The sequence below is a fragment of the Caloenas nicobarica genome, chromosome 1 (assembly GCF_036013445.1).
Source record: "Caloenas nicobarica isolate bCalNic1 chromosome 1, bCalNic1.hap1, whole genome shotgun sequence".
NCBI classification, from domain to species: Eukaryota; Metazoa; Chordata; class Aves; order Columbiformes; family Columbidae; genus Caloenas; species Caloenas nicobarica.
The window spans coordinates 128,652,378-128,796,556 of NC_088245.1; positions in this window are offsets into that span (position 1 = coordinate 128,652,378).

The following is a 144,179-nucleotide window of genomic DNA, read 5'->3' on the forward strand; positions in this document are numbered from 1 at the left end:
ACCCTGTAGACATGAAAAAGCTATTTTAGGAAAGTAATTAGGGTAACTGTTATTCGTTCAAAGCTTTTTGACCAGACTTTTGATCAACATAACAGACCCTTTTGTAGTTCTTTAAAAACAACCACTTGTATTTACATGTCTAATGTTTAACTAGGTAATCCGTACCTGATTAGCTCAGGTATATGTAGGAATCTGAGCCTGTACCTCAAGATGCTCATGAATGTTCCACAGAGAATTAATTCTCTAGGATTCAGAGTGAAGTAGGATGTAAAATGGCTGAGGGGCCACCAAGTCGTCAGCATACCTGATCATAGCAGTATAAAACAAACAAAACTATTCCACTATATTTTATGAATTACCATAGTACGTAGGTTTGCTCACTGTCACGTAACATAAAAACAGTTACAGTATGAGGTTGATGGTCCTTGAACAATGTAAGACAGAAGATCTTGGCACATCAATGGATAAATATATTTAGCCCAGTGAAGTGTTTAATATATTCCTATTATTCAGGCAAATACATATCAAAATTCACATAATAGACATCATCTGGTTTGGAAAGGGATGGCAAAGCAAGGTATTGAAAGCCAAGCACAAGCTGATTCTTAAGGATATAAAGCATGTTGAGATAGGCCTTTTAGTGCCCATAGAGCCTTCCCTGCCACACCAAAAAGTCCAGAAAAAAGTCTGTCTCCTGATCTGCCCTCTGTCAAAAGTATCCTTATTTCCCTTTGGAATCAGTAACTATCACATCTAATTTCTCATGAATTCGGGAACTCAGCTGACACGTTCCATCTTTACTAAGTTTTTAAGAACGGTTTCAAAACATATGTTAATTTTGGGAAGTTTCTAGTTCCACGCTCCTTCATAAAAAAAGAAGTTAAAAAGTATAACCTCTATCGTGGAAAATGACAACCCAAGAATTTAAACTGCAATGAGGCAGTAGTAAGTTTCTTCTCTTGAATAGTGATGAGCCATGAAAGGGGTTTGAATACAGACTCAGTCAACATTTCTGGGTTAGACAGCAGCAAGAAAGGTATTTTATTCTGAGAAAAAGAGTATATCAAATGGTTAGAGAGAGCACACCCAATCAATTTACCATGCTCATTTTGGAAATTAGTATGTTTGAACCACTGAGACTTGATCTGCAGGCTCAAGGCCTGTTATTTTCCAATTTTGCTAATACTTAAGTTGAAAATGTATTTGACGGGAATACTTTCTAGCACAGCCCACAAATGGCAGTTTTACAAGAACTAAAGAAACTTCTTCTAAACAAGTATATTCCTTACACATGTTGAAGTTTACTGCAACTACAGAAACTTACTTTCATCTGATTTTCCTTTTAATTTATCCTTGTCCTTTCACTCTTGGGCTGTTAAAGATGGCTTTCCTTGTCAGGTATTGACTAATTTTTTCAGCATCACCTTTAAAGCAAATTATGTTCACGTCAGATTTCTCCTGTTGCAGAAAGAGGAAGAGGCAGGGGAAGATGTAAGCAGTAAGCCTCCCTTTGATTTGAGCTTTCAGCCTCGACAGAACAGCGGCGTAAGCTGGATGGAAGCGTCGATGTTGACAGACATAGCACTGGGATTATTTTTTATTTTTTATTATTTTTTAAGTGTTTGCTGAACAATCACTTATTGAAGTGCTCTAAAATATTATCATGTGGTGAGAAGGGGCAAATCTAATGAAAAGAAGTCTTGTCGTTAAATAAGGCTAGTTGTTGCTTTTCTTTTTGTTTCCAAACAGTGCCAAATAAACTGAATCTTCACTAAATGTAGTTATTTGATCACTTTATTATTACCTGGGCTGCACTCCCAAAATTGATAAAGACTACTATACCTCTCTATTTTAGGTACTTTCGCAAGTCATTTTCATTCTTCAGTTTAAGAAGATTCAGTAAAAAAAAATCAAATTGTGGCAAGTAGATCCGCTAATATTTTATCATTCACTAGTGTTTTATTACTACATTTATTCATTTATTGCAAACAGCACATTTGATCTGAGACAGACAGCCTGTAAGGGTAGTTTCCTGTTTCTATGAAGAGTCTTCTAGCAACTTCTAAAGTAAAGACTTTGAAAATAAGTCAGACATTTTAAACACCAGTAACTGAACAGCTGGAGGAGGGTAGGGGGTAATATCTTTCTATTTATTGAAGCTGAAATACAGACTGAAAGATTAGGACAACTTTCCAAGACCTTTCTCTGGTACCTGTTGGATTTCTCCCCATCTGAAATAAATGTAATTAGCATGAATTATGCTGAAGCAGAATTTGGCAGTTGATGTATGATTTTTCTTTCAGCGGTGGGTAAGATGAATAAGCTGTCTTGACAGACACAGAAAGCAGATAATCTGTTCAGTAGCATCCAGAGAAGTCCACATTTTCTTTGATCCTTAGAACACAATGTAGACAACTTTGGTAATACCAGAAATACATACATGTGTATTTGTTTATCCTGCCCTCTGTCTCAAAATTCTCTTCTATAGTATCCTGTTCAAAAGGTTATACCAGCCTTCAAAAATTGTAAGAAATACCAGGTTAAAATCATGTAAGAAGATACAGCATTAGAGAGGCAATTTAAGCAGCCAGGCTGCTGACATTTCTTTCATCTCCAAATGACCTACAAGGTCACACAGGAAGAGGCGGATGACTCCACACCTCAAGAGTGCCTCTGACAAAAAAGAAAGAAGGGTAATTGTAGTAGGCAATTCCCTTCTGAGAGGGACAGAGGGCCCAGCAGGAAGAGTTGACCCTCATCATAGGGAAGTTTATAGCCTACGTGGAGCCCGGATCAGGGACATCACCAAGGCACTCCCCAACCTGGTGCACCCAACAGACTACTACCCATTGCTGATCTTCCAGACAGATGGGGAGGAAGCTGCATCCCATAGTCTGAGGGGAATGAAGAAAGACTTCAAGGCCTTGGGATGGATGGTGAAAGAGTCTGGGGTTCAAGTTATCTTCTCTTCATTCCTTCCATTTTCGGGTGATGACGTGGGATGGAATAGAAAAATTAAGTCCATAAATGATTGCCTTCAAGACTGGTGCTACAGGCAGGGCTTTGGTTTCTTTGATAATGGCTGGTTTTATAAAACACCAGTCCGGTCAGTGACACGTCTGAAAGGTTTATCTCGCAGGGGGAAAAAGGATGCTGGGACAGGAATTAGCAGGGCTCATTTGGAGAGCTTTAAACTAGATTTGAAGGAGGATGGGGTTGTAGCTAGGCTTGCATCAGTGGGGCAGCACGCTGGAATTGATAAAGATCGGGAGGCCCCCCGTGCCCCTAGAGTGAAATCAGTGTGCTCAGCTCGCTCCCTGAAATGCCTGTACACCAATGCGCGCAGCATGGGGAATAAGCAGGAGGAGTTAGAAACCTGTGTTCGGTCAGGAGATTATGATCTGGTGGCAATTGCAGAGACATGGTGGGACAGCTCACATGACTGGAATGTGGTCATGGATGGCTATGTCCTTCTCAGGAAAGACCAACCAGCAAGGCGAGGTGGTGGAGTTGCTCTTTATGTGAGAGAGCAACTACAGTGTATTGAGTACTGTCCAGGGACAGTTGAGGCACGAGTTGAGAGTCTGTGGGTGAGAATTAAAGGGCAGGCTGGTAGGGGTGATACTGTTGTGGGTGTCTATTACAGGCCACGAGATCAGAGTGAGGATGTTGATGAGGCCTTCTACGGGCAGCTGAGAGCAGCCTCACAGTCACAGGCTCTGATTGTTATGGGGGATTTTAACTTCTCTGATGTTTGCTGGAAGGACTACTCAGCCAGCCAACCACAGTCCTGGAGGTTCCTCCAGTGCATTGATGATAACTTTCTGATGAAAATGGTGGAGAAGCCGACTAGGAGAGGTGCACTGCTGGATCTCGTCCTCGCTAACAAGGAGGGTCTGGTTGAAGCAGTAAAGGTGGAGGGCTGCCTTGGTTGCAGCTACTGTGAAATGGTGGAGTTCAGGATCTTGTGTGGCAGGAATGGAATAGCAAGCAGAATTGCAACCCTGGACTTCAGCAGGGCAAACTTGGGCCTTTTCAAACAATTGCTAGGGGAAATCCCGTGGGAAAGACTGCTTGAAGGTAAAGGGGCCCAAGATAGTCGGTTAGCATTCAGGGACTGCTTCTACCAAGCTCAAGATCAGTGCATCCCAACACGTAGGAAGTCAAGGAAGGGAGCCAGGAGACCTGTGTGGTTATACAGGGAACTGCTGGGCAAACTCAAGTGGAAGAGGAGAGTTTACACATCATGGAAGGAAGTGCTGGCCACCTGGGAAGAATATAAGGCTGTTGTCAGGGGATGTAGGGAGGCAACTAGGAAAGCTAAGGCCTCCTTAGAATTAAACCTTGCAAGAGGGGTCAAGGACAACAGAAAGAGCTTCTTCAAATACATGGCAAATAAAACTAACACCAGAGGCAATGTAGGCCCACTGATGAATGGGGTGGGTGCCCTGGTGACAGAAGATACAGAGAAGGCAGAATTACTGAATGCCTTCTTTGTCTCTGTCTACTCTGTCGGAGGCTGTCCTGAGGAGCCCCGTACCCCTGAGGCCCCAGAGGAAGGCAGGGCAATGCAGGAGTTTGCCTTAGTTGATGAGGACTGGGTTAGGGAGCAATTAAGCAATCTGGACATCCATAAATTCATGGGTCCAGATGGGATGCACCCGCGGGTGCTGAGGGAGCTGGCTGAAGTCATTGCTGGACCACTCTCCATCATCTTTGCCAAGTCTTGGGAAACGGGAGAGGTGCCTGAGGACTGGAGGAAAGCAAATGTCATTTCAGTCTTCAAAACGGGCAAGAAGGAGGACCTGGGTAACTATAGACCAGTAAGCCTCACCTCCATCCCTGGGAAAGTGATGGAAAAACTTATCCTTGGAGCCATCCTGAGGCATATCAAGGATAAGAGGGTCATTAGGGGCAGTCAACATGGCTTCACCAAGGGGAAGTTGTGCTTGACCAATCTCTTAGCCTTTTATGAAGACATAACAAGGTGGATTGATGATGGCAGAGCGGTGGATGTGGTCTACCTTAACTTCAGTAAAGCATTTGACACCGTCTCCCACAGCATCCTCACGGCAAAACTGAGGAAGTGTGGTCTGGATGATCAGGTAGTGAGGTGGACCGCGAACTGGCTGAAGAAAAGAAGCCAGAGAGTCGTGGTCAATGGGATGGAGTCTAGTTGGAGGCCTGTATCTAGTGGAGTGCCTCAAGGGTCAGTTCTGGGACCAATATTATTCAATATATTCATCAACAACTTGGATGAGGGAATTGAGTGTACTATCAGCAAGTTTGCTGATGACACCAAACTGGCAGGAGTGGCTGAGATGCCAGAAGGCTGTGCTGCCATCCAGTGAGATCTGGACAGGCTGGAGAGTTGGGCAGGGAAAAATTTAATGAAAGATAACAAGAGCAAGTGCAGAGTCTTACATTTGGGCAGGAACAACCCCAGGTTCCAGTATAGGTTGGGGAATGACCTATTAGAGAGCAGTGTAGGGGAAAGGGACCTGGGGGTCCTGGTGGATGGCAGGATGACCATGAGCCAGCACTGTGCCATTGTGGCCAAGAAGGCCAATGGCATCCTGGGGTGTATTAGAAGGGGGGTGTTTAGTAGATCAAGAGAGGTTCTCCTTCCCCTCTACTCTGCCCTGGTGGAGTATTGTGTCCAGTCCTGGGCCCCTCAGTTCAAGAAGGACAGGAAACTTCTGGAGACAGTCCAGCACAGCGCAATGAAGATGATTAAGGGAGTGGAACATCTCCCGTGTGAGGAAAGGCTGAGGGAGCTGGGTCTCTTTAGCTTGGAGAAGAGGAGACTGAGAGGTGACCTCATTAATGTTTATAAATATATAAAGGGTGAGTGTCACGAGGATGGAGCCAGGCTCTTCTCAGTGACAACCAACAGTAAGACAAGGGGTAATGGGTTCAAGCTGGAACATAGGAGGTTCCACTTAAATTCGAGAAGAAACTTCTTCTCAGTGAGGGTGACAGAACACTGGAACAGGCTGTCCAGGGAGGTTGTGGAGTCTCCTTCTCTGGAGACATTCAAAACCCATCTGGACGCCTTCCTATGTAACCTCATCTAGGTGTTCCTGCTCTGGCAGGGGGATTGGACTAGATGATCTTTTGAGGTCCCTTCCAATCCCTAACATTGCATGATTCTGTGAAAATCCAGAGCTGGTGAAGGCTTGGGGCATAAAAAACAATATGCATGCAAAAATCTCTCCTCTTTTCTGGCTCAATAGGCAATGTAAAAGTAGTTATTAGTCACAGGTTGAATAACTTTAGGTTTCTACACTGATGAGGAAGTACAGAGTTGAATGACTTGGCACCTGCAGTTTGACTGATTGGTATCAAAATACCAGCCGCTCCAAGATTTAGACCCCATTCATTTGCAAAGATGTTTCTTAGGATTGCTTTCTGCAGTATCTTTTTCTTGTATCTTTAGCATTCAAGCCCAACATAAAAACCCACGTAATTTACATCATCAGCTATGCTCTCTTGATAAAGTCAGCCTTACAAAGGATCAGTCGATTTCACTTTGTGGACGAATACAGAGGCATAAAACCTAATTTTTTCTTTCATGTATGATACTAATTTTATATCCTAACAGGCCAAATACACTGACCGAATATAAGCTAGCATCGTGATTCATACTTAGTTTCTTCTGGCTTGCTTATATATACCACCTAGCCACTGTTTTTTGAAGATTATTAGAAACCACTGTAAAATATATTCCTGGTAATTCAAAAACTGTAGACTGAGCAGTATAATCCAGCAAAGTCCAGTTGCTTACACTCTGAATACTCCCAGTTTCTGTCATCTTTTTTCACCCCATCCAGATTCATGAGTTTAATTCTTAAAGTATTGTTTGGGAGGGGAGGTTGGGGACAATTTTTAGACCTTTTTCTATGCTCAGAAAATCCCAATCTGATATGGAGGTATTGGAATGTGTGACAGGACCACTTTTGCTTTCTGTCAGGGTTGTACTATGAAATGACTTGTAGGAATTGTCAACAATTAATTTATGTAAAGTCCTGTCCTCAGCAATTCTATCATAATGTGACAATGCCAAAGCTAAACGTCAAGTTTCCCTGCTTTGTTGGAAAAAAACCCCTCTATGTTCTATCAAAATATTTTAGGTCTTTTTTGTTTGCAATTTCATTATTACAGGAGAGAGATTTTTACCAAATCAAAGTTCTTGTTGTTGTTGTTGTTCATTTTGCAGTGGTAGAGTCTGATGAAATAATCAAATAATCAATCAGAAAATACCCAGCAGTAATCCTTGTCTGGATGAGACATTACAGACTTCCTCACAATCAGAACATCTCATTCTACTCTCTGTGTGGGGCTGAAACACATGATCCACAGTGCACAAAACTGTGGTTTCTAGAATGTGTCTATTTCAGTTCTGTTTCCCATTAAAATATAAAAGTCAAATACTGGAGTTCTCAAGAGGACTGATTTTCAGAAAAAGGAGCAGTATATAAATATCTTAAATTGCCTTCACTGGACAGTCTCTTTTGAAAGCACCAGTCCCTTGCAATGATGTTAACTAAGCAGCTCAATATAAAGGATCTAATCTTTCAACTAATTTAAGCTGTCTAGCATAATTGCCTGATGTCCCACCACTGGTTTCTGACATCTAGAATTTAGCACTCTACATTGTAAAGTTGATATCAAAACAGAAGCTGACTTTGAAACTCTGACTTTCAAAGAATGCATAAATTTCCACGTACTTCTCACAGTAGCATCTAATTTTCAGGCCTGGCATGCCAACAGCATCTCTGAGATTATTCCTCCTGGCAGATCCTCATGAAGAATGATCTGCCATAGGATGACTTTGAATTGTTCCCCTATGCTATGTGATGATGATGTTAACAAACAAGATATTGCCTCTGCTGATGACTCTGGAAATGGTTGGCAGACTCTTCAAAGCCACTCACCTACTTCAGTTCCCACAACTGCAAGAAGAATCTGAAGTTACCTTACATACCCAAGGAACATCACTACTTACATGAAGAGGTAAGTACTTTCAAAAAGTAGGAAATAATCACTAAGAAAATAAAAAATAGAATGGCATTCGAGGGCTACCTTTGAGCATGTCAGGACCTCTTATGAGGGCAAATGTACCTGTATGCATGCAGTGTGCACATATACTAATATATGAAGTCAGTGGAGAATTTTCACTCAGAGATCCAACCTCATGTCGATACATCCCTAATCCTGAAACATTTATCCTTTCACTTCCATTCCAATGTGCACCAAGTAGCTCCTGCAACTTCAGCTCACACTTCCGACAAACAGTTCCTGTGCCACAATACTTATAATGTGCTGTAAATTAATTAGAAAACTACTGCAAATTTAACTCACCCCAGAAGACTAAAGCATTGGTGTTCATTTTTTGAATAGTTCTTAATTTTTTATGCTTAAATATTGTACATTTTGAAACATCAGTGTGCTGTGGTCTGGAGCAAAACTTTATCTGTCACCAGAGAAAGGATGTGAAGGCATTCCTTTTTTCTTAGTAATCCACCCCTACATTTATGAACTCAGTGTATTTTAGGAGCTAATCCACAAAGTCCTAGAGGATTTCAATCAATGAATTAGCTGACAGACATAAAATGTCAAATAGCCATGCTACAGCCCAGCTCCTACGGATCCGTACAAGTGAGCTATTGTGCTACAGGTTAGCTTGGCTAGGCTGACTACATTAATTTGCGGTCACAATTTCCCCTTCAGCTCTGTCTTTCTGCTATGATTTGATCATCTTCGGGGACGACTTGAGAGATCTTCTAAGAAGCATAGTGTTACATGGAGGTGAACTAACAAGAAATCAGAATATCTCTTTGCCACAACAATGGTTACTTTATCATCTGATCCAAAATTAGGCACAGGCTGCACCCTAAATGAACAAAAAATACAGGAGTTCTACAGACCTCTGAAGTCTGATTTCAGAAATAAGGTAAAAATGCCAATCTTTTCCAGAAATAAACACAGTAGAAAAGAGCAAATGGTAGTGGTGTGTTTCTTGTGTGACACTCTGTAACAGAAAGCCACTGAGCCTAAGTGTATTTGCATTGCAATCAGGCTGGTTCAAGAACCCAGTCTACAAATGACCTCTGCACAAAAGTTATTTTAACTTAAAGACGATTTTATAAAATTTCTCTCTTCTCAGCTTCTCCTAAAATTGTTTAATAATGAATAAATATTTATTTTATATTGACAAGTGTATGTAAATATTTTCACTACTTATCCCACATAACTGCCACAAACTATTTTCAGTTCTTGTAATTAAAAATCAAATGGAGATTTGAAAACAATTAAGCAATAAACCAAAATCTGCTGATGTAGATATAATTTAATAATAATTCTGAAATAAATAGTTATTCAGGATAGACTCTTCCAGCAATGATTGCATAAGGAGGTTTTTATCTTTTAATATAATAATGATTTGAATCTGAAGGTGCAGAAAATGTCCTTGGGTGAATTTTTAGCAGGACCTAGGAGGAAATTAATTCTGCAACTCTTATTCTTGTTAATGGAAGTTATTCAGCCAAATCTTCATGCACGAGTCACAATTAATATGTAACCCTTATGGTTTTTCCTGCATAATATTTGAAATTAATTTCCATAAACAAGTTCCTAGCAGTTATTTAATACAGTAGATTTGACTCTGATTCCACAAAGGTCCCCTGATTCACTTCAGCATAAGCCTGGAAGTGTAGCAACATTAAAAGGAGTGAAGTGCCTGACTGAACACCTTAAATTAAATATCCACCCTGGTGTAACTCAACTAACTTCAACAACCTAGCCCAAATTTATACCAGTATAAATGAAACCATAATAAGACCCCTATTTCTACAAACCAATTTGCTCCTTAGCTCGTCCACAGTGACATTTCCACATCAGTAACTTTTAGATGTGGTCTATAAACACTTTGACTGCTTGCTCTACTGGCAACCGCTCCAGAGTGGAATTCAATTCTGGTGGGTAGTATTTATTATGGTCATATCCTCACAATGTTTCTCTTAAATTTGAGACTGTTACACATTACTTCAGTAAGAATATACTTCTGTATGAAGAACTGAGGAAAATTGGTTTCTGTTTGTCCCTCTTTTTAACCTCACTTGGAAGAAAACAGTAATCCAATATATTTCAATATTGGTCCTGTCATTCACTGCTTTTTACACAAGGCTTCTTGATTTTCTTAGCATGTCTTCTGCAAAGGAACTGCTAAGTTCAGCATAGTGAATACTTTTGTAGAGGTTAAAATTTTCAGCTCACTTGCATGCATCTTAAACCACATAGGTGGAAGAAGCCCTACCAGTAATTAAACAAAATTTATGCATACAACATGTAATGGCCATGACTACTATATGACAGTATTTGAAGGAATCCATTTAACTGCATTTTACTACAGACTTTCTCATTTTGAGACTTTCTCCACTGGCATTGATGACTAAGATGAAAAATCACACTGGACAGGTCTTCTCACTGTCTTGTACAGGTGCCACTTACTCTGCTTCTGTGTACGCATACGCAGGCACGTCGCAAGAAGAGCCAGAGGCCACGAATGCATTGCAAAGAGCAAGTTTTATTTTAGTTACCTCTCTACTGGGGGATCTCCGAAGTCGCACCTAAGCTGCCAGGCAGAGGTGACAGAAGTGGGGACGCAGGCGCTGGTAAGTTCAGCCCTGCTGGAAGATCGCTGGGCCTGCTGAGCTCGCCTGTATTTCAAGGCTTCAGGCAGGCGCAGCCTCCCACTCTTTCCCACAACAAAGCAGGAATCTCAGACATAGTGATAAGGTGCCCGGAGTTTCTCACAGGCCCTATGTTTTCTAACACAGAGGTTCTACTCGTCAAGCACACAAGGTCAGTAAAACAATTAGTGTGATGTATGTGCTTTTTCTACAGACAGGTGCAAGTCACTTTGAGCATATTTACATTTAACTAACCTCCTTGCCAATCTTGTGCTATATTCCCATACATTCCACCCCCTCGCTCACGTGACTTGCTTCTGCTGGGGCCGACAAAGCCAGAGTTGTTCATTTGGGCTTGTGAGGTGTAGCATAGAGCAATTTACAGAGGCACACAATAAACACAGACAGAAAAGGGAAAAACGTATTTCTACAATAATGCATAATTTCTACAATAATCAGGTGTCCCATTCATCTCACCAAGGAATTAAACGACTCATTCAGCCTGGCATTATCAGTAGATTGTTTCACTTGCTGCACTAGTTCCAAAGATGTGAGATGTTGTCTTCCATGCTGGCTAGTTCATCATCTATGTTGAAGCAACACACGCCTTCAAAATCAAAGCAGCATTTGCTGCCACTACCTACTCAGAGAAACAAAAATAAGAAACATTAATGTTAAAATCCCTTGGCGTAGCAGAATTCTGTAACACAGCTATGGGGGTTGTCATGCTAGTGAAACACATTGTTAACAGATCTGCAGCCATTAATTTCTCCTAAACATTAAAGGCAAATTATCAGGGTGCACTAGCAGCTGAACAAAACTAAATTTACCAGGACAAATCTAAGTTAATCAACAGGAGTGTTGTCACCTTCTAGTAATTCATATGCTGCTGCTCCAGCTCCTTCAGCTGGTATCACTCTGGGTTTAACAACCTGGTATGGGTTAATTGCCCACACAGACTGGAAAGTCATGGCCTGCACTTTTTCAGATTGGACTTAGTTGGATGTTGAGTCCATGACACCAATAACATTGTTCCAGTGCTGTCTCTTCTAGATAAAACACAGGTGTTCACTGAAGATACCTGAAACACAAGAACTCGAGAATCCGATGTTAGCAAAGGATGTAACATAAGAGGAGAAGTCAGGGTACAAAACCATACAGCATTCTCTGGAGTCATATGAATTTTTACATCTAGGTCAATAGGCTGCAGTCCCACTTCACAATCCATTGGCGTGAATAATTTCATTTCCCCTGTAGTTAGTCCTGACACTGCACCCACAGAAGTGTATATATATTGCCACCCCCTACACAGGGGTAGGGGGCCAATATAATCAGCCTGACAGGTATTCAAGGCCCACTGATGCTGTTTTACCTTTCCCCATGCTCTTAAATGTAGCTGTGTACAAGTAGCACAACGATGTGAGCATGTTTTACAAGTATATAACAGCAAAGGGGTTTGATTGTGAGCAACATCCCATGCACGTGCAGCATAAGCTGATCCACGTCCACAAGTTATATGCACATTCAGAGCTTGAGCATGCAGCTCAGCAGAGGTCATATTATCTGCTTCCTTACTGTTTTGAGACTCAAATGAATAAACTTTATTGTGCTCTGCTATTAACCCTTCACAAGGGGAATCCTCCTCCACAGAAAATATAGGGATGAAAGTTCTCCAATGCCCTAAAAATCCTAAAAAGGCATGTAATTGTTTTATTGCAGCTGGTACAGAAAACTGCTGGACTGTGTGCTGTACCTTATCTGGTATTTCTCTAAGCTGCCTATGCCAAGATATTTCTAAAAATAGTACAGTAGCACTAGGGCCCTGCATTTTAGTCAGATTAATTGCCCAGCCTTGGTCCTGCAAATGCACCTTCAAAAATCCAGCAGCTGCTTCAGTTTCTTGTTGTGACATTGCCATAATCAACAGATCATCAATGTCATGGCAATCAGTAATGGTACACAACCATAGTGCTACATCAGCTACTATCATTTGGTGGCAAACGGAGGGACTGTGTTTGTATCTCTGAGACAATGCTTGGCAAGTATATTGCTTTTGTTGCCAGGTAAGGGCAAACTGGTCTTGCATTGTGGTAGCAGGTGGGGTGGAGGGTGGGTGCAGTGTTGGCAGGGGGGCTAGGACTGGTTGGCGTTTTTGCATAAGCATTAACTTTTGCAAGCGGCAAAAAATTTCTGATGGTATGATCCCACCTATTTCTGATCGTGGGATACCAGCTTGTACTAAATCATTCCACATTAGTGTTCTCATCACTTGTGCTGTAACTCCTTTCAGTTTTGCTGGATTTCCATTATCCACCACCCAAACAGAAGGTCCAGAAATTACAGCCCCAGTTCCCCTCAAGGCATTTGCTAGAGTGCCTGCGTTACCTGTAGCATTTGTCACTGCTGGCAGAATCACGAGTATTAGTGAAGCAGGTGCTCCTCTCAAAAGTTGCATTTTAATACTTCTTGTCACTGCTACCCTGTCCGGATAGGATTCCATAATCAATGCATATGCCATCCCCACCTGCCACACTAAATCAATACTTTCCTCCATTGTGCACCAATTTCCACCGGACAACACAGATTCAACAGGTTCAGCATACACTGTTAAAACTGCTATACACAAACATTGATATAGCTTAGGTGCAATAGTATCTTGCCTGTCTGGACCTCTGACAGTTTGCAGCTGAGCATATCATTGTTGTATCTGATCATCATTGGCTATAGAGCTTAATAAATCTTTTTCATCTGCTAATAAATGGATAGACACAGCTCCACTATCCTAAGCTGGCTAAATCCATGCTGGTGTTCCTTCCCTGCTCCTCTGCTGAGAGATCTCTGAAAATGCCATTAACTCCTTTAGAGAGTAAGTACGTGCGATCTGCCCCCCCCCATCTGCTTGTTCATGCTGCCGCATCATTTGTATGGGGGGTTGTGCTCCCACCACCTCCCTGCCATTTAAGTCAGGATCAAATTCAAACTCAATATTGGAGTCTGAGGATTCACTCCAAGTATTTCCATCCCATTCCTTGGGATTCCAAGAGCGTTTTGTGGTAAGAGCACAAACCTGAGAACACAAAAACTCACTTTTCGCATATTTTTCCCTTTGTTCCTTAGCAATACACGCTAGCAACTGGTCTACATCATCTTGCAGCTCATGGCACTGCTCTGCTTGAATAGTAATTACTTCTTGTGCGATCACCTTTGCATCCTGTAAAATATCAACCTCCTTTTCCAATTCGCTTATTTTACTCTGCAATGCAACAACTTCACGATCAAGAGCTCTAAGACCAGTAACAAATAACCATCCCAATCTCCCCACTAATTTGCGAGAAGAAGTCGATGCTGCTCTCCATGGAAACTTTAGCATAGCTGCTTGAATTACGTGGGGGGTAATCACCACCCCATCATCAATCTGAGGCCATGCCTCCAGCGGAGCGAATTCAGACAGGAGAGCAGCCACGGGGACCCAGCGCTCTGTACTGGGCCATCCCGGAATTTGGGGAGTCACCCTCGAGGCCTCCCCTGTCCCCGGTGTTTTTGCAAACCACAGCATGGCTGTTTCTAGCGACTGCCAACTAACGCCAAATGTGTACACATACGCAGGCACGTCACAAGAAGAGCCAGAGGCCACGAATGCATTGCAAAGAGCAAGTTTTATTTTAGTTACCTCTCTACTGGGGGATCTCCGAAGTCGCACCTAAGCTGCCAGGCAGAGGTGACACAAGCGGGGACGCAGGCGCTGGTAAGTTCAGCCCTGCTGGAAGATCACTGGGCCTGCTGAGCTCGCCTGTATTTCAAGGCTTCAGGCAGGTGCAGCCTCCCGCTCTTTCTCACAACAAAGCAAGAATCTCAGACATAGTGATAAGGTGCCTAGAGTTTCTCACAGGCCCTATGTTATCTAACACAGAGGTTCTACTCGTCAAGCACACAAGGTCAGTAAAACAATTAGTGTGATGTATGTGCTTTTTCTACAGACAGGTGCAAGTCACTTGGAGCGTATTTACATTTGACTAACCTCCTTGCCAATCTTGCGCTATATTCCCATACAGCTTCTGAAAACCCCAGACCTGAAAATGTAGGACTTTAGCATCCCTGATGGTGGCTTCTCCGTGGAGAATCAGCTATGTTCACGGTTAGCACACACAATACATGGAAAAGTGCTGTCAATATACAAATCTAATACTATCTGAAATGGTTTGAGCACCCTAAGATTTGGCACCATGTCATAACTCTCAGGAGATCCTCAAGCATGTCAGTTATTACACGCACCAAAACAATTTCATAAAATCAGAGAATGTTTTGGGTTGGAAGGAACATTAGAGGTCATCCAGTTCCAAACCCCTTGCCATAGGCACTACAACACATTTCTTAAAGCCCCATCCAACCTGGCCTTGAACACTTCCAGGGATGAGGCATCCACAGCTTCTCTGGGCAGCCTTTTCCAGTGCCTCACTACCCTCACAGTGAATAATTTCTTCCTTGTATCTAATCTATTATAAATCTACCCTCTTCCACTTTAAAGCCATTACTCCTTTGTCCTATCACTACATGCCCTTGTAAAAAGTCCTTCTCCAGCTTTCTTGTAGGTACCCTTTAGGTGCTGGAAGGCTGCTATAAGATCTACCTGGAACCATCTCTTCTCCAGGCTGAAAAACCCCAACTTTCTCAGCCTGTCTTCACAGGAAAGGTGCTCCACCCCTCTGATCACCTTTGTGACCCTCCTCTGGATTTGCTCCAACAGGTCCATGTCCCTCTTATGTTGGAGGTCTCAGAGTCAAACACAGTACTGCAGGTGAGGTCCCACGAGAGCAGACCAGAGGAGGAGTATCATCTCCCTCAACCTACCGGTCATGCTTCTTTTGATGCAGCCCAGGAGACAGTTGGCTTTCTGGACTGCAAATGCTTATTGCGAGTCATGTTGAGCTTCTCATCCACCAATATCCCTACGTCCTTATCCTCAGCGATGCTCTTGACCTATTCTCCATCCAGCCTGTATTTGTTCTTGGGATTGCCCCAAACCATGTGCAAGACCTTGAACTTGGCCTTGTTGAACTCCATGATGTTTGCACAGGCCCACCTCTCAAGCCTGTCAAGGTCCTTATGGATGGCACTCCTTCCATCTAGTATGTTGACTGCACCACACGGCTTGGTGTAACTGGGAAACTTGCTGAGGGTGCACTCAGTCCCACTGTCCATGTTGCTGACATAGATGTTAAGCAGTGCCAGTCCCAGTACCAACCCCTGAGGAACACCACCTGTCACTGGTCTCTATTTGGACATCAAGCCATTGACTGCAACTCTTTGAGTGTGACTCTCCAACCAGTTCCTTATCCACTGAGTTGCCCATCCATCAAATCCATGTTTCTCCAATTTAGAGAAAAGGATGTGGTGCGGGACAGTGTCAAATGCTTTGCACAAGTTCAGGTAGATGATGTCTGTTGCTCTTCCCTTAACCACCAACACTGTAACCCTGTCGTAGAAGGCCACCAAATTTGTCAGGCATGATTTGCCCTTAGTGAAGCCATGTTGGCTGTTACCAATGACTTTCGTATTTTCCATGTGCCTTAGAACAGTTTCCAGGAGGATTTGCCCCATGATCTTGCCAGGCACAGAGGTGAGACTGATTGTCCTGTAGTTCCCTGTGTCTTCCTTTTTTCCCTTATTAAAAACAGGGGTTATGTCTCCGCTTTTCTAGTTGGTGGGAACTTCACCAGATTGCCACAATTTCTCAAATATTTTGGATAGTGGCTTAGCAACTTCACCTGCCAGTTCCCTCAGGAACCATGGATGCATCTCATCGGGTCCCCTGGACTTGTGCACCTTCAGGTTCCTTAGATGGTGTTGAATCTCAACTTCTCCTATAGTGGGAGGCTCTTCACGCACCCAGTCCCTGCCTTTGCCTTCTGCAACTTTGGCGTTATGGCTAGAGCACTTCCTGGGGAAGACTGATGCAAAAAAGTCTTTGAGTACCTCAGTCTTCTCCATATCCCAGGTAAGTACATCTCCCATTTGCTGCTGGGGAGGGCTCATATTTTCCCTAGTCTTCCTTTTATCACTGATGTACCTATAGAAGCTTTTCTTGTTGCCCTTGACATTCCTGGCCAGATTTAATTCTGTCAGGGCTTTAGCTTCCTAACCTGATCCCCAGCTGCTCGGACAATTTCTCTGTATTCCTCCCAGGCTACCTGTCCTTGCTTCCACCCTCTGTAGGCTTCTTTTTTGTGTTTGGGTTTGTCTAGTAGCTCCTTGCTCATCCATGGAGGCCTCTTTGCATTTTTGCCTGACTTCCTCTTTGTTGGGATGCATTACTCCTGAGCTTGGAGGAAGAGACCCTTGAATATTAACCAGCTCTCTTGGGCCTCTTTTCTTCCCTCCAGGGCTTTATCCCATGGTACTCTACCAAGCAGATCCCTGAAGAGGCCAAAGTCTGTTCTCCTGAAGTCCAGGGTAGTGAGCCTGCTGTTTGCCCTCCTTGCTGCCCTACAGATCTTGAACTCCACCATTTCATGGTCTCTGCAGCCAAGGCTGCCGCTGAGCTTCACACTCCACACCGGCATCCCATGTTGATGAGAACAAAGCCCAGCATAGCACCTCTCCCCGTTGGCTGCTGGATATCTTGGAGAAGGAAGTTATCATCAACGTATTCCTGAAACCTCCTGGATTGCTTATGCCCTGCTGTGTTGTCCCTCCAACACATATCTGAGTGCTTAAAGTCCTCCACGAGGCTGAGGGCTTGTGAACGTGAGGCTGCTCCTATCCATCTATAGAGGGCCTCACCCACTCAGTCTTTCTGGTTGGGTGGCCTATAGGAGACCTTCACTGTAATGTCACCTGTCCCTAACCTCCCTTTAATCCTGACCCATAAGCTCTCAGTTGGCTCCTCATCCATCCCCAGGTGCAGCTCCACATACTCCAGCTGGTCACTGACATAGAGAGTGACACCTCTCCCTGGCCTTTACTTCCTAAAGAGCTTGTATCCTTCCATTTCATCACTCCAGTCTTAGTTGTACTTAGTTTCAGACAGACACAAAGGAACAACTTGAATAGTTTTGCCCTCACTTTTGCCATAATCTCTTAAAAGTCTCCAGACTACACCATCATTTGCCACGATACCTGTTAATGCAAGTTGCCTAATGTAGTCATGGCCAGAGTCAGCTAGTTTGCACAGATGAGTGGGTGTTGACAATATGGTAGTCTGCTGTTTCTAGTGGAGTTTTCTACTCCTCCTCATTGATACTAAGAAGACATCCACAGTTATGAGTTGAGGCTTAGGTATTTATGTAATGAATCCCATCCTGGCAGGACAATTATTGAGCCAGATACAACAAGAAATGCCCATTTAAAGTCCTTGAGAGGATTTTTTGGTTTCATATTATAATTAACAAGATAATATTTTTTTGTTCTAGTATTATCATTAACAATTTGTACTATAGAAAGTAAGTTCATAAAGTGTTTGGATAATGTTAGTCAGGAGAAAAGCTGGAAATGAGCTTAGAGCTTCTCAACTTGTGATGCTGCTTAAAGAGTGGTTGTTTTACTGAGTTGCCCTTGGAAGAATGTAATTGTGCCTATATGGTGCTGCTTTGCTTTAATAAAACCTGCCTCACTTCAGAGTCTCCATGGAACCACATCCCTCTTTCTGCATCCACATCCCTGGTAATTTGCAACTCAGATAAGCCACCCATGGATAATGAGAGCTGGATGTGTCTCTGTACCAGGAATAGCTCTATATCTAGCTTACAGATCTCTTATTCATTTTCTCTGATATGACTGTGTCATATAATCACAGTCAGATTTTGCCATCTAATATCTTATTTGTGATTTCTAAGAGCCAGAAGGCATGAAAAAGAAATCAGAGCATAGTCAGTAAGAATATAGAAGTAATGACTTCCTGCAGCTGTCCTGAAAAAATGAGAATGCAGCAATGAGTAGCTGAGACAGGATAAGACTTAGTCACTGGTCTTTGTATTTCTGGGAGGAGAAAAAATCTTGATGATACCTAAGACTACACAGAGTGGTTTGTGAAACATTAACACTAAAAAGGTTTGCATTTCAGTAATTTGGATGGTGAAAGTATACTGTTTACCTCTGGAGCTGCTCTTGTAAATAAAAACAAGTGTGTTCATGAATATTTCTATTAAAAATTATTCTGATTTGAAATAGTATCAAACTTTTATTCTAGCTGTCTTGCACCTTACTGAAAAGAAAAATCTAATTAAAAAATAACCACAAAATCCCCCCAAAGCCCAAAACCCCATATGCCACACAAACCTTGAAGAGTAATAATTTAAAAGGAACAGAAGATATATCTCTATAAATTCACAAAGAAAATCCTATATGGAAGAGAAAGTCCAAATTGTTATAAACATATAAACAAAGTACTCAAAGATTCAGTGAATTGAGGGATTTACAGAAGCTTACTCTTTTTGGGAAAAAAAAAGAAAAGTTATTTTCATTATTTACGTGTTTAAATATCTGCCAGATATTTAGATATCAAATAAAAATAGAAAGATATCAAAATGTAATTTTAAAAGATATAAGAAATAAAGTATTTTAACAGTGGGAGTTAATTGTTATAAATTGGCAAGAAATGAGGAAAAAAGCAACAAGATTCCACTCCCAGTCCTGAAAAGGCAGGAAGACAACATCTAAGCTAAGCATGCTCGGCAAAAACAGGAAAAAAGAAGAGGTATGCTGCCCACCCCGCAACTGTCACCAGTTGAGAATGTTTCTCAACTAAAACTCACTATTTTCACTTGAGGATCTCCTTCCATTTGGAATAAATCAAACCCACATATTTCATTAAGGCTAGCTCAACCTTAACCTGAGCCACAGCTGTACCTCATGCTCTATCCCCCATCTTCTGTACTGACTGGACTATTAAATCATCTTACCATGGTGTACTGGGTCCTGTTTGGCTGACTAGGTCATTGCATCATGAGAGACACGCATACTTATGGAGACTATAACTCAGGTGTCCCCTATGTACGAGTCAGAGAGTACGGGATTTCTGAATTTCAGCTATGGTAAGGCACTACTTACAATGCATGGATGTAACATTAAGTCCAAATACAACACTTCAATCTTTTTTAAAAAAATTACATGTTATATGCCAGGTTTGAAAAATACTTTAACTTTTTATTAAAAATAGAAGACAAATATGAAATGAAACTGACATTATCAAATGCCAGATATCACTTATTTGTTTCATCTCTTCTATGAATAATTTCTATACATCAACATTATTTGATTTTGTTGAATATTGTATTAACATCTATCATTACTACATTGTGAAAATTTATCATACAAAGGCCTATCCTGCAAGCCTGTGTCTACGAACATCCTTTCTCTATTTAACAAGTGAAGCAAATCTCCAAATACACGTATGCATAAGAACACAATTGCTTCCAAACTGATGACACTGGGAAGCTTAACTGCTACTCTTAATTCATTCAGGCATATACCATAGGAATACTCTGTGCTGTTCCTATACTATTCTCTCTTTTTTGTACTGAGAGAATGGTGAAATGGCCTATGTTTCAAAGATGCTAAGATCCTTTGGTTTTATAATACTTGCCTTCAGTGAAAGAATATCTGAGAAAAACCCCAGTCCTACAATCTCAAATGTGGAAGAAAAACTCAGTGGCTGGAAGTCCCTGCTCTTGAAAGGAGTCCTATAAAGAAGGACAGCAGCTCCTTCCTGGTACAAGAATATGTTTTAACAGTTCTTAAGGCCTTACACAGTGAATCCTGAACGGACACCAATGGCTAACACAAATACTTTCAAGTATCAAGCTATGACTTCAAACTTGCCTAATCAACAGTAATTCAAGCAGAAATATGATAGAAAAATCATTAAGAAAAATAATTTTGCTGACACAGACTTCCATTAAAAGCATCTTAAATTGGAATGGCTGTATACGTAAAATGCTTCTTCCCCCAAAACAGCTGCAAGTGATTAGTCTATAAAAAGATGAATTTCTCCAAGAGTAGAAAATCAAACCAGGAACAGCTTTGTTCAAGCATCTGCTAGCGATGGAAAGTGTATGACAAATTTGGCCAAATGTCTGAAATAATGTTTTTATTCTGGAAGTGTTTTGCTATTTTATATTCCCCTCATTTTTGTTTTGTATATTTCATGCTGTAGCCACAACAGTGTTATTAACACCACTCCATTTTTTGTGTTCCTTAATAAGGAAACCTATGGTTTCAAATTAAAAAACCACCACCAGAATTAACATTTGCATAGTCATTGCAGAGGAGTGATTAGAGTAATCAAAATTCTTTGATTAAAGAATGCTTCCCAAGTGTCTGTTCCTGGCAATTACTATGCAACCACTACTTTCTAGGAGATATAAGTGAAGACCTTCACGCAAATGCTGTTTTACATAGCAATTCTCTTTTTCTCTCTTTTTTTCTTTTTTTTTTTTTTTAAATATACATTTATATATAGGTGATGCAATTAGGGCTTTAGGAGCTGGTATTTTTTGAAAAACAGCAAATATTGGGGAACTTGGGGTAAAATCACAAGTGATAACAGTGCAAAAATCTTTACTTCAGTTTTATTAAGACAAAGGCAGACAATCTCGTTTTCTTTCAAGTTTAAGTGTGATGGCATAGGTTTACTGTACATTATTGAATCCAAGTGCCGAACCTAAGCCAAAACAAAACATTAGTAAGTACAACAGCGGTTATTGCAAAATGTTCACCTGGTCTTAAAGAATGATACATCCTTCCTATGATGCTATATGAATGTATCATACCTTTTCATGCGTTTTTCCTTGACTTTGTTCAATAAGGAGATTATTTACTCTATTTTGCAGGTTATCTCATACAACCAACATCAGGATGATATTCTGGGATGAGAGCCTTCTGCAGCTTTCCTGCTGAATTTGCTAAGTTTTGCAGAGGAGGAGAATTGAAGGCCAAGAGGCCACTGAAGTAAAGAAAGAAGAGAACCTAATTCTACATCTTTGCGAGGAGAGTCTGTATTTCAGTGCCCACTCTAAAGACTTTGAATGTACTTTACAATAAATAAAACATCATCCCCTGGATTCTTCTTTTCCCTTGAAACTGAGAACTTGGATAAAAATAAAATGAAGGTGAATTACAACCTAGCTGAGTGTTGAAACCACTAGGAAATGATCTGAAGGGAAAATTCTCTTCATATTCTGTGATTACATTTTTGAACAAGAGTAATACCCACTGCAGGGAAGGTATACTGACTTACATTTCGTGTACTTAGCATATGGATATCAGATTGGTTTTTTTCCAAGCATGAGGTAGCAAATTTATTTCTGGTTACAATTTGCAGCTTTCAGTATGGTTTAAATATAAAGTAGACACCATGCTATTCAACTGTAGACAAGACACAAGAATATTCACAAATGGGAAAATATTAAGCACCTGGCCAATTTTACTGGTAAAAGCTATGTTCAGGTTTTGAGAGCTACATGCTTTTACTTAAACAGTGAAGCACCTCTTTGAACACAATAGCTACTTGCCCAAGGTTAGACCACAGACTCAAAGCTAAGAGCAGGTTCCAAGATCAAGGAAGGTTTTAACCACTGTATGTTCTTATCTCACCAGAGTAAATTTTAAGAGCAGCTATAACACATAATGTAATTGCTGCATATTTAATTGAAACCACTATATAGAATAATAACAGTACCTTTTTAAAGTGTATAGAAAATATTTATATCACACAATCTGACCTTTTTCCTCCACTCACAATGTTTGAATTATTTATGTTAGTAGTAATTGGAAGGATGATTAAATAAAACCATCCGGAAGAAGCTGTGCATAAATTTTGCTATGTTTTTGCAGTCACATTTAATATCACAGCAAAATATACATAAACCATAAACCAAGTTTATATATATGAAGGAAAACATGCAAATAAATAATATTATTTTAAATTCTTAATTGACCCCTGGCCTGATAAAAGAAGCATAACACTTTCACTCTGCCTCCTCTTTTAGAACAGCACAAGAGTCCCCTGCCACAGGGGCCAAAAGCAATCAGCACTAATAGCACCTGATGGCTGCTGAAGCCCTTTCACTCACACGGTGGTTGCAGCAGCGATGCTCTTCTGGCAGGAAAAGGAAATCATTGGCGTTGTTCAGTTCATAATAAAAGCTGTCGAGTTGGTGATTCTGTGGTCTGTCAGCCACAAGTGTTCATCTGATAGCAGGTCCTGGGAGTAAATGTTGTGCTAAATGTTCTGGGGGAAAGGACAGCAAAAACCAAAATGGGATCCAGCTGTAGGGGTTCATGTGCATATTGAGGCAAGCCAATGATACCAGGGCTTTAAAAAGATGATGACGATGGTGGCTAGAAGGAAGAAAGAGACAGCAATTCTTCTTAAAAATATTAATTGGTCACTTCAGTCTAGTCCCTAGAAATGTCTTTTTCACACTGTCATCAATCTCTATTCACTGTGGCACAGCTGGCAGAAAATAACAAGGCAGATCATGACAGGTGAAAACTGAACCACACTACCAGACCTATGTGTAAAAGCCTACTTAACAAAAAAATGAATCTTTAGCTTTGTTGTTGCTTTAAACAAATGTTAAAATCCCTAAAAAAGATCTTTTGGGACATGAGTAAAGAATAGGTCTCATTTCTTTCATTTCATTTCAAATTTGTTCAGTCTCAGTACTTTGTTTCATGTTTAAAATATTCATGCTTGTGGTCTACTGATACTGAAAAATTAAAATCTTTTAGCATGAAATTTAATTTCATGCATTACTTAGTAAACATTAAAAACAGTATCTAATATCTTATTTCTTCAAAAGAACAATATTTTGTTACCACGGAGGTTACAGGACATCAACATGACTTGAAAAGTTAAGAGTGTAACATTTATCATGTACCCTGGAATTACTTAGGTTCTTGACTTTTACAATGCCTGGTACAAGGAAATCCTGATCCATATACCATAAGTAAGTAAAAACAATAAAGCACAAGATCCAAGATCTCTTAAGTCCTGCATTACAGACAACGTCTATGTGGTTCTGCAGAGCTACTCAAAATGCAAACAGAGATATATTTAGTTCTTCCTCCCGTATTTCCTCTAGACTAAAAAAAAATGCCTGCTTTGTTAGCCATCAATTGCAGATGATTAAAGAAGAAAATATAAGAATGTTTTAATTGTCAGCTTGCAACACTGGCTATATTAGTTCTTTCTGTCATGGTTTTACCCCAGGCGGCAACTAAGCACCACACAGCAACTCAGTCACTCTCCCCCAGAGGAATGGAGGGAGAGAATCGAAAAAGTAAAAGAAAACTCCTGGGATCAGGTAAAAAGAGTTTAATAATTGAAATAAGATAAAAATAATGAAAACCTCTTTGGTCACCTGGGTCAGCTGTCCCGGCTGTGTGCCCTCTCAACTTCTTGTGCAACCCCAGCCCACTGACTGGTGGGGTGATGTGAGAAGCAGAAAAGGCCTTGACTCTGTGTAGGCACTGCTCAGCGGTAACTAAAACATCCCTGTGTTGCCAACATTGTTTCCAGCACAAATTGAAAACATAGCCCCTTACCAACTATTCCGAAGAAAATTAACCCTATCCCTGCCAAAAACAACACACCTTCCTACAAATACCTTTACCTCAGCTATCCCAGGATAATCCTACTCTCGGGATTATCCTTTTATAAGCCATACACACACTGCTCCTTAAAACGTATTAATCGAACTTTCACCATCTTGTAACTTTGGTTGAAATCTTAGCTTCATAAGTATTACATGTAAATCTTCAACGGGGCCACAACTCCAGAAACTGAGCCTCTCTTCTTACCTCATAACTATAAATCTTGAATCAGGACAGCATGAATTTGGAATGTACAAGAAATCTATTCCCTGCCCTCACAGGATGAATCCCATCAAAGATGAATCTTAAGTGAGGTCAGAAGATGCAAAGGCAAAACCTGCATACAAGGGGTGGATTGCCATTCACGAGAGTTTTCATACAACTGAGAACAAAAAAAACCAAATCAAACAAACAAAAACCATAAACAACCCACAAAAAATCCCCTTAAAATAAATTCAACACAAGTAACATGTAGGGGAAAAAAAAAAAAAAAAAAGAAAGAAAAAGAAAAATAGCAATAGACAAAAAAAACCCCAACCAACTCTGATTACATTCATAATACTGAGATGAAATTAGTGCTCCAAGTGTTTAGGGTAGGTGATATTCTGTGTGTGTGTCAGTTCATACTTTTTTGTTTTAATGAAGTGTAGATTTAGAAAATAATATTTATACAGGAGGAAATGCATTTTAAGAAATACCAGAAAACCTTAATCTTCTATTCATCCAACATTGCCATAATCCTTGCTATTTAAGTGCTCCATTATTTGTGCCCTTTCCGTGCACCTTTAGGCTAAATAAACAGTAACTGCTTTTCTCCGTCACCCCATTATTAATTTCACTATAAGTTCTTGAGAAGAACTGAAATGTTTTAGAATCAGATATTCTGTAGTCTAGATTTGCAGATTGAATCCTACACACTGAAATGAAATCTTGAGACATGCTCTGCTTCCATGATTCATTTCTCTGCCTCCTAAATATATGCTAAGTCCTATCATCCTTGAGGAACACCAATCACATTTCTCTAAAACTGTGTTTGACCCATTATAATAAAACCCCACAGAGTGGTTCCAGTGCAGTCTTTCTGGCTAATACATTGTTTGCATGCCCATCTTTCAGACCTTCTCACACAACCCAAGATGTATAAGTTATTCTGTATGCCAGTAACTACTAACGGCTTCCTGAGAGGTTTTGGTCTAAGTTCAGTGAAAGGTATAATTTAGCAAGCAGATTTAGCAAGCAGCAGATAAAACAATTAAACCAAAGAAAGGAGTGGCTGGCAGTACACCCACAGTGAATGCTGACTTCGTAATTTTGCAATCAGATTTTATAAGTGGCAGATACAACAATTAATGGAAAAATCTTTTGTGAGTGAAAGAACTCATCAAATATGCACAGAGAAGTTACATTTGCATGAAAATGATGTGTAGATTTCCACTGAAAATAAATCTATTTTTTCCTGTCTTTTTTCTCCTCTTTATATTACTAGGTTTTTCAGTAGGAGAGATGGAAAACAAAGTACTTAGTAAGGCAATAAATTCCAAATAGGGACCATGGGTGAATTTGAAGCATCAGCCTAAAAAACTCCTGCATTAGAAGTCAATAATTCTGCACCTTAGCTATCCAAACCCTGTTTATTTTTTTTTAATCAAGCTTTCTTGTTTTATGATTGCTATGCTTTATTGCTTTATTTTAACAAGGTGTCTGCAGCCAAATGTTGACTGAGAAAGCACGCTGTAAAGTTATTTGAAAGGATGTGACAGGCTGAAATTTCTGTTACTCTGTGTGGAGGAAAGGGAAGTCTGTCACCCAATTTACTACACAGTCCTTGATCTCAAGTAACTTTTTGCTTACATTGCATTGCAAGTGCACACAGAGCTATAAAGTGTTGACAAAAAATCCCATGTTTATGCCCTGAAAAACTTAGGACCTTGGTTAACCATTTGAAAAGTGTATTTGCCCCTTCAAATATACCAAGATCCACAGGAGACAGCAAGCGTTCCCAGCGACAACTCAAAGATGTGAGTATCTCCTCCCAGTCATTCCCTCCAATCACCGTGACACCTCTGGGGAAGAAGAATAAATCTGGTTTTCCTGAAGAAGATAACAGTGTATTTATCTTGCTGGTGTGCTATAGAGGTCACAGCACAAGTCTAGACAGGGACTGACTGCTCAGTAGTGGCTTAACTTACGACAGTGCATCAAGTATTTTCAGATGGTCTGAACTATATAGATAAATGGACCATTCAGGTCATACATTACCTCAACTTTGAGAAAAATGGGGATCCAGACACACATTTTGCAAAAGGCTTCCTACCTGTGCCATTATGATGAAGAAATGGTGAGAAATGGTGTGTTTATAGATGCAGGAGCTCTATACTTCCTTACTTTTTGATCTTTGTTGAAGGGGTTGTTATCATGAATAGCCTCTTGGGTGATACCCTAGCTTTTGATCTGGTGGACTTGAACCCATGATGTTATTCTGTTTGAACTGCGTGAAATGGAATTGCAAAGAACATTAAAGATATTAGTGTATATTTTTTCCATCCAAAAGGAAATCAATTTACATATCAGTTTCAGCTAGGACAGTTGAAAGATAGTGTGGCCTTTCCCTTGCTCTTGCTTTTGAATGTTTTTATGGAGAGGTATTTTTATACATCCTGAGGTTGGGACTTTGTTACTTACATATGTTCCTCAGTTAACAAGGCTTTTTTAGCATTTTTCTCCACTTGAAAGCTTGACGAAGTAACATTTGTTCAAAGTATTTTACACCTTTCCAAGAAAATGACTCCTGCATTTCCAAACTCAACAATTAGTTTATAAATCATACCAGCATCTTTTCAAAAATGGAAAAAGATAGTAAATAAGTATAACCAGAGCAAATCTACATATTAGGGAGAGATAAAACAGAAAGAAATTGGTCTGACTTTTCTTTGAAGAAAAAATATTTTTTTCTTTGAAAAAAGTTTAAATATTTATTGAAATTGAAGTCAGTATTTGATTGGAAGACAGAAATTGTAAATTTTATTATCTCTGTTTAGGTAAAGTCAAGTTCTCTAGCAAAATTAAGTTGTACTTCTTTCTTAGCACCTTCAAACTGATTCCAGTTTCATTACTGTGATTCCAAGTATTTAGGACCCCTTAAGGTTTCAAATACTCAAAGAAGATTTTAGACACTTACTAAAAACACTCTGCTCCTGCTAAATCTTTTACTTTTGGTAACTCCTGTTTTATTATGCATGAAAAACACTTTAGCAGACTGTAACAGAATAACAACTTCGTGGCAAACTTCCTTATGCTACAGCAACCTACAAATGAGGAGCTATAGCAAAATAGGGGAACCTGCAGCTGTATCTCCCCTTAGTTTTAATGATTCATACAGTTCTTTTTGCTTCAATAACTGTCAGCTTGCCCTGCAGCATATACTGCTAAAGGCAATTCATTCTGAACTCTGCAAAAGATATGTCCACCTAGCTGTCAAATACTTATACACAGTGTGTACTTTTCTCCTATAAACGGTTTTAATTATTTCCCCTTAAGAAGCTATGATTGTTTTCCTCATCACTTTGTTTCAACACATTTTTTTTTATTCCATTGATTGGTTAAACAAAAGATCTTCTAATAAGCGGTGTTTCAAAATGTCACTGAGAGACTACTGTAAGGCATAATAGCTCAGCACTTCTTGCAGGATTAGCAATATACCCTTTGTTCTTCAGCAGCAGACATTTTACTTAGCTCTAAAACACACTCATAACTTCAGACAGCTCCCTCCTAAGCATCTCAATCCTTCACAAAGCAACTTCTTTGTATGACACAAAGCCAGGAATGAGAAACTTTGATTTGAGATAAACCCAGCATTGACTTCCCTTCCTGGACACAATATTTGTTCTCATTTGATTTTCACACCAGTACATCAGTGTTGGAAAAGCAGACGTTCCTCTAACAGCACTATTTCCATCTTCCAGCAAAGAAACACAACAACAACACATCCACTCGAAGTCTGACTAACAGAGGTAGCTACCAACCTGGTGATGGACTGCTTTTTTAATTACCTGTTCTATTTTAATCAGGAGCAGCTGACTCCACCCTTTTCACAGTTGTTCTAGAAACAGAAATAAGAAATTTCACCTGGGAATACGATTTAGGATATTCTAAAGAGAGAATACCAATACCAGAATTTTAGTAAAATATAAAGCACTTGTAGATTTTGCAGTTTGAGGAGGACAACTGGGTTTTTTGAGTCCTCATTTATGCAGACAAACTTCAGCTGGTAAAGCAAAGGCAGAATTTGTTTGCTTTCTTTTTGCTTAAAAGTCTGTAAGCAGAACTAATGCAACAGCTGGTTTAATTGGTAAGTAAGAATTGTAAACGTCTGCCACATTTTAAGCTATTATTATTTTGACTACATGTAAAATGAACACCTGACAGATGCCTCACTAAACATGAGGACTGTAATTCCAGCAATCTCCAGTTTAGGTTGTGTCCAGTCAAAAAGGGACATAATTTTCTTCTTGATAATGACCAGTAGACAACTTCTTCTAGAGTGCTGAGCAAAGAGCTGTCATGACAGGCAGTGAGCCAAGGCTCTCTGAAGTCACTTCTGACAAGCCTCATGTAATTAGGCCCTTCCAGAGGGAAGCTTGTTTCTCTTTACTCAAGCAAGTACTTTTTTACTAACATTTACTAAGCAGCCTGTGTACACATACACAATCAAATATGCTCTACAAACAGAAAAAAAAAAAAAAAAAGCGCTCACCATCACGTTTCTTCATTTATCGAACTGTGCATGGAAATTTTCCTGTCATTGTGGTTTATGATGCACAGAGTACTAGCTCGTGTTGGACGATAACTCTTGTAAGGAATCTCCAGCTTCGATGCCTCCATAACCACATTTCTAACTTGCAGTTCATCTAAGCTTTCCTGTTTATTCAGGAGTGGAGAGAATCATCCTTGTAGCCTCTGTTTGAATTTCCTACCTACAAATAGCTTGCTCACGGCTTGGACAGCCTTACTCTTCACTGGATAAAAAACTGGCTGGATGGCTTGTCCCATAGAGCTGTGAATGATGTTAAATCCAGTTGGCAGCCAGTCATGAGTGGTGTTACCCAGGGCTCAGTACTGGGGCCAGTTCTCTTTAATATCTTTATCAGTGATGTGGAAGAGGGGATGGAGTGAACCCTCAGTAAGTTTGCAGATGACACCAAGCCGGGTGGGAGTGTTGATCTGCTCGAGGGTAGGAAGGCCATACAGGGGGATCTAGACAGGCTGGATTGATGGGCTGAGGTCAACTGCGTGAGGTTCAACAAGGCCAAGTGCTGGACCCTGCACTTACGTCACAACAACACCATGCAGCGCTACAGGCTTGGGGAAGAGTGTCTGGAAAGCTGCCTGGAGGAAGAGGACTTGGGGGTGTTGGTCAACAATAGCTGAATATGAGCCAGTAGTGTGCACAGTACCAAAACGGCCAACAGCATCCTGGCTTGTATCACAAATAGTGTGGCCAGAAGGACTAGGGAAGTGATTTTCCCCCTGTACTTGGTGCTGGTGAGGTACCACCTCAAATATTGTGTTCAGTTTTGGGCCCCTCACTACAAGAAAGACATTGAGGTGCTGGAGAGAGTTCAGAGGAGGGTAGTGAAGCTGGTAAAGGGTCTGGAGCACAAGTCTGATGAGGAGTAGCTGGGGGAACTGAGGCTGTTTAGTCAGGAGAAAAGGAAGCTCAGGGGAGACCTTCTCACTCTCTACAGCTACCTGAAAGGAGGTTGTAGCGAGGTGGGTGCTGGTCTCTTCTCCCAGGTAACAAGCAATAAGACAAGAGCAAATGGCCTCAAGTTGCACCAGGGGAGGTTTAGGTTGAATATTAGGAAAAATTTCTTCACAGAAAGGGTTGTCAGGCATTGGAACAGGCTGCCCAGGAAGTGGTTGAGTCACCATTCCAGGAGGTATTTGAAAGATGTGTAGATGCTGCACTTGGGGACATGGTTTAGTGGTGGACTTGGCAGTGTTTTGTTTATGGTTGGACTTGATGATCTTAAAGGTCTTTTCAAACCTAAATGGTTCTATGATTGTCTTAATACCTCCGAACTGAAATGCCGTGGGTTTCTATGCATTAATTTCATATCCTGAGACCAGGAGCCTGCAACTGAACCGTTTATTCAGGCACTGGTGGTCTTCTGTCCACAGCGCTTCTTGAATCCAATTTCAAAGCAGCTGTGACAGAGAGGTACACATCACAAAATTTAAAATATTGGTACATTTCTGAATATTTCTGACAACCGACAGCAGTACAGAGCAGAAAGTATTTCCAGCAAGGAAAAGAAAGGCTGCAACAAACTCGGTTGCTCCCTATTCTTCATGGCCCCTGCCAGCTGCCTGGCAGCTCCTACGACTTGCACACTCCAGAGCAGCCTTGAGCCCATGCACGCATCCCTGTCTCCCCCATGCCTGGAACTGGAGGGTTGGAAAGGAAGCCAGGGAGACCACAGCTCAGGATGGAAAGAGGAGAGGGTAAAGGTGGAGTACCTGTGGTACGCCAAGATATTTTTTGTCTTATCTAAATACTTGCAGTGCTTGAAGATTTACTTCTAAGAATAAAAAGCAAAAAGCACATTTTACTGTCAGTGAGATCAACCAGACCTCCCGCTTTCTTCAGCTTTTGCAAATCATGTGGATCCTTGAAGCCATGCTCCATTGATGTACTGATACACTGCAACTTAGGTATTTTAAGAGCAGAACAAAATGAATTTCTCCCAAAATCTTGCTCCTGTTTAACCTTTATGCTATATGTAACACAGAGAACAATAAAGCACGAATTGTAAATACAATGTATGTTTCTGTTATTTTTAATATAATTCATCAGAAAGTTTAATCCAACATTTTTAAAGTTCAAACAAAAGATTACCTACTTACACGACCGGTGTTAATCAGCCATTTTACTATGTGATTCACTCATATTCAACTAATAATTGAATAATTCAATATCTAACTCGTATCTTGTATAAAATTTCCTCAGAAATCACTAAAATTGCTGATAATTATTACTTTTTTAAAAGTTATGAGCAGGATATGAAGCTTAATTTCAAAGGACTGGGAAGCCTGCCATATGAGGAAAAGATGAGAGAACCAGGTTTGTTCAGTCTTGAGAAAAGAATCACAGAATCACAGAATCACAGAATGTTAGGGATTGGAAGGGACCTCGAAAGATCATCTAGTCCAATCCCCCTGCCAGAGCAGGAACACCTAGGTGAGGTTACACAGGAAGGCGTCCAGGCGGGTTTTGAATGTCTCCAGAGAAGGAGAATCCACAACCTCCCCGGGCAGCCTGTTCCAGTGTTTTGTCACCCTCACTGAGAAGAAGTTTCTTCTCAAATTTAAGTGGAACCTCTTGTGTTCCAGCTTGAACCCATTACCCCTTGTCTTACTGTTGGTTGTCACCGAGAAGAGCCTGGCTCCATACTCGTGACACCCACCCTTTATATATTTATAAACATTGATAAGGTCACCCCTCAGTCTCCTCTTCTCCAAGCTAAAGAGACCCAGCTCCCTCAGCCTTTCCTCATAAGGGAGATGCTCCACTCCCTTAATCATGTTTGTTGCCCTTTGTGCCCTTTGTTGCCTTTGTTGCCCTTTGTGCCCTTTGTTGTACCATGATCCAGTATTTAAAGGGTGGCTACAAAGAAGATGAAGACTCCCTTTTTACAAAGAGTCACATGGAAAAGATGAGGGGTAACGGGTACATGTTAATCCTGGGGAGATTTCAATTAGACAAAAGAGATAAATTTTTCACTATGACAACAATCAGCCATTGGAATAATCTCCCCAGGGAAGTGGTGGATTCCCCAGTGTTGGACACTTTGAAGATTCAGTTGGACAGGTGCTGGGCCATCTTGTCTAGACCATGCTTTTGCCAAGAAAGGTGGGACCAGATGATCCTTGTGGTCCCCTCCAACCTGGTATTTTGTGATTCTATGACTCTAAATTTGGGGACGTGTATTTACTTTTATGGGAACCCGTTGTTAGTCTCCACTGTAAGGTATCAAATATCTTGGACTTTAAAAAATTCTATGTCTGAAAGTGTCTTCAGAAGGAAGGGCTTAGAAGGTAAAAGTTTACTGATGCCTTTTTCTCATATATTTGTAGTGGTTCGTGAATGGACACAATATAGACATAAATGCCCATATCCTAATTTAAATTAGTGACTTTAAAATGGAACTTTCTTTAATGGCTCCTCTTATTTCTTTCATTTAAAAACATGTCAGCTATTAACAAATAATATGTTCATTATGGTTTTCATCATCTTGGACTCTCTCCCAGTAGGTAGTAATATGTTCAGTGGTAATAATCCTTGACAAGTTTGACTTGTGTTAATGTACTCCAGTAAGAATGTAGGTGATACATCCCCTGAGGTACCTCGCTGACATAACGCACCAGTGTTCACTTTGCAGATTGCCTATCCATTACAGTATATGTTTCCAAGTTATTTTGAAAATGAAAAGCCATATCTAACCAAGCATTTTTAACTAAAATTTAGTAAAATTATCGCATCTGTAAAGAACTGTGTGAAGGGCTGTAAGAAAAATGCATACATTTATGCTCACGAATCAAAAAGAAATTACATTTTCTGCAATCACCAGCTCATGTATAATATGCTTTGAAATTGAATCACATTATCACTTCAGATAGTACAGGAAGTATCATAAAATAATAGCTATGTCATGAATTGCTTTTTTTCTAAGGACTTTCTAAAGTAAATACTAAGGTTTGATAGCATATTGCTTCAAATGGAGTACAGCAGAAAAGGGGAGTGCACGTGAAAACATTTGGCCAAATACAATGCCTGTGCAAAATGGCTTCAATGAAATTACTGGCAGAGATTAATACTACTACTGTCTTGCAAAAATATGTGAGATTTTATCTGTTCTGAATGGGCAAATTTCCAGAATCTGATTAAACAAATGAATTTGGAAAACTGAATAACTTCATTTTCACTATTTTGAAATGTTTATTTTTATGTAATCTCTCTCTCTATCACTTTTTTTTTCCTATACAAATTCTCCATTGCATCAATGCCTGGATATTGAAAAGGATTTTGAAACAGAAGTAACCAAATTTGGTGATGTGTCTGAAATTTCTTATTTCTGAAGTCAACTGGGTAGAAAACGCATAACTCTCCATCAGAAGTTTGTCTGCACTGTTTATCTTTGCTGCAGTTTCTGGTATGTGTAAACTTTAACAAAGATACACTTTATATTACTGGAACTACACTTCTGGTTTATATTTCAGCTGGTTTATATTCACACATTCCCATGCACTGATATAAAATTTAGAATCTTAACATGGAACTCTAAAGTTATACTATCATTTCAATCCCTGCTAAAAGCATCGTAGGTGATAGTAAATAACACCTTAATTTGTTCATTTCAATCATCTTGACTCTCTCCCTTTAAGTGGCAATATATTCAGCTGTAAATACACAAGCTATGGGATTTTTAAACTGTGCAATTCAGCAGTATAAAAGTTGTGTAAAGTTCATCTAAGATGAATAAAATATAAGCCCAGAAGGCTTTTGGTGTTTGTTTGTTTGTTTTTCCCTTCAATTGTGTTTGAGAGAGTTTTTTATTTAGGCCAGAAAATGGAGGGAAAAAAAATCCTTCTCCCTTATTCCCCTTTCCTGCATAAAAAGCACTGTCTGTACATTCTACAAAGACTGTTACAAATGCAGAGAGATCTGTGGAAGACCTCTTCTTAAATAGTGGTGCCTGATAAATTATCAAACAAAGAAATAAGAATGAAAAACTGTAACCTCATCCTGATCATTGATGCTTCCCTTCCCCGCCCCCCCCCTTCCCCCCCGCAACAAAGCCAAATTTAATTTTTATATACTAGGCCACCTGTGAGTTGATGACTGGATAACATTTCAAGACTTCTATTTTTGATAACAGAGGTTTTACTGCAGAGCAGAAACCACTAGAAACACAGAAGACAAAAATATGACACAAAGTATTGATGAAATCACTGGACAGACAAAATCTGGGCAGACAAAAGTTTTGGAAGAAGAAGGCTCCAGCAGCCACTAGAGGTGCCAAGCAGACGCAATATAAAAACATGAGTGTATGGTAAACATGCAATACAGTGTACCCAGCTTAACATCTATATTTAAGATATCAGGTAAAGCTAAATTCTTCAAGCACTTCATGTTGTGTAACAGTCAATGACGGCAGATTTAGGAAAACACAATCTTTGTCTGGAGACTTGTAAAATATTTTTTTACTAACTACAGAGGGAATAAAAAGTGTTTGTCATAAAATGTAGGCACAAGCTGTCTCCCAGAGTTTAGTGGATGGGAGTCTAATCCAGGTTGAATCATGATCAGACCAGAAACAGAAGTGATAAAAATGGTGAAACAAGAACTTCTGGAAATGGTGAACAGATATTAGAAGCATAGGAGGAACTGTACGTTACAAAACCTTCAAGTTATCCAGGCGTTGGATCCTGACCAGGCTAGGTTTTAAGACAAGCACAGAGGTGAGCATTGGACCAGCATCATCAAGATACAACAGGTAAATAGTAGTTAGGTTGTATTACCAAACAATACAGCAATAAAGTTTGTCATTGCACTAAATACATTGCCTAAAAACGTGTAAAAGGACATAGCAGGGGAAAAGAGAAGAACAGTAAGTAACAGTAGGAGTCTTAACAAAAACAAATTATTTGCTAGTCTCAGTAATTAGAGATATGGAACTGTATTGTAAGTACTGGGAAAACAAAAAGGATGAAAAACATTTGCTAGCAGATGACAACCACTTCTCAGCAAAAAGTTATGGGCCAAAGTAGTATAAAGTACAGATAATACTCCAAGAGGAGCACATATTCCAATAGGTAACAGTAACATATAAGAATGGACTTAAAAACACTTCAAAAATTTCTTTTACAAAACTGATTCAGTTTGAAGAGAAGTATTATGGGAGGGAAGACAAAAAACTGTACACATTCTATGTGCTGTGAGAATCGGTAGAAAATTAAGCAACAAGTTTCACACTGAACTTTGGTTTGAACAAAGGGAAACTGGATAGTTTCCACTCTTAACCTTGTTTTTGAACTGCATATTAGACATGTCTGGAGTACCATGTAAGTTGATAGAGAAAAAAAATAGATAAAATGAAACCATGTATGGTTTTGTAGATGGAATTTAAAAATGTCCATTCTTTTGAAGAATGGCCAATTATATGATTTTCACGCAAACGAATGAGTCAGGGAGACAGAAAAACAGGATGAGGTGCTGAAATGCCTGGAACTGAAAGCATTACCATGGTAAAGACAGGGAAGACTACAAACAGCTGACAGAAAGGAACATAATATTAAACAAACATGATCCAGGTTCCTCCAAGCCAGAGTCTCATCACTACTAGACTGTGGCATCCCAAACTGAGACCCAATTGACTTGAGTTGAGACCTCTGTACAGGAAGAAGTAACGGTGCTTTAACATTTGCTATGCTCACAGAGGTGGGAGCTGAAAAACCAAACCACTATCATTATCTCCCCTATTGCGCCACTAAGAAGAAACTACTCAAGCCTGAAAGCTACTGCAGGCAATTTGGTTTTGTATACGTGAAGCCTTCGTCACCATGGGGTGCTGGTTCCAGAGTAGAGCTTTTATGTATCACAATGTGACACACAGTGTATTTTAATATGAGTTCTGTGTTACATCCTTCACATAAAATAGCCATAGCTACTAGAGTCAGCAGATATGGGGTCTTGTCAATTAGATGTGCACCATCTGTCATCAACATGCTGGCTGACACAGAGCTTTATTACAAAGACTTAGGCTGAAAGACATTAGAACATTCTCCAGGGATGCCAAAATTAATTGACAAGCCTGGAGTTCAGTGTTACTCAAAATTGTCTTTTACTCTGCAAGTTATTTATCCATGCATGCAGTGTTTAAAAACACACACACAAAAAAACCAACCACAAAAAAACCCCACACAGGTGCACAAGTGTCAATGTATTTCAATCAATTTAAGTGTGAAAAATTGACTGCTGATATTCAATGATGAAACTGACAGGTATCAAATGTGTGCAATAAAGGGAGGTGAACTCTCAGAGAATAATTCACTATGGCTGTAAACTAGAGTAATAAAAAGTGAGAAGAGGTGTCTGTGTTATCACAATCATTATATTTTTCCTCGCATGTGGTGAGCTGACAAGCCACTTACCTTTCATTTTTAGTATCTGATAATAGCCTACTAACGACAATATGAGATGGTGTAACATGGAGGCTGAATTCCTGCAAAAAGACCTCGCAATTCTGTGTTGAGAGTAGCTGTTCTCAAAACTTTACAGGTCATAATGGCCAATTACCTGGATGAAGAAATGCCAGCCTGTAAACCCCTGCCACCAGGAACTGCAGCCTCAGGCCGCTGGTACTGTCACCACCAAGTTCCTCCAAAACGCATGATCTATATTTCTGGTATGTGAGCTCATCTCTCACCTACCCTGCTGGGGCACCAGAGAACATGTCTTTAGAGTCTCTGCCATTTTTGCAGCAGGAGGAAGAGTAACCATCTTCCTGGAGACAGCCCTCTCCCTTGGCCAACTAAACCACTAAAAAAGTAAGTTAATAACATAAATATTAATGACACAGTATCTGGGAACAGGACAATATTTCCTCTATATTTAAAAGCACGCATTCAAGTCTATACTATTATGACTTCATTACCCAAGATAACTAGTTGAAGTAATATCCCTACGGCATTATACATTTATACAGCAAATAAACAGGGCATAAGTCCTTATAAATGCCAGTCATGTAAAGGCACTTTATCAAATGTTAAATGTTTAAATATCTCTGAATGCCTGCTTATATAAATCACCGATTGGCACGTACACAGCATTTAATGATTTAGGCCATGGTCACTTTTGAAATAGATAATTAGAATCTAGCTTTGATTGGATACATGAAAATATTCCTGTGTTACCTCATTTATTTTTAATCTCCTCACATCCAGTATAAAACAAAAAGAAATCTATACACAAAACTGGAGATTGTTTTAAATAAATTCATTTATATGCATTGTGTTGGCTTAATGAAATTCATGAACTTGGAGGTGCATATAGCTGACAGAAATTTATTCCCTCTCTTTTAAAATTCTTACCTTTTCAGAACTATGAAGAATGCATTTGAAACAAGCAAATTACTGGTTTCAGCAAAAGATGTAGGAACATTCAGGGACAGCAGATAGGATTCTTCTGTTTATACATGCATTCCCTAGATGTGAAAGACTTTAGCTCAGTAATTTTCTAGTTTTTATTTCAGGCAGTGGAGCAGCTGTGACTTCATTGCTTCAGTTTAGTTTTAATTGAATGTGCAGTTTGGAATATGTTAAAATGATCCACATGATGTATTTTAAAACATCTTGTATGTCAGACTGCTGAAAATCCATCAGACTTTAAAGTAAGAATAGGATAACATACTGTTTAAATGGATAACACTACTGATGATACTCCTCTGTATCCCAGTCCCAAACTTTATTATTTGAAATTCATGGGTCTCTTAAAACGGAAGTGCAGTGCTGCACTATGTCAACTATAATTTTTTACTGTGAAAAATAAGACATTGAAATGTAACTGTTCAAGACTTTATCAATTTCCATTCCTAAGAATTTTCCTTGTAGAGAAGTTCATTTATGAAAAAAAGTTTCATAACAAAGCCAAACCCACAAATCTGTTTAAGTAATGATAAGCATCCTTATAGCATTTAAAAAAAAAAAAAAAAAATTAAAAATAAATAATTTAATATTTTGTTATAAGACATTTATAAAGTACTGCAGTTTCTTTTTTTTTTTCAAGAGATGAAACCTGAAAGGTGTTTGACTTTGATTTGAATGACATACTCTATTTAAAATAACTCAGTTTTTACGTGTTACTCACCAGTAAATTAAAATATTATCTCATTTCACTCCTTGTACATGAATCCCTGAAGTATAATTATAACTGAGTATCTGTGTCTACATAAACACAAATCAACAAGGTAATTTTTTTCTAATAAAATTCTTTTGTAACTTGGTCAATACTTTTGATTACAAACCAAATGTCCATAAGCTTAGGCCTATGCTAAAGGATTCTCCAAAACTCTAGACTATTTTCCACTAAGATTTTGTCATTTACAATTTTTATCTTAATTGTAAAACTTCCAGATGGAAGGTATGCAAATAAAAAAGATACACACGCCTCTTCTGTTTCACAGTGACAATCTTTAACGTGTCTCTTTCTGCTGAAGGGAGATTTCTGACATGCATGTAGGAATTTTCTACCACCATTTTTTAAAAAATGCCCAGGATATTCTTTTCACTAGCAACGTAGGAAACGTATATAAAAATTTATTTTTAAAAAAATCCTTCTGTAAAATAAAGAATGCTTGCAGGAACACCATCTTAGTTTCCTTTGCTTATGCTTACACAAAGACTTATGCAATTTTATTCCTGCCCAATGGAAGACACATATTTACACTGGGTTCTGAAATGTTATGGATTACCATCTCTAATGTTTCATTTGGATGAATGCAATTGCATAACCCTAAAGTTTTTATTGAATGGATTAATCATCACCTCCACCATGGCCATGTCCTTCCATTCCAAGCTGCTGCAATTCTGAGCCACCAAAGCCCAAGCGCACAGACAGGCACATTGTTGAGTGCTTTCCAGGAATTTGCAAGGACAGGAGACATAGCCAGGCTTGAAAAATGTTTTGTGTATGCTGGGTGAAAGGTTTTAACTAACAGTTGAAAACATCTGATAGCATTTATCATCTTTTAAATGTTAGCAAATCACGGTCATCCCTAGCACATCGCAGGTTTATCCACCTCTTCTTCAGTCTCTAAATGGACTAGTGCTTTTGTTACTGAATCTGTGTTAACGCCACTTCTCAATCTTTTTCAAGCACAAAGGTCACAGACTTCTTCAATTTACTGAAACGCTTCTTCCTTTTTCAATAAGGTATGATATTAAATTAGCTTATGCAAATATAACATGATTAAATTCCTAATGAAGTATGCCTATGTCTATATACTTTCCTCCATTTTCTTGCACTCCAATTTTCTATTTTGATGACTATATATTTATTTCATGATGCACAATCCAATTTCTGAAGAAGACTAAATAATAACTTATTGTTGACACTAAATTACTAAAAATGACACCGTAATTATCTTGTTCTGATGCTTTTAATGCTTTTTTAATATATATTATTCTGATCATGTTGCCTTTTCATTTTTTCAAAGTTAATATTTACATTTTACTCCATCCAAAAATTATTTCATACAGAGCTAGCTAATAAAGAGTAATTGGTTATGTAATATTACAGTCGTGACAACTTACAATGCTCCTTCGTTAGAAAGATTAATTGTAACACCTTAAAAATAGAAACTCTCTTGCTGTTTATTGGAACACTCTGACTTGGACGGAAGTTCATTGCATTGAAAAATACAAAACTAAATTTATTCTTTAAATGCATCCCACTTCCTGAGTAAAGACAAGAATTCCTATTTGGTAAGCTGAACCTCCACCATATTTGTGAGATGAAATGGAAACCATTCATGCTTGCCATTATGCTGTCATTTAAACAGTCAGTAACAACAACCGGTATGACTACAGTCTCCCAGTTGTGTTGGAAATTCATGTAAGTATATACATCAGGAGAGAATATGCCCCTTTTTGCACTTCACAAAAATGTATTGATATGATTTTTATACAATTATTTCTTCTCCTAAGTAATAAAACAGTTTAAATACAAGGAGGCAACAAGAAAAAAAAGAAGCAAGGTCTTCAATGTTCAGCTTAAGTCTGAATGCAGCCTTTAAATGAAGAGAGTGCTCCTCTAAGATTAACCTGTAGTAGTTTCGGGGAAAAAATATACACTAACAACAAACAGCTTTTAATTTAACACCTCTTACAGATATTCACTGTTTCTTCTAGAAACTGCCTAATTAGAAGAACTGCAGTTTCAAGATGCACTCAATGTGCACAGCAAAACCAAATGGCAATAGCTTTTACCCTCCCAAAAAAACCTCAGGAGTTAAACAAACAGCTACACTTTCTTATATTGAAAACTTGACATTTTCAGTCAACTCTTAAAAAACAAACCATATTAGTGTTTCTTAAAAATGGCAACTAATGTACTAACTCTGTCATGTAATTTTACTATGCAGTACAGCTGACTCATGCCTCAATCAGCAGCAGTGCAACCAGGCCTGTAGCTAATGGAACTGAGAAAGGCTGTGCAAGTGTCAGACAATGCTTCTTATAGCATCTCACAATCAATGTTTTGATGCAAAATTAAGTAGAAAATTAAAAAAAAAAAAAAGCGCCAAACTAGAAGCCAGCTTTAGAAAACCTGTATTATGTTCAAATTAATATAAGCAACTATCCAAACACGGCCCTAGAATTTGTCTTCTTTTGCCATCCACCAATCTTCCTCCACAGTTCTATAAAGATTTTTCTCTCCCTTCTCTTTTGTCAAAAGATTATAGGAATTATTTAGGAAAAAACTTGAAAACCATTGTTGCCTCTCTCGCATAAATTTATGGGTTCAACATTTGTAATTTTGTTTCCAGTGAAAATAACTGGATATTACAAGTAGGAAAAAGGGTCTTTAGTCAAATAGCATGTACAGCCAACTTGGAAAGTCTTGCCAATATATGATCAGTAGGCTAAGAGAGAACTAGAACAGGATTGCTGCAGACATTTTGACAAAGCATGCTTTTTTCTTTCTCTGTTCCTTTACACTGTCACCTCCACAAGAGCTTCTTTACTCAGTTGTCATAAATCTTAACTGAAATGAGAAAAATCTCTGAGAATGGTTTTTGCCAGTCCAACCACATTATTCATTTCCAGAATAATCCCATTCCCTTTTTAATATTTGTCTATTACAGTGCAGCTTCCATGTATAACCAGGCATCCAGGAAGCATGAAGTAGCCCAAGCATGTGGACCATAAACCTATGTAGCAATCTAGTAATAAATTTGATCATTAACATTCTCAGTTTGTTTATTGTTGCCACAGGTACAAAGATTTACTCAATGAGAGTCCAAAATGGTAGTTTAATATTAGGCAAAACCTGTTTCAGTGCATCATGACAAGTGGCATTACAAATATTCACTTTTGTATGTTTTGCATTCCTAGCATCAATAGCTCTCTTCCAAACACTTAAGATGATTTTGTACATGTGCTGTTGATAAAAAAAACCCAAGACAGAAAGATAAAATAGCTTCCCTTTTGTTATCCCTACAAAGTTAAAAAGGGCTAACTTTTTATTTTGGAGAGTTTAAGGTAAGAATATTTTTACAGATGGTGTAACTTTTAGAAGGGTTTCTCTCAGCCGTGAAATGAGATCTTTCCAGAGGGAATGATTCTTCACTGACTGGAAGTGGTTCTGTCAAGGCCAGGAAAATATCTGCCTCTGGTTTCATGGGAAATATTGAGGGCTTTCAAGAGCAATGTGGAGAAAATGCCTGTATTTTTATGAACAAGATTACGAAGTGCAGTGCGGGGCAGAAGGCGGCACAGATCAAGTGTTTTGCTTTGCGCTTTAGCAGTTGAGCTAAAGTCACAGATTAAAGTGGTGAGTAAATTCTGAAATGGGGCTACAAAGATTATGTTAACCCAGATTAACAAAGCTTCCTTGCACTGGGAGGTGCTCCTGTTTCTCAGGCTTGGCCAAGAGCAGCTCAAGTTATCTTCTGTGTGTCTGTGGCTTTCTATGGCACCAAGTCAACCAAAACCACACCAAACCACTCTCAGTTAGGGAAACCATCTAAACTACAGGGAAACATATGCTATGATCCAGTCTCAGTCTCCGTGCTAGCAGCATGCACTAGCAGACAAAACATGGCAGCCACCTGAGCCTCACCTACAGTGTCATTGCAGCAATACTTAAAAGGGGCCTATAAGAAAGATGAGGACAGACTTTTTAGCAGGGCCTATTGTGATAGGACAAGGGGTAATGGTTTTAAACTAAACAAGGGGAAATTCAGGCCAGACATGAGGAGGACATTTTTTACAATGAGGGTGGTGAAACACTGGCCCAGGTTGCCCAGAGAGGTGGTAGGTGCCCCATCCCTGGAGACGTTCAAGGCCAGGCTGGACGGGGCTCTGAACAACCTGATCTAGTTGCAGATGTCCCTGCTCATTGCAGGGGGGTTGGACTAGATGACCTTTGAAGGTCCATTTAATCCCAAACTATTCTGTCATTGTATGATCATCTCTAAATGATAATAGAGGCAAGCCCACAAGAAAATTATCTGAAAGAACATACTGTAAATCAGCATGCATCTTCACCATGAAGAATTAGAAAATACAGCAGAGAAAGTGTTCATTCGTTCATTATACAAGTCAAATAAAAAAATTTGTAAGGAAAACTCTGTGCTACCATGAAGACATCTACATGTTCCTAAACAATATTGATTATAATAGATCAGCTCCTGTCACAGATACAATGAAAACAGGAACAAACGAGGGAGATTAGAAAAGCAAAGCACTCATGCTTTATTACGACACAGTGATACTACAAAACTGTGAGAATCAAAACATTAAATAACCCAAGAGGACAGCATCTAGTAGATTCACAAAGGAAAGAAAAAAAAAAAAAAAAGCAGCAAATTTTCTTCAAGTTTGCCTACCTGATGGACTAAGGCTACCAAAGGCACCAGAAGCAGCGATCCAGGTGAGGTAGCAGGGAGCCTCTCCTGAGTTAAGTTACTCTCAGGAGTTCCATGTTACAACCTCCAGGTTCCTTTCATTTCCCAGCTGCCCTGAGCCTTTCAGTACTGTACAGTTAACCACAGCAGTGCACTAAATATGATGCATTGTGACACTTTCAGCAAAATAAAAGCATTTTGGTCACAAGTAAGAACAAATGGCTGGTACCTACACTGTGCAAAGAATAAAAATAATTCATCATCATTCACATATTTTTCAATACACATGATTAAAAAAAAAATCCATACTACATTAAGGCACCTCTACTTTATACATGTTTTAGTAAAAGTGTCTTCCCATATGGCTTTAGTATAGGAAGTTGCAGTATATACACACATCTAAGCAGATAAAACACCATATACTTGCTTTGCTGTTTATTTTGATTCATGTTAATTAAATATCTTTGACAGAATGTGATGAAAATTACTTAGCTCCAAGCTATAACCATTGCTTTTCAGAAGCAGGGTAATAATAAACTGTGTTAATGCTTTCACCAAAACTTGCTATTAAATATATGCAGAGAAATGTTTGCAAGGGAGAAAGAGCTACAGGGGATAGAAGAGACAAACACAAATAGGCACATAAATATGCAGTTTTTAATATGCAGTCTAGACTCCTATTTTCATTTTAAAGTGCCCTTACCCTTGAGTGAACACAAAGAATAGGAGCAACTTGACAGATGTAACGGTATCAGTAACAAAAAACAGTAATAGCCAGATCTTGCTACCTCTGTTTGACTGACAGTTCACTTACCTGCCTTCTCTTTTTTTCCTTTCTCCAGTAACCACAAAATGTATTACATATTTCATATTGCGTGTGTTGCTTGACTGTAAGTGCACACAGGCAAGAAACAATTTCTCTGATGATATTACCTGGAGGAGGCTAAATGCTAGGCTTTTGTGAGTGGCCTGAAACTTAATTTGTGCAGCTTGTGAACCGTGCAGTGGTACATGGCACAGGTAGTTCTGCTCAACTCTTGACTTACTTTCATCTCAGTCTCTTGGTTGTGGTTACATTTTACTCTGTGCCATATCTCAGGGTCAGGTATTTTCAGAATAGATTAGACTAACAACAGCTGTTGATGAGTTAACATCCTAGCTTGACAACTCCAGCTAAAAGAATAGGCAGGACTTTTGTTTCAGGTCATTTCATACATTACTATTTTTTGTTTTGATTTTTATTGTATTTGAGTAAGTACCAAACCAAACCAAACCAACAAAACTAAGGGAAACAGTGCAATACCATATCCAGTCTTTTGTCACAGTCATGAACACTTTTATAAAGCTTTACACGATATGCAGATTCTCTAGCTTTGATCATTGGCAGCAGAAGTCAAAACATCTATCATGTAATATAGATGTGTGTGTGTGTGCAGATGTTCAGGCATTTTGAGAGATATTCAACTGAAAAATACTTTGTCTTCTCTAAATTTTAAGTGTGTGGTTCCCATGAGAAATACAGCATAATTATCTTCATAAAAAGACAATTACCTACTGATCTTTAATTTCTATGCCTCCTAAACTTGTTGTTAGATCATAATCTCAAATAAGTACTCAAATTTTTTAAAATAAAAATAATGATCCTGCCATATTATTAGATCCATCTATGTCCCTGTGCACATTTGTATGATCTTCTGTTATCCGAGTAAGTAGTTTATAACACACAACAGGGGAAGAATTTATTTTACCTTTTGTATAGATGTGTATCTTAGCGAGGTATCCAGAAATTCAGCTTCCATAAATAATTTCAACAGAGAATACTCCATGGTCTATAATGGTGCCATATAGTTACCTTATATAGATTTTAGACCTGGGACTGAGCATTGAGACTGCTAGAAACTAAGGGAAAGACATATACATTTACCGGTCCCATGAGGTGGTTAATGTTATTTGCCTTGGATTCATCTTTTGCCTTTTTTTCATGTTCATTAAGTGTTGAATTGTTGTCCCTCAAGCAAGAGGCTGGTGTAGGTTGCTCCAGGCATGAGAAGCGAAGAGAGAGAGCAACAATGCTATCTCCAGTTTATCCATCTTTCCTCCATATTCTTCCACACTATCTTATGTATTTTCCAGCATACTTTCTAATAATTTCTGTTACAAGTCTATATTTCAGTGGCATTTCACTGCCCCCAAAATAGTCAATTTATGACTGAAGGCCCTACCATTTGGCAAACAGAAATGTTTCTGAACTATCAACAATTAACATAATCGGTATTGAGTAGAAAGTTTGCCTGAAGTCAGACGCATCTGAGCTGTATCCAGTTACAGCCCAGAGCCGCAGCCAGTGAAGCAAGTAAGAATTTTACTTGTCCTGACAAAGCAAAAAGAGGATAATGTTCAAGAACATTCATTTAGAATTTTCAATCCAATTAAAACAAGTTAATTATGTTTAAAAATAGGAAAAAAGGATCACTAGCTGCATGAGTAAGCTTAATATGAAGATGGATATGAACTACTTTGTTTAATAAAAAGCGAAAGGACACTTTTCTCCTGCTGCGTCAGGCATCAGGAGAGCTGGATCTCAAGAAATGTAAAGACAGAATAAGCTACTGACATTGGAATTTCTTAAGAATAATCAATTGTTCTGAGAAGCTTTCAACTAAACATCCACAGTTTCAGATTTGCAGTAAAGCATTCTCTGCTGAAAATAAAGGAGGACAGAAAGCTCTTAGAGTGTCTGACGGATATTTCATTCCCTAGAAAGAGGGCTGGGTGATGCAGAATTATGACATTTTCACACACAATTTAATTACAACACAGACAAATCAAAATTATGAATCTATGAATCTTCACCTATGGAAAAAGTTAGAAGGTTCAGGGTCAAAGGGGAAAGTCATTAATTTAACAATTAACTGATTAAGAAAGTGTAATCAAAAGGAATTAAAAACCACACAAACCAAACAACAAACCAAGGATTATACATTGACAAGAGACATATCAGATGACAATTAAATACTACTTAAACACGTGATGAATCTACTTATTCTGACTTTAAATGCCTGTATACATTTAAGTGCCATTCAAATATTTCAAACTGTCCTGCACACTCTTGAAAAGTCATTAAAATCACAACAGCTTTTCATGCTAATTACAGTCCATTTTTGTTTAATTATTTTCTCAGACTTTGTTCATAATCAAAGTGAGACAAAAGCCAAACCAATGAGTAATATGTTTGTTGCAAAGTTCTCTGGATATTGCTTTCTATCTTGAAATAGTAATGGACGTTTGTTAAACACAGCCTACAGCAGGTCCCATGATACCATGAATACTTTTGAAAAGCAAATAATAAGCCAACTCATTATATCAATAGGGGTTTTGATTGGTTGGTTGGTTGGTTGGTTGGTTGGGGTTGTGTTATTTTTTTTTATAGTTGCTGGGTTTTTTGGATTTGTTTTAAACAAAACCCAAACCTTCAGGCTATGAGTCATCACTGTTTCTTTGCCTCTTCTGCATGGTGATTGAAAGATTCTTAGAGTCACGTCATATTCACAAAATTAAACATGGTCTACATCTACAAATATCGATAGTAAGTTACAGACTTGACAAAAAAAGGTCATAAAATGTAAACAGATATTATTTCCCACTTTTTAAGGTTCTGCTAAGAAACTTTGAAAGTTACAGATCAGCAGCATTCATGGTGAGAAAGCCCTATGGCTAATTATTAGCAGTTGAAAGATAATAACTTCAAGGTAATTTTGATGCCCAAGTCACATAAATACTGTGCAATTTTTACAGTCTAGAGGAAATTGGATTTTCTGCTTCACAGGAAACACTGATACTTCATATCATTTTCCATCAGTGATTGGAATAAATGAATTAACATGTATGTTAATAATAAGGTATTTATATATTATAAATCTATGATGCTGAAAAAATAAAACTAAATAAATGTTTGATTCAAAAAGGGTGATGCATTAAGGTTGTCATTTAGAACACAAATTTTTCGGAGTACAAAACATTTTATTTTACTTTGTTACTTTTGTGTTCTATTTCAAATATATTGACTCCTGGGAGGCCTCAATCTATTTTAAATCATCCTTGATAGACAACATTTGGTCACATAGCTCCTTTTAATAACTAACATCAAAATCTGCCTTACAGTAGTCACTTTCTTTAACACCTCCATTATGTCTGTGAGAGATCCATTCCAGATCCTCAGGGACAGAATTTCCATTCTAAATTTATCCAAAGCAGATACTGTTCTTAGCTTATGTTGTTACTTTGCCTTCTCCACTTAAAGAGAACTATCATATATATTGGTCTTGCTTTAGTTATGATAAAAAGGGCAAGTTTTCAGCCTTGCCTTGTAAAACACCTTCTTCAATTTCTTCCTGATCTTTTTTTTGCCCTTATTCCTCTTTAAAGTAATCACACTTGTGCATGCTTTCTTGATAACCTACATGCAGTATCTCTAACCAACTCTCATGAGGGTTTCCCTCTGACAAAATCCTAATGCATCCCACTACCATCATTTGTATTTCCCTAAGGAAAATTTACTTTACAGAAAATTCCTGCTCAGGTCTAGTAATCTAAGAGACACGTGACTCCTCTAAGGTCCTGCCTAGGAAACAGAAAAGGTTCTGCTGTGCAGTCTTCCTTAGAAGATAAACACCAATTTTGTTGCTTGTTATGCTTAACCACACACTGCCAGCAGAGATATCAGTTATTCTACAAATGTCTAAACTCTGCATCATAACACCAATCTATACAGCACTACTTGTTGTGGGGGAAAAAAAATTGCTTTAGCTATGTGCAGGCTCAATCTGTCACAGAGCTCATCCAAGAACCACACCAGGTAGCACCTTGCTCTGAACAGCCCATTAAAATTCAGTACTCTTGCTGCAGTTACTTTCTACTTCAAAAAATATGCCAAACCCACCCATTCCAAACAATGTATAAACCGCTCAGGCAACAGCACCTGGAAGCTGAAAGCTGACAGTAGGATACATTTAGGGTGCCCTCTGAAATCCTGCCCTCTCTCAACCTCTGATTGGAGGAGCAGATCAAGAGAAGAATCAGAGAAAAGGCACCCTGTGTAAGCCTATATAACTCGGAACATCTTCAGACTCATTATAGCAAACTGTCCTTATTTCCAGCACTATTATGTGGTCCAAATGTGGAAAAGGTGGCTAAAAGTAAGTGAAGATAAATCTCAGTTCCCGCCTCTTTATTCCCAAGAACAGATAGCAGATATAGATGGGAGTAATAAAAGAGTGAATCTTGTACTGGGTAGGCCAGGTACAATTTATGCTTCTCTGTTTTGTTATTTATTTTATTTTTAATTGTAAATTTGTCCCCTACATGTCCAAAAAGTGGATTTCAGAAATCACAAAACTTCAGAGTAAGTCTTTCTTCCACATTCAGTTTGCAGCTCTGGAGGAGAATTTGTCAAGTCATTCTAAAAATGCTTTTAAGGACTAGTTTAATGTAAATGCCAGAAGGACATAGGTAGATTCTTCAATAGCTCAGATGTTGGAACACTCACAAAGAAGTGAAAAATCAGGGCTGATCTCTCCTCTACTTGAGGACAGCTGACTTCTTTCAGGAGACCATTTTAACCACTATCACAGAAGACAGGAGAAAAAGATAAGAGGATGGCTAGACATCTCAATTCCTCATCATTACTGCTTCATGTAGCAAGAATAATTAAAATATTCACACCAGGAGGGATATCTTCCCATAGGAATGCACTTATTTTCCTGACCAGCAGGGTAGAGAGTCATCCTAGGATATCTTCAGGTTATGTAAGTGATTTATAAAAAATTAATTGCTCCATTATAACTAAAGACATACCTCTCAGTTCTCTTAAGAGAGAGGACATTCAGTTCAAGTTATTCTTTGTCTGACCAGTAGAAGGAATTTCACCCAAGGGTTAGTACTAAAAATAAATATTTTGGGTTGTACCATACTTTCCTGGTCCCAAATGCAGCCTGTGTTTCCATGTCACTCCTTCTGTACCTAGGATCATAAAAGATTTCAAATTCAGTCAGTCCAAACCTCTGCTTAAGTTTTCTGCAGTTTAGTTACCAGCCTGAAAAGTTATATAGCCCTTCTTTTCACCTTCCTTTCGTCCTCTTTTCATTCTATTCTTCACTCACCTATCACCTCCATCAGGACATACTAAAAGAAAGAAAGGAAAGTAGATGAAGAAAAAAAAAAAAAAAAGGAAGACTACCAGAAAAAGAAAAGCTGTGAATAAAGAGAAAAGCAGAGAGAAAGTGGGAAGACTGAAGAGGAAAGGTGGCGTTAAAAGCAGTGCTTGATGAGCAGGTTAGTGAGACAGGGTTGTGGGAAGCTGAATGAGTGACAGAAATGAAGACAACAGCAGATCAGGTCACTAGATGGTAGAAAGTGGGCAGACAAATGTAGTTCAAACACAGCTAACTAACCCAGGCATAGTTAACAAAAAACCAATAATCCCAAATAATTATCTTTGGCATATGGAATTTTAAATACAGACACTCATAGATACAGTTATAAAAGAAAGGCAGATGGGATCAGGGGAAATCAGCAACGACCCACACAGTTGGAGACCATTCCAATAGCGATTTTTCACACCATATATCCGTGGAATTTTATACTGTCAGGAACACAACCTGGACACTTTCAGCACTGAAAGCTTTGCAGAATGAGTGCTGTATCTGTTCACCCACTGCTGCTCTGATGAGAGTGTAGGTGCTGCTAGCTGGGACAGATGGTATTGTAGCCACCTCCCAGAGGTGATGATTTTCTGATTATATTTCTCTTCCTCTTAGAAAACTAATAGATTGACTACCTCTGGGGAAAGGAGCAAGGAATTGATCTTTACAGCAGTAGGTGGCTTAACCGGCAGACACCAGTGGTGTCTCCTTTGATGATTTTGAAGAATCCCACTGACAGCAACCTAAAACTGGTTCCCTTGGCAACCACAGATGATGCATGACTGTATTATGTTTGATTCTCCAAACATCACTTCGGCTCCTCCCTGAGACTTATTTTTTGTTTGTTTGTCAAGCCTATGTCTCTGAAAAGCATGTTCCAGTGAAAGACTCTGAAAATTAATCCTCTACCTATTTCTGAGTAAAACATGTCTTTTCACTCATAGAGATTTACACTTTAAATCAAGCAAATGAGATTGGGCCCCTCTCCAGATTTCCCTGCCAGGACAAGTAAAGTTCTTCCCAGGAGGGATAAAAGAGAATTCATCACAAGAACAAAAGTTATCCAGCACAGCCCATCAGGTGGACGTGACTGACTTGGGAAGGAATGACAGATTAATATTGATCTTGCTTAAAGTGGAAAATGGAATATAGACAATATGTCTTTCAATCTAGGTTAAAGAACCAAGCAGAAAAAACTGCTCAGAGTATGCTTTAGGCCATGGAATATGGGACCTACTTAGCAATTAAGAGGGCATTGTGATAAAAAGAGAACATTAATACTAATAAATATCAGACAGCCCTCCAGGATACAAATAACAATATGATCCTGGAGGAGGACTACTTCACAGAAGAAAAGCAGCTTTAATGCAATGATTGCTGCACTTGAAAATGTACAACAGAGGGTTGTATTAAAATGGGGCATAAAGTATACTCCTCCATTCATAAGACAGGTGCAATTATTACGAGGCAAATGTAGAAGATAGGGAATACTGTTAACAGTCATCTACTCTAACTTCAAGGAGAATGAAAGTCGGTACACAAAAATTCAACTACTCACACCTAGAGACTTTGACCTGACATTTTAGAGGGTGAAGAAAGAAGGAAATATCTTTAGAGAAGTAGAGTTCTCTAGATATGTGTTTCCTTTTAGAGTTCTTTGTTGCGTTCCCCCGCTCCCCACTGCAAGCACTTAAATTAGCTTATTCTAGGCCTGATGCACCCCACAAGGCTGATGGCTTTCCTTGCCATGAGGGCACTTTGTTGGCTCATGGTCAGCATGGGATGCACCAGCAAGCCAGCCTCCAGTCTAAAATGGGGTTTCTGATTATTCCTCGCCAGGCGCAGGACTTGTTGAACTTCATGACAAACCATTCTACCCATTTCTCCAGCCCTGTCAAGGCACCTCTGGAGGACTGCACAACCATCTGGTAGATCTATCAAGCATTCCTCCAAGTTTCAGCTCATCTGCAAGCTTGCTGAGGGTGCTCTCTGTCCCATCATGCAGCTCATTAATGAGGATATTAAGCAATATTAGACCCACTACTGAGACCTGGAGGATACCACTGGGGACTGGCCTGCAGCTTGGCTTTGTGCAAATGATCACACCACTTTCAGTCAAGCAGTTCAGACAGTTTTCAGTCCCAGCTTGCTGCCCATTTACCTAGTCCATACTACGCCAGATTAACAATTATGATATCACAGAAGACACTGCTGTAGCCATTGCTGAAGTCAAGATAACCAATGTTCACAGCTCTCCCCACATCCACCAAGTCAGTTATCTCATTGTAGAAGGTTATTGAGTTGTTCAGGCACAATTTCTCCTATGTAAAAAATCCATGCTGACTATTTCATATCACCTTCCTTCCTGTGTCTGGAAATGCCATCCAGAATAATTTGCTCCATCACCTTCCCAGGGATCAAGGTGAGACTGACCAGCCTGTACTACCTCAAATCCTCCTCTTTATCTCTTCTGAACAGAAGCAGCATTTGCTCCATTTCTGGCCTCAAGAACCATCCCTAGTCACTACAACCAAAGATAATCCAGAGCAGCCTCACAGTGGTGCTGGATAGGTCCCTCAGACAGTGTGAGAAGCTGGTAAGTCTTTGACTCCTTAGCAACAACCAAAACATCTCTGTGTTATCAACATTATTTTCCTTCCAAATGCAAAACACAGCACCACACCAGCTGCCACAAATAAAATTAACTTTATTGCAGCTGAAACCAGGACAGTTCTCTAGCCTGGTCTTCCTGCATCAAGAGCAAGTCTTCCATGCTCAAGACTTACCCACAGGGATTCTTGAGGGCTAATCTTAACAAAAAAGACCAACATGAAGATGTCGTTGAGTACCTTGGAATTTTTCCAAGTGCTCTGTCACCAGCTACCCTACCCCATTCAGCAGTGTGTCCGTATTTTCCTTAGCCTTCCTTTTGCTGCTGATATACCTCTATGGAAGCCCTTCTTGTTGACCTTCATGTCTCTTGCCAGACTGAACTTCAGGTGGACTTTGGCGTTCCTAGCCCTGTCCCTCCACGCTAACACAGTGTGTTGGTACTTCTGTGTCACCTGACACCAATTTCATCTCTTGTATGCTTTTTTTTTGTACTGAATTTTGTCATGAGCTCTTTGTTTCTCCTTGCAGGCCTCCTCACCCCTTTGCCTGTCTTCCTGTACATCGGGGTGAACCATTCTTGAGATCGGAGGATGTGGCTTCGGAAAATCAACCCAATCTCCTACTCCCCTCTTCTTTTTTCCAGGTCTATATCCCACAGTATCCTTCCAAGCACATCCTGAAAAAGCCCAAGTCTGTTCTCTTGAAGGCCAAGGCTGTGATCCTGCTTTTTGCTTTGTACCCTCCCTTCAGGATCTTGAACACTACCACTTCATATTCAGCGCAGCCAAGGCTCCTGCCCCCACCCATCATATTTCTAAACAATTCTTCCTTGTTTGTAAGAAACATGTCCAGCAGAACATCTCCCCCTCATTGACTCCTTGACCACCTCTGTTAGGAAGTTGTCATCCATGTACTCAGAAACCTCCTAGATTGTTTCTGCCCAGCTATATTGTCCTTCCAGCAAATAAGCAGGTGGTTGAAGTCCCTCATTGGAATCTGGGTTATCATACTTTCATTTCATTCTCAACCTCCAGACAGCGGTTCTATGAAGGGGTAGCAGTACTTTACTCCACGAGACCTCACTATTAGCAAGACCAGACTTTTTAACAAAACACATTGCTCAAAATTTCCTGTTGCTCTGTTCAGAGGCCAAAATCCATCTAAGTTTGGGTATTTCCCTGATGCAGTGAAATGTAATCATGTGGTTTAGATACTTCATTATTCAGTGGTTTTATCCTCATCTGTGTGTTTAGTAAGTACTGAAGGTCTTTTCTTCCATGAATTTCCCTAATTGCTTTTAAACCAATTTATACTTTGGCATACACAGCATCCTTTGGCACAGAATTCCATAGCTTAATTAAGCATGGTTTGAAGCAGCACTTCCTTTTGTTCCTTTTAAAACCTCTCATCATTTAATTTGATACTTTCTACTTCTCGTTTTGTAATAAATCATGAATAATAATTCTCCATGATCTCTCTCATGAATTTGGATAAAGTTATTTAAATATGACCCCCCACATCTTTATTTAAGCTAAACGCTGCTACTTCTGTGTATCTTTATTCACTCTTTATAGTCTCCATTTTAGCTCTTCCATACCTCTGGTAATCTTCCTATCCCTTCTTCTTACCTTTTCCAAATTATTGTATTACCTTTAAGATGAAGGGATCAGAACATAATGTAACATCCAAGATTTAAGAGCATCACAAAGATATATATGCTGATTTACAGCAGTGCTTCTTGGTTTTCACTTTCCTTTCATCCATTCCAGAAAATTCCTATGTGCTTTTTGACAACCTCTGAGCACCGTGTTGGTGTTTTAATCATACTAAGACTTCTTTTCTTCATTGGTGAAGGTTAATACAGAGTTTCTCAATGATGCAGTAACCAGGGTTGCCTTTCCTTTATCTGCCTTGAGTTTTACCTGCCCTGAATTTTATCTGCCCTTTTTACTCGGTCATTAGGATATTAGGATAGTGAAAACATTCTGTATCTCCTCAAAGTTGGTTGTGGTTTTATTGGTGTTTTATTTTTGTTGTTGTTGTTGCTTGTGTTTTCTTGGTTTTGGTTTTTGTTGTTGTTGTTAGGTTTTGGGTTTTGTTTTTTTTTTTTTTACTGCACTATATCATTTTGTATCATCTAAATTTTTCACCTAATTGGTCATCACTGTTCCAAATAATTTATCAATAGGATGAAGAGGACTTTTAGCTTCTCTAGATTTATGTGTTGAGTAGGAGTCATTTTGAACTGTGTGTTCATCTGCCCTCATCTACTGTCTTTCAACCTTTATGATTACGAGATTTTATTGCTGCCTTCACCACTGTGTTTAGACCCTCCTTTCTATATGGTCTCCTTTTCTTCAAAAGAAGTCAGGTAGTTTCTTATAAAATGAAAACTTTCTTCCCTATATAATATTTTTTTTTCCCCCCAGGAACTACACTCAGGAGTCTTATCTCCTCTTTAACAGCTTAAACTTTGTGTCCAGAACTTCTCTCCTGCCTCATCTCCCTGATATAGAGGGTCATGGCAACTACCTGCTACTCAAAAGGAAGTCACCATGTGGTCCTCAGTAACACCTGAGGATACACACAGAAACACCTAATAATCAGATCTACCCACAGCTGTAGCCTGGTTATCAGGTAAAATATTACTCTGCCATAGGGTATCTTCAGTACAAAAAACACACATCTGTTGCCTGCTACAAACGTTCATTGCACAATCCTGCTTCAACTCAATGTTGTGTGCCTCAAATAATCTTTGTCTGTTGCTACTAGTATCCTAGGATATAATCCTATATGTTGAAAACATATTTGTTTGTTTTCCTAAGCTCCTGTAAGTGAAACACACTGGCACATACATCAGTATTTTGTGAAGACCACTTCGTGCACTAGATGCCATTAAACTTCACAGCAGGTAACCAGGCCCCTGGTATGCTCCATGCAGAAAACCCTGAGCTTTCCTTCTACCCACCACAGACAGGCATACTTTTTTCAATTTCTATGTGGACTTTCTCTAACGTTTCAATTTGGAGAGGCCTGCAGGAAGAGCAGACTGAAAACAGTAGACTGTTGGTTGCTTGTTTATTGCTCTTTTAAACCACCAAGTTTCCTCTTTCCCCGGCTGCCCCTCTCCCTCCAAAGGTTAGTACAGCAGGCCTCCACAAGTTCCTTCTCACCAACTCTCCTAAACCTTGGTTTACTCTGTTTTATAGCTTTACTAGAGCTGTGGTCTAATAGTTCATGAGCTTTCTAGACTTCAGGCTTCAAAGCCACTCTGCTAAGACTAGTGGCTGCAACTATGAGTCAGTATCAATCTTTTGTTCATGCATTTTGAAGTGTAGAAATCTATCAAAGTAAATATTACTGACTAATTTCCAAGCCATATTTTTATATGGATGATCAGTTACTACGCCAGTTGCAAAACATTTTGGACTTCAGAAGGAGCAAGATCCTAAGGTTCAAGAATTTATTGTAATTCTTAGGCAACTAGAATTTTAATGTTTTCCTCTCAGCTACTTTGCCATTTTTACCTCCAAAAGTCTAATCATAGCTTCCTAAAATATCTCAGGTTGCAATCTGACTTATAACTCATAAACTTGATCTAATCAAAACCAGACTGCACAATGTTCCCATAGACATTCCTCAGGCCTCCTCAATGTCACTTCTAAATCACTGTTCTGTGGAAATAATTTCTCTCCTGAAGGCCTCCAAGAGCCTTTCCAACAATCTTACCTAGAGTATACTGTAATTCTTTTCAGTACGCTTTTTTATCACGTATTCAAAATGTTATTATACAAAACGCAAAGAGAATATTTTTCTTGTCCTAGTTACACAATAGATGGAACACTGTTAATGGATAGCCTTGAGAAGATCTGTTATATTGGATAGCTGTCAAAGCCATATAAGTGATAACAAAATAAATTTTTGCTAAAAGGCAGAACATCAAATCATGACAATGAACCAGCTGTTATTGACTTTTTCATATAAGGAAAGAAGGGCTTACTTAAGCAAAGGAAGGCTGGCCTACCACATTGCCTGAGAAAAAGCTTATAATCCAAGCTGAGCCTTTAGCCAATATTTCATTGGCTTGTCCCAAAGTAAGTTCATTTTTGCTTTGAAGGGAGTATTTATTTCCTTTCTTTTCTAAGCAGCATCGTAAGTTAATTCCAAGTGCTACCCTCCATTTTTGCATGTGCTGAGAATGTCCTTGATTTTCTCATTTTCAATGTATGTTAAAGAACAAAAATCTACAGCAAGTTAAACACAAACTCCTAACACCTGTGGACAGGGATTTAAAATTAAATGCATGCTCTAGAACATACTTGGAAATGATTTATTCTTAATACAGAACAGTAGGTATGATAAGGTACAAATCCACACATTTTACTACAAAGTGAGAAAACATACTTTTGACTGCATGTTGAAGTACCACAGGACATGTATCTTCACTTTGATACTGAAGAAATTTTAAGATTAGCAAAAAAAATTTTACCCTATTAACCAGTATCTCAGTCTCATCCCAAACATCAGCTATATCATGAATCATCACAACAGCATTGTACTCCTAGAAGAGCTGCCACAAAGATAGAAAACGAAGAAACTAGTATCTTTGCTGTTACGTGTTGTTGTTACTGCTGCCTCACTCCATTAGGGGAAAAATCAAAGCCCACAAAAGAAAGCTCATTAATTCTTACTCCCAATACCTTTCAATATAAATAATTCTATTTAATTCCTTGCCTGAAAAGTGATTCTTTTTAGGTTACTTAGATTATTTTTTAGAACAAGTGTAACAACAATGGTCTTCATTCATGCGTATGGCTCAATTCAAATAATATTTGATTTCTTCCTATCAAGAGTTCATTAAATCTTAGATTAGATTAGGTAATTATTTCAGATAGCTTTCTTAAGACACAACAGAAAGAGAAACAACTAATTAAAGAATTAGTTACTTGTGGTTAAAGGCCAAGTGCTGAAGACAGACAAAAGGAAAAACATAATCTGAAATCTATTTGAGAACGTTCCAACTGAAAATGGATTAAATAGATACAATATACAGAAGACATGCACAGTCTCCTATGTCCAGTTTTGTTTCAATGGTTACAGCTTACTCAAGTTAAAAATTTAGTGTGTCCTGAATGCATCTTAAATAATAAATAAGGAACAGCTTCCTAACAAGAGCTCTGTGTTGTTCTGTATCTTTTCTAAGTGAATGACTCTCTTTTTGAGTTCTCTTTGCTCATATTATCTAGTTATCTAGACATCTAGACACATCTACAACTAGGATGTTCATGGTTCAATAGTGCATACTGCAGAAGTTCAATTAGAAATCGTGTAAATACATTTCCCACTTCAGTGCACATTATTTGAATTTCTTCCCTAAAACAAATGAAATGGGAATACATTGGTTTAAACTCTTAAGAGTGTTTAAAAAAAAATTAGGCATCTATTTTTGGAAGTGCTGAAGAACTGGATTATGGTACCTAAATAATGGAAAAGTATGTGGTCAGTACATTAAAAAAAAAAGCAAAACCCTTAAGTTCAGTCTTTTGTCTTTCCATAGTCTTTGCTTTGGAAAAGTAATTACAGCAAAAAATTACCATGTGAAACAGAGCTAGAAGTCCATGCTGTCCGTGGCACTGTTTATAATAAGTCACTCCAAGTTCTGTCTGGCTCTGTCGTCTCATATTTCAGATGTTTTACCTGGGAAAGATTCTAGAAGTCACAACATAGACAGTCCCAATAGCACAGAGCCACACCAAGAAACAAGAATGCTTAACTGAACTAATAATGTAGTACTTAAAGTACACATTGGGAACAGATCTCTAAACAGTAAAAAAAAAGCTAAAAAAAAAAAAAAAAGCTAACTACAAACTCCTTCCTTGATGATCACAGCACAAAATGAAATACCAAAAGGAAAAGTCACAGCAGTAGCAAGTTTTTCTTTTTCTCTTTCTCTTGCTCTTCAGCATCCAGAAGGACTCTGGGATATATATTCCAAACAACCATTTGTGAGAAATCAGAAGTTAATACAGGAATGAAAGTCAAAAATAAGGCTTCTAGACACAAGGAAGAAATTTTTACAATGAGGGTGGTAAAACACTGGAACAGGTTGCCCAGAGAAGTCATAGATATAAGGAAGAAATTCTTCACCATGAGGGTGGTGAGGCATGGGAACAGGCTGCCCAGAAAAGTTGTGGTTGCTCCATCCCTGGAAGTGTTCAAGACCAGGCTGGATGGGGCTTTGAGTAACTAGTCTAGTGGAAGCTGTCTCTGGTCATGGCAGGGGGATTGTAACTAAATGATCTATAAAGTCCCTTCAAACTCAAACCATTCTGATTCTAAGATTCTGTGCTTCAGGTTTTTTGATAGGCTTTTGACAGTCTTATGATATTCTGAGAAACATGCTGGCTAAATCACTGTGGATTATAGAGCTTTAAAATGGGTTCATATCTTGTAGAAAACTCATCACCAGAGTAGTTAGCAAATCTTCACAGTAAAAATAAATCAAACTCAGAAAATGTGTTGAATGAAATCAGCCAAGTGTCTATCCTGCATTTAGTACTCCTCAATACTTTCATTAATGAGCTAGATAATGACCGAACTTCCTTGAATTTGAAGGCAATATGAATAAAGGAAATATAAGAAAGGTGGACAAAGTGCTTTCAGTGCTGCCAGGAAGGATATGATTTTAAAAATGCTTTTCACTAATTGAAGCAATACCTTGAATTATATAGGATGCAATTCCATAATGGGAAAACTGTTATTACGTAAGAATAATCAGCTGTGCAAATACAAGCACTTAGCCACCAAATAGCAGGTCTCTAGAAAAAGATGTGTGGGTTGTAAAAGGAACTTTATTTGAAGACTGGGGAGACATGATAGCTGTACCCAATATGTTTTGAAAGCTTCCATAATAAAAATGACATTTTAGGTTCTCCAAATTCACTCAAGATGAGAGAAGAAATAGCTAAGTTAAACTATATTAAGGAAGTTTCAGTGTAGATGGTAGTTGAAAAAAATTCCAAAATTATCTAAAATCAACTTAGGGCTTCTCAAATGTCCAACTACTGGTAATTTTTAAGAACAAAATATATAATGTCTGTGTGGATTTGACCCTGCCTGGGTGAGTTAGAGATAAGGACTTCTTGATGTGACTCTAAGCCTTATCTTCTATGACTATCAGCTAACCCCTCCATCCTGAATCCTGTCCATTTTAGTTGGAGAGAACTCAGTCTTTCATTTCATTTCATTTCATTGCCAGTTCAATCACAATCTTTTTCCTAGCCATGAACTTGCAATGTGCTGAGATAGAGTTTCAAATACCCTGTTTATGTTATTTGTCCTTTTGGTGCATATTTAATGGCCAGTGCCACTAAGAGTATGCAACAACATCATATGATTACAGTCTCATGAGAGCAAAGTGCCAAGAACTTTAACAGCTTTAAGCATAGGATCAGCAGAGCTGTCACTCTTTCTTTCATCATTTTTATTTTTGTAAAGTAAGAGAGAAAACTCTGCTGCCTCACTTGATGTATGTCATCAACTGCAAAATCAGAGCTAACCACAGTTTTCATACCCTGCAAACCAGCATGTCAGGAACTGAGCTGCAGTCGTCAGTTAAATTAGCTCCTAGCATGCTGGGCTGCTATGCTCTCATATTATTAATTTTTCATAAACAGAAGTTGTTTCAAAGAAAACAAGCTATGCTAACTTAGAGTAACTCCTTATTTTCTTCTTTTTCTGTCTTCAAGATTTTACATTAGTAGCTTACATGCTTCACTACTTGGAACACTATAAAGCCAGGGATACGATGAGATTTACATGGGAGACCTCTATATGCCACACAGCTAGGTCTTCTTAAAAGGAAATTGAAATGGTATGACATGACTTTTTGTTACCTTGCTGATCATATCAACTATTGTCATATACACCCACCAATGAAACATCTTTAATGCTTAATTATGGACATTCCAAACAACACCATAGTTACAGAAAAATAACTTTTGTACTTTAGTCTATGAACGTATATCCTGCATTAAGTATAAACCTAACTAATCCTCCCAAAATGTCAATTCATAATCAGGGCAGAGATATATTTTCTAGGCAGATAAAAGGAACCCTGTGCACTTAGTTTACAGAAATAAGGTTAAAATACAAAAGATCCTTAAAATATTTCTAGGGAACTTGTTAGAAAGCAGCTTTTCAGGAAAAGATGTGGTGTCTCTGGCAGAGAGCAAGCTGAAGAGGGGTTGGCAGTGTCCCTTTGCAGTAGAATCATAGAATACCAGGTTGGAAGGGACCACAAGGATCACCTAGTTCAGGCTTTCTTGGCAAAAGCACAATCTAGACAAGATGGCCCAACACGCTGTCCAGCTGAATCATAAAAGTGTCCAGTGTTGGAGAATCCAACACTTCCCTGTGGAGATTATTCCGATGGCTGATTGTTCTCATTGTGAAAAATTTCCCTCGTTTCCAATCAGAATCTCCCTAGGAGTAACTTGTATCCATTCCCCCAGGTCTTTTCCATGTGAGGAAGGTCAAGCACATCATGGTCCTTATTAGAAAAAGTATGGTCCCAAAGGAAGTGATTCTCCCCTTCTGCTTGCCCTGTAGTTTTTAAGACTATCCAGTATGTGAAAGACACTGACATACTGCAGCATGATCAGCAGAAGGTCATCAAGACAAGTGGCCACTGGATCTCACTATGTACAAAGAAAGGCACAAAACTGAATTTGGTCAGCTCGAAGCAGCTCAGGGAAGAGCTTATTGCTCCCTTAAACTCCCCTACAACCAGAGCGTGTTGTGAAGAAAGATTCAGACTTTTCTCAGAGGTATGCAGCGAAAAGAAGGGAGGCAACAGGCACGAGTTAGAACACAGGAAATTCTGACTCAATCTAAAAGAGAATCTTTTTCACCATGAGGATGATCCAGATATGGTAGACGTTGTCCAGAGACACTGTGAAAACTCCATCCTTGAAGATACTCAAAGTTCAGCCAGACGAGTCTAATCAATTTGATTAAAATGGGCCTGCTTTGAGAAGAGGTTTGGACTAGGGACCTCTGATGGTCCATTCTGACCTACATTATCCTTTGATTCGATGCTGCATTACCTGTTTTCATTAGACATAATAAACTATTTGAATTTCTCATGTACTTCAACTCTCTGAAGTCTTGTGAAAAGATTTTCACAAATGTTTTAAGGAGGAATGACTATTTTTGGCCATTTGTCTTCACAAGAAAACATTTCTTATTTACTTGTGCTTGTTGAGATCTGTTCTGCCAAATGACTATATGCTGCCGTACTGTCTTTCAAAATAGCTTGTATCCTAGGTTTTCCTGTCTTTCCAAGGAGTTTTTCTGTCATGTAGATAATTTGTGAGCAGGCTATTTCTCCTTTTTGTCTCTCCATAACATTAAATATCTTAGATTGGGGTGGAAACATCTATTGTAAGAACTATTTGCCTTCAACTACTTTGGAAATAAAGGAAGGGGGTGGCTGCCTTCAAATAAGCTTTGCTAATGATAATTCCATTACTGATAAACAATTAAAAGTGGGAACATCAGCTTTAAAGAGTGAAGTTTTTCAACTAATTCTCAACCCTGGAACATTATTCATCAGTTTCTTTTGAAAAAGAGTAATTGCAAATAAATAATACTGAACCTAAAAGATTAAATCTAATCACTGAGAAGTTATACTGTGGTTTACGAGGCTTGACCTTTCAAAAATAAACCTACAGCACAATGGAAAATAATATACACAAATAAAACTTACACTGTTTCTCCAGAGAATTACTTGCATAATACAATACAAATAGATTGCATTTAAAAAGAAAATTGAATTTACAATATATATAATCCTGAGATGAAAATACACGAAATAAATCCCTGTAGTACAAAGGTGCTGAAGACTTTATGCTCTCCAAATTAGAAAATGTTTATGCAACATTCAATTTCAGTTTTCTATGCATGCTTTAAAATATAAATATTTGTCAGTTTTACCATATTAAACTGCCTTTTTCACAGCTCTGGAAATATCAGTGTAATGTTTCTGTTTCTTTTTTAATATCCCTTACTATATTGCATTTCTTGCTTAGCATACCTGATTTTTTTAACTGCTTTAATATCTAAAATATGCAGATGAGAAAGTATGTAGCAATCAAGTAATTCTGCATATTTTTTCAAACCATAGAAACAACCTTCCATCAGTGAAATTCTGGAGATGTAGTTTGTGATGAAGCTAACTTAGCTAGACATGCATGCAGACCTCAGACACTTTCAACTGCAATGTACTGGTAACCAATTTTACTTCAAAGCTCAACTTAGCCCACTGAAGTTTGTAGCACTTCCTAAATTGGATTTTCCAAGAAACCTAAGGGATTTAATTGCCTGTCTCCCACTGAAACATGAATGGAGCTGTGCCAAAGGACAAAGCCATAAAACATATTTAGGAACTTGATAATGCAGATGGATACCTTTAAAAAGGATTTGAGAGACTTTAGGCCCTCCTGGAAGCTACACACAGAACTAGGACTCATAAGAATGCACATTCCCTAAGGGGCTGCTACTCTCTAACCTAACAATTCTGATTCTCAAAACCTTGCTCAGCTGCCACATAATCCTGGAACATCTAATACCTACTTTGCAAACATAGTAAAACACTAAAATCACCACATTACCTGAACTATGCCTTTCTTGACAAATACAGCATGGTCCAATTAGTCATTCCACCTAAATCTGGAGTTCATACCCTCCTGAGACCCAACAGGAGATGAACACTGACTACTGTACTGTATTCTGAGATGGTGTCCTACAGTATCTGTTGTTACTCCAATCTGCTCAATTAGGGAGAGTGAGAAAACACACCACCACTTAAAAAGTAAATAATAATAAACTAGAGACAGTCCATCTGAAATCTTCCTTAACTGTGTTAGTTTTCTTTCAGTAAAACAACCTCTTAGTACTGATAGGGCTTACATGGTTTGCAATGGTCAATAGAAGGAAGGGACAAAAAAGTGGTTTGGAAAAAAGAGTGGAAGTCCTTCCAAGTCCTCCATTTGGTATCAACTATTTTGAATCCTCAAAATGATTACTCAAATAATTTTATCCTCAGCTAGCAAGGCACTTATTATGCACAAAATACAGCATGGTTTTCCCTAAATAACACAACTAACTGGAGTACTCGTAGACTTCAATATCTCTTTGAAATAGCCTTGCTTTCAGGAGACTTCCAGTACAACATGATCAATTTGATTTCCCTCAAAATTAAAGGAAAAGGAAATAGTAAAATTGTAAAACACTGGGTCACTGTCTGTGCAACTGTTTTACTCTGAAATCTCTTCAGGTACGGGGCGGGGGGCATAAAAGGTAGGGAAAGTTGCAATAAGGACAAGTAGTCTCTCTCTTTGTCCTGTTTCTCTGCAAATCTAGAAAAGGCAGCATAGGTATTTTTTGGTTTGTATTTGCTCAAGTCAGATTTAGATCTGAGATTTTGTCAGTGCTTGGGAAAAGCGTGAACAAGTACTACTATAGAAGTTTACTGGAAGTGCTGTGTATTGCCTTGTCAAAACGCAAGTTCAATCATCATTTTAACTTCCTATATTCCCAGGCCAGAGAAATTAAGTACACTTCAGGGAAACACGTTCACTTCCAGGTGACTTCCACGTCACTCAAAGCAGCCACTCCAGTTGATTTATAAACTGTCCAGAGACACTGCAAAGGAATCTCCCTATCCCACACTGTCTTCAGCCACCAATGTGACATGAGGATCATTGAAAAAAGTTGAGAGAGCAAAGAGTCTGCTAACTCAGTGCAGAAAGTAGCAATCTTGATAAAGAACCTGTTCTAAAGAAGTACTTTATATATGCCTATCTACCTGGCATATATATAATTTTGATTCAGTCACTAAGTCACTCCAAGCTCATACTTCAGGGTCTGAACATGACCTAGGCACTCATTTTGCCAAGATCCCTCTTTCTGGAAAATGAAATCCTACAGCTCAGGAGTTTGCTGCATGGGAGAAGCAGCAGCTCCTCATGTTCTTTAACACAGTTTAACTCCACGGATTAACTCCCAGGAGAATTGTGTAGACGCACAGTATGTATGCATGCAGCACTTCTTAATACAGATCTAGACACAATAACAATTGCTAATTTTTTTAATTTCCTTAGCAATGCACTTCTGTAACTTCCACTGGTGCAGAAAAAACCCTCTCAACCTTCAGATCTCCTGAATCATTAAATTACCTTATCCAGCAGAGGTATACAATGCTACATTTTAAACAGGGTCTATAACACAACATTGTTGTGAGTAATAGAAGAGCCTAGGGAACTTTTCATCTCTTTCTGATGCGTTTGAGTTTCCCTTCTTCCAGAGCTTAGCATCATACCTTATTCTTTGTTGTTGCTGCTGCATACTTTGGGAATTTTCCACCTTCCCAGCTCCAACCATTTTCAGTGAGGTTGCAGCAAGATCCTTCCCTCCCCACCCAACATCAAGATGAACAATCAAGGTTCCTGATCTGGAGAACACTCTGGTCTCATTCATAAAATCCATGGCAATAAGACCATTTACAAGTTAATGGTTCCATACTATCAGCCAAAACTAATAAAAAGTACGTGGACTACTTCAGCACTTACTCTCTGTTCAGTGAATCACTTAGACACACTTAAGTGTTTGGCTGAACACAGAGGTACTTCACTGGCTTACAACTTGTGAGGTACCAGAGAAGCATAGATGTAATTAACCTGTCAAACCTTCACTTATTAACTTTAAACTGCATCTTTGTTAAGAAACCTCAATTAAGTTACCATAAGTAGAGTAGCTGGGAAAAATTAATCTCTCCTTTAATGGCTGGGATTTTGTCTGTTAGCTTCTGTTTTTCAGCATGCAGCCCGAGAGAAGAAATTTCCCCAGTGCACTGCCTGATGTAGAGCTGAAAACATCAAATAAAAGAGATGTCTCCTGCTTCTGCTTCTTATTAACTTGAAGTATCCTCAGCAGCAGCCCACAGATCAAGAGGAAAAAGCCTACCAGATGGATGAAAATTTTAAAAAGATACACGAAGAGATTTGGACCCCTCTATGCTAATATGATGTCTGGAGTGATTTCAATTAATTTGTTACCCTCCTTGCCCAGGGACAGAGGCAGCGGGGGTGAGAACACCACACTAGCACTAGCTTCTTGGAAACAAACAAGACTTAAGTATTTGGGTGCGTTCTTACAATAGTCTGTGAGAACAGAAAGCACACCGGAAATCTAAGAAACCACCATACATACAGGATGCAGATGAATTCAAGAATCCAGTAAAATTAAAAAAAAATATGGACAGGTATTAGTATAATATGAATAACAGACCCATTCTGGAAGAGCTGTTAAAAGAAATATTTCACACATTGAACTATTAACTGGTTATTATCAGAGGTAGAATACTGAATTAATAGCCAGTACAAAATCACTTACATGAAGAAATAAGAATTTAGTAGTAAGCAAATCTGGGATAATCTAGATTGTGCAGTATGCCTATAGTTAGAGATCAGTTTGAAGTGTAAAGCATTGGATTTAACAGATTTTCCAAAATTGGTTATATTTAGTGATTCCAGTAATGTCTTTTACTTAGATTAGGATCAACATTTTTTTTCCAATCTTACAAAGATCTTGGATTCATTCGTACACTACTTACATGTCTTTTTTATTAATTTGTTACCTTTCAGTTCTAAGACTCACTCCTTTGAAACATGTAGTGATCTGAAATTCAGTATCTTTCTTTTACATTTCACTTCAAACACTAGGTATTTCAAACAATACGCACATTTGGGCCACATCTGACACCTAAAAGAAAAGGGTTGCCAAGCCCAGAGAAAGATATATCCATTCTGTTGGTAGACCATGAACAAAAATAAAGCTGAATGAAGGGTATCAATCAATAGGCAGGACTGAAACTTAAATTTTATTTGCTTTTATGTTGTGTTCAAACTATATGGAAATTCTCTTCAGTAGAGGTAAATGTTCAGAAAGAGACAGAGGAATAGAAAAATTTTATTCAAATAAAGGAGAAGAGTCCACCTGTCATATCCCTGTGAGGTGTCTTCCAAAAACTGCAGGAGGACACAGTTCTCATATTTATCCTAGTTCCCCAGCCACAAGTGATCCTTTCTCCTTTCCCCATTAGCTGAGGTACTCAGATGGTACAAGCTTTCCGATATGCCCATTTCATATCTCCCCACTAACACTCCCTGTTAGCTGATTGGTTAATTGCAATTTGCTGGTACACTGCAGCCAACAGTGCATGCTCACCATTTTCCCACCATGATGTGTCCATTTTCCTGCCAGGACCGCTTGGTACATGTGGCTCCCGTGCCCATGGGTTGGACAGCCAGTAGGGGTCAGGTCACAGGGAGCCCCTCCTCTGCTCCTAAGGTGGACAAGCTCCTATCTTGTTACAATGGGTCAGAGTAGGAATTACTACAAATGAAAAGCAATACTTTTAACAAGACTAATGGCTTTTCTTAATAAAACCATTTACAACCAATTAACAACGTGAACATGGCACCATATTTTTGTAAAGATGTGATAGCTATTCATAACAAAACCACACTTGAACAAAGTAGAAATTGCATAGCTAAAATAGCACTGGATAGAACAACTATGCTAAACTACCCTTTTTCCCCCAAAATAAGACAGGGTCTTATATTAATTTTTGCTCCAAAAGATGCTTATATTTTTACATATATAGCTGACTAAACACTATTTAAATTGACTTTTTTAATGAACTGTAACTAGGGCTTATTTTTGGAGTAGGGCTTATATTTTGAGCATCCTCAAAAACCCTGAAAAATCAGGTTAGGGCTTATTTCTGGGGTAGGGCTTATTTTGGGGGAAACAGGGTATGTCTGGCAGATGCAGTCAACCTAATGTCTTGCAATGACTTACAGGGTTTAAGTGTAACACTCCTGTGTTGAAATATTATGAGTGTCTGTCTTAAAATCTTTCTTGGGCCATCACGTATACTGATATATTTTGCAATAGCAAAAGTCACAGAAGAATTAGAGCAGCTGCAAGAGCTAAGGAAGTAGCTGGGCTGGGCTGTGGCTAGGCTGAAGGCCTCCATCACTCAAGCCAAACAGGCACAAAAGGTGCTTTAGGGCCAGTACACAAACTGTGACATGGGTATTAATTATACAGGGGAAAAAAAAATAAAAGCCAATTTGTTTCAGCAATTGCTTCACCAAATCAGAGAGGAGAACTTGAAACCTCAAGTCTCAGAAAAAGTGTGTATGACATCTAATCTTCTTCATCTTCTCATTTTCTTTTTCTTCTCTCCTTGCTTTGTTAAGCCATTTGAGTCAGCATTTGCAAGCAAGAAGAGTGAGCTTACAGAGTAATCAAAGCATCTTAATTTCACTTGTCCAGATTCTTGGGCTTGAAGAGGTGTTAATTAAAGAGCAACGAACTGAGACCCTTGTTGCCACTAAATTTGGTTAAAAAGCTATGTATACATTCATCATGTCTTAAATATTCTTGTCTGTTTCCTAAAATAGGCAAACATTTTCAGTTTTACTTAATTTTGCAAGTTTTCCAGGCGCTTGATTATTCTTGTTGTCTTTCTTGATTTTCTACAGTTCCAAACAACTTTTTTGAGAAAATTACCAGTCTTCTCAGACTATACTACACAAGACAAAACTGGTATTGCAGACGATGTAAGCAGCTGTCTGCAATGAGAAGATTTCTTTTTCCATTGGGCTTTTGAAAAACAAACAAACATATTTTTGGAGCCAGTAGTTTTGATTAAACAACATGCAATCTCTTTCTTACAGCTTTACTCCTCTTAAAAAATACTATCCAAAAATAAGGCAATTATAGAGTTTTTCAATATTGAAAAACTAAAAAAAAAAACGTGGAGGCAACAGAAAAACATTGATGCTCAATATTTAATAGCAACATTCCTAAAAATAGAAAAAGTAAACAGAGATGGGATATAATGGTACATCAAAAAACAGTGTGGTAGAAAAAGCTGGAACATTTCTATCTGGCTGTATATTTGGTTTAGAATATTAAAGTCATTAGCAAAACAGTCATTGCTTGTCTATTTGATATGAGTAAGATTTTCCATTCCACCATTGTTTTACTGAAGCAGCTGCCCAAAATACAAAAAAATCATCCTATACTATTGAGCAGCAATAATGAACATGGAAGAAAGTCAGAAAAAGTGTAATAAAACCTTCTGTTGTTGAAAGCTCATAATAAGTTCTCCAAGTATATCTCCTTTTGTATATTGACTCCTAGCGGAAAGCCTAAAATCAGTCTGATTTCTTCCATCAGTAATTGAAAAAAATGAATTATAGGGCAATTTCAAAGCACTGTGTGCTGAATGGCACCTGCCAGTATGGATCTTATTGCTCACTACTTTGGTATATCAATTTGAATATTCACTTGGGAGCAGTCTAGAGAAATCAGAGTCTGCGCCTGCACAAGCAAGATGGCAAAACTAGCAAGATTTGTGTTTTGGCTCAGGAAGACTACAGATTAGTGTTATCCCATGCTTTTCCATAGTTCCCATGGATGAGACCATGAAGGTTTTCTACTGCAACTGAAGCATTACAGAGTCTGATGTTACAGGAACAAGCTGAGGAAGCAGCTTATCTGGAAGTGGTATTGGCTGACACATCTGTTCCAGCTGCAATTCTCAGTTCTGCTCAGAAGAGTTAGAGCAGCATCCCTCTTATGCTCTGACACTGATTTTTGTGTTCCTTCTTTTAAGACATACAGGCCAACTAGGAAATTAATATCTAAATTTTCTTAGAACTTTAAGCCCAAGACACTATTATTAACATTAGCTTCCTGATTTTATGTTTTCTTTTGCTTCAGTAATTTTTTTCTAGTTATTCAACATCGGTTGTGCACGACTAATTTTTTTCAATCAATATTTTGAATTAAACAATACATTCCTTTTAATTGTTTACCTTCACATATACATGTGTGCACTTTTAAACATAAAATATATTTCACAGTAGTAAAAACAAACAAAAACAACCCAGACCTTTGAAAGTATTGAGAAAAACTATGCCAGTATTCAAAAATACGTATGTCTTTGACGTATTTATAACACAGGTTGTCACATTTATCAAAAGACTGTAGAAACTCAGGAGTTCTCAGTCTAAACTCATGGTGGGAAAATATAGCCATATATATGAGATAAAAGGCTTTTAGGAAGAAGCTGATATACAGGACTATTTCAGAAAAAAAAATGTTTTGAAAATGAATGCTTTGATGCATTTAACATTAAGACTTCAGAAACTGTCTCTACTAATATTAAGTCAAAGCAAAGACAGGAACACAAGTAGAAGTGAGGTACCAGTGAGAACTGTATTTTGTTTGATAGATCTTGTATTTTTATGTGAGATTTTATAATATACGTTAAGAATTTGAACATTAGAAAACATCAGGTGACAGTAAAGAATTAGGAAGTAGTAGAACATTCCCTGACGCTTTCCATCCACAGCCTCTTTCCTCCTCCTCTCTTACAACCACAAAACGGTTCCAATAAAAGTAGAGAAATTTCAGTTAAAAGGGAGAAAATGTGGGGATAAGCCTCTGAACCTTCAATAAATTCACCGCAGAGAGTTGAATTCATTGCAAGAGGAGACAAGAATGATGACAAAGCCCATTGTGTTAAGAACTATATAACAGTATCAGAGTACTGCTGCTTCTTATTCCACATTCTTTACACACAAATATGAAAATGCTATCATCTAAACAGAAAGAGGAAAAAAAATGTGCCTCTGAAAAAGGTATGCTTTTAATTACAAGCTAGATGTTTGGATTCCACATTATAAGTAGATCAATGTATATGTTCTTCACTTTGTGAAGCCTTTCCATAATCTATTACACATTCTTAGAGATCACAGAAAATTATAAAACTACTGTGAACTTTTTTCTTTATTCTAGGATTTCCAGACAGAAAGTGAGAGCATTTTTATACCACTGTCTACAGACAGCCTGAATGGGGAGTTGAGAGGGGTTAGGGCTGAATTGAGATGATCTGGGAGGGATGAAATTGTTCCAATTTGCAAGATTTTAAAAAAGTAGAATTTGTCAAGAGAATATAATTTAAATTTTAAAAGGTTGTAGCTTGTGTGTAATGCACATTCCTTACTTAAGCATGTTATTATTTAATAATGATAAATCTAAGGAATGAGAAATCACTTTAATGCATATTCTTAGAAAACATGTCACTTGATTACTCATTTTTAAATATAGAATACATTAGAAAAATATTATGTTCAATAAATAATGAATCATATATCAGAAATTTTTCATACTCTGTCATCAGAGATGTACAGTGATCACCACTGAATAAAGGACTCACTTTTTCCCTAGCTTAGTTTTCCCATCAAAATCACAAGAAATACTGGAGATAATAAAGGACCCCCCATTCCGAGATAGCTACTTCAAAATTCCTTTTTTCTCAAAAAATTACTTGGTAACGATTGAAAAGTTAATTAATTTTACCTAAAATTTGATCAGAGTGTAAAAAATGGCAATGGCAAGTCAGGGAAAGCATACCTTTTATACAACTAATTTGTGTTCTTTTTTTTTGATGTCTTAAAAACATTGGATGTAGTCATGGTTGTCCACCTCTGCTGTTCACACATTTCCATTGAACACCACTGCTGTGTACAGGTCTAAGTTACCATCTAATACACATCAATTCAAGTAAATACTGAATAAATTGCTCCCAGCGATTTAGAAGGCAAATTTTCAATTAACTCTACCTTCTGTCTTTCCCATTCTAAGGCTAAAAGAAAACAAACAAAAAAATCAAAACCAAAACAAAACAGAAAAAAAAAAAAAGAGAGAGAAACCATCTAAACATAAAGGAACGTGTTTATGTATGCAATGAGTGAAAAATAGTGTTTACAATAAAAATCTGGCATAGCACCTATTAATCTTGTTATATTAAAATATGGATAGCTGTTATCATAATTCGGTCAATTCCTTTATCCCTCTATTCAAAAGTATTGTTACATTTCAAGGAGAGGAGAAAACAAAACCTTAAAAGAAAACAAAGTAGTTGAAAACCACTGCTATCTTGAAAAAAAAGATACTGTTGATACTCCTTAACACTCTGAAGAACTATGCTAGCAGGAGGTGCCTAACCCTCAGTTGAGCACTTTGAGCTTAAAAGTAAATTCTGAGTCTCTCACAAAAGTTTCATCTTTAAGTGAAGACATGAGTAACTGAGTCTTCCTGAATTACAAGAAAGCTATTTAACGCCTTCCATTCGCGCACAATCCTATGCTCCCACTCATGTAACCACCTTCTTTTTTCAAAACTGCATAAACTCCACACAATTAGTACTGTGCCAAATTTCATTGCCCTGCCTAGGTATTTCCAGATGTAAGAGCCATCAACTCCATGCCAGACTCACATGTTACAAACTCTTTAAGTGGCACAGAACATACCTTGGGAGAAAGTGGTACTTTGTGCAGTTAATTACATTTATTCCAAATATGTCTTCCCAGCTATTACTACTGAAGCACTTTAAAGCACAGCTCAAAAATCAAAAGCAAAAAAGCCCCTTTCACATCTGGTAGATATGAACTGTTATAGTCCTTTTCTACAGAGGAAGCATTGTGATTTAGATGTGACTTGAGTAACACACAGGATAAAAGTAGGTATATAAACTTTCATCAGCCTCCTATCTGGTGAAGCAGGAAGAAAATGGTCTTCTTCCTCAGTTGAAAAAGTATCAGTGTTATTTTTATTCCTGAATTAACAAATGTATAACTCACATCCAGTATTCCAATTATACAAAAGGATTACACAAGATTTCTGTTCTCAGTTGAGTACTTTCAATGTAACATCTATAACTCATTTCCTACTGACTGACATTGTTAGCCAATACACATACTATTATTTTAAATATATTTTTAACATAATAATATTCACCATAACCATACACGTTTACATCAGGTTTTAAAAAAACAATTCAACCGACATTTGCATAATCTGACACACCGAAGCTCAGTCTAGGACACCTTTCAACTACCTGGAAAGTTACAAGAAAACAAGTAGTTTCTGACTTACAGTTAAATAATCGGTAGATACAAGATTACATTTTTAGAACAGGCCCAGGTCATCTGGCAATATTGAATCATGTAGCTGAAATGTCAACCAAGTTCCAAGTCTGTTTGATAAGCGGGTCCATGTGTATCAGAAACTTTTTGGAAGTTTGTGTGAAATAGCATATTTAATCTAATTACTAGTACAGAAAGTATGCCACATTTGACTTGTTCAAAATGGTGATAAAATGGAATAAGAAGAAGTAGTAGTATCTGTTTTCGCTTGATGAAATATCATACCTACAGATCCTCCAAAAAATCCTTTCAGTGATCTTGTAATCGTCTCATTGATTTTTGTCAAGTGAGGTCCCCTTTGTTCTTTCTACCCTTGAGTTGTCACCAAGTTTTGGACCACACTGGCATTTCTTCTCCAGGCAAATCCCTAGCATAGTCTGAACACTCAGGATTCCTTCACATAATTAACATGCACTATATGAGGCAGTGGTCAGCTTCTTAAAGCCTTCTTTAGCTTACTGATTAGGTATCTTAAATACTGGGTCTTTAAACAACTAGAAAATCCAACAGTAGTAATCAAAAAAAAAAAAAGTTTGGGTATGAGATTGCCTATCTATTAAATTGTGAAATTATGGGTTTGAAATTATGGGACTCATGGTCCTGGTCCAGAACACAGCTGCCACTGAAATTTAACCCATCTAACTTTCTTTTAAATATCTTGAACAAGACAACAATATTTTAAATCAGCACTTGCATTGTTTAGCCATAACATCTGGTATGGTTCTGGGAGTCTTAAGGACAGATTTACTTTATTCTTCTGAGGACAGTCCTTGCAGCTCTGCTGGTGTCCTATGTTTACTTTTTTTTCTTGTCTAGTGGGTATTCTTATAATGACCACAAGGAAAAATTCCGGGAACAACATTGTTACGTTCCTATTTCATGCAGTTTCAGTAATGTTCTTTAAGCAACATTATGCTTTTGTTTGTTTATTTCTTATTGTGCCAACTGAATTATGTAAATCCTCACTCTTTCCCTCTTTATATCTGAAGCTCAGGCTGTCTAGGTCCAGGGAGAACTTTAACATTAGTCCATTAAAGAGAAAATAAAAAGCAATGAACCTTAACACAAGGATTATCTAGGGGTTTTGTTGCTTTTTTTTTTTCCCCTTTTAAATAGAAATACTGCCTCCAAAGCCAATATTAAACTCCAGTTTCATTAATTTTTTCCATGAAAATGAGCATGTGTGCTGGATTTGTGCATATGCTTGGCCTGGCTTCATCCTGATTTCTCTAGCTAGCTTCTAAAGCTGCTCATAACTTTCTTCTCAATAGTGTTTAAAAAGAGATGATCTCCAACTGAATGGCTCCTCCTGCTGGCTCAGCTCCAATCTGTTTCAGGGGTGCATAGGGGTAAAGGGCAATACTACTGTCCCCAGAGCACCACCCACACATGGACCACAACACCTGCCTGTCTAAAAGAGCTGTGGTCCTCAAAATAAAGAATCACAGCGAGATAACACCAGAATGACAAGAATGTGCTAATGTCAACAAAGATGAATCACCTTCTGACCAGGGGGATGGGGAGAAAGAAGTAGGGTTGCCCAAAGGTAACCTAGCACTAATTAGCATGGTAAAAATCACACCCCTGGGAGAGGACCTTACATGCTAATGGCAGACTGCCTTTGTATAATGAACTAACCACTGATCGGAACATGCTCAGAAGTGCATTAGTTACCTAATTTAAAGTTGGCCAATGAACAAGCATTACACAACTTCTTTCTTGCAACCTGTATAAAAGCCTACAACTTTTCTAAGGAGGTCTGCTAGTTTTGCAAACTATGGCCTGACATCCCTTTCTGTACAGACCTGGATTTCAGGTTAGAAGGTGGATCTTGACTGTGTGCTCGTTGGCTCCTGCACACTGGGCACAGACCTAAAACCCGACTGAGCGACAGCAGAGCAACCACACTTTTGTTGGGTTGGTTGTTGGTACCCAGTCTGGACAGCAGATCGAGCAACTCAATGAGTCAAGATGAGTGCATGACGTGAAAATTTTAGGAAGACCAGGGTGAAAACACTCCCACTTTGGCATGCTCCCCTCCTCCATTGACCTCCTACACACCTTCATTCCCCACTATTGCAAAATAAATTTTGCTCAAAATAGCCTGTTTCCCAATTTTGTAACTTCTGTAGCAAAATTCTCCAATTAAACTAAACTTTTTCTGTTCATCTTTTTCAAACATCATGCATTTAAACCACAATATTCCTACTTCTATTTGTTTTTTCTTCATTCAAACCAATGCTCAACTGCAGAAATAATTCCCACAGGCAACATGGTAATTTTTGTTGCTAATTATATGAACGTGAAAAAACACTTCCAGCTATCTTGATATGTTGATGCTTTGGTAACGTCACTTATTTGGGTAGTTTGAGAGAAAACAGCAAAGTTTCCAGGCTGACAATGACACGTTTTTCCCCTTCCTCTTTTCTGACATGTTAGGATATTAGAAAACCCCGTTTGCAAATATACAGGGTGTGGGTGCCCAGGGGCTGTCAGGGGCTGCAGTGACCTGTGCGAGGAGTGGCCGGGGCTGCCTCGTGCTGGCCGCAGCCGGTTCCAGCAATTCCAACCCACCCACCGCAGGGCATGGCGGAGCCCCACAGCCACCATGGCAGCATCTTGGAGAAAGTCTGTGTAAAGAAGGGAAAAATGCTGCCTGCTGCTGAGGGGTGAGGGGAAAAGTGTGAGAAACAGCCCTGCAAGCCCTGAGGGGAGAGGAAGAGGAGAGGGAGAGGAGGCGCTCCAGGTGCCTGACCAGGAATTCCTGTGCAAACCCTGGAGAAGACCATGGTGAAGCAGGTTTATTGTAAAGGACTGCAGCCCATGGGAGGGACCCACGCTGGAGCAGGGGAGAGGCACGAGGAAGAAGGAGCAGCGGAAAGAAGCTGCTACAAACAGCATACAACTCCCCATTCTCCCTTCCTCTGGGCCTCTTGGGGAGGGGACAGAGGATTTGAGGATGAAAGAATGAAGTTGAGCCTGGGAAGTAGGGGAGACAGTGTTTTCGTTTTTTTCTCTTTGTTTCTAATCTAAAATTATTTTAATTGGTACTTCAGGCAAGTTTAAAGCTTGTGCCTGCTATGTACTCCTTAATGAAACATAACTCATGTGCAAGTCAAATACCATAAACAAACAAAAATATCCTCAGAACCTTTCCAAAAAAAAGGTCTTTTAAGTAAAGAGCTATACTTTATTACTTCTGAGATTTTTATTCCCTTCTCTCTATTTAACATTTATTTAGCAAGTCACTATAACTGACAGAAAACGGACACCTTTTTACAATTGCTACCTTTTCACTGACAATAAGGAGGAATGAACAAGCTACACGCAGGCCATTTCTCCCAGAGTCAGCGTCACCCCACAGAGGTCACTGGCAGTCACATGAGGACAATGGCACCCAGAAAAGACCAGGAAAGAGGTTCCTCTGAAGAAATTAAAAGCTTCATTTTTAATATCAAACTCACCTTGTTAAGTAACAAGTCTTCTTGAGCCTATTGAACACAATATAGTCAATTCTTCTTTACGAACATTTGACATCTGCAAGTAGATGAGAGTCTTTATCTTTAATCTATCTAAATTTAGTTTCCATGCATATCAAAAACTTAAGAGTCAAGGTTCCTCTCAGATGCCAGTAAGCTGAAAGCTTCTGTGCTATTGGTTTTGATTTCTGTTCTAGGTCAGTACACACCTATCAAAATCTCTTCTACCAGTTCTTAAAAAAAACTAAGAAAAAGGTCAAAAATAATCTCTTCTCCCTCACTAAACAGTTTTTGTTCCTACAGCACCTAGTGCCATTTGTACTTCTCATTTCAATTAAAACATCAACGATGCACAAAGCAAGCCAAAGTACCAACAGAGGATTGCAGTAAGAAGAGACTACAATATCATACGGTTTTATGTTCAAAGATGTACAGTGTTTATCAGAAGGGAAAAGAAAAGCAGTACATTAACCTCAATAACCATCTCTTCTCTTAGTAGTACCATTAATTCACATGCTGATAATGACTAAGTTTCATATAACTTATCAGGCTGAATGATTTTTATTGTTCTCAGGAAGTCCCTGTGAATATATTTGGGTTCTGTGCTTTCACATGTTATAAAAAGAGCAATAAAATGGGTCATCACTTGGTTGGGGGGCAATTTCTGCTTCTCCAGCTACAAATCTGAAGTTAAATTAGAGTTGGAGTGCATTCTCACCCTCACCTGCATGCACACAGGGATGTAGCAAATGTGTGCAGAAAGCAATCTGCACGGCAAAGCACAAGACACAGGGTGTCAAACAGCAGTCGACAAGACTGTGGAGATGAGAACTGTTTGTTGGCTAGAAAATAGCCTGTTTGATCTCCTGCATCACACATTTTGCCAAGAGCATTACTCGAGAAAGGCAGGATGTAAGCAGTGGGAATACATAATGTGACTTTACATGCATTTATATAAGCACACTGCAAGCTTGAATGCTTCAGTACAAGAACAAATACAGCCAGTGTACCTCCATACATGACATCTTGCCAAAAGAATTAGGAGGCTACAGGGGAGCTCCTTCCAAAAAAAAGTGATTTTTTTTATCCTTTATACTACAATTCCTCTGCACATACAGATAAGAAATGTGATTTTACTAATGAAGCTTTCAACAAAATTGTGAATAGCACATATGAAAAGTCAATACCACTTCTCTTTAGCCCTCATTTTTTTCCTACATTTTTTTAAACAATATATACATCACCAGAACTAATTTCATCAGAAATTATAGGGTGTTTTCTGAGTTTGAGTTTACTCTTGAAACTTGAAACATTTCTAGTGTGATTTTATTGCAAGTTAAAGGGAAAAAGATTTCTAACTAATGTAAACTGAATATATATCATATTTCTGACCATGTGTTTTGTTTTCTTTCATTCTGGTAGGCTCATTAAATTCAGGCATTGATAGTGGCTTGTGAATGCATTTAATAATGGTTAAAATTTCCTGCAGGAGTATCAATTTATCTACTGCTGTTTATCGGATTCTGCATTAATTAGCAATATATTATTTCATTCCTCCCACATGCTCATGAAGAAATCATCATTCAGTTCTTGAGTAATGAGCAGGCGTGCTTCATAAAACTGCATCTTTCTTGAATTATTTGCTTCAGAAGCACCTACGTAAATAAATGACAAGAATGAGGAGGTATTATATATTATAGGTACTTGCAAAGACAATGCTTGACAAAATGTAGAAGAGTGGAAAAAAAAACCACACAGTTTTATACTGTATAATCATTAAGTTATCGGATAGATCTATTGGTATGAAACCTGTTAACTAACTATTGGACTCTTTACAGGTATAACCTAGGCAGGTATGGTCACTGTGCAATTAAGCTCTATTATGAAGATATCCAATTAATTCAATGTGTTCCTCATTAAAAAAGGAGTTTAACTGGGATATTTTCTTCATGACCTCAATGGAAGTGTTTTTCTTGGCTGCTCTCAAGGCTAGAATATGTTCCTTCTTAAATCCTAAAGTGACTAAAATATTTTTTCAGGTGATGACAATTACTCGCTGTTAGATTCTGTATAGGGTAGTGTTTTCAAAACAGGTATCTTCAAATTTCCAGACTGAAGTTCTAGAAGTACTTTTAAAGCACAAAAAAAGATTAATTTGGAGACAGAACTTGGAAGCCACTTACATTATCTCTTCTTGGATTTTCTTGTATAAGCAACAAGGAAATACAGCAAGAGCAGAGTCTAAGTTGAGAAAAATAAAACAAAACAAAACCCTACAAGGTACTTCCATTCCAAAGTGGTTTGAAATTATTCTCACTTCTTGGAGACACAGAAATAGAGAAGGATTCTTTTGAGAGAGAACTGTTCCCTGGGAGCACATTTCCTTTAATTTATTTTCTTATGTTTGCTCTTAGAAGAAAACATAAGTTGCCTTGATGTTTCCAAAAAATAGCTAAGAAATATTCTGAAGAATCTCTCACATCATGAGCTAGTAGAAAGTAACTGTCCCTCTGTTTGTTCCTTACTTTTTTTGTAAAAAACACTGAAGATACCTTGCCACTAGCAGTCTTAGTTTATCTGGTCACTTTGATCTCCCTCCCAGAAGACAAAAAAGGGTAATACATGATACATGAAACGATTCATTTTTGCAAGTATTTCTCCACAAGTCAAAAGGGAGCGCTACTCTACAGAAATTCTCTTAAAAAGGGACATGCAGTATTTCATTTAAGGTCATAAAAATAATTAGAACTGTATTCCCAGCTACTATTTATCCATTTATGCCAAGAATGTAAAAAATAAAATAAAACCCAAAACAACAACAGCAAAATAAAAATAAAGATTTTTTTTTTTTAAAAAACCAACAAAACAACAAACCCCAACAAACCAAACCAAAACAAAAAAAACACCAACCAAAACACAACACATAACCCAAACCCATTTAGCCCTTTGTCCCTCAATTACCCACATGCATTCACACATTACATGAAATCTCAGTCTATCATTTTTCAGTCTGGAACATGAAGTTTTGGCAGTAGTAACCACCAGCCATACACATGTACAAGGCAATGACAGAAAATAGAAAGCCTTCTTGCACCATAGCATACCAACCATTCATCATGCTGTCAAAGGTACAATGAACAAATAATTTTCATTTCACAGAATTGCTACTGAGAGCGTACTGAAAGCGGTGCATATTCCCCAGACGTACATACGTCACTATATTTATAGGTATAGCAACATAGCTAACATAACAGCAATTCCACTCTAAGAAGTCATCTTATGCTTTATCAGTGATAGGACAAGAGGAAATGGCCTCAAGTTGCACCAGGGGAGGTTTAGATTGGATAGTAGGAAAAAATTCTTCACGGAAAGGGTTGTCAGGCATTGGAACAGGCTGCCCAGGGAAGTGGTGGAGTCACCATCCCTGGAGGGGTTTAAAAGGTGTTTAGATGAGGTCCTTAGAGACATGGTTTAGTGCTAGATTTGGGTTATGTTTGGACTCGATGATCCTGAGGGTCTCTTCCAACTGTAATGATTCTATGATTCCATGATTCTATGATCATAATAATAAAAAAAAAAATATGAACACACTTTTAGATTTGAAGCTTCTGAATGCAAAATAAATCCCCCCTCATCTTCTTAAGCACCATACTCAAGAAGAAGGGGTTGAATTGCGACATGCATTTTCCCTTCTTCATCCCTTCTTGACCACAGCAGCTGGTGGCAATGGATCAGGTCCAAGAAGAAAGAGAACCACACTGGTATGGAACCCAACACAGGGTATCTAACCTGCCTTCCCGGCCAGAAAATATCCCACTCTATCCTGCCACAATTAAGCTGCTTCTGCTTCCAAAGGAAATTGAGTGTTTCTCTGCCACTACAGTTGACAGAGTAATGCAGACAGTCTAGCAAAGCAGCAAACAAGAATCTGAGAGAAAAGATAATTTGCTATAACTCTAATAAAACTCAACAAATAACAGCATGTGTTTGGTAACGCATTCATTTTCATTGAAGACACGGGAGCTGGAGCTGTCATCTTTAATAACCTAGTTAACATTGTAAATAACCAGGTTTCATCGCACACTGACTTTTTCTATTTAGGGTGCTGTTGCATGAGGCTGCAAGTTCCCCATCTTTTAGAATGTACAATTTGGATTCAAAGAAGGAAATACTTTAGCTACCAGCAGTTCTTAGATTCCTTGTATCTGGGCAGGAACAACCTCAGGTTCCAGTATAAATTGGGGAACGACCTGTTAGAGAGCAGTGCAGGGGAAAGGGACCTGGGGGTCTTGGTGGACAGCAGGATGACCATGAGCCAGCACTGTGCCCTTGCGGCCAAGAAGGCCAATGGCATCCTGGGGTGTATTAGAAGGGGGGTGGTTAGTAGCTCGAGAAAGGTTCTCCTCTCCCTCTACTCTGCCCTGGTGAGACCACATCTGGAATATTGTGTCCAGTTCTGGGCCCCTCAGTTCAAGAAGGATAGGGAACTTCTGGAGAGAGTTCGGCGCAAGGCCACAAAGATGATTAAGGGAGTGGAGCATCTCCCTTATGAGGAAAGGCTGAGGGAGCTGGGTCTCTTTAGCTTGGAGAAGTGGAGACTGAGTGATGACCTCATTAATGTTTATACGTATATAAAGGGTGAGTGTCACGAGGATGGAGCCAGGCTCTTCTCGGTGAGAACCAACAGTAAGACAAGGGGTAATGGTTTCAAGCTGGAACACAAGAGGTTCCACTTAAATTTGAGAAGAAACTTCTTCACAGTGAGAGTGACAGAACACTGAAACAGGCTGCCCAGGGAGATTGTGGAGTCTCCTTCTATGGAGACATTCAAAACCCGCCTGGACACCTTCCTGTGTAACCTCACCTAGGTGTTCCTGCTCTGGCAGGGGGATTGGACTAGATGATCTTTTGAGGTCCCTTCTAATCCCTAACGTTCTGTGATTCTGTAACTCTCCTGAGCAGATAAAATAGTTTGCCTCGCTAATCTTTTCCTCACTTACCAAGCTCTTAGTGGACACTGTGCTTCTGATCTTTCATCTAGGAAGAAGAAAAATGTAAATATATAAAAATGCATTTGTATGTATGTGTATATATACACACACTGGACATTTCACAAGAAGTTCCATCCAGCTGATGTACAGGGAGCTCCTGGCCCTGTGTGCTTAATCAAGAATTTACTAAATTGCATATAATAGATTGCTTTCTTACACTGCACCATTTTTTCTTTGGTGCAGCACTGCAGTTGATTGGTAATACTTGTGTATGTGATAGGTATCTAACACACTTGTCTCTGAAGAATCCTAATGATCAAACATTTAACACACGTAGTTGGTCTAATTTTATCTTTGGAGTTGCACATCTAAACTTTACTAATTCCTGATAAAAATCACAAAGTTACAGTGCAATTACTACTCTTAGTTACAGTGTGATTCTGTGATAAATACAAATGTATACATAACTTCAAACTTATATATATATATTTAAATTTAAAAAAAAAAAAAATCCAACTAAGAAATAACATTCATTTTGCTGACAGCATCAGAAGATTAGCCATAAAACTGATGTTTTAACAGGAGGATCAATCCTGATACATGCTTTTGACATAAAATATTGCTTGGTGCTGCTTCTTGGGAAATATTAAATTCACTGAGGTGTTACATTAATCAGGCCACCCATGACAGCTTTAGTATATATCTCCTTAAATGAAACTCATTGCTTTTACAGGCACATAATACCATTCCTCTGTCAGCTTTTAAAGTCAGTCTTAAAGCTCTACAGAAGAAGTAGGTGTCACAGGCCAACTTCTCATTGAATATTCATCATGCTGCCCACAGTATTTTGAAACTAACATCCACTCTAAGAGAAGGCTGGGAGAGACTGCAGAATATTGCCCTCCTCAGAGGACTTAGTTTAAGCAATCATGATCTGCGTAGCAGGAGGTTTAAGCTGGTACTGACTTTTAAAGGTATTTTCATAGAGAGGAAAAAATGGCTGGTTATCTTGTCTTTTTATTCTAGGGGGAGACTTGTGGAGGACTATGGTGAGTCCGTGGATTCCCTGACAGAGGGCATGGGAACAGAGACCAGCCTTGAAGATATTAAGGCCTACCCATGAGAAAGATGGGAGTAAAGGAGTATCTGGAGATATTAAGGTGTACCTGTGAGAGAGAAGGGAGTTCTCCAGGTTCTCCAGGTTCCAGTATAGGTTGGGGAATGACCTATTAGAGAGCAGTGTAGGGGAAAGGGACCTGGGGGTCCTGGTGGACAGCCGGATGACCATGAGCCAGCACTGTGCCCTTGCGGCCAAGAAGGCCAATGGCATCCTGGGGTGTATTAGAAGGGGGGTGGTTAGTAGGTGGAGAGAGGTTCTCCCTCCCCTCTACTCTGCCCTGGTGAGACCTCATCTGGAATATTGTGTCCAGTTCTGGGCCCCTCAGTTCAAGAAGGATAGGGAACTTCTGGAGAGAGTTCGGCGCAGGGCCACAAAGATGATGAAGGGAGTGGAGCATCTCCCTTATGAGGAAAGGCTGAGGGAGCTGGGTCTCTTTAGCTTGGAGAAGTGGAGACTGAGGGGTGACGTCATCAATGTTTATAAATATATAAAGGGTGGGTGTCACGAGGATGGAGCCAGGCTCTTCTCAGTGAGAACCAACAGTAAGACAAGGGGTAATGGTTTCAGGCTGGAACACAAGAGGTTCCACTTAAATTTGAGAAGAAACTTCTTCTCAGTCAGGGTGATGGAACACTGGAACAGGCTGCCCAGGGGGGTTGTGGATTCTCCTTCTCTGGAGACATTCAAACCCCGCCTGGACGCCTTCCTGTGTAACCTCACCTAGGTGTTCCTGCCCTGGCAGGCGGATTGGACTAGAAGATCTTTCAAGGTCCCTTCCAATCCCTAACATTCTGTGATTCTGTGATAAGAGTAACTGATAATAGCAAAATTAGCCAATGAGATGTTACTGCTGTAACTTGTAACCAATAGTGAAGAGACACATGTATTGGTAAAACTGTATAAAAATGCACTTGTGGCAATAAATGGCATCTACTACTTTCATCCTGTAAGAACTTGGTCTATGTTGTTTGTCCGTCTCAACCGTGACAGAGATTCAAAAAATATGTATCATAAATTAGCATATTTAGAGTTAAACTATGAATTTACATGCAAAAATAGAGGAAGAAGTATATCTGAAATCTATTATCATTCATTCATTCATATATTCTTAGACACACATTTCTAAGAAATATTTTTTCTTTGTTACTGATCTTTCAAAGACAGGTTAGCCTTACTTCACTCAAAGTCAAACAGGGAGCTATATATTTTGTGAACTGAGATAAGTTTGATTCATGAATTATTCTTACAATATTGCTATTTCAACCTATTTATCTTATTTGGGTCCCTTACCAAAAATAGTTGGCATCATCCATCACTGAAGATTGCTATTTTTTAATGTGTATTTTAAGAACACTCCTCAGAGAATAAGCAATTCATTAATTTCCTTCTTCACTGGCACTTCAAAGATGAAAACAAACCCTCAAACAAAGTCTCTTAGCCTAACACATGCGTAGATGTTCATGGATTCCTATTGCTGACCTTAAGGTAGCCAGTGTTCCAGATGCAGCAATGTTCCCAAACTATGACCTGCAAATATACTATAACTTCACTTGCAAGATGAGCAAAGGGCTTTCTTGTAACAGGAGCCAAACCAACTGGCACACTTTGGCAGTGAGAGAAAGAAAAGCTTTCCCAGACACCAAGACCGTGTGGAGCTGTCTACTCCAGAAAGATATGGACTTGTGCTGAAATAAAAAGAAGACTGAGAGAACTGCTACACTAGGAACTGGAATGTGCATTTAAATCTTTTGATTAATCTGTCTCAATCAGTTCCAAGTTCTAGGGCTTCTGGGTCTTTTTAGTGTGGTTCACTGTTTTTCCTGGATATGTTCACCAAGAACAAGCCAGTTGAGGCATTTCTAGCTTAAAGACTCCGTTTCACTGACTAGACAACAGTCTTCAAAGGGACCAAGGGCTACAGTTTTTCGTCTAATATATCAGTCATGTCTCCTAGCATAACATAGCGAAATGAAAATACGAAGATTCTAATTTCACCATTAAGTAACAGTATCAATGACAGACCATAGAGATTAAGTCATTCAAAAATTTTACCAAATATTATTGAATTATTTAATTCATAATTTTATTCCAATATATTCTTTTAACATGGGAATATGTTCAGATAACATCCCCAAATCACCAACAAAATTGTTCAGTGTTTCAGAAATGGTTGAGACAAGCTGAAGACGAAGATCAGGAAAGAAGATGAGACCAAAAACCAGTCTATTGCACTGAAGGTACCCTAGCAAGGGAGGACTGCAACAGGAGTACTACAGAGGAAGCACAAGGCACTCTAATGGACAAGGAACAAAGAGTTGTAAGCTGCATTTTCACAACTGTGGCCAAATTCTTCACAGCAGTTAAGACTGAATTCCTAGCAGTCCTCTATTGTTCGACAAACACGAGGACTGTCAGGCTGATCACTGGCAATGAAATAATTCCTGACATAGAAATTCCCAGCCATTGTCCATAGCACATACATAGAGAGTCAACCCAGTGAAAATTTCAAGATCATCAGCTACTGTGAATAAAGAGATATTTATGAATGTTGAAAAAATAACACAGTCAGGCTTACATATTTGAAGGAAACTGATAGACATCTGTTTTTTCCAGCTGTTTTTACACACCTGTGCTGAATATAGTATCATCATACTCAGGAGAAGTAGATATTTATCTAAAGAAAAACTAACCTATCCTTCATTAAGTAAAAATAAACTAGGCAACAGTCTTAAATGACTAAACAGTCTTAAATACAGAACATAAAAATAAAACTTTTCAGGGTGAATAGCGAGTATTGAATGCTTCATATGCTTCTGCTTCAAGGTCACCTGAGGAAAATCGTAAGTCCATTTGCTTGTCCTACCAAAGTGCTAGGCATCCTGCCAGATATTCTTCAGAAAGGAAACCTTTTCTGTGAAGCTGTGCAGAGAGGTCATGTATACACAGCCTGTGAGAGACGTAAAAGCAGCATGAACCATTCACCACTGCTAGATTTATCATTAGTTCAAAAGTTGATTATATTGCAAGGCAGCTTTCATAGTATGAGATGAGCACCACAATGAATTGCCTCTTACCTTATTGTGTTTCCTGCAGTGAGGAGGTAGCACAAGTTGCTTTCTCCCACCCTGTGCTGAGGAGCAGGTGCTCAGTAATAGTCCCCCACCCATCAGATCAGCAAAATTCCTTCACAGCCCTGGAGACTAAATCAGGGGAAAGCTTAAAGAGAAAAAGTTAAATCATACTTTAGGTATAAGGAAGGAAATTTCTGTTATAAAAAGAAAACAAAAATATTCTGACATTTCTGCTATAGTTTCTCAAGTGAATGTGACAGTCCTTGTTGGCTTTTTATGAGGGGCAATATCACACTACAGCAGATAAAGTATGTCTGGAGACCAAAGTAAAACAGAGGTAAGTTATACTTGAAGCTCAATTTTCACAAGGTTCTCAGTAGCCCAATAAAACACAAATACGCTGAACAAAGCATTTTGGAATAAAACTTTCATTTCTATTAAAAACTTGTCCTGCTTTATGAGGCATTTTTAATGAAGAATTCAAATTTCTTTTCAACATGCTCCTGAAAAGTACATGTGAAGTCAAAAAGACAATTTTCTGAACATAAATTTTTCTAATGCTTTTTCTTCATCACCTTACTCTGAAGGATAACCTGGAGACATGAAGTCAAAACTTGCTGCCTTTCTAACGCAGTTGTACACAGACCTCAGCCTAAGAGGCTCCTGAAGGAGCAGTTAGTATCAGGTTTCCCTACACAAACCCTCACCTCTTAATGACCACTGGGATTCATGGAGATTTAGCACAGAAGTTGTGTCCTCCTTCCAGGAAGCTCATCCACTGGCCTATGACCATCAGAAAATTTCCTCTTTCAAGTACTGAATCTGGTGATATTGGTGCTCAGAAAAAGCAAGCACATCTTAGCTAGTAATACTTCAGTTCTGAGACTCCCAACTCATTTGAGATTGAGTGTGAACCTGAGCTGGTGTTCATTTATACTAGCCTGCATGACTCTACAGTTAAGTTCCCCAAAATATTCTAATACAGAATCCCTAGGTTTTTGGTTTGATAACTTACTCCTCTGTGAAAAGCAAGTGCCAGATAGAAGAAAACAGATACTTGCATTTTTTCCTACATCGCAACCGAGCGTGACTCTAGGAACTGAATTCAAAATACCACTGCATGGCAGGAACTGTCCTTTAATATCTTTTGAACAGTTGCATCAACCTCCAGACAAACCTCAGGCGTGAGCTTCCCTTTTCTTTCTGTCAGTTCCTTCTGTTTTCTCCTCAGATCCTAGATCTTTCTTTGCTTCAGTATAGTTAAAATTAAAGATGTCTTCATAAAGAATGCTAAAAATACCATGTAGGGTATTTTTTAAGCATCAATTTAATCTACTTCTTCAGCTGGTAATTAATTTGAGCAGCTATATGATTATTGTATACCGAAGCCAATTCCCAGATTGTGAGGATTGGAAGAGTGGACGAAAATGCGACTTCAGGCTACATTTAGTATTTCCTAGTCCTGACATGAATATACGTCATCTCTGGTTCCCTCTGTGAAGTACTGTACTCTCAAGAGAGACTTCTGTACATTATAATAGGAACAATATTCCCAAGTGAGTAGAGAGTAGTTTGGAGTTCTGTAATACACCTTCAATGACTTCATATAAGCTCAAATCTACCAGTAAATGTTAGTCTGAGAAAAATGATTTTTGCTGGCATTTCTGGAGACTGCCAAAAATGATACCATTTCTGGTATCGTGTAACAAAAATATGCTCGTATTTATGTTGGCCTATTTTTAAACAAAAATGATAAATACTCAAATTAAATAATTAAAACCATTGATCATATTCTCATCTCACAACAAATTGCTGCTTTCAGTCTAAATTTATTTAATTCCCATAGTTCTCTTTCAAACAGGTGTCTCTCTTTTATTTGTATCATATGGTAGAAAGGCACAGCTAGTGAAGCTATACCATACCAAGGAAATACAGATTATGAGGAACAGCATGATGCAGCATCAATATTTTTATTGTCCAAGAAAGTTTAAATTTGTCAAGATATTAAAAAAATCATTCTTTTAAAAGTACATAAAAACCTTTTTAACTTCAATATGATCAGCTTTTTACATATATATACGCTCCTAGAGCCTTCACAGGTAGTGATATCAGCAGTAAATCATTTTCTCTCATATTCTGTTCTTCCCAAATAACAGTTTCATTAACTTCAAGGAGAAAAAATATTAAAAAAAAAAAAAAATTGCATGCCTGGGAGCCAACCCAAAAGTAGTTCAAAAAGCCCAAATTCTGCCTTTGGTCATCTTTATTGGATCCTATGATTCCAGCAATTCACCAACTTCAGCCTTCAGATCCCACAATCATAAAAAGCTTGTGCTGTGTTTGGGAATACACACTCCTGTGCATCATGAAATGTCAGTATTACATCACAGTGATGGCACCACCTCCTTCTGTAGACATACTGGCCTACACAGAAGGCAACAATAATTGCATACACTACAAAGACAGAATTTTCTACTACAAAATTAGAGTACAATATTCAACTGAAAATGGTACATTGTCAAAACACATCCAAATCAAGATTTTCCTTAATTTTTATAGGAACTCAATGTAGTCAATTAATTACTAAACTGCCACTTTTGCATAGTTTTAGTTCAGTCAATCACAACATTTAGTCTCATCTTTCATTCCTTTCACATCATTCAACAACCAATCCTTTTTGCTGAGACATTGGCAGCTCAGTTCTGAAAATCAGGAATGTAATCTTATTTAATTGGCAACCCGCTGCTTGTTACATGTTGTCCAGACAGTGTCTTTCTGTACATCACCTTCAACCACAGCAACTTTATTTGCTTTTATGTAAACTCTTACCATTATTAATACCATGCATTCAGTCCCTATACTGCATAGCCAGCCAATGTTACGTTCCAAATTTGGATGTTTCTGATCAGCATGTCTTCATTTCAAGATATGTTTACCACAGCTGCCATGGAGCATCCCAGAGATAGTTTATCTCGACTAACCTAAGCTCGCCTGCCTAATTTGCTCACTCCTTCTGCATTTCAGGACTCAAACGCAGTCATTTAGGCTTGTCTGCAAATTTGACCCTTTTCCAATTAAACACATGTGCTGTGCACCAAGCTGTTAGCTGTACCAGCACAGCATCACAGCTGAATCTTTGCAATTTCCTCCTTTCCACACCTGGCTATCTGAAACAACAATCTAAATGCCAAGCTCAGATTTTATATCAATAATTTTTTTTTGGACCCAAGCATATGAAAGTTGACAGTATTTCATGCTTTGTAAAAACTTAAAATATTTTGGGGAAACCGAGATGTATTATTACAAGTATTGAAAGTGCCAATTCACAATGCACTATAACAAGGGGATTTGCAATCAGCTAAGGCCTTTTCTTTCCACACATCCCTGGAAATTAGTTTGAAACCTGTAATGCAAACAGACTTGCTTCCAATTAACTATGCTCAGCTGCTATTTGCCAACCTCAAAAGCAGATTGTATTAGCATAAGTAAATAATTCCCTTCTTCTCAGCACATACTCTATAGGTTTTTGATTTTTCGTCTGATTAATTAATTTTATTAGTGTTTATGCATTCAAGACCTTTTCCTCTGAAACATCTAGTAAACAACTGAGTTTGATCTATGTAGGCTAGATCCTTTCATGTCATCTATATGGGCTCCAACAATCCATTTTCCACCATCCCTTACTTCTCTGATTTGTCCCCTTGTTTACATTTGAAAAAAAGGTGAATAACTAGAAAAGGAAAAGGGGAAACTTCGTGGTACAGTGTTGGTCCATAATCACACATTAACTCTCGCTTACATTGTATCATTCAGCATGAAGAAATCCTGGGCAGGTTTCACTTCACCGAGTTTCAGATTTTTAACAGTACAGACATATCCATTTAAGGTAGTCATCTGAGTTCACTTTAGAAAAAGGAAAAATGTAACCTCTGGGAACAATTCGTCTAACTCTAAATAAATGCCTGAAACAGGTCACATGAATCACGCTCTGCTTTTCATCATAGACTATAAAAGTAGTCATGATATAGTCTTTTTACTATAGACATAAAACACCAGGAAAAAAAAATAAAACAAAATTCTGACCACTCTTAACAAAAGCCATGGAAATGGATGAGACAATGATCGACTATTACACAATTGAAAGGGAAGCAACAACATTGTATCAAAGCCACCTGAAAATATAAAAATGGTATAGCGATCAAATGGTTTGAACTCTGTCAGCTTATTATTTGAAAAGAATAACATTCATGTTGGTTTTTAGATATAATTACTACAAGTTATGAAACGGAAAAACAAGTTGTAGGTTTCCTTCCAGCTAACAACCCAACTCAAATATCAGAACAAAGTGTGCTACAGAAGAAAAAAGTTATTCACTTCAGTAGAGTCTTTAAGTTTGCACAGAAATTTTTATCCCATGTATTAACTATAAATCTCAGTCTTTTAGTTCCTTAAAAACTGTAGTTCATTTCCATTTTTACCTGAAATGCAGAAGTGGAAAGAAAATACTGTTAAAACATTGAGAAACAGTAAGAATCTGCTAAACCCTAATTGTTAAGCACAACCTTCAAATCTATATCAGTTTCAACTCTCTAACAAATTTTATACCCTGATGCTTTAAAAGAAAAATTTACTGAAATATACTAAATACGCTAAGCTAATAATAAATAACATTGTAAACACCATTCTGAACCTTATGAAAATTGAATAATATGCTACACAGTCATAAAATTTATTAAGGAAAGATGTGGTGCAAATATGAGAAAGTTAAGACAAAAAAGGTTTTCCACTCCCCCCCTATTTGTTTATACCTTACTTTTAACCAAGAAAGGCAATTAAGTATCTCCTTTCAGATCTTTTCAATGAGGACATGGAGATCTAATTCCAGTTAGTGGGAAGTCAATAAAGCAAGAGATCTGAAAATTTCTTTCTGGTTTCTAGGATGTTATCATGCTCCAGGTGAAATATCTCTACTATGAAGTGACTTATTGCACACACAAAATAGATATTTGTAGAAAAGGAATCAAGATAGAGTAAAACAAAAATTGCCAATTAATCCATTCCCATGCTATTGCTAGAATTGTTTTTCATGGTGAACAGCATGATTCTACTTACATATGTTTATTGACTTACGAAAGACTATTTGTGGACTAAGTAGTTGTAGATACTCACTGTAGCTAGCAGTGGAAGAGTATCAGAGCATGTACATTTTATTAAATAATTTTAAGCTGCTTAGGACAAACAATTAATTAGCCAACATTTTTCTTTTTTTTTTTTTAATATCATTTTCTATGTAATTATATTGTAAAATTTTAACGAATCAACTCTGGTCTTTGTACATATTTGCTTCATTGGAGACACATAGGATTAGTCAAAGTATTTCCTCATAAATTTAGCTACACATATGTAATGTATTATTTTCTCCCTTTCTTCATAAATGTGTTAGTTTACTCAGGACATATCTGACTTACTACTGTTTCTTTGCCTAAACATCCAAAAGTGTCTGTCCAGTGTGGGCAAACCCAGCAGTTCTTGAGTTTATCAATAAAGACAGACTTAAGAAAAGGCTCAGGGAATTTTCCAAATAAGATTATACAGCAAGATTTAACCAGCTCAAATAAACCAGGTTAAACATCAAGAAAATAACAAGGGAGTAGTGAAGATTACTATTATACAATTGCATTTTCTGTATGGCTATTATGTCCAGATACTACAAGCAGTTATTTGAGGACTTAATTTTGAAAAGTATTATATGCACATCTTTCCATTGACTTGAATAAGGCTACTCATGTGAGCTAAACATAATATACGGGTTCTGTTTTACATTCAGTATACTTGATTTCATGCTCTAATAACAACGCTGATTTATTTCTTCCATTAAGTAATCCTCTTGACTTTCTGTAGTAATTAAATTGTAAATTGTTTTCCAGAAGAGATGAAAATGAAGCTGTGATGCAGAAAGGAGTAGGGAAAAAAATTGGTCATTATACTTGTATCTCAAGACTTTATTAATTTACCACAGACACTTTTAAAATGAAGAATTAAAACATTCAGTGTCTATACTTGCAAAGATAAACAAAATTATCAGACATCAGGTCTTTCTGCTTTATTTAAAACAGATTAATAAGTCTGTTTCATTTCACTCCCAATCACATGCTTATCATTTGATGATGCTTCTTTGTGGTGTCCTAATGAGGTATTAAAAAAAGATTCTCCCTAGCAGGCTTACAGGCTACTGACTAGACACACACATTTTCCTACTCATATATGCTAATAATTGAGTAATACTAACTAATTTATTGATGCCCTGCATAACAGCATTTGAGATTTGAGAATGTAAAGTAATTACATTGCCATTCAACAACACTTAAGTTCCTGTTCACAGTGCAACTTTGAATTCTGATGCTAGCTTGAGAGAACAGCATACATCCAAAATTCTTGCCTGCAACTCATTTACCAGAAATGAAGTCTCCTTGTTCCTTCCACCTCCTCCAGTTTCTGAATTGTGTATATTCATAAATTTTCACACATTCTATTTTTTTAATCTGGGAAAATTTAAAAAAACTTTTTTTGTTTTTTTAGCATCCGCATAGGCAAATGTTCTGATGCTTCCAAGATGCACTGTGATTCATTAGAAACCTTTCAAGCCAGTAACCAAGCTGGTTATTCTTGAATTGACTTCTCTCATACCTATCTGAAGTTAAATCTCTGACCACAAAAGAGCCCCCTTCTCTCAAACAGTGTTCCACTCAGGTGTACAAAACCCATTCTTTCTGTTTTCTAATAATGGTAAGATCTGAAACATCCCAAATGAAGATATTTTCATCAAGAAAAAGGTATCCCATGAGTCTCTAAGTAAAAATTGAAGGGAAATATATGAAGGCTTTGAAAAGAAAATTATTTTTAAACTTCGGCTTCACTTCAAGGCTCATATCAAGGATCAATACACAAAGACAAGAGAATGTTCTTCTGTATATATGTTTATAACTTCTGTGTGTTTCTCACTCTTAACTCTGATATCAAATTCTATCCAAATCTCCACTCTCTTTCTTTCATAGTACAAAACCAACAATAACAACAAAAAGGCAGTAGGAAACCAACAAGAATAAATGAATGAAACCAGGGGTTTTTTTATACTTATTTGATAATAATCATTCTGGAGATGGCAGACTGTATTTCTCTGATCCCTGTGTTTTCCAGATAACTTTAAGGACAGAACATGTATATGTATGCATGCTGCAGTAAGAAGTTCAAAATTACCATCTGGGTATTTAAGCAAACCTATTAATTATCAGAATATATAATTTAATTATGCCCCTACTATGCACTGTGTATGTGGTTTCCTAGAAAGATGTTTCATCTCCTACACAGAAAAAGCGTATGCCTAAAATCAGGAGGATTAGACAAAGAAGCTCATTTAAGAAAGCAGAAGGCAGGGAAAGGGACTGTAAGCAAGGAGCCTGCAGTACACGCAGAGACCAAGAGGTGCCTCAGAAATGCAGGCAGCAGGCATGCAGAAAAGCCCCAGTCACCATGATAAACAGACAAATTTTTAGGAAATTTTATGTAATTCATTTGTAACAGCTGTGGAAAGTTCCTGGTTTGACAGTAAACATAATAAAATATCCACTGTAAGTAATGTGTAGGAGGACAATTTTCTTATTAAACACATTGCATTCAGCACATTTCAGAAGTTACTTAATTCTTCTATTTTTTCCTAAAAATCTGACAATCAAATTCAAAGTCCTTTGAAGTGCTACCTTTAACGAAGAGGTAGCAGCTGCATCCCCATCATGCTTACTAAGAGAGGAGAATGAGACAACAGAATTGTTCTCTTTTCCAGCTTTCCTTCTCAGATTCCTTCATTTTCTCCTTCCTTCTTATTTGTTCTCCTTTCTTTTTGAAAAGAGAAGTAAATTCTCATGCTGCTGAACCAGTTAGCCATATGATTCAAATATAATATTCAGTGGAGGAGGGCTAGGATTTTGTACCATCATGGTGGCAATGAGCCCACTTTTTTTCCATTAATTATGTGGAAGCATGCAAGCATGCTAGTGTTAAAATGCCAATGGTCTCCAGTGCCCAAATGAAACAAAACAGTACTCTCCCAAATACACTGCTGTACATAACAGCATAACAGGCATTAATTTTTGTCTAGCCTGCTGCCTCATATCCCTACCCAAAATTGTGAAGGATCTCAGTAAATCACTCAGTTTTTCGGCATTTTTCACTCCTAACTCTATATCACTGAATGTTAAGCTGCAGTCAAGGGCAAATTCTGCCTGACTGCAGATTTTTATTGTTTTTTTAAAAATTTATACTCACTTCTCCCTCCTTTAAATTTCTCTCTTTGGAATAAGAGATGCAGTACTACTTGCTGAAAAGCCCTTAAACTTTGTATTGCCCTGACATGAGGCTTTTCTCTGAAAGTTAACAGAATTTCATCAAACTCGATGGTATAGGAAGCAATTCATCTTTTAAACAAAAAAAGGAAAAATAAAGTTTCTCATCCTGCTCAGTGTAGCAAGTGTTCAGCTGAGCTTGACAAGGCCAGTAAGATGTGAGGAGCTATCAGTAACTGAGGACAAAGGAAAAAAAAAAAACAACCCAACTGTGCTAAGATCAAAATCCGTGGAGCACAACATCCCCTGCCATCAATACTGCATGTAGTTCTGGTCATTCCCTCTCAAAATAGGCCAAGTAGAAAATGGAAAAAAAAAAAAAAAAAAAGGGTGGGGAAGGGCAACAGAATGGACAGATAAAGAATAGCTTATTTAGAAATAATTTAACAAATTACAATTCTTCATCTCTAGGGGAAAAAATAGAAGTGACTGTGAGCGGATTGAACAGATGCCTAGAACATCACAGCTGATATAGAGAAAGTTTAACAGTGAATAATTATTCCTTATTTTTTGTAGCACAGAAGAAGAAACTCATGATAGTACCACAGTCAGCAATTCAAAATCATCAGAAGGAATTACATTCTCCACACAAAATGTGATTAAATAGTGAAACTCACAAGAGACCAACAGTATAAATGAATTCATAAGAGGATGAGATAAGTTCATGGGCGAGATATCAATTCACAGCCACTAAACATAGTGGTCTGATGTAGCCTCTGGTTAATAAAGTCATTAATCTGCTCATTGCTGGAAACTGAAGGGGGAAAGGCTTCTCTCATTTATTCTTGTGTTATATGTTTTACCTAGCATCTGCAACTGCGTATTACTGGGGTCAAGTAATTGGGCTAGACAGACAGTCATCTCCCTCACTATGGTAATTCCAAGCTTAAAAGAAAAACTGTACTTGCAGCAAATATTCATTTTCAAAATCACTGTGGAATCATTTCACGAAAAAATAATTTGTAAAAATAAAGTTATGAATGCTTATCTAAAGTACAATATTTAGATGATCAATACTTATCAGAGCAAAATGTTTTCAGTATTTTGAATGCAGAAGAAACTGAGGGCAATATGTATTGTACTCCACTATAACAGACATGAAAGGACTCTAACGACACTAAAAGACCACCGAGTTATTTTAACTTTTTGAGAAAGTACTTACGTATTGGTTTACAAATCAGATTACAAAACTGAAAATAATGCACCTTTGGTAGAGCATAGTGGACTCTTTAAGAAGCTCAAAGGCAGGTGATCCCATCTGCTGAGATGCATGGATGTAAGAGATTGGACTGAGCCTGAGGACTCAATTCTCAGCAGAAAGATTTCCACTTTATGATGAAAAGCAATGTCTCAAGCAGAAAATATGGCTATTTCTCTATGAGGAAATGAGAGCTTGACATTGCATGATTTAAAGGACATCAATAATTTTTTATTTTTCTTGATACTGAAAGGCTTAGTGGAATCACTTATTACTTTGTGGTTGCTGAAACAGAGGACTTCTGTCTTACTCGAAAAATTGTCTCTCTGATCTTTTTTTGTCCAGGATGATTCCTTTTATACCAGTCTTTAACAGACTTTCTTTATTAGTTTAGGATTACCATCCCTCTGACTTTCACAGCAACAGGGAGCGCAAAGTGAGCTGAGGCAGATGTTCAAGAAGTCCCAAAAAAGAATAGACAAAAAAAAAAAATCCCTAGTCAATTGTAGATGGATTCCTTAAATCACTTCACCCCCAGAAAGGTGTTTTTCAGTGAGCATTCCAGTTACAGGGAGCACATTTGTTTCATTTTAGTTCCAAATAGTAGCAAAACCTCCCACAAACAACATGCATTTTTCTCTACCTATTAAAGCCTGTTGTTTCACCAGAGATAAGAGCTTTCTCTAAGACAGTCTGGTTTCAGTCACATTCAGACTCTGATTTATTTTTTTTTTCTAGTAATCCGTCTGTGACCTGCAGAAGACCTTAAGCTGGTCTGAGTTCCTAATCATTTTGTCTGCCATGCTGAGCAGTACTCACGAGCCTGATAAAGGGCTTATTATCTCTGGATGCCTTGAAGGTCTTCAGTGGCCAAAACCACTGAAACTTCCAGATTGCATGGCTCCAGGACAATGTAACCCACAGGCCCATCTGAAGCAAAGGTTTTTTGGCTTGTTGCCAATCACTCCAAATAATCATGGAGTTAAGATGGGAAGCAGGTCACTGAAATTGGTAGAAAAATACATGAAACTTATTAGAGTCTTCCTGGAAAATGAAATGCTTTTTTTTCTGTTCATCTCTAGTCCTTGTGATACATCCTCACATGCATACATACAATCAATTTTTCATACCAGTTAATCAATATCTGGCTTTAAAGTATCAATATCCTCAAGCCATATCGGGTAAAAAAAAAAAAAAAAAAAAAAGAAGAATAACGGCTTATCAGTACTGTCAGAAATAACCTCCCTGTCTGTATCTTGTGCATACACTGCTGTTACTTTCTTTTTGGTTTCTTTGCCTGCTTTCTTTCAGAAATCATCTTCATAGTGAAATAATTTTCTGGTCAAATTTCATCATAGCATGTCATGTCAAATCAGTGACACAGATGTTAACCACAAGATACAGTAGTTCTGGGTTATATATCGTATATTTTTAAAACTTGCATTCAAGATGCTAAGCAAAACTTTGGGAACAGTGAAATATTTTGCAAAAATAAGAGCTACTGCTTTTAGAGGAGCCAGGATTTCACCCTGTTTGGTTAGAGGCATACTTGTTAGAATTACAAAATAGACTATGATAAACTTAACTTGTTCTGCAAATGGAGAGAGTCTAAAAACCAGCAAAATTTTATGTCAATAAATAGTACCCCACATCTTGTTGTCTAGAACTGTTTCTCAGTTGCCTCCAAGAATTTCCAAATGTAACAACTAAGATAATAAATGAAAAACAGTTCTGAATTCATATAAAGGAAGCTTATTTGAATTTGCCTTAATGTGTAAACTACTCACCATCCACTACATTGCAACACAGTGCTCTGTTAAAGTCAGTTTTCCCTGTTTAATAATATAAATCTTAATAAAGCCTGAGCATCACGGAAGAAATGAACATATATCACACTGTCATACTACCTCCTCATCTTGAATGTCTTCTGATGTGTCCTCTTTTTTTAACCTTATACTGAAACTAACTCTACTTGCCACCTAGTCTAAGGTACCTTGTCCGCAGAAGAAAACAACAACAGGCTTGTAAAGTCTTTTTTCAGGAAGACAATTGTATCAGTAAGAGGGATTAAAGTTTCTTAGCTAATTTAAGAAATCATAGATACATTTATAAGAATAAAATAATAACAAATATATATATATCTTTTACACATGCCTGAAAGCGATTCTTCTGACTCAATACTGAAAGATGGTATGGAGCAGTCCAAGGACCAAGGGACAAAAAAAAATAGCCTAAAAATGTGTTATCTAATGTAAGCAGAAAAAGAGCAGAGCAGCACCTTCCTGAAATATGATGATTTGGAGAACAAAGTAGTAAAAAATTTTTGGGAAAGACATTCAAATACAGAAGTTCAATAGCTGTGTATGTAATTAAAAAAATACAAAGAAGCGGCAGAAGACCCAACTGTATAGAAAAAGTATGTAGATACTCCTAACACCAATTGAAAACCGACCTGGCCTATAATTATAGGATATCAAAGAGTCCAACTTGTAGAACTATAGGAGTGTTGAAAATAAGGACTAGGTATTAAACAAAGGTTAAGAAGTAGATGGATAATTTTATATACATATTTTTCAGCCCTGCCTGACAAGTAGACTGAACCACAGAAACAGGACTTTGTTTCTTTTAATCACAAAACCTAAGACAGTATTTTGGTACACTTGGGCTCATAATTTTGGAAGACAGGAACACTAACACACACCAAAATTTACATACAGAGTCTAATGAGCAAGTTTCCAGCTCCTATTACCATCTAGCACAGCTTTGCTGGCTACCCTTGAAGCAATCACTCAGCTAAGGCAGCACATATTCGCAGATATCTCTTTCATATTTTTTTTGTTTCATACAATTCTCTTTTTAAGCTCTTACAAGTAGCATCTTGGTTGAGATCACACATAAACCTCAGGGCAGAGCTCAAAGTAAGGTTGTAGCCTTATGTTCTTCCAGCCCGATTCAGGTCTAATGTAAGTATGAGTAAGCTAGACTAATTTTATTACCTTTCACCAGGTCTATATTTGTCTACAATAGGGTTTGCATTCTTCATCAATAAACACTGTTTTAATCACATGAACTACAGCACAGTTATTATTCTTACCTTATAAAGGCTGAAGTCAGTTTAAATGTTATAATAGAAGACCTATCACCAGGGCTGGAAGTAAATGATACTACATTAAAAATTGCAGTTTGTTTTCCTTTTTAAAAAATACCCATATTCCAGCATATGTCTATGTAAGTCCTTTAAGTCCATGATTGCTTTGTATATGCACACATACATAAAGGAAGAAAACAACAAAAAAATTGGCATGTATTTAGTACTATAGCTGGTTTTTATAAAAACCATAAGCCCTTCAAAGGCATAGACAAACTAAGCTTCAAAATATTCCTTCATTAAAGTTTACTAAAAGCTGAATTCATATCAAACACACACAGAAGGAAAAAATAACAAAACAAATAAACAAACAAAAACCAAATAAGTACACTCTAGTACTTAATAGCCATCACTTTAAATAACTGCTATTCCCCATGCTTGGTCAAGAATATGAATGGAACTGAAAACGCAGGCTGCACAAATATCGCTCATATTAGAGATGTACTTAATACCAAAATCAATCTGTTTTGGTCCAAGACAAGCACTGGATTTTCAAGCAAGACTTTCATATGACCTAGAAAGTAACACTCATAAAACATATAAAGGCATAACAGCAAGGAAGTACAATTAGTTCTATTTTTCATATAACACATAATATTTGTTACTGTTTAGATAGATATATCTCTCCTACTGAAGTTAGGCCCAAAGCTGAACATGTAAAGAGTAAGTTAAATTAAAAAGATAATTTCTGTTGTAACTAAGTAAAAGTCACTGACAAATTCATGTGATGCGTTTTTCTCATTTAACAAGACATATGTGGAGTTGTCACTGATATTTACAAAACAGTGAACTAAAACTTACCAAACTTCTTAGTCCAGGCTGAGGAGGAAACTGCATACACTGTGTTAGAGTTATGCTATTCCTAATTCTAACAGCCTACAATATTAAATTAGTGATGTATTTTTCTTGACCAGACTTCTTAAGGCATTACACTTTCCAACTTTTAATTACAGTGATATGTTAACATATTAGCTTGTCACTGCTTAAGGCTGGGCTGGCATTTTAAACAGACAACAGGTTCTCTCTATTAACCCTTTCCCTCCCCAGAAGAGAAAGGAGAAAAGATTTAATGGGTTCAATAATTAAACCAGCTTTAATAAAGCAATAACAATGAAAAAGAGTATAATAATATTAATACTAATAAGAGAAATAATTTAAAATATACAAAACCAATACTGAGCATCCCCAAAGATGATAACGGAATTGCATGTCGTGGTGGCTTGCACTGTTGATGCTACAGGGCAGGTACCAGGAAGTCCCATATCAGACTCAGCAGCAGAAGGGAACCAGAATCAGGAATGCATGGATTAGGATCAGAGACAGGAAAATGGGCAGAATCCTCCTCAGATGCCGGCCATGAAAGAAGAGAATGCAACTCCTGTGATCCCTCAGCTTTAAACAGAATATGACGTATATGGGACGAAATATTTCATTGATCAATTTTGGTTACCTGTTCTGTCTGCTCCTTCCCACAGGTGTGACCCTTTTTCTCCCCTTCACTTGTGGAAAATAAGAAATTTAGCAATGATCTTGGTCCCTGTAGGAATAAGTAGACATGGGTCTTTCTGTATACCAGTCTTACCATTATCTCAGCAACAACTGTAAACACCAAGCGTTATCAATTCTAGAAGCTGACACTGTCTGACAAGCATGTAGTGAACCTCAGAAAGTGAAATTATTTTAGAAGAACCTTAGCTGAAAAGAGAATTCACTGAAAGGAGAATTGGTTCTGTTTTAGCCAAAACCGCAACATAGCTCAATGTCAGAGGAAGTAAGACCTGGTAAATAATAAGGGGAAATAACAAGAAAAATGTCGCCATGCATCATTGCAGTGATTATCAAGAAAAAATGAGACTTTGTTAACAGTGAAATTGCTGTTGAGTGGTATCCATTTGATGGCTGAATGGCCAAATCAAACCCTTAACGGTAATTAGCAGGCCACTTAAGTAGATAAATGATTCTGTCCCACCCCTTTTCCCATTTTGAACAAAGCACTAAAAAAGAAAAGCAAAAAAGTCATTAAGAATGTATTAGAAAAACTTCCTTCCTCCCTTTCCCATCCCACTCATTCTCCTAATTACCTTATATTTTTATGCAAGGTAGAATTGGCAAGTACTCCTGTTTTTAGAGATAGCTTTTCAACAACATTGCATTTCTCCTCTTCCATGGAATTCTAGGTAATCAATTGCTCAGCCAGCTTTAAAAGCCATGCTAGACACAATAATACATAGTGTCTATAGTTGCTTACAGGTAAGAAAAGATAATGTTTCAGTTCTTAACAAGAAAGACAGAAAACAAAATATAGTATTTAAAAAATAAAAAAATAAAATTAGGGGATCAAACAATTACAACTGCTCTGAAGAATTATGTCTTCCAGAACGTAAATGGTATCTTGAGATTCTGAATATTAAAAAGTTTGAGTACTTTTAATCATATACTGAAAATTAGTAAAATAAAAAAAAAAAAACCACAGAGGCTGAGTAGATGTGTTCCTCACTGCAGGAAAGTTCAGAGGAGTTGTAATGAAAAGTATTTAACTCCTACTAGACGAGTTTTCTTGAGCACTGATCGCTTCTCTCATTCTCACTTGAAGATAATTCACTGTATTAATAATCCTTTTCAGATGAAAAAGAAAATTCAAGTTTGCAATGGAAAACTTTCAAATCAGTATCAGAAAAATATTTGTGCATATACCACCACTTATTTCAAAGGAATTTCTAATTTTTACATCAGTAAATTTTAAACATTTTATGGAAATTTACTGTCTTCAAAAATAAGTAAATAACCCTAAGTTATTTTTCTGAACAAGTGTTAATCAAGCCTTAATATTCAGCTAGGTTGACAGGTACATATCGACCAATTTGCCTGTGTACTCACATATTTGCATATGTGTGTTTAAGAGATACAGAAAATGCTCAGAGTGTCTCAGATTCAAATCCAGTATACAGAACTGAAACAGAAAAATAAACAGCACAGAGAAACTGAAAAGTCCAGCTTTAGCCTCTTTCTACTGCAAGTGAACAAAATAAACCTTGCATACACTTTCCAGTCATTCTTCCCACAGGCTCTTCTGTAGTCTAGGGTCTGTATAACTATCTTCTGTTCCCAATATCAAAAGAAAAACACATCCAAATTTCACATATTTTGCAATTTAATCCCTATTTTACGACTCTTACACACACATACTTGTATAAATATCACTTCCTGCATTCAATGAGCTTTCTTAAAGACTACTGTTTTTCTAAACTTATTATTAAGTCAAATGGTAAGGAGCCAAGCAGGGTTATACCCAACATACCACGTAGCTACTGATCCTGAACAAAACCCCACTTGAGTGAAAATATTATAAATATGTAAAAGACAGAGAGAACAAGAGCACACAACAGGTGGAAATTTCCATCCTTTAGGGGAAGGGTGGGTCTATAACCACCAAGTGGAACATTTCTCTATTTCTGTTGCAGAAAGACTTGATGTAATGTTAAGGAGTAAATATGATGGCTGCTCTAGAAATAGAACACAGATAATAATATGGTTTAAACTCAGAATTTATTCAGATGGTTAACTGAAATAAGAGAAATTGTCTACTTCCAATGTTCTTGCTGATATTTGAGAGTTTTAATTCAATTTATTAATATGTACTTTAAGTATTATCCCACAAAAAAGAGTGTGTACAATTTTTCTAGATGACCATAGTAGACTAAAAACATTGATATCTTAAAAGCTATTTGCAGCAGCTTTTGATACAGTTATGTGCTTAATATCATTATTTTGACTCATTAAATTTCAGAACAGGAATGCCATTTTTCTATATATTTTAGAAAACACATCATTATAGACCTTTTAATAATAGCCTTTTATACTCATTTTCTATAACTCATACTGACCTTAAAGTTTATCCTTCAGGAAGGCTACGAGACAAATATTTCCTTTGTTTAATTTTTTTTTCTTTATTCGAGGTAGCACTGGCATTAATGCAGAGTACTTTTTTTGGATTGCTTAGCAGTCATGTGCCATAAAAATAAGTTCAATGGCTCATCCATCATGCCATAGTATAACTCAAGAAATTGTTATATTTTCATGAATAATATGGCTCAGTGAATTTGCCACCTCACTTGAAATCCATGCCTAAGGAAGGAAGCTGATGAACCCTTTGCAACTTCCATTTTCAAACATTTAACACAAGTAACAGAGATGAATTCCCACTGATACACGTGGAAGTTCCCTTTGATTCACAGCACCATTCCTGACCAGGGCCTTTGCTGGACTGAATTCTTGCTAGTTCTCTGTTACCAGTAGCCACTGGTGCACTTGTTTTCTGATGTGTATACTAAGGTGTAAATTCAGACAAAATGAATGTACTGAGAAATAAACAAAAGAAAAAGGCATTTATCTTTTTTTTTTTTCATATTTGGAATCCAAATTGGTACAAATCAAAGAATAATCAAAGTACCAACTAGTTTAAATAAAGTTTAAATGAACTAGTTTAAATGAAGAGACAGCTGAAGAAAGCAAGAGAGGAAGATATCTTTTTGGCAATACTGAAAACCCACAGTAGTAAGTCACCCTTGAGCAGAGAGTTTAGTCTCCCAATCCTGTTAAAAACCTTCCAAAAGTGGTTGACTAAGACGCCACCACTTTCAGCTAGGAAAGCAGAGGTAGTGAGGTGGACTGCAAACTGGCTGAAGGAGAGAAGCCAGAGAGTCGTGGTCAATGGGGCGGAGTCTGGTTGGAGGCCTGTATCTAGTGGAGTGCCTCAAGGGTCAGTTCTGGGACCAATACTGTTCAATATATTCATCAATGACTTGGATGAGGGAATTGAGTGTACTGTCAGCGGGTTTGCTGATGACACCAAACTGGCAGGAGTGGCTGACACGCCAGAAGGCTGTGCTGCCATCCAGCGAGATCTGGACAGGCTGGAGAGTTGAGCAGGGAAAAATTTAATGAAATATAACAAGGCAAAATGTAGAGTCTTGCATCTGGGCAGGAACAACCCCAGGTTCCAGTATAGGTTGGGGAATGACCTATTAGAGAGCCGTGTAGGGGAAAGGGACCTGGGGGTCCTGGTGGACAGCAGGATGACCATGAGCCAGCACTGTGCCCTTGTGGCCAAGAAGGCCAATGGCATCCTGGGGTGTATTAGAAGGGGGGTGGTTAGTAGGTGGAGAGAGGTTCTCCTTCCCCTCTACTCTGCCCTGGTGAGACCTCATCTGGAATATTGTGTCCAGTTCTGGGCCCCTCAGTTCAAGAAGGACAGGGAACTGCTGGAGAGAGTCCAGCGCAGGGCCACAAAGATGATTAAGGGAGTGGAGCATCTCCCTTATGAGGAAAGGCTGAGGGAGCTGGGTCTCTTTAGCTTGGAGAAGAGGAGACTGAGGGGTGACCTCATCAATGTCTATAAATATATAAAGGGTGGGTGTCATGAGGATGGAGCCAGGCTCTTCTCGGTGACAACCAACAGTAAGACAAGGGGTAATGGCTTCAAGCTGGAACACAAGAGGTTCCACTTAAATTTGAGAAGAAACTTCTTTTCAGTGAGGGTGACGGAACACTGGAACAGGCTGCCCAGGGAGGTTGTGGAGTCTTCTTCTCTGGGGATATTCAAAACCCGCCTGGACACCTTCCTGTGTAACCTCACCTAGGCGTTCCTGCCCTGGCAGGGGGATTGGACTAGATGATCTTTCAAGGTCCCTCCCAATCCCTAACATTCTGTGATTCTGTGATTCTGTGTTAGGAGTGTGACATGCCAGCAAAACCAGCAGCAGTTGAGGTAGTGTAAAGGCAGCTGGCTTCCTTCATACATAGGTGTGAAGAACAAGGAATAACCAAAGACCTAAAAGGAAGAACATAGCCCTTCACGTGTTTAAAGTAAAGCTGCTATTGATAATTGATCCATTAAAACAGATGTACAGCATTTGTGTCCTTTTTCAAAATTCAATTTTCAATAAAACCTGTGCTATTTTTTGTGAAAGAGATCTGATCTGAGCTTAAAGCAATGCGGTATGAGAAACTGTCTCTCACCTAAGTGATTTCTAAGCATATGATTCTGCAGATGACAGAGAGTAAATGTAACTAAATCTACTATTTTCTTCATTAAGATCAAGATTAAGTAAAAAGATACTGAAAAATGTTTATGAAATCAGCTGTATTTCTACAGAAGTCTAGCATGTGATAAACTAAGGACAATGTTTTTCTCAGAAATTTCCAAGTAAATCAGATCAGACCAGAACCTAAAACAAAATTAAGATCTGCCTAAGTAGCAGAAGATACTAGTTACAAGGATAAGTTAAAATCGAAAAGAAAGTTACAATGAACAGGGGAAGGCAGAGTACCTCAAAATGCTTTAAACATGTTAACTAACTACATTTTCATGAAAGCATGCAAACTATTACTTTCAGATTCCCATAACAAAAAGAAATTTCAAATAGCTTAAAATGGAAAAAAACCCACATGCACCAAAAAGGCCAAAGGGAAATAAAATGTTCTTCGTTTTACAAAGTCAGTTTGTTGGTACAAAAAGTGCTGAAGTAACACAATATATGGATGCTCTAGAGGGAACACCTACAGAAATTCCACAAGTAGGAAATATTAATACAACACAGAAAGCTCTTGGTAGGACTCACTGGCTTCACAAAATCATTCTGAAGCAGGGTTAGGATTCCGAGATCCACAAAGCCTACATAGCCAGGGACACTGCAAATGAAAAAGGCATGCCAAGGGGAGCACCGCACTGCACCAACACTGCTCCCCCTGCACTTTTCTTATCAGGACCACCCATGCATGTGGGGACCTGAGCCCAAGCACCCTTGGCATGCCTTTTGCAGCTCCAGTGTCCCTGGAGCTGTAGGCTTTGTGGGTCACGGAACTCAGATGATAAAGTTTTGCACAAAGCATTATTGAAGCCTTTCCTGGAGACATTATCAAAGTAGCTGAATAAAGTTGTTTTTGAGAGAGCTAATGTGCATATAGAATAAAGACTGCCTGCTGTCTTGTCTGATAAAAGTTAGGCAAAGAGGGAGACAGATGATTAAATCAAACAATATCACAGGATGATGGTATAGCTTTACATTCCTGACTTTAACAAACCTGGAGTTTTCCGGGTGCCTGGATCTCTGGAATATCACAGTACCTCATTTTGAGTATTAGCTTAATTTTGACTGTTGCCAAAAGCAACCAAGATGGGTGAAAGCAGAAAAGCCTGTATGAATACTTTCACAGTTACAGTTACATTTCCATTGCACTTATCTGCTAAGTTGGAATCAGTGAAAAAGGGCCTGGGGGTACTGGTTGACAGCCAGTTGAATACAGGCCAGCAGTGTGCCCAGGTGGCCAAGAAGGCCACCAGCATCCTGGCTTTTATCAGAAATATTGTGGCCAGCAGGATGAGGGAAAGTAATCGTGCCCCTGTACTCGGTACTGGTGAGGCTGCACCTCAAATACTGTGTTCAGTTTTGGGCTCCTTGCTACAGGAAAGACATGAGGTACCAAGTACCAAGTGATAGGACAAGAGGAAAACGCCTGAAGTTGCACCAGGGGAGGTTTAGATTGGATATCAGGAAAAATTTATTCATGGAAAGGGTTGTCAGGCATTGGAACAGGCTGCCCAGGGAAATGGTTGAGTCACCATTCCTGGAGGTGTTTAAAAGATATGTGGATGAGGTTCTTAGGGACATGGTTTAGTGTTGGACTTCGTAGTGTTAGGTTTACAGTTGGACTCAATGATCTTAAGGGTCTTTTTCAAACTAAATGATTCTATGATTTTATGATCCAATTATGCTAAGCCACAGTCTTTTGAGGATTCAACAAAATTGAAACTAAGAGCAAAAAAACACAAAATTCTGCCACATATTCTCTACCCTCTTTGCCTGCTGCTGCAACAAGTAACATCAGATCCCTAAGACCTTACCACATATTCATTTTCCAAAGTGGATGAAAGAGGCAACAAAATACTACTGAGGTTTTCTACAAACAGGCAAGTCTCGCCCTTGCTAAAACAAACTAATTTCCAGTGCTATCTTGTTTTCATCACAATTCAGTACCTTGAGGAGGAACCAGACCTCATCTAGATTCTGATCTTTGCAGAGTATCACTGAATTGAGCCCTTGGGACACTTTCACAGTACGACTTCTAGCTGAGGTACTTGTGAGGGGTGGGAGAAGGAACAGTGTGGAGCAAACCCAGCTTGTTTACCAGCTCAGCCATTGTGGAGTGGCTACAGACAGGGTAAATACTACAAGACTTCCTCTCCTCATGTTAGATTTTCACACAGAAAGAATGATTGCTGCTGCTACTACAACTTTATAACCCTTGCAATTGCTGTGATTATTTCTATGAAAGAAAATGACAAAGCATTAGTTATTCTAGGTAGAAAGTGAGAAACACAGCTTAAAGGTCAAGGGAAATCTCACTTTTATCATTGCACAAGAAAATGACTTTTCCTTTTACCAGTTCAACTATCAAATTGAGAGAGGAAAAAAATAATCAGCTTCGATTCATGTGTTCCACACATTTTTCTTATTAAAAAAAATTACTTTTTTCTTTGTTTGTTTATTTTTGGTTTTCATTTAGGCATTTCACTTTGGAGAAAATATTAATATAACAAATGAAAAGTGAGCAAGGTGGTACTTTGGCATCAACTGGGGAGGCAGACTATACTTCTTTTTAATAGTAACTTGGGGCCTCTGTTTTTCATCTAGCTTTAGAAGCTGAGATTCAGTTACTTCCACTTTTGGAGGAAATATGATTCCATGTTTTGTGTTCCCAGAGGATCCCCAGACCATAAGGCTTCAGAGGATTTCAGCACAGGCCTTGAGTAAATCATTACCCTGTTCAGCCTAAGTATTGAATAGAACAGTAACTGCAGCAGAGACTCAAACGCAGACTCTCCCATCTCCTAGGAACATGTACAATGCTATGGGAAATAAAACTCACTTCATCTGGCAAAATTACTTTTATAGTGCAGTAATTGCTGAAATAAAATAATACAAATTCGTATGGCAGACACCAGTAGAAATTCTCAAGGTGTTGCTTTAATCCATTTTGAAAAACAGTTGGTTGATCCGTCGGCTTCCCTAAATAACTTCCTAATGCAAGGCAAAATATAGTCATCGTAGTTTGTGATGTAGTCCAACTGCATGATGTCATGCTCACATTTTCTCAGGCACAGTGAGTACTTAAGTATCTTACATCAAGTAAAGACACCTCTATAAACAGATTCCCATCCACTATAGCTCCCAAAATCAAAACATTTTAAGTAGGGGAAAACAATAAAATGTGAATCTTTCATGCCAAGGTAAGCAATACCACGGACAACTTAGGAAAATGCTATGGTATTGCTCTGTCGATGGTGCAAAACCCAAATGGTAGATTCAGCATAAAAATTGTAAATTCTTGGTCGGTTGAAAGTTAGATTGTTCAGGAGAGAAACTACTTGTCAAAGTAAAATTTATTCATTCCTATCCACATTTCTTTGGTCTACCTTTGACTGACAGAGTCCTCAGAGATTTGTAGTTAGAAAATAAATTAGGTATAAAAGGCTGCAAGTGTTTCCTTAGTATTCCTTTAAACTAGTAGATATTACAGTAATTATTAACCAATATAAAACACGTTTGGTACAATATCCACCAGTATACATTCAAGAAAACTGTAGTTTCATGAAAAAATCTAAATTCCTCATCCTGAGAGTAGGAACCAGACAAAATTGAAGAGACACTTAATAATCCAGGGTAACATAAATTAAAAAACCCTCAAAGGAGGTCTTGTGTAAGCTTTAATTCTCAAATTGGAGATAATGTATTGGTCATGAGAAAAAAAAAATCTTAACATAAAGCATTTCTGTTTAGGTAGACAGCACTCATGATGCTGACTATAGCATTGTAGCAATACATTAAAACACATAGTATGGTAATTTAAGATTACTCTTCTGTTTTAAATCTGATCCTGACCAAGATGTGTTTATATAATTAATTTAAACACGGAGTTGAAAAAATTGAAAAAGAAAAAAAGACAGCCAGAGGACCTCATTACCTGCTTTGCCAAAACTTCAAATAGTATCTCAATTTTATGGATGACTTAGAAAAAGGAAAAATACAGTAATTTCCATGAACACAGTCATCCCATCTAGAATTCACATTAATTAGTCTGTTTTCTGGTCCTACCTATTACACTGATCTGGTAATAAGGAATATATAACCAAATACAGTCAAAGGAAAAAAATGGAATAGCAATTATCAAAGCTTATCAGGAACCTTGGATAGTTTGAGCCTCATATCAATTTCTCCTTACTCCATCCCCTTTGCCTCAGCAACATTTTCTCCCCCAGCCTGTCTTTTAAAGAAAAAAAAAAAGTAATAGATGTTTGCTATGTTTTTCCTGCTCTTACACTGTTAGGAAAAGCTCCTCCTTGAATACTCAGCATGTCATAATATGCACAGTAGGAAGCTTATCTAGCACGCCAGCAATTTTCAGCATCAATCAAAATACGTAAAATAACATGCAGAAATGCTGGAACGGCTTTCATTTCAGGTACTCCTGGAATACAAAAGCAGTGTAGTGTCTTTACTGTTCACCTCTGCTGTATTTTTCATTGCACAGAAAAGCCAGTCATGCACTCATGTGCAATACAACCTTCCATGCTTGTTAGAAGCTTTTCTCTAAGCTAATAATTCAGAAGCACTTTTCTTCATGCAATGTTATTCTCATAGCAAATGTCAGCTTTTTGCTCCTAGCCAGTTCTACAAAATATCCCTCTTCTGATATTTTTTCTATATATGTAAATAAAAATATAAGTACATTCATGTGTATATACATCCAATTTTTTTAAAAACAGGAATTTTACTGCCTTAGGTGACCTGTAAGCACATTTAGATACGTGCTGCCTGTGGGTGATATTTAAAATTGGGGCGTATTTCTAAGATTAAATCAGCATGGGAAGTAAGAGGGCTATTATTTTCCCTTTCTGTCTTCTTAGTATTTCGTGGTAATAATAATGTTGATAATCACAGAAAATGTTACCACTGTTTTAAGCTGATACAGTTCAAAGATGAAATGTACTTATTTATCTGGTGTATGCCCATAAAAAAATGTGCAGTTAACCTACCACAGAGTGTGAACTTCAGCAAAATATGACACTGATTGTTACACTCAGGTATATTCTGAAACTATTTAAAGGGTTCGGGGTTGTTTGGGGTTTTTTTGTTTGTTTCTTTCTTTCTTTTATGATCACCTGCAGAATTTTGTGATTGCTGTTATTGAAATCTTTTATCTGGATTTCACTATCATTTACTCCTATCTCAATTTTATGCTATTTACTTCTTGCATCTTTAGAAAAGGGTTTATATATTCATCTTGTATCAATATAAAAAATCTTGTTTTACTGAAATCCTGCGGACAGTATTTTATTTAATACAGATGACCTACCGGTTTCTACTGGTACTAGCCAAAAGTTACTTTCCAGACAGATCAAAAAGGTATCCATTCGAGTAGAATAGACATTTTCAGTGAAAACAAAGTTGTCGGTAAGAGAGGGAAAAAAAAAATTAAAAACCCAACTATTGGTACTCAGGAATTCTGTCCTTTTTCCGTTCTCGCTTACCCTGTCCCTCTCCCTACCAAAGGTGATACTGCTTTTAAAATGCATATTAGAAGTTTAAAATTTTAATGTCAAATTAATCCTAAAAACTGTATGTGAATTATGTGTGGATATAACACTTTAGCACAAAATAAAATATATCTTTAATATTTCCCACTGAGTGCTACTTTTTGCTCAATTTCTGCATCCCTAAAGTATTTCCTATTCAGATGTGGCCTCCAAATATTAAAATAGGGATCAAGCATGATAATGCAGACACAGAAGGAGAATTTAATTAAAGATTTGTTTAAAGAAATCTCCTCACTAACCAACGGGATTTGGACCATCATTTTTCAGTTATTGATTCAAATCCAGCTCAGATGTTAATTTCAATCATTACAAGCTCTCATTTTGTGATCCAAACACAAAAAAAGTTGCTGCTCTCAGTCCAGCATCTAGTGGACACGTCCACATCATAAAAGCTACTATTATAAATGAAACCAATTATTGATGTACTCAGAAGTGTTTATGCCCAGTGATGAGGCACAGTAGGAAGCATTCTCAAGTGACGCTTGTGCTCTACTCAGCTGACTAATTTTAATAATAGCTCCTTATAGCACCAACTGCAAAAAGCAGAGAAAGGAAGAGAGAGAAGAAGAAAAAGACAACTGCACATTCAACAGCCTATCAATTTGATAAATACTTGAACGTAAAAAAATAATCCTTAGCCATCTTAACTATTTGAAAACCTACTACATTGTCTTATAGCTTGAGGCAGTTAGGACAGGAACAGCTCATTTAATGGACTTTGACCTTCATATTTTGGAGTAGGGAAAGTACACTAGTCTGAAAGAAGAAAGAGCAGGAACATTTAAGAGCTTGTGCCAGGTGGATAGGGGCAGGCTGGTGTTCCCATCCTTCATTCTCCTCCCACACCACCATGCACTCTTCAGCACTAAGCTTTCTGTAGTAAGTACCTGACAAAAGAAAGATTCAGACAGGTAAAGATGATAGAGCTAGTGATTTGATAAATACCAAATAATAATAATTTTTTTAAAAGGGCGGGGGGGGAACCTGAGTCTATTACCAGACAAATTCTTGAACACATCTTCATTCAAAGAGAAAATAATGTACTGTTCAAGATATAACAGTGGCTGTTGACCTCCCTTCTCTTCGGTAAAAAGGCTATTGTTGCACAGATGCAGCAAAAAAGCACATCAGCATTCTGGGGAGGTTACACTAATTATACAGAGAGCACATCCTTCAGAGATTAATTCATAAAACGTTAAATGAGCTACTAGAGTGAAGACATTTAGAAGAATTTCCCAGATCATACAAACAATTAACATTTAAAAAAAAAAAAAATCCCAACACCCAAAAAAGGCAAGCTAAATGTTGAATCCAGAACTTGTTGATTTTTCATCAATTACAGTGAGCTTTGGGTGAAATCCTGTGGGTTTTTTTTCCCCTCCCGTCTAAACATTTTTATTGCAAAAAGCATGGGAAGATAGAAGAAGGCTGTGTTATGGACACATTTAACTAGCTAGTCCTTTAAACTTACCTTATTCAGTTACGAAGTGGTTGCAAGCATTATCTTGACTGTCAGTATAAAACTTTATCTCAGTGAAGCTCTTGCCCTCTACTTTTTTATCCTCAATAGCAGAATAATTAAAAAGAAAAAAATTTTTTTAAAAAGTGAGCTCTAGTAGCGTGGGACTGTGCAGGATACTGCACGTGATGGGAATTCCATGCTAAAAGCAAACCAGGAACTTTTTCAGACCTCTTGGATGTTTTCCTTCCAGAGGGGAATTGGGCAGGAACCAAGCCACTCCAAAATTTTCATAGTAGAGGGCTGCATCACAGAATAGCTTATACGGTAATAGTCAGGACGTGTGGGCCAGAGGCAGAGGTCTGGCAGGAGTAAAAGCGAGCATCTGAATCTGGCAAATTCAAATAGAGAACCCACAGAAATGAGACTGCTTCTTGCTGAGAGCTTGATCCTCCAATTCACACACTATAATGCCTGTCATAAAATTTTAAACTTACACCATATTTTACATTAAAAAAACCAGAACTGCTACCAATGGAAATGAGATAATGATTTCTATTCCTCATTGTACTGTAACAACTTTTTATTTTTGCTTTTCTGTCAATATTTTTCCTTGCTTAGTTTATTGATGTGTACAAAAATTGCTTTTTTTTTTACTGCCGCCCTCTGTTCCTCTACAGAGATGTCAATTAAAAAATCCTCACTATTGTAGGCATTGAATTTGTCTCAACTTTTCAATGCTTCATTATTCTCAAAGTACACAGGTATGACTTTCTTTGGTGCTATGTCATTTCAGCCTTTCTTTTATGCAAAACCAGAAAAATCCTAGTAAAATAGAGATGTCATCATTATTTTCAATACCTGCACTGGACTTTCTCACCTGTCAGTCTTAAATCTCCCAGTTCACCTCTTTTCCTCTTTCCTTTCATTTTTGTTTTTGTTTTTTGTTTTTCAGGGTTTTTTTTTGACCAATTGCATTTTGTTTCATTAATTGTAGTTGTCCAGAATTCTTTGCTAAATACATTCTATGTTTATTCTCTTTACACATTTAAGCATGGGATAACAAATAACTTATTAGGTCCAGAGACAGGAATTTGTTTTGAATTTTAAAGAGCTATTAATTTTCTACTTTCAAATGAAAGCACATTCATTCCTTCTGAAAGGTTATTCCTCTTTCCTGATAAAACTAAGGAGTCACCATTAGCATGAGCACAAAACTTCACGTTGAATAGAAGCCTGATTTGTTTCATCACTCAGTCTCACTATTCATATTTTATGATGCATGCTTTTGACTTCTCGACTGTATTTAATTTCTCCTCATTAATGGCACACACTTGTCTCTTATCCTTCTTTGAAAAGATCAATTATTGATCTGCATTAATGTAACTGGTGTACCTCTCCCCCATCTATTAGCCATGTGTTTTCAAGCATGTAATTTAACTGCATTTTTTCCTCCTATTACAGTTCCTCTGCCATGCATTTCTGACAAGGACTGCACTTGCTTTTATTCCCTATTCTTCGTACTTCATTTTATCAAAAAAAAAACCCGAAACAACTCCATGTATGTTTATATTAGTTATTGCTATTAACTGTAGTGAAAGGAACTTAATCACCATAGGTTTTTCTCAATTTTTTTTCAAAAAATGCAAATTATTGCTCAAGAAATATATTAAACAGTTACAAAAGTAACGAACTAGTATGCTGGCACTGCTCAGATCCAAACATAGTATAAACTTGCGATTTCTCACTAAGGTTTTAAAATTCTGCACTCCATGTGTAATGTCAGGTTAGCGAAGTATCCATCACATCATCCTCCTGAAAAATAAGCTGTACCATTTCTAAAATAATCAACTGCTCTGTTCCAAGGGTCTGTAGATTTTAAACCATGTCCTGGTTTTGTTAAAAACAAGTTTCTCTTTTAGTGAATTTCCCTGTCAGCTAAAGCCTTCTTACTAACTGCAGTTTTCCGGAAAGTTAGGTACATGTTTTGGTAGGCAGAGCAATGGAATGCAAGGTCATTGATAATGATGCATCTCGCGAGAAGTGCAAGCAGGAGGTGAACTGAAAAAATGACCAACTAAAGTATTCCATCCCATTCACGTAATACTTCATATAAAAGTGGGAGATCACGAGGATCTCGTTCCTTTTTTCCTTATGGCCGACATTGGGAGAGGACCTTGCGAGTTGTCCCTGTGAACTGAGGCCTAGTGACAGACTGAATCCAGCTCTGGTTGGCTGCAGAGTCCAGTCCAGGACTTCGGGTGCCGGCCCTACATCTGCCGGAGCAGCTGCCGGGACTTTCAAGATTGGTTTTGTATATTTTGTATTATTTTCTCTATTTCTATTAGTAGCATTAGTAAAACATTTTTAATTTTTCCAACTCTCTTCTCTCTGTCCTTCTTTTCCTCCCAATCGCCTGTCCTTAGTGGGAAGGGGGGAGAGGGAGGGCCTAAAGGGGAAAGAGAGGGGAGAGAGGGTTAACAATACATCTGCCACGGTTTTATTGTCACCCTGCAATCAAACCACCACAAACCAATATCCAGGTACCTTCTAAATCATGCTGGAACTGACCAAAACTTTAACTTGTCCAAGATAGCCTAAAGACACAAATGGAAAATAAAGTTTATTTTCTCCTGAAAGGAATTACAGCCCTCGTTGATGAATGTTTTTACATGTGGCCATTTGTCCATGACCAAAGCAAAGACAAACAGCAGAATATACTGACAGTAGTTTGTCCTCCTCCTCCACTTATCACTCAGAAGGTTGATTAGATGCCATGCAAGCAGATTTCTAGCACATTACTGCAGTTCAAGAGATGTCACCATATTGTTTCATCCAAATTTGTCTGAGCAACACCCATGATCCTGTAACTGATGCAAGGGAGTAATATTTTTCCCAGAACATGCAAGACCAAGACCACTTTGTGAGCAGGAGCAGGCTTTTCACCTTCTAGTCCACAATATGAAAGTTGCCACTGCAGCAGGAACTGACAGCAGTGAGGGATAAATATACAAGTCACATACTCTTCCTAGTTAAATTCTGTCACCAAAATATGCCTCTTCACCACCACAAGGGCTAAGAGAAGCTACTTAAGCTAAGTACTGTTGCATTGTGACCCACTAGCCCACTGAATTTTTTGAGCTGCCTTTTGTGTATCTTTGTAGTTGTTCAGACATTTTAGACAAAGAGAAGCATCACTTATAGTTGATAGATTTTTCTCTTGAACTAGCTTGAACTTAAGCATTTCATAGAATATAAAACACCTTCATATAATTTCAGTATCTGACAAATCAGGTGATACTCCCAATAAAGACAGCTAGTCACGAAACAAGAAAATGAAAAAATTACCATGCCTTTTAGCAATCTCTTACTAATGCCAGCAGTTTTCACCATCTTTCCAGTTTGGACTTCACTGACTTAAACTTCCAGCTGTTGGTTCTTGTTATGTCTTTGCTTGGCAGACTAAAGAGACCACTATTATCAAGTAAAAGCATTGTCCCCTATGCAGTCAATTCCTCCTTTGCAAACAGTGATTCAGTATAATTTTTATATGTAGATTAACGACTCTGTGAGAAAGGCAGGCAGGAATACACTCAGTACACTCAAGTAGTGCTGTTCCTTTTCACAATAATACTGAATTAATAGCTATGTTATTATTTAGATTATTAGTCCATATATTGCAATCTATTCATATCCCACAGCTAAGCAGCATGTAAAAACACCAGGTGGCAAAAATCTGTATTTTTTCCAATTAAAATACATAAACATGCACAAAAAGCTGTACTAATTCTAAAGTATGGAACACCACTTTCAATGGCTTACTGATTAGCCAAATTATTCTCAGGTAATTTGTTATCTCTCTAGGAATCCTCATTTTATACTTTCCAGTGAAGAAATCTCAATTTTTGCATTACTGTTTTCCTGAATTAAGCCTACATTACTTTCCTATTCAGAAAGTCTCTTTTCAGCAATCAGGATAGGAAGGTAATCAGAGCCCATTTACACAGTAAGGCAAGTTAAAATTCATTAGTACTTGTTGCTTTCTACCAAATTTTGGTGTTTATTCTAAATTATGTTTCAGTTTAATAAAACAAATGGGTAACTCATGCACATACCACACTAGACATTTAAAATTAAAATGGAGTTACCAGTTGTAATGATCACGTTTTGAATCTATTTACTTATTTTTCTTTCAAAAACATGTAAGATTAGAGGTTGCCCAATCTGAAATCCAGAACCCAGGAGGATTCCTCTTGCTGCAGCTGGCTTGATGTGAGGCTGCACTGTTCCAAGTCTCCAGATGGTGCCAGTAGAAAGGTTGCCTATGTGTTGCCAGAGAGCCACACACTACAAATATATACATATATGCATATGCTTTTACACATACATAGTCAGCCAGACAGATCAGCATAGACAGAACAGTGCCTTTACTGGCATCCATAAAAGGCACAAGGCTCTCACAAGCAGGAATAGTACAGATGGCCTGGTCATTCTCCTCCCTGGTTGATGAGAGAACCAAGTCCACCCACTGGAACAGGCCAACATGCACATTAGCTGGTTGTGGACACTTGGTCAGGTCAATAGCTGGCTCCCAGACCTAGGTCTCCTCCAGCAGCTGACACGTCAGGTTCCTGAGGTTTGTGCTCACTGCGGTTGCTGGTACTCAGACCTGTTACCCTACTTGAGGACTAGTCTGACATGCAGTTTGCTGGCTTTCACCCACACACAAAGAGGAGGATGCACCAACCAGATAGAGGTTAGTTAGAAATAGGATTTAAGAAGAAATTAGGATAGACTGTGGTAATCAAACTCAGTCAGAGAAGCACGTTAACTGGCAAACAGTATGCACTCAGCCAGTCTCTTTTGCCCTACCCATCTCCCTATTTTCCCCACACTTGTTCAAGATAGGCCTACTGGTCTATATTGATCCCTCCCCACCTTCAGTCCTATAGTGAAATTTCACAGCCCACCGCAATCCTGTAAAACATTATGTGTTTTACACAGTCCTCAAGTTCTCTTCCCTTTGTAAGTTCTATGCCCCTGACAGGCAATAACCCTTTGCTTTTTATAGCTATTCAGGGATTTTCCTCCTTGACTCATCTCTTTGCATCTCACATCAACTACAATGGTCTGAATCATTTGTCTTTGATAGTTTTACTGAGGAGCAAATTCAGTGTGCTCCTTTCAGTTTTCACTGATTATACTAGGGTATCCCAGTCTGTCACATTGTTCGTCTGATCCTGATTGGGTGTTTGCACTTATTATGATTACCCTTTAACCACATTACCTAACAAAATATGTATCCTGATGCTAGCTAATACAGAAGTGTGTTGTGCAACCATGTGATCACCATGACTGTATTTCAGGGGTAGCATATAGTGGCACTACTAGCTCTCCAACAAATCAGTATTTCTGTCCAGAAAGGTACCTGTTTGACCATTGTAAACAGGCTTGATACACTACTTGAAAATATAATGGTTTATTATTCGATTTGGAATGGATAAAAATATTAGGGATTGAGTTGCAACAGGTACAACTCCAGGTGCCTACAATAAAACCTGGCCACAGGAACAGGCTTAATCTACAGTGGAACAGTGAGAGCTGTCAGAAGAAATCTGTCATTCATGCTGGACCCAACAGCCCAAGGGAGGTGGGGTTAATGTTCCTCCATATCCTCAGGTCCAGCCAGTAGCAAGGCTGAAGATACATTCCTAGCAGCCACACACACAAAAGCACACACATATACACACGCATAGCTGGGCACACAGATCACAGACACACAGATCACTAACAGCACCAGCACCCTTGTCCTTATCCCCTCTGCCTGGACAGAATGGCTGTATACTAGTGAGAACACAGAGATATTCACATATAGAATATGGATCCTTCCAGCAGCTGGGCTCAGACATGCAGTGTCCCCAGTGGCTGGTCTCTGAAGCCAGTTGCTGGCACCTGGAAATAGGAGCCCCAGAACCTGCAGCCCTACTCCATTTGCTGGTATGGACTGTCACACACACAGAATTGGGACAGGACTTTCCAGGTACCAACGCACAACCCCCTCTGTGTTCTCACTCCTAGAGACACCCAGGTGCTCTGACATGCAGAGCCACCCCTTATAGTCCTGATCACTATCTTGCTTCCAGGTCACTTCTCCTACTCATTGACTCATATAGCTCGATCTTCACTAGTGCTCACACACATGCTTGCAGGCACATACTTGCTCCTGTTGCTGGCACCGTGAATACATGAGCCCTCCAACCTGTGGTCTGATTCCAGTTGCTGCATGCAGACCCCCCTGCATATACAAAAGAGAGAGCTCTTGGCCCAGTGAAGAGCTGGAAATAAATTTAACAAGAACATAGGACAGATTGCACTCATCAGATGCAGGGCAAGGCCAGACAAGAGTACTGACCAAACTATTTACATGCAAGTGCCCCTTTCAATTTGTTATCTCGCTCTTTTTTTTCCCCCCTCTCCTGTTCCTCCCCAAATCACTTAAGCCCTTCCCTTTTCCTACCATTGATTCCTGCCTTAAATACTCCATAAATCCTGTGTGATTTGAAACTGCTTTTCCCCTGCATCCCACAATGTGTCCCACTCCTAGGCAGCAGTTTCTTTTCGTGTGAAAGGTGATTTGCAGAGCTGCTCCCAATGACTCATTCTGATAGGTTTCATGCCCAGACACTGGGGTTGTAGCAGGCCTGGGAGGGGCCCAGACAAGGTGGTTGTTCCTCAGGAGTCCTCAATTTGGGCTCCCACCTGCTGTTGTTCATTCCTGTGCTCCTCTGGGCTTGTGCAGGTGGGCCCTACGTGGGGCGATGTCCTCTGTGATGGCCTAGGAGTAGCCCAGAACGGTATTGCTTGGTCTTACCCTCCTGCCATTTTCTTTCTGAGCTTCTTTGTGGTTGTGGAAAAGTGCTTTATCACTTGACCTAACAGTACCATGACAAATAAAATGAGTCAACACAAAAGGTATGGAGCAGCACCAGACAATCAGGCAATGAAGCAGGTGAGAAGAGAAATGAGAACATGGGGAGAACAGCAGAAAGAAGTTTAAAAAAAGCAGAAGTGCACATGAAAGCGTTATTACAAAGATCAGTTGGAAGAACAGAAAAGCCAGAAAGTTATTCCAATGAGTATTTAGAAAGATGAGGGATGCTGCGATACTAACCATGCATACACAAGACGAGCCTGCATTTCCAGCTGAGATCTTGAAGATGTCAACAGAAACAAATAAGAGCTGAAGGTTTTGTTTCCATCACTGCTCCCATGCTCCCCCACACCTGCTGCTCAGAGCTCTCTCTGCAGTGACCAGCACAGAGCCAACAGGAAACAAACCTGATGCACTCGTGCTTGGATTATCCATCACTGAGCTGATTTCTTATAGTGGCACTGCTGAATTTCATAACTGCTGTACATAACCATCTGTGATAGTGAGCCTCCCAATGTTGTCCCAATGTTTAGGTATTGCTGTGATGGTAACATTACAGGCAGCCCTCCTCTCCCCGGTGGTACATGTATGAGGTACCTAATTATGTACACAGAAAAAAATATTCATCAACTGCCTGCTTAAAGTTATAAACCTTTGATTATTCTAGCAACATCATAAAGTGCACTAAGACAGTAAGTTCACTGATTCAATTGATAGCCAAGTGTAATAACATGAATCCAACCATGGACTAAGATCCCATTGCAGAAGTAGACACTGGAAAGACTGATCAACCAAATAATTTGCTGAACACCTGACTGTGCTGAGACTGATTTGAGCATGACTTTTACAGGAAAATAAAGCAAAATATGTTTTCCAGAATTTCACATCACAAAGCTTGCTTCACATGACCACCAGAGATGTCAGATAAACATTATAAAAAACCCACATCATCTATTCTAAAAGGAAGGATACTTTCTGATAGGTTAATTAATTGGTGGCAACCAGGAACCTTTCATATAATCACGGAAACATTATTAACAGTAATAAATTGCACCTTCCCTGAAGCAACATAAAATCAATGACTTTACAAGAAATTGTTAGAACAATGATGATCCTTTAAGAAAAAAAATATCTCTTTTGAAATGTATGAAGGTCATGATGTTAAGCCCATTACATTTTCGTACACCAAATGATTTAGAGATATTTGCTGATGTTGAGTTAGGTCGATTTTCTTAATAACTAGTGTCTATATTATTGGATAAGGATAGTAATGCTTACATACACTTCTTGAGGAAAACATCTGGATTGATTAGGAAACCTGGTCACGTCGCTAGTAAAAATTCAAAGTTGGATTATAGTTCTACCAGACCTGGAATGAGAATTATTCCTCAGGATAATTGTAGGCAATAGGGTCCACAAAGTCTGCTTTCTTTCAAAGGTGATGACAGATTAGGTCCTCCTGGCTTAAGATTTTCCTGTCCTCAGCATGGGGTACAGACAAGGTTTGGGGTGTGGATGGCAGAAGATTAGAGTCAGGGAATTCTGCCTTACCTCCAAGCCTATGTATCTTACGTACTGTGTAATATATTCCCAAGATATATATATTATATTTGAATGTGAGATATGTAGTTTGAAGAAGTCTATTTTTACTATAAATGTTGGGAGCGGGGGAGGAGTGGGGAGAGGAAAGCATTTAGAACAAGCTGTATACATTCTTCTAGAGGGAAAAAGTCTTCAATAAACTGTAATTGTGATCTTGCGGAAGAAAATAGTTATACTGTACCTTTACTTCAAACTTACGGAGTTTTCATATGAATTTCACAGATGCAGAAAAAGACTGCAAGAGTGACCACTGTCACAACAAATTCATCCTGCTTATTTATCTTTTGCTATAATTATTAAAAAGCTATTTTCTCTCATCAATATGAATTTAGAAAATTTCCCCACAGTCGCCTAGAAAAGATAAGACATGGAGGTACTAGAAAAAGTTCAGAGGAGGGTGACGAAGATAGTGGGGGGCCTGGACAACAAGTCTGATGAGGAGTGGCTGAAGGAGCTGGGGCTGTTTAGCCTGGAGAAAAGGAGACCGAGGGGAGACCTTATTGCTGTCTACAACTACCTGGAAGGCGGTTGTGGTATGGAGGGTGTTGGTCTCTTCTCCCAAGTAGCAAGTCACAGGACAAGAGGAAATGGCCTCAAGTTGCTCCAGGGGAGGTTTAGATTGGATATTAGGAAAAAATTCTTCATAGAAAGGGTTATGAAGCCCTGGGACAGGCTGCCCAGGGAAGTAGTGGAGTCACCATCTCTGGAGGTGTTTAAAAGGTGCGTAGATGAGATTCTTAGGGACATGGTTTAGTGCTAGAGTCAGGTTATGGTTGGACTTGATGATCTTGAAAGTCTCTTCCAGCTGAAATGATTCTATGATTCTATATATAAAAACTGAGCCTCACTTCAGTGTAAAAATATAAATTGACACAGAATTATATGAGGTTACTATGTTTGTTAACCAGGTCACTAAGGATTTGTCTGATTGCTTTGGGTGAGATACAAATTTTAAATTTTTTTTTTTTTTTTTTATTTAATTAAGAAAGTCCTTCAAAAATATAGCCAGGTCACCACCTAGAGTTAACTCTCATCCTTCACCCTTCCGTCCACTGGGGAGGGTAAGTGTCATTAGCTCTGTTCTCCTGGCTGTTTCTCCCTACAGGCTTATAATTTGTTCTTAATGTTAATTATGGATAACTAAAATCTGCTACTGAAGATTAAACATACCTATTTTTCTAAAGACTAAGCCAGAGGTCATAACAATTGTCAATAGTTACACAGACATGATTGGTACTAATTCAGCTTTTAAGTGCTAAAGCATCACTTAGCACGTAAACTGAAGTAGTTTTTACACATAAATTAACCATTAGGAGGTATACTCTTTAGTGTTGCATCACTAGAAATATGAAATTTCTGCTGTCACATCCTTCAGAAAACTATTCTTCTGGTAGGGAATTATTGGTAGACAAAGAATGTGCCATTTTTATTTAATCATGATATGAATTACAACAAACATGAATGAGAAACACAGAAATGGGGACAGCATGCTGTTGAAACTAAAGGTATATGCCCAGAAAACAACTTACCAAGTTTAAATTGATAATTATAGTATTTTAGACGCTGCCCTGGAAAAGGAAAAAAAAATCAGAAGATATCATAATGTGCATCCACCTTACTATGAGCAGGTTAGGATACACTAAAAGGCTATTCTCTCATTACTGTGATCAATAAAAGTACATTTCTCACACTGACCATTAGGTTATATTGGATTTAGATAAGATTACATTAATAACTGTTACTTTTTGGAAGCTTATATTGCTGGGCAGAGTTTAATCTGTCCCAGAAAATTTTAAATTTGCTTGAGAATAAATTAATAGGTGAATTTAATCCTTTACTACAGGCAAAAATACATTTCCATAGAATGATGCTTTTTTTTTTTTTCCCCAGAAAATCCTTGGCTTGATAAAACAAGGTGGCTAACAAATGTGTGGAATATCATCTTGGGTAAAATTTTCCCAAACGTTCTTCAAATATGTCTTGTTCTCATTTATGCTATTTATGTAGTTATACTGTGAGACATTTTATCAAAGCAAGCATTAACCTAACTCAATTCCACATTGAGCTGTCCCGAAACTACCTTACCAAAATTCTAGTCATCTGTAAAGCTCAACCTAACCAATATCTTACAGATTAGATATCTCTGATCACACAAGCCACACACAGTCCAATTCACAACATTAGCACATTACATATCTTTATTATCATAATAAGCAATTATGAAAGACTTTGTTTTCAAAAGTATATCGTACTACTCTCACAATTATCCCACTGTTGTTTTGATTTCATTGAAAAATTGTTGTAATATTCCTCTAAGATTTTATTGTTCTCAGAGAGTGCATTCTTTTCTACTTGCTCAACTCCAAATGCATAACATGGATTGCTAAACCTCAAAAACCTTATCTAGCCATAACATTTTAAGGGGTCATGTCTGCTAGTTATGATTTTTTTCTTCATTTTCTTTGCTTGGTGTTTGCTTATTTTTTGTTTTGTTTTGGGGTTTTTTTGTGCTGACTGAAAGGTACTGATTGCAAATGTATCTTGCTTTGATCACTTGTCCTAACTGGAAGACTTGACCAGAAGCATAAGACAAACCTTCTCTAAGATCGTAGATGTATTGTCAATGCTCACTACGTGTTCCAGCATCAAGTAGTAACCTTGTCAAACTGAGCCATGAAGGCTCTAATATAAACAGAAAAAAATAAAGCCAGTCATGTTCAGGCCCAAGGAAACTGTAGAGAGGGAAAAAAAAAAACAACAAACAAACACCACACAAACAAACCAAACTGGTTTTGGTTTTGTTTTTTTTTTTTAATGAAACAACAGGGTTTAGGTCTTGATGGTGGGTTTCAGCCCATCTCACCTACACAATGAACTTTCACTCCTCAGTAGCTCTGAACATTCAGAACAAAGCAAGCTCATAACTCTCTAAATGATCCTGGGTATACAGAAATTTCCAGCCTCATACATATCAGTCAAATCCCACAGCAGCACAGCTGTCTATCTACATTGATCAAGCTGGAGAGCTGAGTCCTACAGCTGATAATCAGGCTAAGCAAAGAACGTGTTTTCTCACGTGTCTACTCTCAGCCCACCAACCTTCCTGTGAGCCATTCCTCCACCCCTCCTTGCCCTGTGCCCAGGACAGGTCCCCCTCTGCCATTCATCCTTGTACTGACAGATTCCTGTTTTCCTGCACCACTGACAGTCCTGGAACATTTGCTGTGGTTTTCCCCTGGAAATGCTCCCTTTTTCCTACTCACTACTTGGGCAGCATGACTATTCTTTTCGGAATCATCATTCAAATAACTGCAGTAGCAGTTATTTATTGTTTCTGTATCTGCTCATCTTAAATTTAATTGTACTTAAAAGACACGATTTCAAGTCAGACTGAGGTTTGGAACACTGTAGAAAAAAAAAAAAATTGTTTTTTTTGCTTCCCATCCTCCCTTCTTCTAAATACTCCAGAAAATTCATCTGTCAAAGAACCAAGTCAGTTGAAGCCAGGCACGCAACAATCACCAAGTTCTCTACAGGTTTTTTTTTTTCCCCTTTACACTACAAAATTGTTATTAAAACACACAGCTCATCTCTCCTCACTTTTTTTTTTTCATTTCTTATTCTCTCCTGTATTTTTTCTCTCCTCACATTAATTTCCTACTTTTTCACTGAATATCGAGAAACACTTCTGTCTGACAGCACACTGAAGAACAGCAAAAGAGTGTGGGAGTGTAGGCTTCTTCTCTGGACAATTGTCAAGGTTTAAGGCAAGGCGGCAATAAACTGTGGCAGATGCTCCTTGTTATCCTCTTTACCCTCCCTCCACCCTCTCCTTTAGATCGGAAAAGATGATAAGGAAGATAAAAGGGAAGGAAGAGAGACTTAGACTTCAAGTCAGGAGGGCTTAAAGGGTTTTACTAATGCTACTAATAAATAGGGAATATATATACAAAATATACAAAACCAATCTTGAATGCTTGATGTGGAGTTGGCATCCCTCCAGCAGCGGCGGAGCTGGGTGTGTGGAGCTGGCGTGGCTCCGGCAGCTGCAGGTCAGGCCCCGGAAGTCATGGGTGGGACTTCACAGCAAACCGGAAACGGAACGCAGTGGGTTTGCTATTGCTGGTCCGTCTGCATGAACCATAGCACAAGCCAGCTGCAGCTGACTTTTAAGAAAGTATCCAGTGATTGTAAACTCAAGTACACTCAAGAAGACGACTGACCTACTCTCCTTTCTAGCTTTACTTTCAGCACATCCAACTTCTTTCTAATTACTAGCTAAACTATCCAGACTTTGTTTCATATGGGTGGAAAATATGTGTCTTTGAACCTGCTAGAATTCATGGTCTTTGCCCAGATGTCCAACAGCAACCTCCATTTCACCATGGGCCAATAGACTCTCAGACTCTTCTCATCCTTGTGTGACCAAATATTGTCAACAAATTCTCTTAACTACTGTTAACAAACAACAAAATATTTGCAATAAATAACTTCTTTTAAATACTCAGGCCCATTTTGGAAAAGTCCATTTTGTAACAGGTTTGACTTTCCTGAAACCCTCTCTATAAACTCAAATGCGTTTTAATCAAATTGACAGGGGATATGAAAACTCTTTTAAGAGGTGATTAACAAAACCATCTCCATTTACCTTAAAACAAAACCTGTATGTCAGCTAACATTTGACACCACAGTGCTATAGCAAAGGGGAGGGGTGGAAGTTTTCTCAGCCACATGAATGCAAAAGTAAAATTCAATAAAAATAATCAGTTTTCTTTCTTTTTCCTAACTGGTTGCCAGAAAATTCACCTCATCTCAGCAGGGACCTTGGCATGGATCCTGTATAAAATCACAGCATTCTATTTCCCACGCTTAGCTCAAAAAGCTTTTCTTCGTGTTGCAATATTCAGCAGGCAATTGATTTGAGCTGATTTACATTTTAAGTTCTAGAGCGAGACCGGTGAACTCTCTGTGTTAGCATTTTCACAGATGAAAACTAAAGGCAACTCTCCATCCATTTGTGAATTATCAATAAACACACTTGAGCTTTACAGACTGGTTTGATGTTCAGATCTATAAGATGAAAGGTCCAAGTAACTAGGTCTGTTTAAATAGAAAATGATACAGAACAAATTGTATATAACAACACATATGCAGAACCACTTGAAGCAAAGTTGGTGTTGATGGGAGACCTTTCCTTTCACTGGCAGAGAAAATGAGAATTGTTCCTGCATGTGACTTTCTAATGGGGGTGGCAGACAGCACCAGAACCAAGCAGGGGAGGGCTTTACTGAGTTTGAGGCATCCCCCTGAACAACCCAAGAAATGGCTCATAAGAAAAGACTCACCACATCCCAAAGCTGTAAATCTCAGCTACAGGCTAGAGAGTGCCAGAAAGCATGACACCTTACTCAGCATTTAGTCTCATTGTCTATTATGCCATACTGAACTGAAATGAAAGTCTTTTAAAATTAGGCTCCTCTATCACTTGACTTTTGAAAGTTAAACAAGAAACACGCATATGGTCTCATCACAGAATACCCTGGTGACTGGGAGACATGCCAGTTATTCCAGTACAGAGTAGTCTGCTTCTATATATACCCTAAGAGGAGTGAAGTCCTTACACATGGCATATGCATGAGTACATGTGCAGGAATGTAACAGTCCATATGCATGACATAGTGTCACAACTTAGGATAATAACACAAGCTACTGAGGTTCATCATGTACTTATGCAAAACTAAAGAGGAATAACAGCAATACTTCTACAGAAAAGCTGGTGCAGAAGGGAAAGTAAGCAAAAAGAAACAGAATATCCAAAGTAATGCACAGCTTGTTAAAAGCACAGGCATAGTAGAACAAGAAGTGGGAAAACCTTGATGTAGTTCTCTTTTTTTAGTAATTCTTTGTACCCCACACCTTCATGACACTTTTTATATTACCCCTTTGCATTATTCCACATTTTTCCTTCCCCACAGCCATATGGTGACACCATGACTACTTGCTCAGAGTACACAAAGCGCCCTCCATCTTTTCTTCCTGCCACTACTTGCCTTCCCTTTAAGACATGTGCTAAAGAAAAAAAATCTCCTACTTGATAATACCCACAGGAACAAGGACCAATGATGGTGTCTTTGCACAGTACTTCACTGAATCCCTGTACTCTTTTGTTTCTGTAGAACTTGATTATTTCCTTGTCTTTTGCCTTTTTCATGTGCTGTTGGCTAAACATTTTCTCCATTCAGCTTAACATACGTATGACTTCAGAAGGGTCTTGGAAACACCCTGCCTGACCCATGCTTTTGATCCTTCTACCTACAGTGTTTCTACAGGAAATTTTCTAGTAGTTTGTTGAAAAGATGTGCAAACATACATATATATGCATACATAAATATATGTGTATGTATAGGTAACATCTTTAAGAACTTCTCTTTTTAGATTATTAAGCTGAAAAAAAATCTCTAAAACAGCACAGCATCAGTTCAGCTTACATTGTTGCTCTACTGGAGTTCACACAAAGCAGTATAATTGTGTGACAACAAGCTGACACATCCTATTATCAGATCTGTGAGCTGAAGCATTCTTTCAATACAAGAAAGAGATTTATTGCTGAAAAGGTAGGGTTGTTTTGGAGCAGGGAAAGGTGGCACTGAAGCCAGCTACGGACTGAGTTTGCTTTTACTATGCTCACAAGGCTAACCAATTTTATACTTTCGCTTCCTCCTACCCCTATGAGTAATTGGGTTTTTATGTTAGTCTCGCATGCTGAAAAACCATGTTCTATATTCAGTCTTTCTGCAAACTACAAATGCAGCCAGCACACTGTATTTTTTGAAAAATATTTTTTTCCTGAGAAGCGGAGAAAACCCAGGTATCTTCCAAGAATATTTAAATAAGGACAAGTGACAGGCAGAGAGTGGTATAGAAGGAACATTGGAACATACATCATAATGAAGGAAAAGTCAGATGATAACATCCCACACTGAATCATGGCGTATGGAGTAGTACCCTTGCAGTACAGAATTTCACTCAGAAAAACATTCAGAAAGTGGGAAAATAGTAGAAAATAAGGACGAAATAATGAAGATGCCAGTCCAGCACTTCAAGTTTGGTATAACCAAACCAACTTATTAAAGATGCATAACCTTTTGTTCACAAGCTGTTCTGACAGACTGACAGACAAGTAGGCCTAGGTGACTTGAATACCATAATTATTTATTTGTAAACCAAAGAACAAATAAATATAAAGTGAACAGCATAGCTCTACCATTCTTTTGTATGAATATTCAAGAAGCATACTATTTTCATTTACAACACTCAAGAAAGATGGTAGTAACTGCACTTTGACTCTGCTTTAAATAACTAGTGGTATAAGAAGAGAAAACCTATTAGAAGCTTATTACTAGTGGAGATTTTCCCTAATTATTGTATTTAATAATGCAACAACTATTCAGCATGATACACTTTATTTTATGTAATGTAGTTCCAATAATTAACCTCTAAAAGCAGTATGTGTCCTTCTAATGAGATGGGTTTAAAAAACTTTGTTGAGATTGTGAGATGAACAACACCTCCAAATAATAAATTGATCAAAATTCCTTTCAGAAAACTACTGAGTTTGTTATTGCACTAGTAGTTTGTTCTTTCCTGGAATTGAAACCTTTACTGAGGCCATACATAGCTCTGGTAGGAGGCAAGTGGAACGAAAGACCAAGCTCAAATATGCAGGGACCATCTCAGGAAGCTCGAGGAGATTTGACAGACAGGTTCCCACTGTTTTAATCTATCTTTAAACATTTAAGCAGTCATTTAACATATTACACCTCCCACTTGCCTAGACCCTCCATCCAGGGTGGTTACTGCTTCCCCAGTCACAGCAAGCAAGTCTTCCCCAATGCTCATCCTAACATTCAAGTTTGCTGGCCAGGAGAAAAGTGTTTCTATTCATAATCGTTAGGGTAGCTCTTGCATAGATACTTCTCCCAGTCTGTATCCTTTCATGCAGGTCACTAAATCCTACAAAATGGCAAGCCAGGTACCTTAAACCTTGATATGATGTCACTGTAACTAGGACAACAGTAACATTGCATCTTGAATATCTCTTCGTCAGCATGTAGTTATGGCTTATACTTGCCCTCTTCATCAGTTTTACCCTCTGACTTGGTAGCTAGAGGGGTGCCATTATTGCTTTATGCTATCCAGTGGTTTAACACTGCTGAATATATTTCTTAAATAGAGACTAAACAAGACTGAGTATCTCCTACTCTCAACTTGCCCTAATTCAGCAAAAAAATGGACTGCATAGAGGTTTAATCACGTATTTCTGTTCGAAACCACTCCATCACCATAAAATTGGTGGCACAGTTTTTTAGTTATGAGCGTGACGAAAAGATAAGGACAAAGTTCAAATATTCAGCCTTTGCAGATTTGTCATAAAGCCAACTTCGCATTGCTCAAGTACACCTCTGTACTTTCCAATTTATATTTTACAAAAAAGGCAAAATCCAAAATAATGAAAAATGATGATCTTTAAAAAATAGTGTAGAAATACAGTCCTACAGTTTAGAGCAATGTGTTTTGATGTGCTTACAGTTCGGCCGGTAGTATTTAGTGCTTTTTTCCTTTTAAGTGCATCTAAGACAGAAAAGATGATTGTGTAATAGACTATATTGCTTATTTTCATTTTATTTTCCATAAGGACAAATTACAATAGCTTAGCTACAGTAAAACACATAGTAGTTACTTTTTTTTGTTTGTTTTGTTTGCTTGTGTTTTTTCTGGTTTTGTTTTTTATTTGTTTGTGCTTTTTTGATTTTTTTGTTTGTTTTTTTTTCACAGAATCACAGAATGTTAGGGATTGGAAGGGACCTCAGAAGATCATCTAGTCCAATCTCCCTGCCGGAGCAGGAACACCCAGATGAGGTTACACAGGAAGGCGTCCAGGCAGGTTTTGAATGACTCCAGAGAAGGAGAATCCACAACCTCCCTGGGCAGCCTGTTCCAGTGTTCTGTCACTCTCACTGAGAAGAAGTTTCTTCTCAAATTTAAGTGGAACCTCTTGTGTTCCAGCTTGAACCCATTACCCCTTGTCTTACTGTTGGTTCTCACTGAGAAGAGCCTGGCTCCATCCTCGTGACACCCACCCTTTATATATTTATAAACATTGATGAGGTCATCACTCAGTCTCCACTTCTCCAAGCTAAAGAGACCCAGCTCCCTCAGCCTTTTCTCATAAGGGAGATGCTCCACTCCCTTCATCATCTTTGTTGCCGTGCGCCGAACTCTCTCCAGCAGTTCCCTATCCTTCTTGAACTGAGGGGCCCAGAAATGGACACAATATTCCAGATGAGGTCTCACCAGGGCAGAGTAGAGGGGAGGGAGAACCTCTCTCCACCTACTAATCACCCCCCTTCTAATCCACCCCAGGATGCCATTGGCCTTCTTGGCCACAAGGGCACAGTGCTGGCTCCTGGTCATCCTGCTGTCCACCAGGACCCCCAGGTCCCTTTCCCCTACACTGCTCTCTAATAGGTCATTCCCCAACCTATACTGGAACCTGGGGTTGTTCCTGCCCAGATGTAAGACTCTACAATTGCCCTTGTTAAATTTCATTAAATTTTTCCCTGCCCAACTCTCCAGCCTGTTCAGTTCTCGCTGGATGGCAACACAGCCTTCTGGCGTGTCAGCCACTCCTCCCAGCTTGGTGTCATCAGCAAACTTGCTGACAGTACACTCAATTCCCTCATCCAAGTCATTAATGAATATATTGAATAATACTGGCCCCAGAACTGACCCTTGAGACACTCCACTAGATACAGGCCTCCAACTAGACCCTGCTCCATTGACCACGACTCCCTGGCTTTTTTCCTTCAGCCAGTTCGCGGTCTACCTCACTCACTACCCGTTTTTTTTTTTTTTAATGAGTTTCTTGTACTTGATATTGTATACTTATAGCTTCTCAGATTGTTTAGGTTAAATAATTTTAGTGCTGAACTCAGCACACACGGAATGCTATTAGCCATGGGAATAAATATTTGGAAGCTGAGGTTTTAAAAATTGCATGGGTGTTATTATTCTACTTAATAATAGCTTTTTCACTGTAATTTAAAAGACAGTTTATCTTGCAGTTAAAGTAATAAAATGTAACTCTACAAAATAAAAACCCTTTTTACAAATGACTGATTTAATTATATTCAGATTGTCGTGAACTGTCTTTATGATTCTATTTTTGCACTACTATTTTTTGTTATCTGCATGCCTGTGTGTATACATATAGGCATGCAGATTATATATATATATATGCATAGACGTGTGTGTATTCTAATAACTTATTCAGGTTGCATCATCATGTTGTGTAGGTTAAAGTTTTCAGCATGCTGTATTGCAACTGTTAGAAACAGTTTGTGTTTTGAATTCCCAGATCTCTACAAAAACAGGTCAAGTAAAAGTGATGCAGTTCTACTGTAAAAGGGGAATCTGAGATTAAAAAAAAAAAAAACACGCTTATAAACTGAACTGATTTGCCAATTGATTTTCCAGACTTTCTTTTCTAAGCCAAAACTTTACTTGACTTTGCAAGAAGTACACCTGGATACACAGGAGGTTTCTGCCACTCTATTTCCAGCATATGGGCCAAAGACAGTGGGTGCTTCATGGCTGAAGACCAAAGGAGAATCTTATATACATCCTTAGGGCTGGTTCTTCAGCCATAAAGGAGGCAGAAAGTCGGTAAAAAATGTTAAAATCTCTTAACTTCCCATTCACAAGTTTGAAATCATAATGGATAAATAATAATCTCCACACTAGGAAAGAAACTCACAGTCTGGCTTAGTTTGAAGGAAATGTTTGCTTCACAGCATGAGGGTACACCAGCAATGTTAATTTGCTCTCACTGCTTTTGATTACTGCTTTCCATCCACCAAGGCTCATTAGCACCTTTTTTTCTCCAAAGCACTATTTAAAATCATTGCAACTACCCTGCCAAGTTTCAAAAGATCGTGCCTAAAGGAGAGGTTGTCCTTATAAATTCCTCTGTATGAGCAGCAATAAGATTAATTTAATAGTAAATTCTCCAAATAATCCAAAACTTAAATGATCACACATGCTAGCTTTTTTCTCTGGATTTTTTGAAGCTGATTCTCTCCTATGAGATTTAAAACATGCAAGGCTTGCTTCCTTCTTGACGGGAAGGAAGTTTTGTATCTCACATTGGTTTCTGAGAAGTTCTGTTGAATTTATATCACAAAAATAACATCTTTCAGGATGAGACAAACTAACTGTGCTGAGATCCAAATACTGTCCTCATCAACACCATGCTGAAGCGAATTCAAAGTGTGATATCTTCAACCCACAACACTGGTGGCCTAAAAAGTCAACACATTTTCTTCAGTTACAGAAACAGCCTGACACTCCCACATCCACCACTTGTCCCTGTTGGGAATCCTCTGCTCTTGCAGAAGTGCTGCAGAACTACTTCCAGTTCAAAACAAAACAAAACAAAGCAGAAGAAAATGCATTTCACTGCCTCAGCTTATTCTGCAGCCTTACAAGACAGATAGGTGTCTGCAAGTCTATGTCAGCACTACTGAGGGACAAAAACATTTTAGGTCAGCTAGGTCATTAAATAAATTTTCGAGCATATGCAAGAACCTACACCTTTATGTTACTGTCAGTCCACTTACACTTTAAAATAGTTATCAGGAGGAGACAGAGGGTGGGTGTAGTTTAGATATATTTTAAGCTCTGGGAAAAAAGAGAGCCATTAAAAATGGCTTCTAATTCTTCTCAGCTGTTTCCAGTTTTGCATGGTGCATCCCTCTCAAAAAGAGTAAGTTGAATTGCAAGTGAAAGAATATGTGCTATCTTAAGAAACAGAGCTGATTTCAGAAGTGTCGAAACTCAGACTTCTGTTGAACATCATACTGGTTTCACATATCCAGCAGAATTTTATTTCAGTTTATTTCTTCTTTACCTTACTCAGCTAGTCACGAATTTATTTAATAATTTTAAATCAAACGAGAACTTGTATTTAGTAATATTAAGCAAAATCAATAAGTGTTTAAATGACAAAGGAGTGGCTGTTGCTGGTAAAAAAAAAAATCAAGAAATTTGAATTTTAGTTGGAAAGATTATGTTAATATGTCTACACAATTTATTTGAGACCCTGCAGCAAACTGACACTAATTGACCAAATATTTACAACACACCAGTCTAAGCTGTTCACAGATTTAACAAACAGGAGGAGTCTGGCTGAAACCTACTGTAAAAAGAGGTGAGATGATAGTATTTGAATGACTGATATTGACCCTGAATTACCTTTAGCTCACATTGTATTGTCAGTACAGCAGTTTATCTTGCAGAATAAGGAATACTGAAACATCCCAAATTTGACAGCAGGCAACTTCTTTCTACTGAGCAAAAGAGAAATAAAGTCTCTGCGACAGCTAAGAGCACTTTCAGACAGACAACCTAAAGTGCAGTCAGTCATTTTGCAGTCCTGGATTTCAACTCTGGAAACACTTAAAAGCCTTTCACATCTACTTAACTGATATCCAAGCACACTTCCCTGCTGTATTTTATGAACAAATACCTTTCTTACACAGATGAGCACCACAATTTGGCACACAGGCTGAGCCATTTTTGAAGGCTGAACTACTCAATTTAATACTGCTACCCCTTAATGTTCTTAGAATGGGTCTGAGTGACTGTGGTTTATATTCTTTTTCTACTCCTTATTCTTATCTAAGGGAAAAGCTAAGTATGCTGTTGCAAACTGAGCCTGGGGTAAAATATGTAAATAGCTGCATATAGAGAAGTGTTCACGCTGCAATAAAACTACCATTTGCACAAATCCATGTACCTCCCTCACACCCTTTCAGCCAGCTGGTCTCTTCTGACTATCTTCTCTTCATCAAGGCAAACAGTCATGAGTCTGCCCTCATCCATCTTTATGTGGTACACTATGTTTACACAAAGTGTATGTCTATCAGAGTATGCAATACCTCTAAATACCTATGAAGCTATACGACATCATGTTTTCTGCTTAGTTGATTAATATAATAATTGGAGCACCTGTATGTTCAACCATAATATCAGCTGAAGAACAGACGGAGTTCCTGTGCCAGCATCTCGTGTGTCCTTTTAAACACATTTTCTAGACAATCAATTTGTTCTCTAAAAATAAGCTTAGGTTTCTGCATATGCACGTAATGGTGTTACATAGTGTCCTGGAACCCATAAAAGCTGAAAAATAAATGTCAACATTTCACAAATTGATCTTCTGTAGATCACTGCCTTACAGCAAAGGCCTTGGTTTCTTGTAACATTCACCAGAACAGTTTTGTCTTCCTTGCCTTTCAGCTTTTTAAATTGAGACCTTGCGGAACAGCTCTTCTGCTCTGTGAACCGCACTGCACCTCCAGAGCCATCCCCCAGTGATTTACAGGAGGGCACGGCTGCTCTCTTATTGCCCTATTCCCTTCTTCCTATTACGTTTCAGTTATTGTATTATGCTTATCTTTAAATACCTATTTTTGTTTTAATTAGATATGCTTATGCTTTTGCCAACACTTGCACTTGGCAAATCTGTTTTGTACACATCCATTCTGTATGGCTACCACCAAGAAAAACAGTATTTGAGACAGGTAAAACCAGACAGTGATGACCACGTATTTTGAATCTAAGACCATATCACATTGAAACTTAATGAGATCTTCATAGTTTTGAATGAAGAGAAATTATGTATAGAGAGCTCTAAACTGGAAAGAGTACTAGTTTTTAACTATTAGCTAAATTTTTGACATCTACAATAGATATACTATGAAAGATGCTATTTCTCTGCATTTAGTCAAAGAAACCTGAACCAGGATTGCTAAGGTTTTCTTTAGACAGCTGATTCATATTTTTATTCTCAATTCAACCAAATTTTTGGCCCTTTGTCAAAACAGGTTGAGAAATCAATTATTCTACATTGCTATTGAAGAAAAGAGTTTCAGAAAAGCATTCTGCTATCTGTTAAGCCAGTAAAATGTATAAGCACAATGGATGCATATGCCATAACAGGAGCTGGAATACTTGAAAACATTTGGGAAGTTTCTGGTATCTAAATGGACTACCCCTTAAGAAAGCATCTACATGCAAACTTTTCAAGGATAGATCTCAGAAGTAAAAAAAAGAAATCACTTATTCACTTTATTCAAACACTAACCACTATTCCAAAAGCAATTTGTTTTTCTAGTTATTAGTGCTCTTTATGGATTAAATGAAAAGATATGCAAGACTTCTAGTTCCTTAATCTGTGTTGGGGAATGGCTACGGGAAAAGGGGCATGGGTCCAGTGATCTGCTGTATCAGGAAAGCTTGTTCTAGTCAGCATGAGTAGGCCTTGGTAGGCCTCGGTGAGCAAGAGTCAGAAACTGCTGATGGAAAAGTACTGACCGAGGGTAATCTGGGTTATTTACAGGCAAAGAGGAGTTTCAGTAAACGACCTTGAGGGACTAGCTCTGGGAAGAAGAGGAGCTTGCATACCAGAGAAACTGCAAGGGGGGTTGGGCTACTTAGGTATTCTCTCCAATTATTGAATGACTAGTAGGCATAATTATCTGAGGGACTATATAAGTGTGTGCAACTTATTAATAAATTGAAGTATGCTTTATCACTCATACTGAGTCGGCTGCATTTCTTCCTCCGCCTTCTCAGGTCTGAATCCCTGGTGGGGTTCTTCCCCGCATTTGGCGCCCGAACAAGGGACCTGAGTGGCGGATAGGGAAAGGAACGGCGCCGGGAGCAGCGACCGGCGGGCAAGAGCGATCGAACACTGTGCTGCGGTGTATCGTCTCCGACGCCTGAACCGAGTGAAGTTCGCCGTACTGGGCTACAGGAGGGCTGCAAGGAGGTCTTTAAAGCGCAGGAGGAGGTACCGTGCTCGGCTATAAATAACGGTAGCATGGATTTAGAAGTAGCCCTAGATTTATTGCAAAGCTTTTTAGAAAAGCGGGGGGTGGATCATAGTTGCGTTAAACAGCTAGCTGGTCTAGTAGCAACAGGGAAAGCTAAGGGGTGTTTTCAGGATTCGGAGTCGTTATTTGAAGAAGCGGAGTGGAGAAAATTAGGAGATGTGTTGTGGGATATGGTGATAGATGAGGACAAAACAGCGAAGAAGTTAATGAAACCGTGGCGTGAGGTTATAAATAATATTAAGAGGCATAAGGTCGAGAAAAATTTGGCGGCGGTTGCGTCTCAGAAGTTAGGTCGGATGGAGCCGTCTGCTCCGCCACTAGATGCTGGAATATCGTCCTTTTCGGAGGGGTCTGCACCGCCGCCGCAGACGAATGATTTGTTGTTTAGTAATTGTCGGGTTCCTAATCCACCTTGCTGGCAAACAGTTAAGGTTGCAGAAAAAGGGAGGTCAGAGCGACAAGCGGAAACAAGAGAGCAGGGAGATAGTCGTAGGGTGGACGAATCAAGGGAGCCAGAGAAAAAGGTAGAAACGGGCAAATCAAACCGGGGTAGTTGTCCTACGTTGCTTAATTGGAGAAGGATCATGGAAGATGCAGCAGAAGGTGGAGATTTTACTCCTCTAGCGTTTCCAGCGATGTTTCAAAGGGATCAGCATGGGGACATGCAAGCAGGGTACAGTCCAATTAGCTGGAAGTTGTTATCTCAGCTCAGGAGTACGGTATCGGAATCTGGTTTGCATGGAGAGCCAACTAAGCAGATGTTGAATTATGTGTTTGGAAGTACGGTATTAGTTCCGGAGGACCTTAAGGTGATCATGAGGATGATTATGACGCAGTCGCAGCTGTTGTTGTGGCAGGCGCACTGGCAGCGGTTTTGCGAGGCATCGGTGCAGCAAAGAAGGGGGCCCAATGACCCGTTGAACGGCGTTACAGTAGAGCAGTTGATGGGTACAGGACCGTTCCTGGAAGTACGGGCCCAATTACAGATGGGGCCGGAAAGGTGTATTGAGGCAATGCGAACGGCAAGGCTAGCGGTGGAACAGGTTAAGACGGCACAGCCAGCGCCTTCCTATATGTCTATAAAGCAAGGTAGAGAGGAGCCTTTCGCACAATTTATAGATAGAGTTACCGCGGCCATAGAGCAGTCGGATGTGCCTGAGTGGATGAGGGCAGCGTTGTTGAGGCAGTGTGCAGTTCAGAATGCGAATCAGGCGACTCGGTCTATTCTAATAACGTTGCCAGCAGACGCTACGATTGAGTTGATGTTAGATCGAATGAGCAGGGTTCCGGTAGGGCCTCAGGCTATGTTAGTGGAAGCTATGGATAGGTTAGGGAAAGACCTCCTGCAGGCCCAGCAACAAGCTCTAGCAGCCCAGTCGCAGTTTCAAGAACAAGCCTTTGCTGCGTTAGCTCCGCTCCGTGCCGGTGCTGTGGAAGCTGGAAGCCGGCCTCGCACTGCTGAGGGGAGAAGAAGTAATAAGTGCTTCAGATGCGGACAAGAGGGTCATATCCGTCGAGACTGCAGAGCGACTCGAGTGTGGTGCGAGAACTGCAGATCAACCAACCACAGCTCAGAAGCATGTTACTCGGGAAACGGGAGAATGAGCGCATCGAGCCGCCGCGCCCCGATAAAAATGGCAGCTCCTGCAGTCGCGACATTGGAGCGACAAACAGCGAGTCGGGAGGAACCAGTACCAGCGTCACGCAACCCGCAGCCGTCCTCCAGCCAGCCACGAGAGGGAGCCTCGGATTGGACTTGGCAACCGCAGTAGAAGTAACTTTAATGGACTCCAAACCGCGCCGTGTAGCTACAACAGTAAGAGCGCCCTTAGTGATCAACGGTCAACCGCAGGGTGCATTACTGATAGGGCGATCTTCAAGCAGTATGAGAGGACTGACAATTATTCCTGGACTTATCGATCCAGACTATACGGGTGTCATACAGATCATGATTCAGACATTGTTTCCACCTATCCATATTCCTCGAGGCAGCAGAATTGCACAATTGATACCGCTAATGCAGTTGACAAGAGACATGAAAACAGCGTCTCGGAAGGAGCGAGGTGATCAGGGTTTTGGATCTACAGGACCTGCAGCATTGCTGACAATGCCCATGAATCGATGACCGAATACAACCGTGCGACTGGAATGTCGGGGCCAATTTTTATTACTGTCTATGTTGTTGGACACTGGGGCAGATTTAACCATCGTGGATGCAAAAGCCTCTCCAGAGTGAGTCGCCCCTTGAGAAGGCCCAGACGGTGTTTACTGATGCAGGCAAGAAATCTAGAAGGGCTGCCATTACTTGGAACGTCAACGGTGAGTGGCACCACCACTTGCTGGAGGCAATTCCAGAGGATTCGCTGCAGACCCTTGAACTTGCTGCCGTGGTATGGGCTATGGGGACTTGGAAGGATGAGGCTGTTAATGTGGTGACTGATTCTCTGTATGTGGCAGGCGTTTTGCAGAGAATTGAAGATGCGCAGATCAAAGATGTTAAGCAACCGCGCTTGGGGGAATTATTTAGACAGCTGCGTAGCTCAAGGACATGGGTGTGAAGAGTTTGATGGTATGCGTTGCTTTAATATCTCTGATCACAGCAAGTCCATTCAGTCACAACTAAAGCAGTTGCGGGATCACGTGGAGAAGTTACAAGTAGAGGACGATCCATTTAGAGCATGATGGGTTTCGCTAAGATTTCCAAGCTGGTTACTGAGCTTTTTAAGGCCAATGTTGGTCGGTTTTATCTTTATCGTTATTATATTAAGTATTAGAATCTGTTGTTTATCTTGTATCCGCAATATGTGTGTCAAAGTTATCGAATCTGTTTTTTGTAAAGATGTATTATTAGCCCAAAAAGAAAAAGGGGGAATTGTTGGGGAATGGCTACGGGAAAAGGGGCATGGGTCCAGTGATCTGCTGTATCAGGAAAGCTTGTTCTAGTCAGCATGAGTAGGCCTTGGTAGGCCTCGGTGAGCAAGAGTCAGAAACTGCTGATGGAAAAGTACTGACCGAGGGTAATCTGGGTTATTTACAGGCAAAGAGGAGTTTCAGTAAACGACCTTGAGGGACTAGCTCTGGGAAGAAGAGGAGCTTGCATACCAGAGAAACTGCAAGGGGGGTTGGGCTACTTAGGTATTCTCTCCAATTATTGAATGACTAGTAGGCATAATTATCTGAGGGACTATATAAGTGTGTGCAACTTATTAATAAATTGAAGTATGCTTTATCACTCATACTGAGTCGGCTGCATTTCTTCCTCCGCCTTCTCAGGTCTGAATCCCTGGTGGGGTTCTTCCCCGCAAATCTGAATGTTAGTCTTAAATAAATAAGTTATTAAGAATGCCATGCAGCACAGATTCTGATGCTTTTCCTTACTTAAAAAAAAAAAAAATTGCTCCTGAAACACTGAAGAATCAAGAAAGTGAAATATCCTGAAGTTTGGACTTTTTGCTAGAGAAAGATGTATATGTTACACACGTGTGCTCCTCCAAATCCAGCTTCTGGGATCTCAACCTTCATTGTCAACCTACAGATATACTTTTAATAATCCTTTTCACAAATACATTACGTACGAATTTAAAATAAACAGAATAAAGCTGTACCACTCATATACACTTTGAAAAGGCCCATAACTAGTAGTATATAGTAAGACCACTGTACAAAGTCCATTCTAGCCTAAGTAGTTTACTACATTTTGAGACGCATGTTTAGACAGAAAACATCCCTTCACGCAGCTTTACATCCTTTCCTTTACACATCTAATTTTTAGAAGCAGATACTTTGTTTTGCAAATTATTGCACACAAAGGAGCTGGGTGTGTAGCTTAAAAGAAAGAAAAAAAAAAAAACAAAAAAACAGAATATGGATTATGTTTCTGAGTCTGTCCTGGAAGATGACTTGCTTCCATTATTTCCTAGACCAGGCATGTCAAACTCATTTTCGCCAGTGGCCACCCCAGCCTCGTGGTTGCCTTCAAACGGCTAAATGTAATTTTAGGACAGTATAAATGCAACTACTCCTACATTTATACAGTCCTAAAATTACATTCGGCCCTTTGAAGGCAACCACAAGGCTGATGTGGCCACCAGTGAAAATGAGTTTCATATCCCTTGTCTAGACAATAAATATTGTTTCATGAAAACAGCAAACAGGAACCATTTTAACTGTATATATTATAATAATACTTGCTATTCTGGATTTACATTTCAATAGGCTGTGTTAGTCCTCGAAGTTTTATGGAACTCTCTGGAAGCACTGCACTATTACTACTAATCACTTTCATCCTCTGTAATTCATTAGGAGTTACAGGATATGCGGATGTTTGGTGATTAAGAAAAATTGCCCAGCTTTTCTAATGTTGTACAGCATTCTTAAAAGGTGATTCAGGTCTAATATCAATAGAAATTGTTGTAATTCAAGACTATAACATGCTGATGACTTGTATTGAAGTGGATAATTATATTTGGATTTTTTTTTAATTTGGCATGAGATTAACAGAGCATAAATTAGTTAATAATGAATATATTATGTTTTGTAAGTGCATTGTCTGCAAGCTCTATATTCAAGTTATCATAAATGCTTTTTAAAGTATAACCATATCTCATCATTGTAAAACATTGACAGTACAGAAACAATTTTAAGAATGTTTAATATACCTCTTCCCTACTAGCCAGAAACATAGAAAAAAAAATTGCTTTTCCTTTTAGAAGAGTTATCAGATAAAATATGCAAAACAACTGATGCAAGACGTACTATTTCTGAATAAGGAAAAGGATTCTTGAGAGCCTGTAGTACACTTTGAAGTATGTAAATTATGTTATTCTCATAAAGATTTCAATTAAAAATAAAGTGACACAGAAGGTGTATTTGCTTAATTGCCTCATGTTTACATGTGATAACCATCAACCTTCTGTAAGAAGTGGTCATAAATGGCTCAGGACTCCTTTCAGAAAGGTATTCCCAAAAGCAACTTCCAGAAAGTAATTAACTGGAATCACTCTAGAGCTTGATGTAATAGAGAATTAAATCTGTCACAACCCACTATTATAGCACATGCATCAAGAAAACCACATTTAGTTTCCCTCTTCTGCAAAGTCTGAGAATTTACCTGGTGTTTAAAAAACATTAAAATAATTATTCATAAGACTGTATGAAAAAAAGAAAGGCACTACTCAGAACTTGAGCATTCAAAAGAGCTGCAGTTTTTGCAGCACAGGAGAATCTACCCAGAAATTATTCACCTGTAGAAGTTATGCGGGTGCTCAACATTTGAGTTTTAGATTCGCATTACTACTCCCATCATTTTCAAAGTGTTAAGTAAATTTATGTGCTCTCTTATTCCATAAAAAGGGTGGAAAGAGGTTTTTTTACTATCATCTGGAAAAGGTTGGTACTCTACTACAAGCAGAAAGGAAGATGGGGCTTACATCTGTACTTTCACTTCTGAAGATGAAATGTATGGCATACAAAGCCATCTTAACTCAGACGGCATACACGTTTGGTTTTTTTAATAGTCTTTCTTAACCTACTGAAATAACTATAAGACAAATTCTAAACTGAACTGGTATTATTGCTTACATCTGAGGTGGCTGATCAGACCACAGGTCATACTCTCTTAATTATTTGTGACCCTAGAGAAGAAATAGAAAAACAAGCGGTTAAAGGAAAATGTAAATCATAAAGCTCTACCACTCTATTATTTTAAGATCCTTGAAAGTGTCTGGTATTTTCATGAAGTCAGCTCTTAATAGTAAGATTTATCTACACAATACTTTTCATCTTCAGCTTTCATGTTTCAAGTTACATCCATTTAGTAACTTAGCTGCCATTAAATTACTAGAATAATTAAGCCAAGACCTACAAGGAAAGATTTCATTCCTCCTTGCTCAAAAGACAGGACGATATCTGAACTAGTCAGTCCTTAACCTCAATAAACCATACCCATGCACCAGGTAAGATTTCTTCAGAAATAGGACCTACATGATACAGATGTCTCAGGAATTTAAGTGAAGTTCAGAATAAAGCCACTAAAGCTAAGAAATGCCAATTTTTTAATAGAAAAGGGAGAAAATCCTTACTAGTGGATTAATTTTTTTTAAAATGTACTTTTAGGATTACAATATTCTTTAACTAAATAGGACTTTGAAAAGCCTATTTTAGGATTCCTGGGGCACACAATGTACTTAAATACTTAAAGCAGTGCTTTGAACGAAACTACATTAATATACCGTAACTTCTAACTTTGGCAGTAATCGATATAATGTGCTATAAAAGCCTCTTTGATTTGTTAGTTCCATGTCTCTAGCAGTAACTAGTGGTTACCGTCACTGATGCTGCTCATGCACTTGGAGCTGCAGGCACGGTTAGTATGCAGCTTAACCCCAAGAATGCAGTGAGAAGCAAAGATAAGACATGAAACACAGAGTTTAATCACTCATAAGACCTTCCTAAAGCATGTATGTCAAAGACTAGGGATCAGATGAAAAAATTACATACATCAGTCCCTGTGCCTCCCAAGAGATCCAGTGAAATAGAACCACACAACAGCCAAGGTAGGAAGGACCCAGCCCGAAGGTCACCTACTCCAACCCCCTGCTTAGAGCAGGGTCAGCTACAGCAGGTTGCTCAGGGCCATGTCTAATCAGGTTTTAAGTCTCTCCAAGCAAGGAGACTCCACAGCCTCTCTGGGAACTAACATTCACCTGGGTTATTCCTATATATTCTTTTCCCTCCTTCAAACACCTGCAACATTTATGAATTTTCTGACAATTAAAACAGACTAACTTTAAAGCGAGCAACAGTGTAACAAAATAAAACTCAGTGAATGGATTGTAGCTTAAAACAATATTCAATTAATGAATTTCCAAAACTGGATATCAATGCTTGTTACGTTCTTAATATAAAGCAAAGTGTGTACAACCTAAAGGATAAGTTTTAGTTCACCTATTAAAAATCAGGAGCATTTAAAAATGTGTGTTTTCAGAAACACCAAAAAATTAGACCATCTTCATTCTTAAATGGAAACCTTAATATGTTTCAGATTTCACACTTTTACTCCCCACTTTTTTGGCTGAGATAATTTGACATGTTAAACAAATGCAAGTTCTCTCTTCCATGCTAGGCAACACTTAATTTTACTACAACTATGATCATTGTTTAAAAGAAAAAATATTGCATAGTTCATGACTAGGGAGTTCATATGCCCTGCCTATTCTTCAAAAGACTTACAGAGAATCACGTAGTAGCAGAGAGACAATTATTTTTCAGCTGGAATTTGCTGTTCCAACAGCTTCTGTCCACTCCTCCTAAAATGATCCAACTCATGCAAATACCAGAAGGAACAGCTTTCTGATGCAGGAGAAATGAAAGACAGTTTAATAACTCCCCTACGCTTTTGATAAAACATGCGAAGTGATTTAACAATGAAAAAGCAGCATATGGCACTGAACAAGGGGAAAATTGTTTATTCATGCTAAGTTTAATGTTACTATTACGGAGGACATGATAGATTTTCATGTAATCACTTCAAACGTTTTGCTGTCTCCCTTTCCTGTGTCCTCTCCCATTTGAATTTCCTATTAGATAATACAGTAAGCCTTTACAAAGGACAGAAGTAATTGTTCCTTTTATCTCAAGGCAATCAATACCTGAAATGGAGAGTTACATTATACTATAATTTGCCTATTTCTGAAATACTATTTCGCACTTGAAAAGGAGGTATGGGGAGTAACTGCCTATTTAGAATAGTGAATAAATCCTCCTTCAAGCTCTCCCAGAAGAAACACATTATAGAGAAGAAGGACACAGCTGCTTGGTCACATTGACTTCTGGTGAGAAATGCCCAAGCACCCACAGCAGCTCTAACTCAATAGAGCAGAAACTGCAGTTTCAATAGGAAGGAGCCAGCTCCTCAGCTGTATGTTGCCTCTGCTGCCAAAAAGGAGCAAGCAGATCCCAGGTCCTTCCAGTATAGGATTCATTTTTGTTCCAACACCTCAGAAATTTAAGATAACTTCTATCCTTTGCAGCCATTTCAGAAAAAACTCTGATACTCTAATTTCTTTAAGTATCACATATTGCTCTTTTCTCTCTCCTCACTAAGATTTAATATATCAATTTTATGCTGAAGTACAGTTGTTAAGTATTCATCTCAGATACTTCATTTAGGACGAAAGTGGAGTTAAGTAAAGGAAAAAACAGAATACACGTCACCTCATCCATTTTCTCCCTAACAAAAGGGAACAGTCACCCACTTTGGAGCACAGAAGTCTTTATTCTATAACACTCCTGCTGTTATCATCCCATAGAGTGACATTCGAAGTAGCATCTAAAGGCATTTGCATGGCAACAGTAAAGAAGAAAGGAGGGCTTTGTCCCAGAGAAGTGTGCCAAGATCTCCATTAAGAGTGCGGCTTTTCCACATAAGATCCACTTCAACAGAGGGTTCCTACACCCTGTGTAAGTAGAGCTGTTAAACTCTCTCAATGCATACCTTGAGAAAGTGACTGTGTAACTGCACCATTAGAAAAATGACAGTACAAACCAGGAGCTGGAGCCACAGGAATAGCCTCACTAAATCAAGAAGCATAAGAAGGTGAGATCAAAACCTCCAGTTGTGGCAGACATTAAAAAGGGAGGAGATCTAGAAAATGAAGCCTTGAAATGGCAAAGGACATGTTTACACCTTCAGGAAAAAAAGGTGGAGTGCATCTATTTATCTGCATAGGTTAAGTATCATAGTAAATTTATCGTAAAGATTTTGTATCATGGTCGTTTGCTACGGGCACTAGGGCAATAGTATGGTAAGGAAAAGACACTGCAAAAAGACTATTTAATTCTTTCTCAGACTTCACAAGAAAATAGTGCTACATTCATAGCACAGTACAGTACCAAATTCTCAATGTCTTTTCAATGTGTTACATATGCAAACAGTGATATTTTTAATAGAAATAAGAGGAGTAGTTTACCTAAACCCCACATATAATAAACTGAAAGAGATACCTAATTTGCTTTTTTTTTTCTATTGCATGTATTTCTATTGCATTGTATTGTAAATATTATTTTGAATTTACAAAGGAAGTAATATACTTTCCAGTCTTAAGGACAAAAAAGAAGATATAAAATGCACGAAAATCCACTTACATTAAAAATAAATTTCATCATATTCTATTTCGATAGAGGAAGTTTATGCATTAATTTGCCTCATAATTAAACCATCATATTTAGATTACTGTAACCAGACTTTATATAATAATCTGAGTCACTGGAGCAATGCTGAGTAAGTAAATAGATTTTAAAAGCTGCATCAGAAAGAAACATCAATATCCGATTCTTCAGAAAAAAATAAATAGTCTATAATAGTTGGGGAGAGCATATGTACACATAAATCATTTTAATGCTATTTGAACATTTAAATCAAATATATTTTAAAATATTCTTATCTGTACTAAATATTGCTTTTTAGAGACACTCAGAGCAGATTTCTTCCTACGACCATCAAGACTATTTTCTTAAACTTGATTTTAAAAAAGTCTTTCCACATACCTGAAAAGACATCAAATTATTTATTAATGTTTTTTTGCATCTAAGATGACATACTAGCAAGTAGAGTATTGCTGTGTTTACCCTATTTTGAAAATCTGCACCAGTATGCAAGATGTTCAGGCTATCAATCAGTGTTCATCTGGAATGACCATTTAATCCAATAAACTCTTCTTTTCCCGTGAACACACTTAAAGAAAAATATTATTGCCAGTCAATTTCAGCAATCATGAAGGCAATATAGATCAAGTTTTACTGTTGAACAAAATCATCTAGGGTCAAGAACAACAACAGTATGAAGATTAAGGTCATGCATTTTATGATTTTTCAAGGGATGTATCAAGTACCTCCTAATATACTACACTTTAAAATACTTGCCATTAGACTTAACTGTCTGTATCAAAAGCAGCATGGCTGAGGTACAGTATTACTTATTTCATGCTTGCAGACTGACAAATATCTATTTTCTGGAGTGGTAAACACCAGTTAAGGTTCATTTTGTTGTTGAATGTAAGTTACATGCTGCTTCTGTTCAAAAGGGCAAAATTTACATATGCCTAGATTTGCAGGCAGGGTGCACCTGAAATAGTTTTTCAGGCAAATAAGTCACAATTATGTGGACGTTCATAAATCCACAATACAAACCCAGATACTGCTTTAATACCTGAAGAATCAAGGTCATGGAAAAAAAAAAGGTTGAATGTGGG